Genomic DNA, 144179 nt, shown 5'->3' with positions numbered 1-144179 from the left:
ACCTCAAGGTGGCACTAAACAGCTTTAGTTTCTCTCTTACAAGAAGACAAAAGTAGGTAAATTTAGACCTGTTTAGCAATTAATGTTCCCAATATTTAATCTTTTTTTTTTTAATAGGATTTATTTATTTATTTATTTATATTTGGCTGTGTTGGGTCTTCGTTTCTGTGCGAGGGCTTTCTCTAGTTGTGGCAAGCGGGGGCCACTCTTCATCGCGGTGCGCGGGCCCCCCACCATCGTGGCTTCTCCCGTTGCGGAGCACAGGCTCCAGTCGCGCAGGCTCAGTAGTTGTGGCTCACGGGCCCAGTTGCTCCGCGGCACGTGGGATCTTCCCAGACCAGGGCTCGAACCCATGTCCCCTGCATCAGCAGGCAGACTCTCAATCACTGTGCCACCAGGGAAGCCCAGCAATATTTAATCTTATTTGAAATGGCCTGGATACTCAATGAATTCCTATCATTTAACTTAATTTAGTTTCAAATTTACCAAAATTTGAAGAGACTGTTTTAGATGGATGTTTCTAAAACATAATAGTTCCTATAGAGTTTACCAAAAAGTTTACCAAAAATTTAATCATATCAGGTTATTTTCCCTGTTGATAAATTTCATAACAAAAACAATATGCACTTACTGGCTTTCAGTAACCCTAGGTACAATAAAAATATTATACTTAATGCTGATGACTCTGAAGACAGGTCTGTATTAATTAAACCCACAAGCTTAAGCCAGTCAAACCAATTTCTACAGAACCAAAAGTCTCATAGTTTTCCCACTTGAATTTAAATCGGCCCTTTTTTTTCCCTCAGTCTGGGAACTACAGAAGAATCCGATAGTTCCTGAGAGCCCAGGCAGATGGTTATTTTGCAAAGGCAGAGGAGAAAGATGCAAGCCCCTCCAGCTCAGGCAGAAAGAATAGTTACACTGCAAAGGCAGAGGAGGGGAAAATGCAAGCTCCTTTCTTTTCTTTTTGTTCTCTAAAATCCCACCAAGTAACCCAAGACTGGAGTCTCAGGAAATGTGGGCTGCGTTTGTATTTCAAGGTTTAAATGCTCCACGGTGCCCACAATTTTGGCAGAGACTTGCAGGAGCAGTTGGACGGACAAAACTACATAAAACAAAGATACCAACGACAAAAACTTAAAGACACAAACAAGAAGCTTTCAGGATAAAGGGGATGGGAGTGCAGGTATAAGGGTCAAGGGAGAGGTATGGGGAGGAGGGACAGAAAAGACTGAAAAAGAGAAAGAGACAGCAGGAACATAAAGGTGAGAATACTGGGACAATCAGACTTGCAGCCGCTACACGATATGAGGTTTAAACCTCCATCACTCTCATAAATCTCCGGTCAGGGAGAGCCCGCTGGACCAGGATCTGCACGGTGTGAGGCGAGCCTCTCCCACCTCTGCTTGCCGCCCATCAAGGGGAGCCGTTGCCGGCCAGAGGGAGCAGGTCTCACACGCTGAGAGGAGTGATGCTGTAGCTGCCGGACGTCCACTCTCTTGGAAGGAGAAGACAGAAGTAACAGAGGACAGAGAGAGACGAAGTAGAGAGATATCAGGAGAGGGAAAAGAGCAAGGGGGAGGGGAAAGCATTGCCTGAATGACGGTCCGGAGGCCCCCAGGGGCCAGGAAGACAGACTTACCAAACGCAGTGACGCTGAAATAAGAGGTTCAGGTGGCCACTTGTCATCCACGGGGAAGCTGCGTTCGGTGGTCCCGGAGGTGCCCAGATCCTCTCCCCAGAAGGGGACAACGGCCCGACGTAGGGTGCCATAAATCTGATACCACCCAGGGTTCTTGGCCTTCCCCAGTCAATAGAAATTGACTAGAGGCCAGACAAGAAATTCAGGGAAGGCTTTACTGGGGCCCCTGCTGCAGCAGGGGGAAGCGAGAACAAACAACAGTTTCCCTTGCTTGCCTACTCTCCTTCTCTGCTTGTTTGAGCCAATCTAGCCACAGCTTCTTTTTTTTTTTTTTTAATTAATTAATTTATTTATTTTTTATTATTATTTTTAGCTGTGTTGGGTCTTCGTTTCTGTGCGAGGGCTTTCTCTAGTTCCGGCGAGCGGAGTCCGCTCTTCATCGCGGTGCGTGGGCCTCTCACTATCGTGGCCTCTCTTGTTGCGGAGCACAGGCTCCAGACGCGCAGGCTCAGTAATTGTGGCGCACGGGCTTAGTTGCTCCGTGGTATGTGGGATCCTCCCAGACCAGGGCTCGAACCTGTGTCCCCTGCATTGGCAGGCAGATTCTCAACCACTGCGCCACCAGGGAAGCCTGCCACAGCTTCTTATACAACCCATATGCTCCCCCAACTCCAGAGACTCCAGTCAGACTCTCTAAATGAAGCGCTCTTCCCTTGACATGAGGTGAAGGGGAATCACGCCCTCCCCTCTCCCCATTACAGTGGAAGAAGCCCACAGCATCCAAAAACTGTCTCCAAAGCACATCTTTCATTCCCCTACTCTTTGGAGGCTAGGGAATCAGTCCTACCATTTCGTAGCATGTCCTGTTTGGAGAATCTGGCTCCTCCCTTTAGATTGTGGAGTCCTTGGTACCCACTGTCTTGTTTTTAGCTCTGGCGCTATATCAACCAAAACTGAGACACAGAAACCACATCCACATCCTTTCGCATCTGCACTGCTGCTCCTGCCTTCTCTTTGTTAGTATTTTCCAGTATATCTTTTCCTATCCTTTTACTTTCAACTTCCCTGTGTCATTTTGCTTTATAGGTGTCTATTATAGACAGTCAATTGATTTTTTTTAACCTAATACATAATCTCTGTATTTTAATTAGATACTTTTAACTCATTCATTGTGATATTGAATTTATTTCTGCTATCTTATCTTTTCTGTTTTCCGTGCCTTTCTGGTTGTTTCTTTTCCCCATCTCCTTTTTTTTTTTTTTTTTTTTTTTGACTTTGGATGAGTTGATTGAGTTTTCTTTGTTCATTTCTTCTCAAATGGTTTGAAAATTGTATAGTTTATTTCTCTTTTAATGGCTTCTATTATTAACACACATATTAAAAGGTTTTTTTCTAACAATTGCCAGTATTAATCAGAATCTATATCCCCTAAATAATATAAGAATCATGACAGGATTTTCTGCCCTCTGTATTTGACCAATTCTCCCTTTCATCACCCATGTTGATTTAAATCTCTTTGGATTTTAATTACAGATTGATATGAATATTTTTACAACCAATACCAGTTTCCAGGCTATTATGCCAATTTTAAAATGTTATTTTCTTAAACAGACTTTTGGGTAAATGACCATCTTCCTCTGTATTCCACATACATTCTCCACATACTTTTCTTTGAAGGATTTCTAAAAGCAAATTGGGACAGTTACTATTGGGAGAGGCAGAGAGCAGAGTGGGTAATACCTGTGGCCAAGCCTCAGCTCCTGGCTTTGATCTCCACTGTACCCTTGGAAGGAGCATTTTTTACCTTTTCTCATCTCCTTACCTGCTCTGATCTGAACATGGTCCTGACCACTCTCTGTCCAAGCCCCTATACCTCTACCCATTTCTTATTCTTTATTTTACTTCTTAGCACTTAAAAGAAAAAAATCTATTTAGTGACTTCAACATAGGATCCATGAAGGGGGGTAGTTTGCCTATTTCACTGTAGCCATGAAGCCATTCTCAGCCCAGCCCAGTTTCATGAGATGCCAGCCTCAGTCATTGTCCTTAGACAAAGTAGGAAGTCACTTGGTCTGCTGTACTCTAGGGCTCCGAACTTTTTGTGATCTTGCTTGTCTGGCTCCACATAGGCAGAGCAGCATCCTTAGGGTCTATTGCCTTTGCTTCTTACCTAGCTAATAATTCTCCAGGCCATACGAGGAAATGACTCTTCAAGCTCCCCAAACTCAAGCTCTGGCGCCCTCTAGTGGCCATCGACAGGCTTGCAATGTCAGCACAATTCCAGACTCGCCTCTGCGCTGTTTTCCTCAAAGACATCATTTCCAGCAGTAGAAATCCAACTGCAGGAGCAAGGATAGGAATTGAAAAGGAGAACTCAGCACACTCTCCTACCATCACCTCCAATACCGTCCCCTCTCCGCTACCACTCCTTCTGAAGAAATTCACAGACAGCTTGGAGACACTTTAATCTCCCTCTTTTAGAAGTGCTTATCTACGGTTTTCAAGCAAGGCAAGAGGGTTGTCTTCTGGTTCTCAAACTTGAGGGGGTATCTGAAGGTCAGCGGTGCCTCTCTTTGGTAGTGGGCATCCAGAAAACCCCTCCAGCTTCTTAGCAGCATTAAGCTACAGGTTCAATGTCCCTACCTAGTGGTACAACCACTGACACCATCTGCAGACTTTGCCAGGAATCTGTCAGCAAACTCCACCCCCAGGAGAGTTGCCTCATCTAAAATCTGATTGGGAACAATTCAGTCGCGAGGGTCTAATTCTTAGAAGGACTCCAGTGGGACTGGATGAAAGGAGGTACTACATATTGCCAGTAGCTTGGGCTTGCCCTCCCTCCCAAGGACCCACCACTGACCCTCAACCAGTCCTCCAGCCACGTGTAGTGTGGTGTCCACCTTCTCATGACAGGGCGGTTAGTGGGAGGCCATCTTCTCAGTAGGTATATAGACTCAGAGATGTTGGGCACCTCATGCCGACACAGGCTATACCACTACAGATGAACATTAACAATGGGTGACAAAGGACACCATCATGGGGAGAGGAGGTGCAGCTGTTGACACCCTGTGGTCCTCAGCCTTGCTTGACTCAAGGCCATGGTCAGTGATCACCTAGGACAGGGGCTGGCAAGCTATGTCCATGGGTCAAATCTGGTCTGCCACTTGTTTTTGTACGACCCATGAGCAAAGAATGCCTTTTAGGGGCTTCCCTGGTGGTGCAGTGGTTGAGAATCTGCCTGCTAATGCAGGGGACACGGGTTCGAGCCCTGGTCTGGGAAGATCCCACATACCGTGGAGCAACTGGGCCCGTGAGCCACAACTACTGAGCCTGCGCGTCTGGAGCCTGTGCTCCGCAACAAGAGAGGCCACGATAGTGAGAGGCCCACGCACCACGATGAAGAGTGGACCCCGCTCGCTGCAACTAGAGAAAGCCCTTGCACAGAAACGAAGACCCAACACAGCCAAAAATAAATAAAGCAATTTCTAGGAAGAGGTATTATTTAAAAAAAAAAAAAAAGAATGCCTTTTATATTTTTGAATGGCTGGGAAAAAATCAACACACAAAAATTATATGAAATTAAAACTTCCGTGTCCATTAGTAAGGTTTTATTGGAACATGGCCATACTCATTCCTTTAGATGTTGCCTATGGCTGCTTTCATGTCATAATGGCAGAGTTAAATAGTTGCAGCAAAGACCATATGGCCCACAAAGCTGAAAATATTTACTCTTTGGTCCTTTACAGAGAAAGTTTCCTGACTTCTCTCCTAGAAGATCAATGTCTTCTAGTTCATTGCAAACTTCAGGGACTTGATTGGGTGGGGTAAAAAAAAATGTGTAGTGGAGCCTTGCAGGGAGTAAAGGTGAATTCACATTGTGAAGGCCCTAACTGAGGATTTTGGATTTAATCCAGTGGGCCATAGGGGGTCTTTAGAGTTAGTGCCAGGATCAGAGAAGTACGTTCTGGAGACTTAACATGGCATTAATGGGTAGGAAGGATTGAATGAGAGGAGACTTACGAGGTAGACAGACTGGTGGCGAGGAGTAACAACTGAGGGTTTGATGTAAGAAGAGTCCAAGAAGAGGAAGAAGTGGCTACTGGTGGCATGCTGGGGACAGTGAAAGAGCGCAGCAGACAGGCTGTGATCAAAGAGGCAAAGACAAAGAGGCTGAGGACATCAGTAGAGTGCAGGAATGAGACACCAAGAGCCTGTGTCCACAGGACCTAGGGACATCCCTGAGGCTAATCTGGTTTTGCCAACTGGTATCATTCCTAACCAGATAATCCTGCAGGTAGATTTACTTTCGCTTTCCACTAGCATCTTTAAAATACAACATAGAACCTGACAGATTATAGACATGGAACAAAGGGATGGACACAGGAGGTAAGCAATTTGAGATTGATGGGCATCATTGTGTACATTCATAGGTAGGAATGGCTGGGGAACTCTGAAAGCTAATAAGTCTCTTTCAAATCCCCCTAAAGTATCAGCTTCTGCCCAGACACCTCTTGGTTCCTTGCAGTACATTTTCATTAGGTTGAAATTAACTGGTATGATCAGAGTTATTAAGGAGTGGAAATCATCATAATTTCTAAAGAAAAGTAGGCTACATGACTGTTCCTATAAAATTATATCAGAAGATAAGCTATTATTTCAGCCCTGAAAGTTTCCAGGAGCAAATCTGTTTATGACAGGAAAGGGGAAAACCATGAATTTAATAGTTTTTAAAAGGAAGCACATTGTAATATGAAAATAACTTTACCATATTACTTGAACTTACATATGGTACTATTTACACCTTTCAGAACTCATCCTCAGTTTGTAAATGTACTAGAAAACATAAGGTCCAAATTAAACTTTGAGTTTAAAACTTCAGTGCTGTGAACTGTAGTGGAAAGAACAGTTGATTTTTATCTTTTACATTTCCATTTTAGGGTGGAGAAATTTTTTCTATGAGCACGACTTAATAGCAGCATAGATCATTGTAATAGACATAGATGGGATTTTTAAAATAACAATTCATTGTTGTAAAATAGTTGCAGAGCACAAATTTAAGGGTAAGTCCCTAAAATTTTTGTATATGTTTACTTTCCTCTCGTCAATCTCAAATTTCTTACACTACTCTTAGTTCATCAATTTACTATTGCAGAACTTACTCGCTCAAAATACTTTTTAAAATGACGTTATATCTAAGAGTCTATAAGATGGGAAGACTTTCTGAGATTTTTAGCCACAAAAAGTCAATGATGCCCAAAGCTATACAAGAAGCAGTGACCGGAATGAGATTCAGACTTTCAGAACACCTAAACTGCACAAATGTGAAAAACTCCAAATGACTTTTAAAAATCATTATTTCAAAAGCAATTCCGAACATAAAAACGTAAACACTTTAGATCTGTATACAGAAATACCACATTGAAAGAGGTAAGGAAGGAGAGAAATTTAAAAATAGGAAAGCTATATAAATAAAAGGCAAAAACAGAGAACACTGGCCCACTTTTGATGTTCTTTCTGTCCTGGTCTCTCCCAGCACTGGATGACTCATATCAATTCTCCTTCCTCGCAAGAAACTGTCCATGAAGCTCCTGGTTCCTGGCTCCAGCTGGCTATGGCTTAGAATGTAATATCTTCCTGGTGTTTGGCCAACATGGAGCAGGCAGACCCTGAGCTCACCTCCTCCTACAGGCTCACTACAACTGCGCCATTTACAGAGCAGCCATCTGTGAGAACAACCTGAAGACTAGCAGGAAAAAAGCATGCACATCTAAAGATGTAAAGAAGAAACCACAATCACATGGGTAGGAGGGGTGGAGACACAGCATAGTCAAGACCCATACTCCTGGGTAGGTGACCCACAAACAGTAGGATAGTCACAACTGCAGAGGTTCTCCCCAAAGAACGAGGGGTCCAAGACCTACACTGGTCTTCCCAGCCCAGTAGTCCTTCAACAGGAGGATGAGTTCCCAGAACGTGTGGCTTTCAGTGCCAACAGGGCTTGTGTACAGGATAGCCAGAGGGCTGTAGGAAACAGAGACTTATCTTAAAGGGTGAATGCTAAATCTCACACACTCCAAATCCCAGTGCGGAGGCAGTAATTTGCAAGGAGCCTGAGTCAGACCCACTTGCTGATCTTAGAGGGCCTCCCAGAGAGGCAAGAGGCAACGGGGACTCCTCCTGGGGACACAGATGCTGGCGGCAGCCATTTTGGGGAGCTCATTCTACCACAAGGACACTGGTACTGGTAAGCACCATTTGGAGCTCTCCCTCTAGCCTGTTTGTTCTGGGGGCTTACCCGCCCACCAGTGGGCTGGCACCAGTCCCAGGACTTCCCAGGCCAAACAGCCAGCCACACGGGGAACCAGCCCCACCTACAAGCACACCCAAAGTAATCGACCCCACCACAGCAGACGGGCCCATGCAGCCCACATAAGGGGCACCCCTTGAGCAGTTCAGCATTGCTGAACCCCATAGGATGTCTCCTACATAAGGTCACTTCTCCAAAATCAGGAAGAGTAACCAACCTACCTAATACATGGAAATAAACACAGAGAAGTGGGCAAAATGAGGAGACAGAGGAATATATTCCAAATGAAGTAATAACACAAAACTTCACAGAAGAATTTAACAAAGTGGAGCCAAGCAATCCACCCAATAAAGAGTTCAAGGTAACTTGATCACGAAGATGCTCAATGAACTCCGGAGGAGAATGGATAAATACAGTGAGAATTTAAACAAAGAGTTAGAAAATATAAAGAAGAACCAAACAGCTGAAGAATAAAATAACTGAAATTAAAAATACGCTAGAAGGAATCAACAGTAGATTAGATGATACACAAAAACAGATCAGTGAACTGGAAAATAGAGTAGTGGAAATTACCCAGGTTGAACAGAAAAAAGAATTTTGTAAAATAAGGACAGTTTTATAAAATAAGCTACAAGGACATATTGTATTTTTATTATATTTTAACAGTCTTATTGTACAGCTCTCTGGCCAGTTTGTTCTCAGACACACATGCAGGATAAACACATACTTAACATTAAATGATTATTTATTTTCCAGGTTTAAAAGTTTTGAAATACATATGTACAAGCTAAATAAAACAAACTACACTCAGAGAACCACTGTAGAGCAGAACATATAAATATACAAGGTCTGTTTTATAGGATACAAAAATGATAATATTATCAAATACAAAGAAAAACATTCAAGAAATGTAGGCAAATTGGACCATCTTGGCAAACAATATATTCACTAAGATGAGCCAGGACAAACCCTCTAAACATCAGGGCAAAATTTCTTTTCTACATCTCCCAGCTGCCTGGCTTTCTTTTTCTGTGCTGTTCTGTGTACTTCTGAGTTATACAGCAGAGCTGACTTCTCCCACCCACCCCCTCTTCTGCAAGGTGTGCAGTCCTAGGCCTAAGGGGTGGTCACTGGGTGAATGCTGGGCTGTGTGGAGGAAAGGAGCTTAGGTAAGTGAGCTAGGGGGTCCATGCACATATGTGCCACCCCTTTGAGTTGCAGAGCAGAGCCACAGAGGTCCCATTTGTGCACTTTACACAGGGACAGGTCTACTGAAAGGAAGAGCTGGTTATTCTTGATCAGGACAATGGTAAAATCTAGTGGTTTCAATCATCCATGAGAACAGAAGGTGCTATCCTGTAGAGACCCAATTCTACAGTAAAAAATGACAGTGAAGCAGAAAGAGAGACCATGTTATTTCTAATACCTAAAAGTCCAAGCCACCTGACTTATATTCCCCACTGAAATGCAGTAGGATGAAGGAGGAAGGTCCTAGGAGACTTTGCTCTGAGGCCCATCAGTCTCTGGAAAACCAGACACTGAGGTGAAATGGGCCTCCAGGGGAAAGGAAAGATCAGATTTAGAGAGAGGATACAGGCAAAAACAACTCTAGGAATAGGGTTGCCAGATAAAATATAGTATACAACATTCATGATATTCTTGTACCAAGAAATTATTTGTTGTTTATCTGAAATACAAATCTAACTGGGCATCCTATATTTTTATTTGGTGCATCTAGCAACCCTATCTAGGAGAGGCAGGAGGGCTGCTCTGGTTCATCCCTCTGCATTTTACCCTACCCCCTCCCAACATCTCTCCTATATTATTCAGCAAACATAAGTAATAGTCAGAAAGTCAGGCAGGAAGAAGTGAATGAGGGGGAGAGAGAGAAAGAAGAAGGTGGGAAGAGAAGGCAGGAAGAAAGGAAGGAAAGCTAAGGGAAGAAATAAGAGACAGAAAGAGAAATACAAAGAAAGACAGAAGCATGTATCTAAAAAAAAAAACCCAAAATTTCCAGGGAAACAGATTTTTAAAAAGTTAAAGAAATAGTTTCAAAGAAATTACAAACACGACCTTACATTAAAAAGAGCTGAGATTGTGACCACCTAGAGGCATGGGATAGGGAGGGTGGGAGGGAGGGAGACGCAAGAGGGAAGAGATATGGGAACATATGTATATGTATAACTGATTCACTTTGTTATAAAGCAGAAACTAACACACCATTGTAAAGCAATTATACTCCAATAAAGATGTTAAAAAAAAAAAAAGAGCTGAGAAAAGAAACAAAATAATTCAAAGAAGAGCTTATAAGCCCATAGAAGGAAACTAAAAAATAGTGAGCCAAGAAAGCTTAGGAGAGAAATGAAAGAAAAATAAAACTGTCACAGAAATAAAAAGCCACATTAGAAGCAATGAAAATAGAATAAACAAAATTTAAACACATTTCTGGGGGATAGTATGTATGAGGAAATAGAATAAAATGGAACAAACTACAGAGATAGTTCTTGTGAACATGTTAAACATGGTAGACACAGTAAATACAAAATAGCTATTATTTGTGTTTCTGAATAAGAAAGCAAAACAAAGGGAAAATTTTTTAATATGATAACAATGATAATTATAATAATAGTTACTATTTATTTGAGCACTTGCTATGCACCAGGCACTGTTCTAAGTATTCTGAGGATTACCTCGTTTAATCCTCATAACAATCCTGGTAAGTACTATTATTCTTCCTATTTTAAAGGTGAGAAAATTGAAGCAGAGAGAAGTTAGGTAACTTCCTAAAGTCACACAGTAGTGGTAGAGCCAGGATTTAAAACTAGGCAGCCTGATTTAACAATCTATACTCTTAAACACTCGAAACATTTCTGAAGTCAAGAAAGTCTTCTAAAATTGCAGATCTAGAAAGCATATCTTATCCCAGGAAAGATGGATTCATTGTAAATAACACTAGTTTATCTCTTGGTATAGAGACTAAAATTTAAGGATAAAGAATGATGGGAGCATCCCAGTAGAAAAAGCAGGTCATAGACAAGGGAAAAATTGGTTTGGCCTCAGAATTCACCATAACCAAACTTGATGCTGTATGGTAGTGCTGCAGTCTGTAAGGGTCTGAAAGACAGGAAGCGGACTATGAAAAGCTTATAGCAAGCTAAGTTGTTCTGTAAGTATAAAACTAATGAGAAATATTTTCAGCATGTAAGATTCCAGGAAATTCAGTACCAGTTGACTTGTATCATTCTCCTGCTTTAGACCATTCAAGACTATGGGTTAAAGTCCAAACTCTACAGTCAGCCTTTATGAATTCCTTCACAGTCTCTCTTCTACCTACTTTTTCAATCTTATCTGGGGCCAGTCGTTCCAGAGCCCTTGCTCTACTAAATGTCACGCTCAGTTCTAAACCTTCCTTCATTGTTTTCAACTCAATAGATACTTACCAAACACTTCGGATGTTGCAAGCCCTGTGCTAGGCACTGGGGTACAGCAATTCTGTAACTGAGCAGGACCCTATGGGGCCTTCTTGGGACAGACCCCTTTCCCCATGTCCTCTGCCTGCCTCTTGTTTGTAGAAAAGTTGTAGTCTCCTAGGCCTCCCCTGAGTCACAAAAGCCTGGCTGAAGAATTAACGACTGAAAGGGTGTGAATGTGTAGTGACAAAAATAGCAGTTGGGCCAGGAAAACTGGTAATAATTCAAATGGTAAATCAACCATATGGCAGTCACAGAATCTTGAGTTCCTCCCTGAAGTACCTAGATAACAGTATCTGATGCACATTTCCCGAGTTGTTTTACAGATACTAAAACCCCCACCAAATAGAAGTTAACTACTTGATGACCATGAGCACATAACCCCCAGACCTATTGGAACCTGAAGATTGATAATGTTAACCCCTGTGACACCACCTTGTTGCCTTACCATCATCCAGAGAATTGTGCACAAGCTGATCACACACCCCATGATTCTCCTCCCTCACATTGCCTTTATAAACCCTTCCCTGAATACCATCAGGGAGTTCAGGTCTTGAGCACGAGCCACCTGTTCTCCTTGCATGGCATTGCAATAAACCTTTCTCTGCTCCAAACTCCAATGTTTTGGATTGTTTGGCCTCACTGTGCGTTGGGCACATGAACTTGAGTTTGACAACAATCCTATCCTTAGGCAGCTTATAATCTAGTGGGGGAAGTCAGAATAAACAATAATTGCAAGTAGGATGCATGCCACAAAAGCGGAAGCACAATGTGCTGTCTAGGATGCCAGGGAAGGCCTTCCTGAAAAACTGGCATTTCCACTGAAGGATGAAGTAGAATTACCTGGGCAAACAGGGAAAAGATGGAGGTAGGGGCTTGAAGAGAATTGCAAGCAGAAGGAAAAGACCCAGAGCTGAGAGAGGGTATTATCTCTATAAGGGACTAAAAATATCTAGTATGGCTAAATGTAACAATTAAGGGAAGAGTGATATGAGATGTGGCTGCAGAGGAAGCAAAGGAGAGCTGACCAGCTATACCTGCAAGTCATGTGAATGCCTTTGTGTGAGTGTCTCTGGTCACAGCTGTTTCCTGTTTGTCTTCAGTAAGGGTTATTAATAAAAAAGTCTACTGTGACTGCTGAGGGCAGGGCTCTAAGTTCAGAGTACCCCACCACTGAGGTCTCCTCTGACTTGGTGGGCACAGTCTCATATGCGCTGTTGATGCCTAGGAAGACCTTATCTACCTATATCACCCATTAATGCATCCTTATGTGATAAGTAAGTTCCATGTCTATTTGAAAAATAAACTTTTCATTTTAGAAGACTTTAAGCTTACAGAACTGTTGCAAAAATAGAACAAGAACTTCCACATACCTCCCACACACTCGCCCCTTTTGTTAACATCTTACATTAGTATGGTACATTTGCCACAACTAATAAACCAATATTGATACACGATTATTAACTGAAGTCCGTATTTTATCCTGATTTCCTTTGTTTTTACCTAGCATCTCTTTTTTGTTCCAGGATCCTATCCAGGATTTCATACTACATTTAGGCATCATGTCTTCTCTAACAGTGAGAGTTTCTCAGACTTTCCTTGCTTTTAATGACCTTCACTGTTTTGAGGAGTACTGGTCAGGTATTTTGTAGAATGTCCCTCGATTTGGGGTTTGTCTGATGTTTTTCTTATGATTGAACTGGGGTTTATGCATTTTGGAGAGAAAGACTGCAGAGGTAAAGTGCCAGTCTCAACACATCATATCAAGGGTACCTACCACCAACATGTTGGTGTTGACCTCGATCACCTGGCTAAGGTAGTATTTGTCAGGTTTCTCCACTGTAAAGTTACTTTTTTTTCCTCCTTTCCATACTGTATTCTTTACAAGGAAGTCACTATGCACACCCCACACTTAAGGGGTGGGGAGATATGCTCTACCTCCTTGAGAGCAAAGTATCTATATAAATAATTTGGAATGCTCCTGCACAGAAAATTTGTAATTATTTTATTTATTTATTCAATCATTTCTTTATATCAGTATGGACTCATAGATATTTATTTTATTATTTGGGTTATGATCCAATACTACTTATTTGTTTTGTGGCTAAAATTGTTCCAGCTTAGGCCATTGGGAGCTCTTTCAGTTGGCTCTTGTGTCCCTTTGACATACCACATTGTTGTGGTTTTTATTTCTTTGAGCATGTCCTTACTTTCTGGAACTACAAAACACTACAGGATCATAATGTATGTTCCTTGTCCCTGCTCTAGAATAACCTTTTCTCCAAAAAAGCCCTGGTTCCAAGGAGAACAGTATTAGAAACCAAGACCTGGGTGTTGGGTGTGTTCATTGCTACTGGGGTGTCATAGCTTCTAGGCTCTCTTAGCTGACAGAGAAAGGAAATACATGTTTGTGTGCTGACCCACATATGCACACATATCTGAATATTTATGTATCCCTCTGTACCTATATTAGGCTAAACATGAGTTCATATTGATGTTTCTAACTGAAATCCTTGACCACATATATAAATCATTCCAAACTTTGCCTCTTTTCTTGTCTATAACCTCCTACTTCAACAGTCAGAAACGTAGCTCCCACAATCTATTCATTCACTTAATTCCAGCATACATTTTTAGTGATTTCAGAATTGTTAAATCATACCTCCATGAAAAATGACTTTACCAACTAGAGTACAGTGCTTATGTACAGTTCCTTTTGCATTTAGTCTTTGTTCCTACTCATTTCCAAAGTTAGTTAGGTCAGCACATCCCCTGACCCCACTCCCTGAAATAGTTACATTCTTTTCTCACAGTCTGCATTCCATCCTGGGATTCCCCAACCTCCTAAATAATTTTTAAATTATTTAAATTTGCTATCAATACATTAAGGTTCCCTCTTTGTGTTGTAAATTTCTTTGGATTTTAATAAATACACAATGTATTTATTATTACAGTGCCATACAGAATATTTACCACCATAAAAAAATCTCCTATTTTACCTATTCAAACCTCCCTCCTCCAAAACTGATCTGTTTACCATCTCTACAGGTTTGTCTTTTCCTGAATGTCATATAAATTGAATCATACAAGATATAACCTTTTCAGACTAGCTTCTTTTTCTTAGCAACATACATTCAAGAATCACCCATGCTTTTGCATGGTTGATAGCTCATTCTTTTTTATGGCTGAAGAGTACTCCATTGTATGGAAGTACCATAGTTTGTTTATGCATTCAACTATTGAAGGACACTGATTGCTCCCAGTTTTGTGACAATTATGAATAAACCTGCTATTGACATTTGCATGCAAGTTTTTGTGGACATAATTTTTAAATTAATTTGATAAATACTTAGGGACATGATTGCAGAATCATATGGTAAGGCTATGTTTAGCCTTGTTAACTCTAATCTTATTATTTCCTTCTTCTGCTTCCTTTTGGTTTAGTTTTCTCTCCTTATATAAGGAACTTATTCTAATTCCTTCAGGGGAAGGCTAGGTTATTAATTTGAGATCTTTCTTTTTAAATATAGTTGTTTGCAGCTATAAATGTTCCCCTTAGCACTGTCTTTGCTGCATCCCATAAATTTGGGTATGTTGTGATTTCTTTTTTCCCCCAAATTTATTGAGGTATAATTGAGGTATAACATTGTGTAAGTTTAAGACAAGTTTAAGATTTGATACACTTATATATTGAAAAATCATTACCACCATATTGTTAGCTAACACCTCCATCACATCATATAATTACTATTTCTTTTTTGTGGTGAAAACATTTAGGATTTACTCTCTTAGTAATTTTCAAGTATATGATACAGTATTATTAACTGTAATCACCATGTTGTATATCAGATCCCCAGAACTTATTCATTTTACAACTGGAAGTTTGTACACTTGGACTAACATGTCCCCATTTCTCCCACCTCCAGCCTCTGGTAAGCGTTGTGTTTTCATTTTTGTTTGTTTCAAGATATTTAATTTTAATTTGCTTCATTTTGTTTTTATATTAATTTGTTTCAAGATGTTTTCTAATTCCCCATGTGATTTCTTCTTAGACCATTTGTTAAGACTGTGTTATTTATTTTCCACATATATGTGAATTATCCACACTTCCTTCTGTTATTTATGTCTACTTTCATTCCATCATGATTGGAGAAGATACTCTGATTTCTATTACTTTCAATTTATTGAGACTTGTTTTGTGGCATAACATGTGATCTAACCTGTAGAATGTCCCATGTGCACTTGATAGGAACATGTATTCTTCTGTTGTTGAACAGAGTGTTCTGTATGTCTGTTAGGTCTAGTTATTTTATAGTGTTCTTCATGTCTTCTATTTACTTCTTGATATTCTGTCTAGTTGTTCTATCCATTATTGAAAGTGGGGTGGTGAAGTCTCCAACTACTCTTATTGAATTGCCTATTTCTCCCTTCAGTTCTGTCCATTTTGCTTCATATATTTGGGGGCTCTGTTGTTAGGTGCATATATGTTTATAATTATTAAATATTCTTGATAGAGTCACCCTTTTTTTTAACATCTTAATTGGAGTATAATTGCTTTACAATGGTGTGTTAGTTTCTGCTTTATAACAAAGTGAATCAGCTATACATATACATATATTCCCATATCTCCTCCCTCTTGCGTCTCCCTCCCACCCTCCCTATCCCACCCCTCTAGGTGGTCACAAAGCACCGAGCTGATCTCCCTGTGCTATGCGAGTGCTTCCCACTAGCTATCTATTTTACATTTGGTAGTATATATTAGTCCATGCCACTCTCTCACTTCATCCCAGCTTACTCTTTCCCCTCCCCATGTCCTCAAGTCCATTCTCTACATCTGCATCCTTATTCCTGTCCTGCCCCTAGGTTCTTCATAACCATTTTTTTTAAGATTCCATATATATGTGTTAGCATACGGTATTTGTTTTTCTCTTTCTGACTTACTTCACTCAGTGTGACAGTGAAGTCATATATATTTTATCAATATATAATGTCTTTTGTCTTTAGAAGCAATTTTTGGGTTAAAGTCTATTTGGTCTGATATAATTATAGCCATCCCAACTCTCTTTCGTTTATTATCTGTATGGCATAATCTTCTCCATCCTTTCATTTTCAGTGTATTTGTGTTTTTAAATCTAAAGTGAGTCTTTTATAGACAGCATATGGTTGCATCTTTTTAAAAATTCACTCTACCATCTCTGTCTTTTAATTGGAGAGTTTAATCCATTAACATTTAATGTAATTACTGATGAGAAAGGAATTACTTATACCATTTTTCTATATGTCATATCTTTTTTTCCCTCAATTCCTCTATTACATTTTTGTATTTCATAGATATTTTCTGGTGTACCACCTTGATTTCTTTCTCATTTCTTTAATTATATATTTTTTAGTTGTTTTCTTAATTATTACCTGTTGATTACAATTAACATCTTAATTTATAAGAACTTAGTTCAAATCCAGGTTAGTTTCAGTAGTCTACAAAAATATAGCTTCTATATGGCTCCATCCCCTTTATAATGTTATTGTCACAAATTACATCTTTATACATTGTGTGTCCATTAATATATACTTATAATTATTGTTTTATGCATTTGTCTTTTAGATCATGTAGAAAAAAGAGGTGTTACAAACCCAAAATATATTAATACTAACTTCATATTTATGTGGTTATCTTTACAAATGTTCTTTATTTCTTCAAGTGAACTTGAAGTACTGTTTAGTGTCCTTTCATTTCGGCCAGAAGGACTCCCTTTAGCATTCTTATAGAGCAGGTCTATTAGCTATCTGTGTTTATCTGGGAGTGTCTTAATTTCTTCATCCCTGAATGATAGTTTTGCTGGATATAGAATTATTGGTCATTTTAGACTGCTAGGGCTACCATAACAAAAAACACAGACTAAGTGGCTTGAACAACAGAAATTAATTTTTCTCACAGTTCTGGAGGCTGGAAGTCCAAGGTTGAAATGTCAGGCAGGGTTGGTTTCTGGTGAGGCCTCCCTCCTCAACTTGCAGATGGCACCTTCTTGCTATGCCCATGGATGGCCTTTATTCTGTGCATGCACGCCATAAGAGCAATCTGTGGCATCTCTATCAGATCAGGGCCTCACCCTTATGACTTTACTTATCTTTTCACTAAACTTAAGGGTTTTTTTTTTCTATATTAATGGTTGCTCTGCTTGTTGTGAGCTTTTGTTTAGATTCCATATTCCTCCAGAAGTTTATTCTGACAGTTTTTGCCAGCTTATTCATTGCTTTTGTTGAGGGATAGACTTTTGGAGTTCTCTACTCTGCCATTTCACTGATAGCTCTCTTTTGCCCATTAAAAAAATTTTTTTTCTTATTGTTGAGTTTTATGAGTTCTTTGTATATTTTGAATACAAGTCCTCTATTTGATATGCAAATATTTTCTCCCAGAAAATGACTTGTCTTTTCATTCTTTTAACAGTATCATTTGCAGAGCAAAATATTTGAATTTAAATAAAGTCTAAAATCCATTTTTTTCTTTCATGGATCATGCTTTTGGTGTTATATCGAAAACCTCATCACCAAACTCAAAATCATATATATTTTCTCATATGTTTACTTCTATAAACTTTACAGTTTTGCATTTTATACTTAGGTTTATGACCCACTTTGAGTTAATTTTTGTGCAGGTGTAAGGACTGTGTCTGCATTCATTTTTTTGCATATGGATGTCCAATTGTTCCAGCAATCTTTGTTGAAAAGACTGTTCTTTCTCCATTGAACTGCCTTTATACCTTTGCAAAAATCAGTTGACTATATCTGTGTCACTCTATTTCTGGGTTCTCTATCCTGTTTCATTAATCTATGTGTCTATTATTTTTCCAGTACTATGCTACTTGATTACAGTAGCTTAATAGCTTATAGCTTTGAAATAGGGTAGCGTGAGTCCTCCAATTTTACTCTTCTTTTTCAGTTTCGTCTTGGCTATTCTATGTTCAGATCTGTAGTTTTTACTTTAATTATCTTTTTCAAACACACCATACCAGAACAATTGCCAAGCATGGTGAACTTTAAAGTAGGTAATATTAGGTAAATATGTTTGAGAAAGAGGAATAAAGGTGTTCCAAGGGTCCCTTGCTAGGCAATCATAAAAAGCACAGGAAAATTTGTTGAAAAAACATAAGGAAGGGCAGAAAATTTACAAGGTTTACTACTCTAAACCACTGTGGAAAATGTGGAGTTATTAACACTGCCATCCTAGATCCCTACATTTCATATGTGATTACCAGGCAAAAGATTTTTTTAGGTCAATGTTTGAAATTGTGAACCCATTCACTATAACCAAAACCTCTTATAACATTATGATTGACAAAGAACAATTTTACTAGAATCCATATACACAAGTAAGCATATCCTTTAAAAATAGAATAACTAAAAATGTTGGAATTTTGATAAAAAACAAGGTCTGTGACAAAAATCACCTAAGAGATAGTGTGTCACATTCTATACTAGTTTTTCCAATGATAAAATTTTAAAATGAATTTGTTGCTAAGATGAACAAGTGCCTATACTTATTCCTGATGTCTCCAGAAAAGTTTAGTAAATCTGAGAAAAAGAATCATTATGACAGAAAATTCTTCCAAAGGACTATAAGAGCGTCTTCAGCTTAAGGGGCAATGCAAAGTTGTCACATAATTAATGTTCCTCCTTCCAAATTCGTCAAAGTACTCAGAATGATGGATTTTTCAAACAAGCAAGAAAGCTCAGGGAATTTTATTTTTATCACCATCTAGAAAGAAACAATGCTCATCTCTTCCTTTGAGTAATATAAATTTTAGTGTCTTCTCCTTAGTACTAAGTGTTTCAGAATCTTCAGGAAATGTTAAGAGTTAGAACTAAAATAAAATGATATTAAAATAATCAGTGGTGATTCCACTTGAAATAACTTGATCTCTACTTAAGGGAAAGCATCTATTTAATATCTTCCTTAGGAGACAATACGGCAAAGTAGCATTTTATAGTCAATTATCTAACATCTCATTTCCTTGTTCCTCCAAAACACAGGAACTCTTTCTTATAGGTTCTATAATGAGAACTTTTTCTGTTGGATGCTATTAAAATTTCCTTTGTGTGTTGTAATTTGGAAAGAATGGTGTTAATGTTGGTGCTCTCTACATTAGCATTGCCTTTATCTTCAGCTGTGTTTGGGAGTGACGTGAGTCATTTTTCAATTTCCTTAAAAGAAATTAGGATGAGTCCTTTTTTAAATATGGCTAATAAAAAACTCATTTTGAAAGTGGCATATTGTGACTTATGGGTAATTAATACTGGCTTGCTTTACCCCTTTTGACACGATTATAAGCCAACACGAGTTTTACTTTATCCCTTTATCAGTATGAGTATATGTCATTTTAGCAGGGATTCTTTTACTTATTTGTCTCAGTCACTCATTGATAACAACTTTAGGCTAAGAGATAAAATCTGCTGCTTTTTACTAATAGTAACAAGGGTAAAAAGGGCTTACATGTCAAGATATTGAGTAGATATTAATATAATGTAGCCAAATTTCACTTGACATCGCAAATTGTGTCACATTTTTACTAAGGCCCAAATTTTACTGCCTAGTTACTGCATAGTGATGATGTAGAGTCTCTGATCCTTTGCAAAGTACCCCCTAAGTAGTCCTCAGATGTCTTGCTTGTCCTTAACTCCCACCATATTTATTCTATTAGAGTACAAAGAAACAAAAACACTCTCCCACTGTTCTATCTAACAAAGTAATTCTTTGCTGATGACTACTGCTGCCCTATTGAGCACTTGTGGGAACTTAATACCATCACATGCTGTTCCTCTGCATTTCATTGTCCCTCCTACAGCTTTGCCAGGCGCAGCAGTTTTCCAGAGACAACCACACTTAGCTCTCATGGTGCCCAAGCTGCATTGTTGTCCAGAGCAGGAATGGGCAGATGGCTCCCTCAGATTCTAACTACTCTGAGTGCAGTGCCAAAGACGTTTGGGACCCAGTGGGTTAAAGATTTTAGTAAAAGAGTTCTTTCTGTTTTTACTTAAAGCCGTTTAGTTTTCTCTTCCTGGGACCCAGAAATTTGTCCTGAGAGCTAGACCCAAGGTAGACTGAATAATAATCACTGAGCTATACTCAGAACCCTATTCTGCCAGCAGAAAATATGGCCATATCTCAAGCTGAGAACCTCTATGTTCAATTAGAGGAAAGCATTGATAAAATGTTTTTTCTTACTAAATATACAGAGGAATAATATTTAAATTGAATACTGATAATATTTGAAGTGTACAGAAGGATAAGATTTGAATTTTAAACTATTGTATCTTTTATTCAACAATTCTTTGTTACTCCTCAGTCTTTTCATCATTAAAATGACATCACAGAACTTCTGGTTTCCAATCCAACATATAAGGAGGTTGGAAGTTGCTACTCCATCCCAACACCAAGTAAAAAGCTGAACAAAACGAAAAATCAAAAACTCTTTATAGATCTGTCAGAGAAGTGAGGTCACAGGGCAAACCACTCTTCCCCAAATTAGAGAGACATACAGACAAATACAAAGAATCACAACTTACCGAAGCAGAAATCCACAAGCAGAAATCTCAATGGGAACCATGGCCAGGGTAGGAAAACCAAAACTGTCACTGATGGATTTCTGGAAGCTCAGCGTGGACAATTCTGATTGTTAAAAACTCCAGGGAGACCTGGTCACAGAAGGGGTCCCGATATTTTGATGAGTATTAACTTGGAGCCCTACCAGTTTCTTATAAGGACTATGGAGGGAAAATACATTTATGTTTCAAGCAGGGGGAGAAGGAAAGGAACAATTCTGAAATATGCCAGAGCATCCTGTTCTTAACAGAGCCTACCCTCAAGAGAAATTATTTTGGCAGAGCATAAACTATTGGAGTTGAGAGTCTAACTCACCTGGGGAAGGGAAATATCCACCTCCAGCACACTCAGTCATAATGTCCCATTTAGGAAGAAGTGAGAGGGCTAAGAAGAACTTGTGAAGTTCACAGTTCAGAGGCATAGGCGCACTAAAGACTGAGACCTAATCATTAGGACTACAGAAGGCTTCCCTTCTCCCCAAAACTTACCACCATATTATAATATTAAAGGCCTATTTAAAGCAGTTACTTTAACCCAGTATATCTTAGTCCATTTGGGCCACTATTACAAAAATACCATGGACTGGCTGGCTTATAAAAAACAGAAATATATTTCTCAGAGTTCTGGAGGCTGGAAAGTCCAAGATCAAGGTGCCAGCAGATTCAGTCTCTGGTGAGAGCCCACTTCCTGGTTCACAGGCAACCAACTTCTGGCTGTGTCCTCACATGGCAAAATGGGCAAGGGAGCTCTCTGGGGCCTCTTTTATAAGGGCACTAGTCCCATTTGTAAGGGCTCCACCCTTATGATCTAATCAAAGGCTCTACCTCCAAATACCGTCACATTGGTTTCAACATTTTGTGGGAAAATTTTGAATTTGGAGGGACACAAACATATAGCACAGACTGAATCAAGAAAAAAAAATTATAAGTCATTCTAAAGGGCAAAAGACAGTTTGAGAAGACAGAGCAAGCATCAGAGAACCAGACTCAGATGCAGCAAGGATATTAGAATTATCTGTCCAGGAATTTAAAACAACTATGATTAATATGACAAAGGCTCTATTACAAAGTAGACAGCATGCAAGAACAGATGGGCAATGTAAACAGAGAGATGGCAATTCCAGGAAAGAATCAAAAAGAAATGCTAGAGGTCAAAAACACGGTAATAGAAATGAAGACACAACTGAGGAAAGAAAAGCTGAGCTTGAGTATATTGCAGTAGAAACTTCCAAAACTGAAAAGCAAAGAGAAAAAAAGAACAGTAAAAAACAGAATAGAATACCAAGAACTGTGGGACAACTACAGCTGATGTTTTTTAAATATTTTCTTTTTTTTTTTTAATTAATTTATTTATTTATTTATTTATTTTTGGCTGTGTTGGGTCTTCCTTGCTGCGCACGGGCTCTCTCTAATTACAGCGAGCGGGGGCCACTCTTCGTTGAGGTGCGTGGGCTTCTCATTGCAGTGGCTTCTCTTGTTGGGAGCACAGGCTCCAGGCAAGTGGGCTCAGTAGCTGTGGCTCACAGGCTCTAGAGTGCAGGCTCAGTAGCTGTGGTGCATGGGCCCAGTTGCTCCGTGGCACGTCAGATTCTCCCGGACCAGGGCTCGAACCCGTGTGCCCTGCATTGGCAGGCAGGTTCCCAACCACTGCGCCACCAGGGAAGCCCTACAGCTGATTTTTGAACAACACAGGGATTAAGGGTGCTGATCCCTTGTGCAGTCAAAAATCTGCATATAACTTTACAGCTGGCTCTCCTTATCCATGGATTCAACCAACTGTGAATCGTGTAGTATTGTAGCATGAATTTATTGAAAAAAAAAAGTCATATGAGTAGATTCAATATGGTTCAAACCTGTGTTGTTCAAGGGCCAACTGTGATGTGAAATAATAGAAAAAATATATATGTGTGTGTGTGTGTGTGTGTGTGTGTGTGTGTGTGTGTGTGTGTGTCTGCCTTAGTTCCTGGCACCAAGCTCCCAAAACCTTTGTAATTTCCTAAGTGATAAGAATATTAAAAGCATTTTTTCTTCTAATATTTGGTCTTTGACCCCTGTCACTGACACTGAGCTCCTAAATCCCTTGGAATTCCTGAGTGATAAGAGTGTCTTTTGTTCTAATGAAGCAACTCTTTGTGGACTCCTGGATAATTTCAGGATGGGAGCTGGTCACCAGAAACACCAAGTCATGATTAGAAGTTGGAACTTTCTACCCCAGCCCTATCTTCTGGGAAAGGGAGAGGGCCTGGAGACTGGGATACCACCAGAAAAAAAAATCTGCAAATTACTGAGTCCTAGAAAAAGAAGAAAAGGGGAAAGAGGTAGAACACTTATTTAAAGAAATAATGCCGGGAAGAGATTTGGACATCCAAGTTCATGAAGCCCATAGGTCCCCAAACAAACTCAAAGAGACATTCTCCAAAATATATTATAATAAAACTGTCAAAAATCAAAGAAAAGTGTTGGTAAGGACGTGGAGAAAAGGGAATCCTTGTACACTGCTGTTGGGAATGTAAATTGGCTCAGCCACCATGGGAAACAGTATGGAAATTCCTCAAAAATTAAAAATAGAACTACCATAGGATTCATCAATTCCATTCCAGAGTATGTCTCTGAAGGAAATGAAATCACTATTTCAAAGAGATTTCTGCACCTCTATATTCATTGCAGCATTATTTACAGTAGCCAAAACATGAAAACACCCTAAGTGTTCATTGATGGATGAACAAAGAAAATGTGATACACACCACAAGCACAATGGAATATTATTCAGTCATTAAAAAGGAAATTCTGCCATTTGTGACATCATGGATGAACCTTGAGAGCATTACATTAAGTAAATTAAGTCAGAGAAACATACATAGTGTATGATCTCACTTATATGTGGAATCTAAACACACACACACACACAAAACAATAGAAACAACAGATTGGTGATCATGAGGGATGGGGTGGGAGAAATGGGTGAAGATGGTCAAAAAGTACAAACTTCTGGCAATAGGATGAATAAGTTCTGGGGATATAATGTACAGCATGGTGAATATAGTTAACAATACTGTATTGTATATTTGAAAGTTGCTTAGAGAGGAGATTTTTAAAGTTCTCACCTCCCACCCCCAACTGTAACTGTGGGAGGTGATGGATGTGTTAACAAGACTTATTGTGGTAATCATATTGCAACATATACATACATAAGATCACTACTTTGCACACCTTAACCTTACACAATGTTATATGTTAACTGTATCTAAATAAAGCTGGAAAATATATTAAAAAATTTTTTTAATGCACAAGAATAATGGCAACAATGTAATCATATACATTTATCTATATAAGTGAAATGAGTGACAGCAATAATATATGATACAAGGGATGGGATGGAGGAATTAGAATTATTTTATCATATAAGGTACCCATACTACCTATGAAGCAGTATAGTGGTGAGTGTGGACTAGGATTAGTTGTAAAATATATTGCAAATTCTAGGGCTACAAGTAAAATAACAAAAAAAGTGAAACTAACATGTTAATAAAGGAGAGAAAATGAAATCATGTTAAATGCTCAGTCAAAACCATAAAAGGTAGAAAAAGAGTAGAAGGTAAAAATAGAAACAAAGAACAAGAGCAGCAAATAAGAAACAGTAACAAATGTGGTAGATATTAATCCAACTATATCAATAATCACTTTAAACATCAATGATCTAAATAATCAATCAAAAGACAGACTGACAGAGTGGATAAAAACCTGACATCTACATGAAACTCACTTTTTAAAAAATTGAAGTAGGGCTTCCCTGGTGGCGCAGTGGTTGAGAATCTGCCTGCCAATGCAGGGGACACTGGTTCGAGCCCTGGTCTGGGAAGATCCCACATGCCGCGGAGCAACTAGGCCCGTGAGCCACAACTACTGAGCCTGCGCGTCTGGAGCCTGTGCTCCGCGACAAGAGAGGCCGCGATAGTGAGAGGCTTGCGCACCGCGATGAAGAGTGATCCCCGCTTGCCACAACTAGAGAAAGCCCTCGCACAGAAACGAAGACCCAACACAGCCAAAAATAAAATTAATTAATTAAAAAAAAAAAAAAAAAAAAAAAAAAAAAATTGAAGTATAGTTGATTTACAATATTGCATTAGCTTCAGGTGTACAGCATAGTGATTCAGTTGTGGGGTTTTTTGCAGGTTATATTTTGTTATAGGTTATTACAAGATATTCGGTATAATTCCTGGTAAAATCCTTGTTGATTATCTATTTTATAGATAGTAGTTTGTATCTGTTAATCCCATACTCCTAATTTGTCCCTCCCCTTTCCCTCTACCCTTCGGTAACTATAAGATTATTTTCTATGCCTGTGAGTCTGTTTGTATCGTATATAGATTCATTTGTATTATTTTTTAGATTATAGAAAATCGTATATCACTTATCCACATAAAAGTGATATCATATAGTATCTGTGTTTCTCTGACTTATTTCACTAAGCATAACGTCCATCTCCAGGTATATCCATGTTGCTGAAAATGGCAATATTTTATTCCTTTTTTATGGCTGAGTAATATACATACCACATCCTCTTAAGCCAAGTGTCTGTTGATGGGCACTTGGGTTCTTTCCATGTCTTGGCTATTGTAAATAGTGCTGCTATGAACATTGGGGTGCATATAGCTTTTCAAATTAGAGTTTTCATGTTTTCTATCTGTATACCCAGCAGTGGGAATGCTGGATCATATGATAGCTCTATTTCTAGTTTTTTAAAGGAAATTCCATACTGTTTTCCATAGTGCTTGCACCAATTTACATTCCCACCAACAGTATAGGAGGGTTCTCTTTCTCCACACCCTCTCCAGCATTTGTCATTTGTAGACATTATGATGATAGCCATTCTGACTGGTGTGAAGTGATATCTCACTGTGGTTTTGATTTGCATTTCTCTAATGATTAGTGATGTTGAGCACCTTTTCACATGCCTGTTGGCCACTTGTATGTCTTCTTTGGAAAAACGTCTGGTTAGGTCTTCTGCCCATGTTTTGATTGGGTTATTTTTTCAATACTGAGTTGTATGAACTGTTTGTATATTTTGGGTATCAACTCCTTGTTGGCCTCATTGTTTGCAAATATTTTTTTCCCATTCCATAGGTTACCTTTTCATTTTGTTGATAGTTTCCTTTGTTTTACAAAAGCTTTTAAGTTTGATTAGGTCCCATTTGTTTATTTTTGCTTTTATTTCTTTTGCCTTAGGAAAATAATCTAAGAAAACATTGCTATGATTTACGTCAGACAATGTTTTACCTATGTTCTCATTTAGGAGTTTTATGATGTCATCTAGGTCGTTAATCCATTTTGAGTTTATTTTTGTTTTTGGTGTGAGAGAATGTTCTAATTTCAATGATTTACATATAGCTGTCCAGCTTTCCCTACACCACTTGTTGAAGAGACTGTCTTTTCTCCATTGTATATTCTTGCCTTCTTTGTCATAGATTAATTGATCGTAGGTGCATGGATTTATTTCTGGACCCACTATTCTGTCCCAATCTATATGTCTGTTTTTGTGCCAGAACCATGCTGTTTCAATTACTGTAGCTTTGTAGGATAGTATGAAGTCTGGAAGGCTTATGCCTCTAGCTTTGTTCTTTTTCCTCAGGATTGCTTTGGCAGTTCTGGGCCTTTTGTGGTTCCATATAAAGTTTAGGATTTTTTGTTCTAGTTCTGTGAAAACCATCCTGGGTATTTTGATAGTGATTGCATTAAATCTGTAGATTGCATTGGGTAGTATGGCCATTTTAACAATATTGATTTTTCCATCCAAGAACACTAGATACCTTTTCATTTCTTTGAATCAGCTTCAATTTCCTTTATCAATATTTTATAGTTTTCAGTATATAGGTCTTTTACCTCCTTGGTTAAGTTTATTCCTAGGTAATTTTTTGGACATGATTTTGAATGAGATTATTTTTTACCTCCTCTTTCTGATATTTCATTGTTAGCATAAAGAAACACAACAGATTTCTGTATATTAATCTTGTATCCTGCTACTTTTCTGAATTCATTTATTGGTTCTAATAATTTTTGTGTGGAGACTTTAGGGTTCTCTATGTAGAGTATCTTGTCATCTGCAAATAGTGATAATTTCACTTCTTCCCTTCCAATTTGAATAACTCTTGTTTCTTTTGCTTGTCTGATTGCTGTGGCTGGGACTTCTAATACTGTGTTGAATAGAAGTGGTGAGAGTGGGCATCCTTGTCTTGTTCCTGAATTTAGCAGGAAGGCTTTCACTTTTCACCATTGATTATTACGTTGGCTGTGGGTTTGTCATAAAAGGCCTTTAATATATTGAGATATGTTCCCTCTATGCCCACTTTGATGAGACTTTTTATCATGAACAGATGTTAAATTTTGTCAAATGCTTTTTCTGTGTCTATTGAGAGGATCATGTGGTTTTTGTCTTTCCTTTTGTTAATGTGGTGTATCACATTTATTGATCTGGATATGTTGAAGCATCCTTGTGTCCCTGGAATGAATCCAGCTTGGTCATGGTGTATGATTCTTTTTATGTATTGTTGGAGTGGGATTGCTATTTTGTTGAGAATTTTTGCATCTATACTCATCAAAGATATTGGCCTCTAATTTTTTTTTTTCCCCTAAGGTCTTGTCTGCTTTTGGTATCAGGGTGATAGTGGCCTTATTGTATAAATTTGGGAGTGCTCCCTCCACTTCAAGTTTTTGGAATCATTTAAGAAGGATAGGTATAAGTTCTTCTTGTTATGTTTGGTAGGATTCCCCAGGGAAGCTATCCAGTCCTGGACTTTTGTTTGCAGGGAATTTTTTTTTTTTATTACAGATTTTATTTCACTTCTAGTGACTGGTCTGTTCAAATTATGTTTCTTTTTGACTCAGTCTTGGCAGGCTGTGTGTTTCTAGAAACTCATCCATTTCTTCTAAATTGTCAAATTTGTTGTCACATAACTGTTCATAGTATTTTCTTATGATTTTTTTGTATTTCTGTAGTATCAGCTGTTATTTCTCCTCTTTCACTTACTTTGTTTATCTGGGTCCTCTCTTGGTGAGCCTGGCTAGAGGTTTGTTGATTTTGTTTATCTTTTCAAAAAACTAGCTCTTAGTTTTGTTGATCTTTTCTATTGTTGATTTGATCTCTATTTTATTTATTTCCTCTTTGACATTTATTACTTCCTTTTTCTGCTGACTTTGGGTTTTGTTTGTTCATTTTTGGTGGGCTAAGTTTTTTATTTGAGATTTTTCTTGTATCTTGAGGAAGGCCTGTATCACTATGAACTTCCTTCTTAGAACTGATTTTGCTGCATCCCATAGATTTGTAAAGTTCTGTTTTCATTTTTATTTGTCTCAAGGTATTTTCTGATTTCCTCTTTAATTTCATCATTGACCCATTGGTTTTTTAGTAGCATGTTGTTTAGTCTCCACGTGTTTGTTCTTTTCTGTTTTTTTTTCTCTAGTTGATCTCTAATTTCAAACCATTGTGGTTAGAAAGGACACTTGAAATGATTTCTATCCTCTTAAATTTGTTGAGCTTGCTTTGTGGCCTAGTATGTGGTCTGCCCTAGAGAATGTTCTATGCACAGTTGAAAAGAATATGTATTCTGTTGTTTTTTGTTTTTTTGGATGAAGTGTCCTGTAGATATCAATTAAGTCCAACTGGTCTATTGTGTCATTTAGGACTTATGTTGCCTTATTGATTTTTCTGTCTGGGTGATCTGTTCATTGATGTCAGTGGGGTGTTAAAGTCTCCTACTATTATTTTATTATTGTCTATTATGCCCTTTATTTCTGTTTCTATTTGTTTTATATATTTAGGTGCTCCTATATTGGATGTGTATATGTTAATGTGTGTAATATACTCATCTTGTATTGATCCCTTGTAAATCATATAATGTCCTTCTTTGTCTTTCTTTATGGCCTTTGTTTTAAAGTATATTTTGTCGTTTTTACCCCCACTTATATCTTTCCATCCCCTCCTTTTCGGACTGTGTGTCTTTTGCCCTGAAGTGAGTCTCTTGTAGGCAGCATATTGCAGGTTCTTGTTTTTTTTAATCCAATCTGCCACTCTATGTCTTCTTATCATTTAGTTCATTGACATTTAAAATAATTATTGACAGATCTGTACTAATTGCCATTTTAATCCTTGTTTTCCAGTTGTTTTTATAGTTCTACTTTATTCATTTCTTTCTCTTTTTGTGGCTTGATGATTTTCTTTTAGAGTATGCTTGAATGCCTTTCTTTTTGGTTTTTGTGAATCTATTGTATATTTTTGATTTTTGGTTAACATGTAGTTCAAGTATGTGGACCCATAACTATATCTACTTGCTTCAAACTGATAGTTATTCAAATTCAAACACTTTCTAAATGACCTACATTTTTATACTCTCCTTCCCCACATTTTGTGATTTTGATGTCCTATTTTACATCTCCATGCTTATTCTTTTACTATTTATTGTAGTTATTATGGCTTTTACAATTTTTGTGATTGTTTTTAAATCTATGTACTGGCTTATTTAAGTGGTCTTCAATTCTTACTATATATTTTTCTTTCCTATTGTGATTTTCCCTTTCCTATAGATTCTTGCCTCTTTTCTATTTAGTGAAGACCCTTCCATATTTCTTTTAGGGTAGGTTTAGTATTGCTGAATTCTTTTAGTTTTTGTTTGTCTGAAAATTTCTTTACTTCTCCTTCTATATTCTAAATGATAATCTTGCTGGGTAGAGTGTCCTAGTTTGCAGGGTTTTCCTTTTCAGGACTTTGAATATATCATGGCACTCCCTTCTGGCCTGCAAAGTTTTTGTAGAGAAATCAGCTGATAGCCTAATGGGGGTTCCCTTGTAACTGACTCTTAGTTTTTCTCTTACTGCCTTTAGAAACCTCTACTCTCTCTCTCTTTCTCTTCTTATTTTTTGTGTAGAAACCTCTCTTTATCTTTATCTTTTGCCACTTTAATTATGATATGTCTTGGTGAGTGTCTGTTTGGTTTCATCTTGTTTGGGACCCTCTGTGCTTTCTGTACCTGGATATCTGTTTCATTCTTTAGGTTTGGAAAGTTTTCAGCCACAATTTCTTCAGATACATTTTCGATCCCTTTCTCTCTTCTCCTTCTGAGATCCCTATTATGGATAGGTTGGCATGTTTTATATTATCCCATAGGTCTCGTATGTTGCTTTTGTTTTTGTTTATTTTTTCATTTGTCTTTCAATCTGTTGTTCTGATTGGGTGGTTTCCATTATTCTATCTTCCAGTTCACTTATTCATTCTTCTGTGTCATTTAGTCAGGTATTCATTGCTTCTAGATTGCTTTTTATCTCGGTGATGAGTTATCTATTTTTGATTGGTTCATCTTTATAGTTTCTAGCCATTGTTACAGTGATCTGCATTTCTGTTGATATTCTTTCTTAATTCAGTTAACATATTTATGACCACCTTTTTGAACTTAGGATCTGGTAGATGGGTGAGCTCTGTTTTATCATTTGTTCTTTCAGGTGATTTCTCTTGCTCTTTAACTGGGAGTAGTTCCTCTGCCCATTCATTTTACTTTTCTTTCTGTATGAATTTAGGAGAAAAAGTTATCTACTGTGGTCTTGAAAGGGTGTTTTTATGTGAGTATCCGTGTGTAGACTGTGTGTGTCCAGTGTCTTTGGTGCAACAGCTGGTTTTGATATGAATGATGCCAATCAAGTCTTTCCTCAGGGTGTGCTGACTGTTATCCCCTTGATAAGGGGTGTGGTTGGTGATTGGAAGATCTAAAACCTGTGCAGGGTGTGAGGTAGGAGTTCCTTTCTGTTGCATGGCTGTCGCTGCCCTGTCAGGGGTGGGGACCTCCTCCCCAGTTGTTGGAGTAGAAGCTCTGAGGGTCAGGTTCAATCAGGCTCCATTTCCCTTGAGTGCATGCCCTGCCTCAAAAAAGGTGAATGCTGAAGCAAGTGAGGTGTGGTCACAGAGGACGTATGCACTGACTGTGTAGGTATCTGTGGCTCTGCTCAGAAGCAGCCCAAGGCCTCATTCCTTCCCTTGTTGTTTTGCTTTCACCCCAGATCTAGTGCAAGTCTAGCCTGGCGTTGGGGGTCAGGGCATTGTGGCTGCAGGAACTGAGGAAGCTGTACTGCTGTCAGAGATCTGGGCTGCCTCTGTGGCAGTCTTCTCCCAGGGCCTGTCTGCCTCATATCCAACACTAAGGTCGGGTGTGGAGTGGGATCAGGCCACTCTTGCTGGGAGAAGAACCACTATGTGTTCCTGTGGTGCCCCATGTATGCATTGCCACTGCTGCCCCACCCAGACCACACCCCAAGCCCCCCAGGCTGTCTCTACATAGCTAGATCGAGTCCTCTCCCAGGGCCTGTCTGCCTGAGTTTCAGCGCTAAGCTGCTGCACATTCTTGTGGCACTGTTCCATGCTTGTGTTGACAATGGCTATTGCTGCCCCACCCAAATCACACCCTAGGGCTCCCCCATGCTGGTCTGTCTCTGTATACCTAGACTGAGTATTTTTCCAGGGCCTTATTGGCCCAGATCTCATGCCAGGCTATGATGTGGAGTATGCAGGGCTGAAGTGTTCACCCTGTTTGGATTGGGGAGTGTGGTGAGGCAGTAGCCACCAGTGCAAGATTCTTTCTACCCTGATTGTTGGCAAGTCAGTACACACACAATCCTTGCAAGTAGAGTCTAGGCTTCTCCAGCCCTTCTGTCTGTCCCAGTGGTTCTTCTAGCAGCCAAGTGGGCTTGTCTTCTACACGCAGGACCCCAGGACTGGGATGCCCAGATTGTGGCTCACCCTGCTTGCTCCCCAGGATGAGGATCCACCTCTATGGACCTTCTTTTCCTTTAAGAGGGCTCCAAGGAGCTCAGGTCCCAACCAGATGCCTTTTTTTCCTTCCCACCCAGTTGTGTGCAGATCTTTCTTGCAGCTTTGTTTGTACAGAAGTTCTTCTGTCAGCTTCCATGACAGCTGTTCCACATGTAGATGTATTTTGATGTGTTTGTGGGGGGAGGTGAGCTCCACATCCTCCTACTCCTCCATCTTGATCCTCCTCCACCAAAACCCACTTTAAATGTAAAGACATATATAGAGTAAAAGTAAAGGGGTAGAGAAAGATATACCATGCTAAAACTAATCAAAAGTAAGCAGGAATCACTATATTTATTTTAGACACAGCAGACTTCAAGGAAAGTTATCAGGGATAAAGATGGGCATACATAATGACAAAGCATTCAATTCTCCAAGAAGACATTGCAATCTTTAATGTGTATGTGCCTAATGACAAAACACCAAAACATGTGAGGCAAAAACTTATAGAACTGCAAGGAGAAACAGATGAAGCTACTTGAATCCAGTTGTTGCAGGCTTCAACCACTCTCTATGAGAAATGGACAGATACAGCAGGTGGAAAATCAGTAAGAAGATAGTTGAATACAACAGCACCATCAATCAACTGGATCTAACTAACATCTATTGATTACTTCATCCAACTACAGCCGGATACAGTCTTCTCAAGCTCACATGGAATATTCACCAAGATACTACATTCTGGGCCATACAACACACTTTAACAAATTTCAAAGACTAGAAATCATACAACGCCTGCTCTCAGATCATAGTGGAATTAAAGTAGAAATAAATAACAGAAAGATAACTGGAAAATCCCAAAATATGAGGAGATTAAACAACATGCTTCTGTATAATACATGAGATCAAAGAAGAAATCTCAAGAGAAATTAAAAACTATTTTGAACTAAATGAAAATAAAAACACAACTTATCAAAGTTTGTGAGATGCACCAAAAGCAGTGATCAGAGGGAACTAAATTCATTATAGCGTTGAATGCAGCTTTCCAAATACCAGCAACGAATAAGTGAAATTTTATGTTATTTTATTTTTAAAAAATATTTATTTATTTATGGCTATGTTGGGTCTTAGTTGCGGCACTCAGGATCTTTTGTTGTGGTGCGCGGGCTCTTTGTTGCAGTGCACAGGCTCAGTCGTTGTAGCACATGGGCTTAGTTGCCCCGTGGCATGTGGGATCTTAGTTCCCAGACCAGGGATTGAACCCACCTCCTCTGCATTGGAAGGTGGATTCTTAACCACTAGACCACAAGGGAGGTCCCTGAAATTTTAAATTATAAACACAATTCCATTTACATTAACACTCCCCCAAATGAAATAGTTGCATATAAATCTAACAAAGTACATACAAGATGTATGTGAGGAAAACTACAAAACCCTGATGAACAAAATTGAAGAAGAACTAAATAAAAGGAGAGATATTCCATGAAAACTCAGTATTGTCAAGATGTCAGTTCCTCACAACTTGATCTATATAATCAATGCAACTCCAATCAAAATATCAGCAAGTTCTTTTGCAGATATCAACAAACTGATTCTAAAGTTTATATGGAGAGGCAAAAGACCTAGAAGAGCCAACCCAATATGGAAAGAGGAGAACAAAGTTAGAGAATCAACACTACTTGACTTTAAAAATTACTATAAAGCTACAGTAACCAGGACAATGTAGTATTGGTGAAAGAATATACAAATTGATCAATTGAACAGAATAGAGAGTGCAGAAATAGACCCACATAAATATAACCAACAGATCTCTGACAAAGGAGCAAAGTCAATACAGTGAAGCATAGATGAGTCTCTTTAATAAACGGTGCTAGAACAACTGATGCAAAAAAAAAGAAGAAGAAAAAGAAAGACTATAGACATAGACCTTACACCCTTCACAAAGATTGACTCAAAATGGATCACAGACCTAAATATAAAATGCAAAACTCTAAGACTCCTAGAAGATAATATAAAAAGAGAAAAAGGTAGATGACCTTGAGTATGATGATGACTTTTTAGATACAACACTGAAAACACTATCCATTAAGGAAATAATTGGTAAGCTGAATTCAATTAAAATTGAAAATTTGTGGTCTGTAAAACACATTGCCACAAGAATGAAAAGACAAGACACATAAAGAAGAACAAAGCTGGAGGTATCATGCTCCCTGATTTCAAACTATACTGCAAAGTTACAGTTATCAAAATGGCATGGGACTGACACAAAAACAGACACATAGATCAATGGAACAGGATAGAGAGCCCAGAAATGAACCCACACTTATATGGGCAGTTAATTTACAACAAAGGATGCAAGAATATACAATGGGGAAAATACAGCTTGTTTAATAAATGGTGTTGGGAAAACTGGAAAGCTACATGCAAAAGAATCTAATTGGACTACTCTCTCACACCATGCACAAAAATAAATTCAAAATGGATTACATACTTAAATATAAGATCTGAAACCATAAAGCTTCTAAAAGAAAATAGTCAGTTCTCTCTTTGACATTGGTCAGAGTGATGTTTTATTGGATATGTCTCCTCAGGCAAGGGAAACAAAAGTAAAAATAATCAAATTGGACTATATCAAACTAAAAAGCTTTTGCACAGTGAAGAAAACTATCAATAAGAAAAGCCACCTACTAAATGGGAGCAGATATTTGCAAGTGATATATCTGATAATGGGTTAATATTCAAACAGCTCATACAATCAACAGCTCATAGAACTCAACATCAGAAAAACAAACCACCCAATTAAAACATGGGCAGAGGGTCTGAATAGACATTTTTCTAAAAACAACATATAGATGGCCAACAGACACATGAAAAGATGCTCAATATCACTAATCATCAGGGAAATGCAAATCAAAACCAAAATGAGATAACCACCTCACACGTCAGAATGGCTATTATCAAAAAGACAACAGATAACAGGTGTTGGTAAGGATGTGGAGAAAATGGAACCCTCATGCACTGTTGGTGGGAATGTAAATTGGTGCAGCCACTGTGGAAAACAGTATGGAGATTCCTCAAAAAATTTAAAATGGAACTACCATATGATCTAACAATTCCACCCCAACTGCTAGATTGGGGGGAGGGGGAATTGGATAAGGGCAGTCAAAATGTACCACAAACTTGTAGTTATAAGATTAATACGTACCAGGGATGTAGTTATAAAATAAATAAGTAGGGACTTCCCTGGTGGTGGAGTGGTTAAGACTCCACGCTCCCAATGCAGGGGTCCCAGGTTCAGTCCCTGGTCAGGGAACTAGATCCCACATGCATGCTGCAACTAAGAGTTCACATGCCACAACTAAGGAGCCTGCCGGCTGCAATGAAGGAATACACGTGCCGCAACTAAGGAGCAGGCAAGCAGCAACTAAGGAGCCTGTGAGCCGCAACTATGGAGCCCACCTGCCGAAACTAAGGCCTGGCGCAACCAAATAAATAAATAAATAAAATATAAAATAAATAAGTACTATCATGTACAACATAATAAATATAATTAACACTGCTGTGTATTATGTATGAAAGTTGTTAAGAGAGTAAATCGTAAGAGTTATCACACACAGAAAACAATTCCTATTTTTTTAATGTATCTATATGAGATAATGATATTCACAAAACTTATTGTGATAATCATTTCAGGATGTATGTAAGTCAAATCATTAGTTGTACACCTTAAACTTATACAGTGCTGTATGCCAATTATATCTCAATAAAACTGGAAGAAAAAAAAGACAAGCCACAGACTGAAGGAAAATATTTTCAAAAGACACATCTGATAAAGTACTGTTATAAAAAATATAGAAAGAGCTCTTAAAAGTCAAGAGTAAGAAAACAAACAACCCAAATAAAAAGTGGGCAAACTAAAAGATCTTAACAGACACTTTACCAAAGATATGCAAATGACAAATAAGTCTATGCATATTAAGTATAACAACATTATATGTCGTTAGAGAAATGCTAATTAAAACAATAAGATACCGGGGCTTCCCTGGTGGCACAGTGGTTGAGAATCTGCCTGCCAATGCAGGGGACACGGGTTCGAGCTCTGGTCTGGGAGGATCCCACATGCCGCAGAGCAACTAGGCCCGTGAGCCACAATACTGAGCCTGCACGTCTGGAGCCTGTGCTCCGCAACAAGAGAGGCCGCGATAGTGAGAGGCCCGCGCACCGCGATGAAGAGTGGCCCCCGCTCGCCGCAACTAGAGAAAGCCCTCGCACAGAAACGAAGACCCAACACAGCCATAAATAAATAAATAAATAAATAAATAAATAAATAAATAATTTTTAAAAAATGAGATACCATTATATACTTATTAGAATGGCCAAAATCCAGAACAGTAACACCACCAAATGCTGGCAAGGCTGTAGAGTAATAGGAATTCTCATTATTGCTGGTGAAATGCAAAATAGTGCAGTCACTTTGGAAGCCAGTTCAGTGATTTCTTAAAAACTAAGCATATGCTTACCATATAATTCAGCAATCACACTCTTCCTATTTACCCAAAGGAGCTGAAAATTTACGTCCATACAAAAACTGAATGTGGATGCTTACAGCAGCTTTATTCATAACTGCCAAAACTTTGAAGCTATCAAGATGTCCTTTAATAGGTGAATGGATAAATAAACTGTGGCATATCCAGACAATGGAATATTATTCAGTGCTAAAAAGAAATGAGCTATTAAGCCATGAAAAGATATGGAGTAACTTTAAAGGCATATTACTAAGTGAAAGAAGCCAATCTAAAAAGGCTACAAACTGTATGAGTCCAACTATAAGACATTGTGGGAAAGACACAACTAGGCACACAGTAAAAAGATTAGTGGTTGCCACGGTTTTGTGGGGGAGGGAATGATGAATAGGCAGAACACAGAGGATTTTTACAGCAATGAAACTATTCTGTATGATTCTATATTGGTAGATATATGTCATTATACATTTGTCAAAACCCATAGAATGTACAACACCAAAAGTGAACCCTAATGTAAACTATACACTTTTAGTGAAAATGATGTGTCATTGTAGATACATCAACTGTAACACATACACCACTCTAGCGAGGGATGCTGATAATAGGGGAGGTTATGCATGTGTAGGGGTAGGAGGTATATGGGAAATTTCTGTACCTTCCACTCAATTTTACTGTGAACCTAGAACTTCTCTAAAAAATAAATTTTACAAATTTTATATCTATCTATCTAGATATAGATCTAGAGAGATGATAAGACTGAGGCGTATTGCTTAAAGAGTCAAATATCCCCAAGTGGGCTTTTGAAATTCTTAAGAGGGTCAAAATTCTTGGATGTTAAGGTTTTTATTGATAAGATTCAAGGATTTCAGTAATTGCAAGAGCTAAACTTTGCTCAAAAAGGGGGGAAGGATTGTTTTAAGTTCTCAAAAGCTGTGAGCCCTTATGCCATAAACAACACAATTGGGCAAATTGGGGACGATGTTAAGTTTCTACAATCCAAAACTAGATTAAGGTTTATCAACCTTAACGGGAGAAGGAGAAAAGAGAAAAAGAAGAGAGAAATAGGCACAGATGTGAGTCTTTGAGAAGGGAACCTGCATACTCACCCCGGGAAAAATTCTGGATTGGTAGCCAGAGAAACCCCAAGAAGCTTTGAGGCTTTGGGGGGTAAATGGGTCTTGAGGCAGCAAGCCTGATAGAGAAATCCTCCATACAGATTAGTGAGGTTAGTCCCATGTCTAAGCTAGGAGGGCCAGAAATCCCTCCCTCAAACTCTATGAGGACCCCCAAATGATCAAGGGAGAGCATATGAAAATTTTCCAAGACCCTGAGAAGGGCACAAAGTGGCTTACAGAGACCAGTGGTTGGTGAGAGGCTCTAGATCATGCTGAGTGTATGCCATTGTGTTCCCCTGACAAGTAAGAAGGGCCACAGATATGAGCAGATGCATCACAGAGGCTCATGCCCAAGGACCTACTAGGAACAAGGTCCACCTTCCCATGATGAATCTGTGGAGATCAGAGATCACGAATGAGATACCCTTTTGTCTACCATGGTTTGACTCCTAAGTTCTCCCAAAACTCAGAAACTTCCCTAGAAGAGGGAGGTAAAAACTGAATTAACCAGGTTTAAATTAAATTTAAACATGAAATGGCAGCAAAGCACTGCTTTGACTGAGTTGATCTGGAAGTGACGAGATTAGGTTTTCTGAATCAGTTAGAAAGGGGCCTTGAGATGAAAGTAAATTCAATTATATAAAAATAAAGTTATATTTTGTAGTCTAAGTTTCTGATTACAGATGTTCATACCCACTTTTTGGATGACTCTCCTCTACTCAGTAATCACATCCTAATGATGCAGAGGACACCTAAACTACCATCCAAGTCCACTTTCAGCTACAGTTGAGTATGGCGAGGAGACTCCTTTGCACAGGGCTGCTCCTTTGGGCAGAATATTTTGTAGCCAAAACGCATTTTGGGAGAATAAGCACAAACTACCCAGCCTGAGTCAACTCAATCCAGCACCTGTCTTGTTTGGCTTCCTTTTTGTGACATTTAACTCAAATAAAACCAAAGCATTTAAGCCTCCCATGTATTGGAAAATATTTCTTTTTCATAAAAACAGAGTATATCTCAGTACTCTCACAACATATCATCTCCACCAAACACACTATAGTGGAGTAGTGGTAAGCACCCATCACAACCCCTTTCAGGTGTGCCTACTTGAACTGTAGAGGCTGGGGAACTAAAACTACATTTCCTGGTGTCCCTTACACCTAGGGCTCCAGAAGTGGCCTGGGTTCTTCCAGGCAGACAGAGCTGCACAAGACTTAATAGGAAGATGTGAGCAATGTGAGATAAGTCACACATGAGGAAATTGATCCTTCTTGCAAACATGATGGCAAAGTTACTGTTTTTTCTGGAGAAGTTCTGGAGGAGGTGCTGATGTCTGGTCCTAGAATAATAGGTGACAATCAGGGTGAGGTAGTGGCAGTAGGTATTTTGCTAGGACAGTCCAGTGGTGTGGTTGGATGCTTCTTCTGACTGCTATTGCTGTTGGCTTTGCAGCAACCCACATCTCGTTCTCCGGTCCTCTCACAGTTTTTACAAACTACCTGTTAACCTCTAATAAATCCCTCTTGCTTAAACTTGCTAGACTAGATTCTGATATCTGCAATCAAAATCCTTGATCCTTTATATTAGCCCATGCCAGAGTATAAAGAAATCTTGATGAAACACTACTAAGGTTTAAATTATATTAACATCATAATAAATTCAATCAATTCTATCTAAATGTCAATCTGGATATCTCTGTAGTTATGCACACACATATATAATGAATGTTCTGGCATTGTGTTTAAACAGCCAGACACATACAGATCTGTCAGGCAAAAGTCTCATATCTGTGAAAAAGGGCTAAAGTTTTATATGATCAAAAGGGAAAAGACAGATTAAATCAGTTATAAAGATCTCAACTGATGTTACATCTAGGAAAATTTATTCTTCCAGCTATGCAAGTGACAACATGATTAAATAGGCATCGGATAAGATAAACTTATAATTTCCAGCTAAATATTCCAAAAATGGTCGTAAAGTCAGCTGCATTTTAAAAAATCCAGTCCTGTTATTCTGTTTTCTATTTTATCATGGAACTACTCCCAGTTGACTCTAATGACCCACCATACAAGGAAAAGAGATCAGTTACACAAAACTTTAGAGTGTTGTCATAAAAAATGTTTCATTAGTTGTTTTAATAATGGAAAATTCTCTTCTGTGTTCTTCTCTGATTATTTATAATGCTCCTAGGAAACTCTCTTTGTATGAGGAAGACACTAAACAATTTCCAATAGTAGTGGCTCTAATCCTCTGTAGCAAAAGATTCTAGTCTTCTTTTAATCTAGGAGGATCCTAAAACCAGTATTGAGGCTGCTGTTTCTTTCTCTTTGCTAATCCAGACTAGGGCTGGGGTCTGAGGTGGCAAGAACTGACGGGAAATATCACTTCTATCTTCAAGACGTTATCTTCCCATATGCTATATGGTTAGTCAAAAATCTAGATTTTGAAATCATTAAAAATTTGGTAGATGTGTATATGTTAACCTAGAAATTTGTCCAAGACACATTCAGAAAAGAAAGCTGCATAGCAATGGGTATAGTTTGTTTCCATTGTTTTAAAAGAAAAATCCTTTCTATTTTAACATAACAGCATGTAAGTCTGGAGATCTGGTAAGGAGGGAGACAGTCTACATTGTTAATAGTAGATACCTCTAGTGGGTGGGAGTTGACAAAGAGAGGAGAAAAGGAGTAATTGTTTTCTTTGAATATGTCCATATTCCTTTGCAATTTGCAGAGGGCACTTGTGAGAATTTATTAAACAGCTTTTCAAAAGAAAAAAATTGAACAGGAAATTATTTAGATGACTGAGTTAGTTCCTAAAACACTGATTCTTCTACAGATAACACGTATAAACTTCGGACAAAATACAACAATTACTTGAAGATTCTGGAGAGTAAGTACAGTAAGAAACAACAGGCAGTTCTTGGAGGAAAATTTAAAAATTGAGAGATGGGGTGGCACAAGGCATTTCACATTTTGGGGTATAAGATGGTTTAGCCTGAGGTCAGGCCACAGTTGTGACAATGTTCAGGACTCAAATAATCTGTAGTCTATCTGGCCTACAGAATGAAAATACAGAGTTCAGGGCAACCTGAGTCCTTAGAAGGTGTGAGTGGAATCCTAGAAAAGAGAGAACCAAAGAGGGATGCCTAAATTCTGTATCTAAAATATAACCAAGTTTCTAACTGATCCCTGAAGCATGAGCACACTGCAAATAGCTCAGGTATAAAAGAAGTAAACTGAGATTTGGCCTGTCACTGAAAGAGTCTGCTGTTTAATAATTGAGTTAACTGTAAGCTCATCCAAAGAGATCAGCAGTCTTTATAACAGAATCCAAAATCTCCACAACGTAAAATTCATAATATTCAAGATACAATCCAAAATTATGTGGCATATGAAGGATCACGAAAACGTGATTTACTCTCCAGAGAAAAGACAATGAATGGAGGCCAATCTAAAGATGACTCAGATGTTGGTATTAGCAGACCTAAGTCAGCAGACAAGAACTTAATTTAGCTATTACGACCAGACTTAATGAGGTAAAGAAAAATGTACTCTAATAAATTGAAAAGAAACTCACAAGAGGAATAAAAATTATGAAAAAGGATCAAATAGAAACCCTAGAACTGAAAAACACAATATCTGAAACAAAAATTCACTGGTTTTAACAGCAGAATAATGATAACAAAGGAAAGAATCAGTAAACTTGAAGATACATCAATAGAAATTATCCAACCTGAAGAACAGAGAAAGAGTGAATGAAAGAAAATGAAGAGACATTAACAAACCTGTGTGAAAATACCAAAGTCCCAAGATATTTGAAATTGAAGTCACAGAAGGAAAATAAAAGAGAATGAGTCAGAAAAAATTTTTGGAAAAATAATGGTTGAAAATGTACTCAATTTTCAAAGAAAACAAAAGAAAGAAAATGTCAGGTTCATGTGGATTCACTGGTGAATTCTGTAAAATATTTAAGGAAGAAATACTACTAATGTTACACAAACCTTCCAGAAATTAGAGAATAAGGGAACACTTCTTAACTCATTTCATGAGGCCAGCATTCCCTAACACAAAATCTGACAGACAGTATTAAATAAAATAGATGAAGCTTTTATGTTAAAGGGGCTGGAAATAAATACTTCTGTAAACAAATATTCATCCCCAAATATATATAAACTCACATCTATGAACCTGCAGGCTCACACTTTTCTAGTAAGACCTAGATTGTCTTATTATTAGACACAGCTGTATGAAGGAATATTGTGGAAACTTAGAGCTATTTAATTAAATTAACACTGTTTCTTAGCTTCTTTATTTATTAAACACTTTAAAAAGCTTTATTTCTATTTCAATAATCTTTGTTTTGTTTTTATACAGCCTCAAATCGTTTTTCAAGTATGTGAAATATAAACAAAGACATAACTGAAATATTCTAGTAGCTAGAAAGAAAAACAACAATTAATTAAATTATGAAACATCCTCATAGGAATATTGCAGTAACTCAATTCATGTCAATCAGATGACAATAGCAAAAGTTTTAGCCATAATAACAGAAAAATAAAAACATAAAATGTATAAACACTTGAATTGTAACTATGTGCTATGTGTACTATATGAAGAAATATTGAAAAACAATGCATAAATGAAAAACATATTATCGAGGGGGATGATGATTGCTAATTTCTCCTGCTCTGTATTCTAGAGTTGTTTTACTGTTGTTCAATGTTCATCATAATTATTGGAAGGGAAAAATTAAGAACAAATTCACTTTTATTTATTGTAAAAAGCAGGTGTAAAGAGGCAGGTTCTGAAGATATTTCCCGGATGTTAGAGCTTAATCAAAGTAAAGACTGTGTTTAAAAGTTTTTTGTTGTTATAGAAAGCACCGAGACTAAATTAGTTTGAAACCAAATCCAACTAAGAATTCAATTTGTAAAATAACCAATTATTGCTTGTCTGCATACGAAAATAGATCTTTCTGAGAATAACTTCAACTCAAAGATGTTTGTATATTATTTAAAAATGAATCTATAACAGAAAACAGAAATCAGTGAAACTCATTTCTGAATTCAGAAGAAATGCAGACCTATATATCTATTGAATGTTAATATTCTGCTGGTTTGAGAGGTGTGCAAATATGCTTGTTAAAAATAATAAGACAGACACGAGGGATTAACCAAGATGGCGGAGTAGAAGGATGTGCTCTCATTCCCTCTTGCGAGAGCACCAGAATCACAACTGGCTGCTGGACAATCATCGACAGGAAGACACGGAACTTCACCAAGGAGGATACCCCACGTCCAAGGACAGAGGAGAAGCCACAGTGAGACGGTACGAGGGGCGCAATCAGAGTAAAATCAAATCCCATAACTGCTGGGTGGGTGTCTCACAGACTGGCGAACACTTATACCACAGAAGTCCACCCACTGGAGTGAAGGTTCTGAGCCCCACGTCAGGCCTCCCAACCTGGGGGTCCGGCAACGGGAGGAGGAATTCACAGAGAATCAGACTCTGGAGCCTAGTGGGAATTGATTGCAGGACTTCGACAGGACTGGGGGAAACAGAGACCCCACTCTTGGGGAGGGCGCACACAGAATAGTGTGCACATCGGGACCCGGGGGAAGGAGCAGTGACCCTGGGGGAGACTGAACCAGACCTACCTGCTAGTGTTGGAGGGTCTCCTGCAGAGGCGGGGGCAGGCTCTGGTTCACAGTGGGGACAAGGACACTGGCAGCGGAGGTTCTGGGAAGTACTACGTGGCGTGAGCCCTCCCAGAGTCTGCCATTAGCCCCACCGAAGAGCCCAGGTAGGCTCCAGTGTTGGGTTGCCTCAGGCAAAACAACCAACAGGGAGGGAACCCAGCCCCACCCATCAACAGTCAAGTGGATTAAAGTTTTATGGAGCTCTGACCGACACAGCAACAGTCAGCTCTACCCACCACCAGAGCCTCCCATCAAGCCTCTTAGATAGCCTCAACCACCAGAGGGCAGACAGCAGAAGCAAGAAAAACTACAATCCTGCAGTCTGTGGAACAAAAACCACATTTACAGAAAGATAGACAAGATGAAAAGGCAGAGGGCTATATACTGGATGAAGGAAAAAGAAAAAAACCCAGAAAAACAACTAAATGAAGTGGAGATAGGCAACCTTCCAGAAAAAGAATTCAGAATAATGATAGTGAAGATGATCCAGGACCTCGGAATAAGAATGGAGGCATACTTAATAACGAAGTGATCACTGAAGAAATCAAAGGGGAAATCAAAAAATACCTAGAAACAAATGACAATGGAGATACGACGACCCAAAACCTATGGGACGCAGCAAAAGCAGTGCTAAGAGGGAAGTTTATAGCACTACAAGCCTACCTCAAGAAACAGGAAACATGTCGAATAAACAACCTAACCTTGCACCTAAAGCAATTAGAGAAAGAAGAACAAAAAAACCCCAAAGCTAGCAGAAGGAAAGAAATCATAAAGATCAGGTCAGAAATAAATGAAAAAGAAATGAAGGAAACAATAGCAAAAATCAATGAAACTAAAAGCTGGTTCTTTGAGAAGATAAACAAAATTGATAAACCATTAGCCAGACTCATCAAGAGAAAAAGGGAGAAGACTCAAATCAATAGAATTAGAAATGAAAAAGGAGAAGTAACCACTGATGCTGCAGAAATACAAAAGATCATGAGAGATTACTACAAGCAACTCTATGCCAATAAAATGGACAACCTGGAAGAAATGGACAGATTCTTAGAAATGCACAAACTGCCGAGACTGAACCAGGAAGAAATAGAAAATATGAACAGACCAATCACAAGCACTGAAATTGAAACTGTGATTAAAAACCTTCCAACAAACAAAAGCCCAGGACCAGATGGCTTCACAGGTGAATTCTATCAAACATTTAGAGAAGAGCTAACACCTATCCTTCTCAAACTCTTCCAAAATATTGCAGAGGGAGGAACACTCCCAAACTCATTCTATGAGGCCACCATCACCCTGATACCAAAACCAGACAAAGATGTCACAAAGAAAGAAAACTACAGGCCAATATCACTGATGAACATAGATGCAAAAATCCTCAACAAAATACTCGCAAACAGAATCCAACAGCACATTAAAAGGATCATACACCATGATCAAGTGGGGTTTATCCCAGGAATGCAAGGATTCTTCAATATACGCAAATCAATCAATGTGATACACCATATTAACAAATTGAAGGAGAAAAACCATATGATCATCTCAATAGATGCAGAGAAAGCTTTCGACAAAATTCAACACCCATTTATGATAAAAGCCCTGCAGAAAGTAGGCATAGAGGGAACTTTCCTCAACATAATAAAGGCCATATATGACAAACCCACAGCCAACATTGTCCTCAATGGTGAAAAAGTGAAACCATTTCCACTAAGATCAGGAACAAGACAAGGTTGCCCACTCTCACCACTATTATTCAACATAGTTTTGGAAGTGTTAGCCACAGCAATCAGAGAAGACAAAGAAATAAAAGGAATCCAAATCGGAAAAGAAGAAGTAAAGCTGTCACTGTTTGCAGATGACATGATACTATACATAGAGAATCCTAAAGATGCTACCAGAAAACTCCTAGAGCTAATCAATGAATTTGGTAAAGTAGCAGGATACAAAATTAATGCACAGAAATCTCTTGCATTTCTATACACTAATGATGAAAAATCTGAAAGTGAAATTAAGAAAACACTCCCGTTTACCATTGCAACAAAAAGAATAAAATATCTAGGAATAAACCTACCTAAGGAGACAAAAGACCTGTATGCAGAAAATTATAAGACACTGATGAAAGAAATTAAAGATGATACAAATAGATGGAAAGATATACCATGTTCCTGGATTGGAAGAATCAACATTGTGAAAATGACTCTACTACCCAAAGCAATCTACAGATTCAATGCAATCCCTATCAAACTACCACTGGCATTTTTCACAGAACTAGAACAAAAAGTTTCCCAATTTGTATGGAAACACAAAAGACCCCGAATAGCCAAAGCAATCTTGAGAAAGAAAAATGGAGCTGGGGGAATCAGGCTCCCTGACTTCAGACTATATTACAAAGCTACAATAATCAAGACAGTTTGGTACTGGCACAAAAACAGAAATATAGATCAATGGAACAGGATAGAAAGCCCAGAGATAAACCCACGCACATATGGTCACCTTATCTTTGATAAAGGAGGCAAGCATATACAGTGGAGAAAAGACAGCCTCTTCAATAAGTGGTGCTGGGAAAATTGGACAGATACATGTAAAAGTATGAAATTAGAACACTCCCTGACACCATGCACAAAAATAAACTCAAAATGGATTAAAGACCTAAGTGTAAGACCAGACACTATCAAACTCTTAGCAGAAAACATAGGCAGAACACTCTATGACATACATCACAGCAAGATTCTTTTTGACCCAGCTCCCAGAGAAATGGAAATAAGAACACAAATAAACAAATGGGACCTAATGAAACTTAAAAGCTTTTGCACAGCAAAGGAAACCATAAACAAGACCAAAAGACAACCATCAGAATGGGAGAAAATATTTGCAAATGAAGCAACTGACAAAGGATTAATCTCCAAGATTTACAAGCAGCTCATGCCGCTCAATAACAAAAAAACGAACAACCCAATCCAAAAATGGGCAGAAGACCTAAATAGACATTTCTCCAAAGAAGATATACAGATGGCCTACAAACACATGAAAGAATGCTCAACATCATTAATCATTAGAGAAATGCAAATCAAAACTACAATGAGATATCATCTCACACCGGTCAGAATGGCCATCATCAAAAAATCTAGAAACAATAAATGCTGGAGAGGGTGTGGAGGAAAGGGAACTCTCTTGCACTGTTGGTGGGAATGTAAATTGATACAGCCACTATGGAGAACAGTATGGAGGTTCCTTAAAAAACTACAAATAGAACTACCATACGATCCAGCAATCCCACTACTGGGCATATACCCTGAGAAAACCATAGTTCAAAAAGAGTCATGTACCAAAATGTTCATTGCAGCTCTATTTACAATAGCCAGGACATGGAAGCAACCTAAATGTCCATCGACAGATGAATGGATAAAGAAGATGTGGCACATATATACAATGGAATATTACTCAGCCATAAAAAGAAATGAAATGGAGGTATTTGTAATGAGGTGGATGGAGTTAGAGTCTGTCATACAGAGTGAAGTAAGTCAGAAAGAGAAAAACAAATACAGTATGCTAACACATATATACGGAATCTAAGGGAAAAAAAAAAAAAAAGGCCATGAAGAACCTAGTGGCAAGACGGGAATAAAGACACAGACCTATTAGAGAATGGACTTGAGGATATGGGGAGGGGGTGGGGTGAGATGTGACAGGGTGAGAGAGTGTCATGGACATATATACACTACCAAATGTAAAATAGATAGCTAGTGGGAAGCAGCCGCATAGCACAGGGAGATCAGCTCGGTGCTTTGTGACCACCTAGAGGGGTGGGATGGGGAGGGTGGGAGGGAGGGAGATGCAAGAGGGAAGAGATATGGGAACATATTGTATATGTATAACTGATTAACTTTGTTATAAAGCAGAAGCTAACACACCATTGTAAGGTAATTATACTTCAATAAAGATGTTTAAAAAAAAATAAAGAATGGAGGCAAAGATTGAGAAGATGCAAGAAATGATTAACAAAGACCTAGAAGAATTAAAGAACAAACAAACAGAGATGACCAATACAATAACTGAAATGAAAACTACACTAGAAGGAATCAATAGCAGAATAACTGAGGCAGAAGAACGGATAAGTGACCTGGAAGACAGAATGGTGGAATTCACTGCTGCAGAACAGACTAAAGAAAAAAGAATGAAAATACATGAAGAAAGCCTAAGAGACCTCTGGGACAACATTAAACGCAACAACATTAGCATTATAGGGGTCCCAGAAGGAGAAGAGAGAGAGAAAGGACCAGAGAAAATATGTGAAGAGATTATAGCCAAAAACTTCCCTAACATGCGAAAGGAAATAGCCACCCAAGTCCAGGAAGCGCAGAGAGTCCCATACAGGATAAACCCAAGGAGAAACACGCCGAGACACATAGTAATCAAAGTGGCAAAAATTAAAGACAAAGAAAAATTATTGAAAGCAGCAAGGGAAAAACGACAAATAACATACAAGGGAACTCCCATAAAGTTAACAGCTGATTTCTCAGCAGAAACTCTACAAGCCAGAAGGGAGTGGCATGATATACTTAAGGTGATGAAAGGGAAGAACCTACAACCAAGATTACTCTACCCAGCAAGGATCTCATTTAGATTTGATGGAGAAATCAAAAGCTTTACAGACAAGCAAAAGCTAAGAGAATTCAGCACCACCAAACCAGCTCTACAACAAATGCTAAAGGAACGTCTCTAAGTGGGAAACACAAGAGAAGAAAAGGACCTACAAAAACAAACCCAAAACAATTAAGAAAATGGTCATAGGAACATACATATCGATAATTACCTTATACGTGAATGGATTAAATGCTCCAACCAAAAGACACAGGCTTGCTGAATGGATACAAAAACAAGACCCATATATATGCTGTCTACAAGAGACCCACTTTAGACCTAGGGACACATACAGACTGAAAGTGAGGGGATGGAAAAAGATATTCTATGCAAATGCAAATCAAAAGAAAGCTGGAGTAGCTATACTCATATCAGATAAAATAGACTTTAAAATAAAGAATGTTACAAGAGACAAGGAAGGACACTACATAATGATTAAGGGATCAATCCAAGAAGATATAACAATTATAAATATATATGCACCCAACATAGAAGCACCTCAATACATAACGCAACTGCTAACAGCTATAAAAGAGGAAATTGACAGTAACACAATAATAGTGGGGGACTTTAACACCTCACTTACACCAATGGACAGATCATCAAAAATGAAAATAAATAAGGAAACACAAGCTTTAAATGACACAATAGACCAGATAGATTTAATTGATATTTATAGGACATTCCATTCAAAAACAGCAGATTACACATTCTTCTCAAGTGCACACGGAACATTCTCCAGAATAGATCACATCTTGGGTCACAAATCAAGCCTCAGTAAATTTAAGAAAATTGAAATCATATCCAGCATCTTTTCTGACCACAACGCTATGAGATTAGAAATGAATTACAGGGAAAAAAACGTAAAAAACACAAACACATGGAGGCTAAACAATACGTTACTAAATAACCAAGAGATCACTGAAGAAATCAAAGAGGAAATCAAAAAATATCTAGAGACAAATGACAATGAAAACACGACGAACCAAAACCTATGGGATGCAGCAAAAGCAGTTCTAAGAGGGAAGTTTATAGCTATACAAGCCTACCTCAAGAAACAAGAAAAATCTCAAGTAAACAATGTAACCTTACACCTAAAGCAAATAGAGAAAGAAGAACAAACAAAACCCAAAGTTAGCAGAAGGAAAGAAATCATAAAGATCAGAGTGGAAATAAATGAAATAGAAACAAAGAAAACAATAGCAAAGATCAATAAAACTAAAAGCTGGTTCTTTGAGAAGATAAACAAAATTGATAAGCCACTAGCCAGACTCATCAAGAAAAAGAGGGAGAGGACTCAAATCAATAAAATCAGAAATGAAAAAGGATAAGTTACAACAGACACCGCAGAAATACAAAGCATCCTAAGAGACTACTACAAGCAACTTTATGCCAATAAAATGGACAACCTGGAAGAAATGGACAAATTCTTAGAAAGGTATAACCTTCCAAGTCTGAACCAGGAAGAAACAGAAAATATGAACAGACCAATCACAAGTAATGAAATTGAAACTGTGATTAAAAATCTTCCAACAAACAAAAGCCCAGGACCAGATGGCTTCACAGGTGAATTCTATCAAACATTTAGAGAAGAGCTAACACCTATCCTTCTCAAACTCTTCCAAAAAATTGCAGAGGAAGGAACACTCCCAAACTCATTCTGTGAGGCCACCATCACCCTGATACCAAAACCAGACAAAGACACTACAAAAAAAGAAAATTACAGACCAATATCACTGATGAATATAGATGCAAAAATCCTCAACAAAATACTAGTAAACAGAATCCAACAACACATTAAAAGGATCATACACCACGATCAAGTAGGGTTTATCCCAGGGATGCAAGGATTCTTCAATATACGCAAATCAATCAATGTGATAACCCATACTAACAAATTGAAGAATAAAAACCATTTGATCGTCTCAATAGGTGCAGAAAAAGCTTTTGACAAAATTCAACACCCATTTATGATAAAAACTCTCCAGAAAGTGGGCATAGACGGAACTTACCTCAACATAATAAAGGCCATATACGAGAAACCCACAGCAAACATCATTCTCAACGGTGAAAAACTGAAAGCATTTCCTCTAAGATCAGGAACGAGACAAGGATGTCCACTCTCACCACTATTATTCAACATAGTTTTGGAAGTCCTAGCCACGGCCATCAGAGAAGAAAAAGAAATAAAAGGAATACCAATTGGAAAAGAAGAAGTAAAACTGTCACTGTTTCCAGATGACATGATACTATACATAGAGAATCCTAAAACTGCCACCAGAAAACTGCTAGAGCTAGTTAATGAATATGGTAAAGTTGCAGGATACAAAATTAATGCACAGAAATCTCTTGCATTCCTATACACTAATGATGAAAAATCTGAAAGAGAAATTATGGAAACACTCCCATTTACCATTGCAACGAAAAGAATAAAATACCTAGGAATAAACCTACCTAGGGAGACAAAAGACCTGTATGCAGAAAACTATAAGACACTGATGAAAGAAATTAAAGATGATACCAACAGATGGAGAGATATACCATGTTCTTGGATTGGAAGAATCAACATTGTGAAAATGACTATACTACCCAAAGCAATCTACAGATTCAATGCAATCCCTATCAAATTACCAATGGCATTTTTTACCGAGCTAGAACAAATCATCTTAAAATTTGTATGGAGACACAAAAGACCCCGAATAGCCAAAGCAGTCTTGAGGGAAAAACACGGAGCTGGAGGAATCAGACTCCCTGACTTCAGACTATACTACAAAGCTACAGTAATCAAGACAATATGGTACTGGCACAAAAACAGAAACATAGATCAATGGAACAAGATAGAAAGCCCAGAGGTAAACCCATGCACCTATGGTCAACTAATCTATGACAAAGGAGGCAAAGATATACAATGGAGAAAAGACAGTCTCTTCAATAAGTGGTGCTGGGAAAACTGGACAGATACATGTAAAAGAATGAAATTAGAATACTCCCTAACACCATACACAAAAATAAACTCAAAATGGATTAGAGACCTAAATGTAAGACTGGACACCATAAAACTCTTAGAGGGAAACATAGGAAGAACACTCTTTGACATAAATCACAGCAAGATCTTTTTTGATCCACCTCCTAGAGTAATGGAAATAAAAACAAAACTAAACAAATGGGACCTAATGAAACTTCAAAGCTTTTGCACAGCAAAGGAAACCATAAACAAGACGAAAAGACAACCCTCAGAATGGGAGAAAATATTTGCAAATGAATCAACGGACAAAGGATTAATCTCCAAAATATATAAACAGCTCATTCAGCTCAATATTAAAGAAACAAACACCCCAATCCGAAAATGGGCAGAAGACCTAAATAGACATTTCTCCAAAGAAGACATACAGACGGCCATGAACCACATGAAAAGATGCTCAACATCACTAATTATTAGAGAAATGCAAATCAAAACTACAATGAGGTATCACCTCACACCAGTTTAAATGGGCATCATCAGAAAATCTACAAACAACAAATGCTGGAGAGGGTGTGGAGAAAAGGGAACCCTCTTGCACTGTTGGTGGGAATGTAAATTGATACAGCCACTATGGAGAACAATATGGAGGTTCCTTAAAAAACTAAAAATAGAATTACCATATGACCCAGCAATCCACTACTGGGCATATACCCAGAGAAAACCGTAATTCAAAAAGACACATGCACCCGAATGTTCATTGCAGCACTATTTACAATAGCCAGGTCATGGAAGCAACCTAAATACCAATCAACAGACAAATGGATAAAGAAGTTGTGGTACCTATGTACAATGGAATATTACTCAGCCATAAAAAGGAACGAAATTGAGTCATTTGTTGAGACGTGGATGGATCTAGACTGTCATACAGAGTGAAGTAAGTCAGAAAGAGAAAAACAAATATCGTATATTAATGCATGTATGTGGAACCTAGAAAAATGGTACAGATGAGCCGGTTTGCAGGGCAGAAGTTGAGACACAGATGTAGAGAACAGACATATGGACACCAAGGGGGGAAAACTGCGGTGGGGTGGGGATGGTGGTGTGCTGAATTGGGCGATTGGGATTGACATGTATACACTGATGTGTATAAAATTGATGACTAATAAGAACCTGCAGTATAAAAAAACAAACAAAACAACTAATACTAAACTTTCATTGGGTTATTTGTATGGAAATATGTTAATATAAATGTTTCAGACATTACATGAAATTTCTAAAAATCATATATGTTCTGGTATAATGTTATAAGTCATCATCCTAGTTATTACTTTAAAATGTATATTTCAGAAATAACTAATTTCCTTGTCAACTGCATTATTATGAACTTTCATCAAATCTTTAACCGTGGTCATTTTTAAGTCTTTTGTCATTTACAGACAGTTCTGGGTGTACTCTGATGCTTTTGCAAATATGTTCCTATAAAATGGTTTCATCGTCAAGAAATTCATGGAAAAGACTCTGACAAGTACAGGTTTCTGGTAACTGACTGTACTGCTGAACTGAATGAATAAGCATTTTCAGAACTCTAATGAAAAACTGATGAACTCATAAAAGTGCTAACAAAAGATCAAGATAAAAAAAAAATTAATTACATGGGACTGAGTGAACTGATGAGGATGTGTATAATTTTTGTGACTTTCTGTTTGAATTAAAAAAAAAATCCCACAAGGACTCAGAGGCAAAGAATATACAAATCAATTTTCACTGCAAAGTAAAGGAGGTGTTACAGTGGAGGATTACTGGACTGAATGTCAATATTATGACATAGTATGAGTGTGTTTCATGTTTGGTAATTGCAATCATTGTTGCTTTTGTTGTGGTCATCCATGTACAATGCTTGGTGTCAGTCTATTTATCTCTTGTAAAAATAAAATACAGTGTGTGTGTGTGAAAAAAATAAAATAAAAAAATAAAAGATAAAAAAAATATATATAATAAGACAGGGGCTTCCCTGGTGGCGCAGTGGTTGAGAATCTGCCTGGCAATGCAGGGGTCACAGGTTCGAGCCCTGGTCTGGGAAGATCCCACATGCCGCGGAGCAACTGGGCCCGTGAACCATAACTACTGAGCCTGCGCGTCTGGAGCCTGTGCTCCGCAACAAGAGAGGCCGCGACAGTGAGAGGCCCGCGCACCGCGATGAGGAGTGGCCTCCGCTTGCCACAACTGGAGAGAGCCCTTGCACAGAAACGAAGACCTAACACAGCCATAAATAAATTAATTAATTAAAAAATAATAATAAGACATAAGAATTCCTTACATATTCTGATAAATAGTAAAAAATTAATAATAATATATGTAGCTGGCAAAGTATTGTTGTTAGCTGAATATGAGTATATAAATTTTTATATGCCAAATATCATTTTAAGAAAGAATATGGTAGCTTTTTTGAATACCCTGTTTTCTGTTGGCTCTAACTATTATAGGGTAGCTCTAGGGTAATGTGACTTAAGTGGCTGGTTTATTAAACTGATGCAAATTTTCCCCTACGTTTTAATAAAGGAATTTCTCAAGGGTGAGCATATATTTGTCTAATAAATCCCATTGTGTCTTTTGGACTGTCAGTGTTTGAGAGAGTATTTTCTTCCTATTTCCTAAGAGAGCTTCTAGAAAATAGCCAGAATCTTTAAAGAGTAAAAAATCTCACTTAACATTAAATAAAAATTTTAAATTAAAGTACCACTATTTAGGACTGTTTTGAGTAGAACTGCCATCTTTTCTGTAGTCTATTTCTATCTTTTATTACTTGTATAAACATGGACAAGTCATTTTATCAATCTGGACATCGGTTTCTTAATTTTTAATGAATTACAGATGGAGAAGGAAAAAAGACAGGTAAACATGTATATGATCTTGGGGCCAGAGTCAGTGGGAGAAGCTTTTCTAAGCATGGCACAAACCTGGACATCATAAAGGAAAAGTGTGAAAGGTTTTATTTTCTAAAAACCAAAACCAAAATTTCTGCTTGGTAAAACAAACAAAACTTCATTATAAACAATGCCAAATGGGGAATTCCCTGGTGGTCCAGTGGTTAGGACTCTGTGCTACCACTGCAGGGGGCATGGGTTAGATCCCTAGCTGGGGAACTAGGATCCCACTTGCCGTGCAGTGTGGCCAAAAAGAAAAAAAAAAAGCCAAATGGCAAACAACCACCTGGGGAAATTATTTGCAATATATATGATCATATACTAATATTCCCTATATATAAAGAGCTTGAAAGAATTTACAAAATAACAAGAAAAAAATTCAAATAAGAAAAATGAGTAAAATCACAGGTAATTTCCAAAAGAACTGTTAGTCTCCAATTTTTAAAATAATGAAGTGACTCAACAAATGCAAGCGTTTATAAGTGTGATATCTTTGTTACTTGTCAGATTGGTTATGACAAAACAACAGGGAATATCTAGCATGGTGGAATGAAAAAAAAATATGTGACTAGTTTGTTTTAGGGAAAGAGCTGCCTTTGCAGTAAGTCCCTTACATATGAACGAGTTCCATTCCGAGAGTGCATTTGCAAGTCCAACAAAGTTAGCATAGGTACCCAACTAACACAATCGACTATATAGTATTGTACTGTAATAGGCTTAAAATATTTTTCACACAAATAATACATTAAAAAGCAAACACAGGGCTTCCCTGGTGGCGCAGTGGTTGAGAATCTGCCTGCCAATGCAGGGGACAAGGGTTCGAGCCCTGGTCTGGGGAGATACCACATGCCGCGGAGCAACTGGGCCCATGAGCCACAACTACTGAGCCTGCGCGTCTGGAGCTTGTGCTCCGCAACAAGAGAGGCCGCGATAGTGAGAGGCCCGCGCACCGCGATGAAGAGTGGCCCCCGCTCTCCGCAACTAGAGAAAGCCCTCTCACGGTAACGAAGACCCAACACAGCCAAATAAATAAATAAATTAAAAAACAAACAAACAAACACAAAAAATAAAGAAAACATTTTTAATCTTACAGTACAGTACCTTGAAAAGTACAGTAGTACAGTACAACAGCTGGCGCTTCTTAGCAGTACCAGCTACATCACTGCTGCTTTTACACTTGCTTCCGGACCTCCTGGGTTTGAAATAAAGATACTGTACTACTGTACTCTATACAATACTGTAAAGTACACAAAAGCACAACCACTCGTAGAGGATGCATGCACGTGACAATGTACGCCAGACACGTGAACACGTGATTGGACATGAGAACACATGTTCGCGTCTTTGAAAATTTGCAACTTTAAAGTTCGTATGTAGGAGACTTACTGTGAGAAGATCTTGGTAAATTATTTGGGATTGGCAAAGTAAAGAGAATTAGATAAGTCATTCTACTTAAGAAATAAACAGGGATTTGGGGATGGGGCAGGGAGAAGAAAAAATAAAGAGAATGGGGTAAAGCTCCTTACAGAAGGCTGGAGCTTGTGTTGGGAGAAATGGCCAAGGTTCTTTTTTTTTAAAAAGGGAAGCCAAATATTCAATTCTAAATTATTTGCTCTATGGTTCTTTGATGAGTCTCTGACATCATCTCCTGAATTAGCAGTATAAGTTAAGTAACATTAATGTCTTGCCTTTATCTGACAAGGGTATTAGTTGCCATTAATAAAAGTGGACTCTGGCTGAGTTAAGCAAAAAAGGGTTTATTTAAAAAAATTTTGGGCAGCTTACCGAAGCACTAGAAGGGCTAGAGAACTAGGCCTGGAAAAAACACCCAAATCATGCCTGAAGCTTGGTTCTGGTAGGGAAACACTTATCACTGTGGAGAGAGAGAGAGAGAGAGTTTTACCTTACTTTTAGTGGCATTAGATCTCAAATTATATACAAACTAACGTGTGTCTGATTGATCGTATGCCCCTGTCCTAGAACCAAAGGAGGTTGTAGAAGTGAACTGCTTTAATTCCTGCAGTGAGAAATGGATTTTTCTCCTTACCAACACTCACAAGAAGTTCAGACTTCAGGTACCAGGTAAATGAGAAATGATCACTACAGCGGTATTTGGAGGAAAACCAAGGAGAAGTAGCCATGCCCCATATTTGGGCTAAGAGCTGGACATTGATGAAGAATCAATTGCAAAAGACAGAGGTGAACTAACAAATTGAATGCAGCTATATATAAAAAGAATTGTACACCATAACCAAGTAGAATTTATCCCAGAAATGCAAAGTGGTTAATATGAGAAAAATCAATTAATGTAATGCACCAGAATCACTAGAACAAAGGACAAAAACGGCATGATTGTTTCAACAGATGCAGAAAGAGCATTTGACAAAATCCAACACTCCTTCATGATAAAAACATTAAACAAACTAAGAATATAAAGGAACTTCATCAACCTGATGAAAGACTTCAGTGAAAACCCACAGTTAACATCATACTTAATGATGAAAGACTGAACGCTTTACCCCTGAGATTAAGAACAAGAAAGGATGTCTGTTCTCACTGCTTTTATTCAGTATTGTACAAGGGCAACTAGGCATGAAGAAGAAATAAAAGGCATCCAGATTGTAAAGGGAGAAGTAAAACTTTCTATTTGCAGATGACATAATCTTGCATATAGAAAATCCAAAGGAATCTGCTCAAAAACTATAAGAACTAATAAATGTGTTAAGCAAGGTTGCAGGATGTAAGATCAATACACAAAAGTCAACTGTATTTACATACACTTGCAATGAACAATCTGAAATGAAAGTAAGAAAACAATTCCACTTGCAATAGCATCAAAAAAAATAAAATATAAACTTAACCAAAACCCCACAAAACCTATTCACTGGAAACTATAAAACGCTGTTGAAAGAAATGAAAGGAGACTTAAATAAATGGAAAGGCATCCCATGTGTTAGATTAGAAGAATTAATGTTAAGTCTTAATGTTGTTAAGATGGCAATACTTCCCAAATTGATCTATAGATTCAACCTGATCATTATCAAGATTCCAGCTGCCTTTTTTTTTTAACCTAAATTGATAAGCTGATCCTAAAATTCATAAGAAAATTCAAGGGACCCAGATTAGCTGAAACAATCTTGAAAAAGAAGAACAAAGTTGAAGAACCCATACTTCCCAATTTCAAAACTTACTACAAAGGTATAGTAATCAAGACATAAGATCAGCTGGCACAAGAGGAGACATATAAATCAACAGAATAGAATTGAGAGTCTAAAAATCAACCTTCACATTTATAGTCAATTGATTTTTAATAAAGATGCCTGACAATCTAATGGGGAAAGGAAGTCTTTTCAGTAAGTGATGTTAGAACAAATTGATATCCACATGCAAAAGACTGAAGCTGCATAAACTCAAAATTTATACATATATACATACAAAAATTAACAGATCAAAGACCTAAATGTATGAGCTAAAACTATTAAACTCTTGGAGGAAAATATATGCATAAATCTTTGTGACCTTGAATTAGGCAATGGTTTCTTAGATAAGACACCAAAGCACAAACAACAAAAGAAAAAAATGGAGGGAATTCCCTGACGGTCCAGTGGTTAGGACTCGGTGCTTTCACTGCCAGGGTCTGGGTTCAATCCCTGGTCGGGGAACCAAGATCCTGCAAGCTGTGTGGCATGGCCAAAAAAAAAAAAAAGGAAAACAGAAAAAAGAAATAAATTTGGACACTATCAAAATTAAAAACATTTGCGCTTCAAAGGACACCGTCAAGAAAGTGAAGACAATCCACAGAATGGGAGAATATATTTGCAAAGCATATATCTGACATGGGACTTGCATCTAGAATATATAAAGAATTATTAGAACTCAACAGTTAAAAGACAAATAGCCCAACTAAAAATGGGCAAATGATCTGAATATACACTTCTCCAAAGTAGATACACAGATGGCCAACAAACACATGAAAAGATGTTCAACATCATTAGCTATCAGGGAATGGCAAATTAAAATCACAATGAGATACAAATTCACACTCAATAGAATGGCTATAATCAAAAACACAGAAAATTACAAGTGTTGTTGAGTGTGGAGAAATCGGAACCCTTGTACACTGCTGATGGGAATGTAAAGTGGTGCAGCTGCTTTGGAAAAGAGTTTGGCAGCTCCTCAAAAGGTTAAACATACTTACCACATGACCCAGCAATTTTACTCCTAGGTATAAATCCAAGGGAAATAAAAACATTTGCCACACTAAAACCTGTACATAAATATTCATAACAACATCATTCATAATAGCCAAAAAGTGGATACAACCAAAAGGGCTATCAATTGATGAAGAGATACATAAAACGTGGTATATCCATACAACAAAATATTATTCAACAATAAAAATACATAAATAATACTTTTTTTAAAAAAATGAAGTACTCCTCCATGCTACAACATGAATGAATTCTGAAAACATTATGCTAAGTGAAAGAAGCCAATCACGAAAACCCACATATTTTATGATTCCATTTATGTGAAATGTCCAGAATAGTCAAATTCATAGAGGCAGAAAGTAGATTAGTAGCTGCTAAGGCTGGAGGATTGGGGTGGGAGATGGGGAATGACTGCCAACGGGTATGGGATTTGGGGAAGGAGGGTGTTGAAAACAATGTTCTAAAATTGACTGTGGTGATGGTTGCATAACTCTGTGAATATACCCACAAACCACTGTATTGCATACTTTAAATGGGTGAATTGTATGGTGTGTGAAGTATATCTCAATATAGATGTTATGTTTTTTTCATAAAGTTATTTATTTATTTGTTTTTGGCTGCGTTTGATCTTTGTTGCTGCGCGCAGGCTTTCTCTAGTTGCGGCAAGCGGGGGCTGCTCTTCATTGCTGTGCATGGGCTTCTCACTGCGGTGGCTTCTCTTGTTTTGGGGCACGGGCTCTGGGTGTGCAGGCTTCAGTAGTTGTAGCGTGCAGGCTCAGTACTTGTGGTTTGTGGGCTCTAGACCACAGGCTCAGCAGTTGTGGCGCACAGGCTTAGTTGCTCCGTGGCATATGGGACCTTCCTGGACCAGGGCTCTAACCCATGTCCCCTGCATTGGCAGGTGGATTCTTAATCACTGTGCCACCAGGGAAGCCCTACAGATTTAATTAAAAAACAAACAAAAAACCAAAAAAACAGAAGAGAAAGAGAAATCAACTGAAGTCAGAAATTAAACCCAGAAGTGACTAGGAATAAAGTACATTCCTGGAACTTTCAGAAAAGGGGTTGGGGGACTCTAGATTTACCCCAGGACATAAAATACAAGTTTTAAGAAAATTTTATCTACCTCTTATGGGAAGAGCTACCTCCATAGACATTAAGATTACATTGCTGGGCTTCCCTGGTGGCGCAGTGGTTGAGAATCTGCCTGCCAATGCAGGGGACATGGGTTCAAGCCCTGGTCTGGGAGGATCCCACATGCCACGGAGCAACTGGGCCTGTGAGCCACAATTACTGAGCCTGCGCGTCTGGAGCCTGTGCTCCACAGCGGGAGAGGCCGTGATAGTGAGAGGCCCGCGCACTGCGATGAAGAGGGGACCCCACTTGCCACAACTAGAGAAAGCCCTCACACAGAAACGAAGACCCAACACAGTCATAAATAAATAAATAAATAAAAACATCTGATTGTCTTTAAAAAAAAAAGATTACATTGCTGTTGGTGAGTATATGAGGAAACTGGCACTCTCATGCCCTGTTGGTATGTGGGTAAATTGGTGCAGTGTATCAAAATTTTAAACATGCATACCCTTTAATACAGCAAACCCACTCCAAAGGATGAAGGCATAAAGATGTTCATCAGAGCTTTCGTAATATTGAAAATTGGAAATGCTCAATGTCCATTTACAAGCAAAGCTTCTCAACCCTAGCCAACTCAGTCCCCTTCTTAGAATAAATATTTTATAATACTCCCTTTACAGTCCTGAAATGAAAGTCATAGATACCTACAACAAAATATACCTAATTATTATATAAAAAAGAAATAAAAGGAAAGTAATTTGTAACAAAATAATACATATTTCAATATGTAAACACTCTAGACACAAAACATACTCTAGAGGGCAGTACCACCTAGTTAACTACTATTTAACTGGTTAAATAATTTATGATATAGCCAAACACAGGAATGATGTAGATCTAGATTCATTGACAAACTGTTGAATCAAAAAGCATATTGTAAAACAGTAATTACATAGGATGTTTTATTTATGTGAATACGTATAGAAAGGTCTAAAAAGAGGCTCATCAGGATGTTGATGATTTGACAGGAATTGTCCCTAATAATGAGATTTGTAAGGATTTTTTTGCTTATAAATTTGTATATTTGATGTTTCCTGTCTGTGTAAACATTTAAGTTTATGGTAAGCCCCAATGGGAGAAAAACAACACAGATCCCTAGGGTTCTCAAGTGACAGCACATCATTTGCAGTGGAGATTTATATACCTTTTGTAGAATAGTTTCTGGCTTTTCCCAGACAGCTGCCAAAGGAAGTGGAGGAGCACGTCCTGGTACTTGAATAGCTGAGGCCATCTCCTGGTCTCCAGGCAATCATTGTAGCTAAGTAGTTACTCCCAGGCAGGAAAGTGGTGGTCATATGCTGTGAGGGCATCCACACTTCTGGTAATTTCTACAGAAGCAAGTTGCAGTACCTGGTCTTCTTCCACAAAAGTATAAACACCAACTTGTCCTGAGGTTCCTACAACATATGGGCCCTTAACACTCCCAGGCCTCTCCCTGCTTCTGTTGGAAGAACTGTGTGAAGTACTTTGCCACTCAAGACCAAGTGTGAGGCCCAGCCCTGGACTACCTGAAGGTATTTGATGGGATCCAGCCCTTGCCCCCCTAACTCATGAGACAAGAAAACAGATAAGGGTGAAGGATGGGGAAGGGGGATAAAGAGGTCTGGGAAAAGAGACAGGTGGATGAGGCTATAAAAGTGGGTATGAAATGTGAAGATCTTTGTTTCACTTGTTAATGCCCAACAGAGAGCATCCATCACAGAAGAGGCACTAAACAACCACTAGAAACAATGACTTGTCCAGATGACATCAGTCAGGCTCTGCTGTTAGCTACACTAGTGTTGGTCCAACAAGCATGTGATAAGAATGGAGGCAGGAATGGAGGTTATACATGGGCCCAATGGCATGGGCTCCCATTTACCGAGGCTTATCTACCTCCTGCCACTGTCAAGTATCCAACCTGCCAGCAACAGAGACCAATGCTTGGCTCCCAATATGGTACCATCCCTTTAGAAAACCTACCAGCTACTTGGTGGCAAGTTGGACCCATTCCCTACACTGGACCTACTCATTCCTTCAAGTAGTATCAATCTATTTTGACTGGAATTTAAACATATTCCGACTTAGACCTCCTGCCTGAAGGGTCTTAGCAAGTACCACTGAGGGTTTAAAGTGTCTGATCTACTGACCTAGGTGTTGGTGCCGCAGTGGGCACATGACCATGGGCTCCACTGATCCTTTCACATACACCACCACCTAGACAAACTGCTGACTGAGAGAGCACTGGAATGACCTGTCGAAGATTCAGATGAGGTGTTAGCTTGCAAAGAATACCTTGGGAGGAGAGGCACCACCCTCCAGGACTCAAGGTACACTCTAAATTGATATTCATCATATGGTACAGGGTTCCCAGTAGGGAGAGTACGTGAATCCATTGGCTAAAGGGTGGAAATGGGAGTACCTCTGTATACTGGTTCCCAGTGATCCATCTGGGGAATTTTTAACCTTCTTTCCCCAGAGGCAAGAGGTTTTGGCCTTCAGAGGGGAAATGCTTCCACTAGGGAACACAGGAAGAGTCCTACTAAACCCCAGCTGCTGCCTGGTCACTTCTGGCTCATCATTCCAAGAAACCAGCAGGCAAGGATAATTGACCTCGATCTTCATTAGGCAGCTGTTAGGCAATAGGGATAAGAAAGAATATGTTTGATACTTAGGTTATCCATCTGTGTCTTGGTTTTCACTTGCCTAATTTACATGGTACATGGACAGGTACAGCAGCCACAACTAGAAAAGGACCTGGTGATGAAGGTGTCAGGCCCCTTAGTGAAGAGGGTCTGGGTCACTGCACTAAGTAAGCTACCTAGACCAGCAGAGAGTGAGAGGAATCTACAAAGAGTGGCAGCGGAAGATGATCAGCTTCAATTATGGCCCCAAGAGCAGCTTCAAGGGCTGTTGTTAATCCCACCAACTCTTTTCTAGTAAGTTTCTCCAGGAGTAAAGACCCAACAGAATTTTTGAAGAGTTGTTCCTAGAGCTTATTATATGTAAATGGGTGGACATTCATGAATATCCTGGTGCAGAGATCTCCCAATACAGGACTGAAGAAGTCATTCTACCAGCTGTTGGAATTGTTGGAGGCTGATAGCTTTCAACTGAATCCTTCCCCAGAACTTACCCCTGGCTCAAGAGAGCCACCTTGCCTTTCAGGTTTTAGTCAAAATGATTGGTCATTGAGGTAGAATATAGTCTTCAGAGCTCCATGTAGGAATGGCTGAGGCCTTTGTTACACTGCATCACAATTCAACTTCTTCCTCTGCCCAATCCTGCTTCCTCTACTCTTTCCACAGGTGAGTCTTGAAAACAGCCATGTTGGTGAGTCCCACAGGGCCAGGAACTGGGCAGCTCTAGGAGCTGAAAACAGTGGCCCTTCAATAGCCAGGAAGAAACGAGAGACCCCAGTCCTGCAGCTTCAAGGAGCTGAATTCTGACAACAACCTGAGTGAACCTAGAAGTGGATCCTTCTGGGACTTCACTGGTGGTCCAGTGGTTAAGAATCTGCCTTCCAATGCAGGGGATGTGGGTTCGATCCCTGGTCAGGGAACTAAGATCCCATATGCCGCGGGGCAACTAAGCCTGCGTGCCACAACTACTGAGCTCGGGTGCCTCACTAGAGCCCGTGTGCCGCAAACTACAGAGCCCATGTGCTCTGGAACCCGCACGCCACAACTAGAGAAGAGAAAACTCTCATGCCACAACTAGAGAGAAGCCCGCGCACTGCAATGAAAATCCTGTGCGCCGCAACTAAGACCCGATGCAACCAAAAATAAATAAAATAAATAAATAAATAATAAACCTTTAAAAAAAAAGATACATGCAAACGATACTTACTCCAGCATTGTTTATAATGGCACAAAATCCGGATAAATCTGCATTATCTATCAATAAAGGAATGGCTTCAGAAACAGTACATGAATACTACATAATATTGTGCAGCTAGTTAAAAAAATGAGCTAGATAAGAGTACCCATTGTAAACCGTTGAGTAAAAAAAGGAAGTTGCAGAAAAATATATATGATATGATGCGTTACTTGTAAAAATAAAAATCAAAACCTCTATTTATATGTATGTGTGTCTTGGAAAAAGTATGGAGAGAAACATCAATCTTTTAACATTGGTTTTATCTCGGACTGTCTTTTTCTTTTTATACCATCTTTTTCTTTATATACTTCTGAGTATACTTTATATACTTCTGTGTTGCTTGAATTATTGAAATGAATATTTATTACCTTTAAAAAAGTGAATGGGGGCTTCCCTGGTGGTGCAGTGGTTGAGAATCCGCCTGCCAATGCAAGGGACACGGGTTCGAGCCCTGGGCTGGGAAGATCCCACATGCTGCAAAGCAACTGGGCCCGTGAGCCACAATTACTGAGCCTGTGCGTCTGGAGCCTGTGCTCCGCAACAAGAGAGGCCGCGATAGTGAGAGGTCCGCGCACCGCGATGAAGAGTGGCCCCCGCTCGCCGCAACTAGAGAAAGCCCTGGCACAGAAACGAAGACCCAACACAGCCAAAAATAAATAAATTAATTAATTAATTAAAAAAAAAAAAAGTGAACGGAAAGTGAAATGAGAAAGTGTCTTAAAATGTACACCAGGGACTTCCCTGGTGGTGCAGTGGTTAAGAATCTGCCTGCCAATGCAGGGGACATGGGTTCGATCCCGGGTATGGGAAGACCCTACATACCGCGGAGCAACTAAGCCCATGCGCCACAACTACTGAGCCTGCGCTCTAGAGCCCACGAGCCACAACTACTGAGCCCACGTGCCACAACTACTGAAGCCCGTGCGCCTAAAGCCCAAGCTCCGCAACAAGAGAAATCACTGCAAAGAGAAGCTCACACACCGCAACAAAGAGTAGCCCCCGCTCGATGCAACTAGAGAAAGCCCGCGTGCAGCAACGAAGACCCAACGCAACCAAGTAAATAAATAAAGAAAAATTAAATTTAAAAAAATGTACACTATTTTTAGATTTAGAGAGAAGAGATAAATTAATCTACAGTAGAGAAGAGATTGAAAATGTGAAGACAGAATAACCCGTGGAGTAGGCCCCCAGGGGATCTGTTTCAGAGCAGAGTCCCAAGTGTACCAAGGCTGATGGCTTCACTGTTCCACAGGAAAATGCAAAAAAAGTGTAGTTCATAAAAATTTAGTTTTTTGGTGTTGCAAATACATTTCTTTTAGGAAATCATGATGTTAAAGAGATGGGAGGACTGTTTCTAACAGTTCCCAAACTGTTAGAAATGGTAATGGCCTGTAAATCTTAAAGTCTGGAATAAATGGATCTACAGCACCAGTAGAAACCTAAGCCTTAATCGAGAGAAGAGATAGTTCTTCCTCTGTGATGGAGGAAAACAAGTGTGTGTGTATATAGACAGTTACAGACAGACTTGGTAGGTACAGGGAAAGAAGTTGAGGAAGTTATTTCCTATAAAGACGGTGATAAGATCTTCTGCTGGGTTCAAGGTTGAGGGGCTCAGTGGGAGTGATTGTAGGGTGAGACCTGAAGGGAGTGGTAAAAGAGTGGAGGAGGTGTTGTGGGGAATTGGAGACTAACCTGACAGAAACTGGAGTCTTCAAATTTGGAATAATGTCTGACTATATTTTGTTTAGATTTGCTCTTTCATGAAATTGTCCTTGGTCCTTGTTGTATTCTCTCCCTTATTTGACAATCCCTGCCCCGACCCAGCACTTTCTTTTTATTCCTATTAGGTCATTTATATTCTTCCTTAGTTTTTGTACTTATCTGTACCCACTAAACTGTCTCTGACACACTGTTCATTTATCTATAACCACCTCATAGCACCCTCCAGATAGTAGAGACCCAATTGATTGTTGCTGAAATAAATTTAATTCCACGCAGAAGACAACTGGACAATAATCAGTATCATCCTGATTAAAATTCTTCACAGTTGTGAAAACAAGAATAAACCACTGGCTTTTAAAAAAAATTCCTGTAAACTAACTTAGCATGCATTTTTCATTTCTTACAAAGATACTGTATATTTCATCATGTTTTGCTTGTAAGAGTCTTAAACAGTACATCCTTTGAATTCATACACTTCTGCTATAAAAATGCCACAGAGATCATTAAACTAAAAACTTCCATTGGAATAGATATGGAAACTGAGGACCAGAAAAATTAGACAATTTGTTCAAAACTGCAAAGGTCTTAAGTGACAGTCTATATTAGAACCACGTTCCCCATGTAACCAAGTGTCTTTATACCATGATTAATTAGCCCTCTTGATTTGATTTTTATTTTGTATTGAATTCAGAAGAGTTAAATTAATGATAGCTGTTATCTCTGATAAAGCTCTGTCAAAAATGATACCCTGATTACCTTTCATTTCTAAAGATGCTAATATAGGTTTCTGTTGCTGCATGACAGGTTTGATATGTTAAGTGCTGGGTAAAGTGCAACATTCCAGTTGGACAATCAGTTGAAGTTTGTTTTATGATGCATATCATTTGTGTATTTTATGGTTGTAATAAAATCTAAAATTTTGACAGTGGTGGTTGGTATATCAATCTTTACTCCTACATTTTATAGTTCATCTTTTATTTATTTAAAACTCAGTATCTCTTTATTATATTGTAAATAAAAAATACTGAAACAATAGAGAGAATAATATATCTTCATCATGCAAACATTATTAGGAGAATACTGCATGTACAGAAATACACATGGTCTTTTCCCTGGGGATGCAAGAGATGGCCTATCATAAACCATCATCCTCTTTTCTATTTGCACATGAAAGTAAAAACCACTAGCACATTAGCACAAGAGTGTTTTTCTCTTAAAACATGCTCTCATAATAACTAGGTGGCCAACTGTAAAAAAGTGAAAATTTTACTATCTGCCAGTGAATAAATATATCAAAAGATTTGTGTTGTTTAGTTTTGCTGAAATGGTATATTGTTATTGTCAATTTAAAAATTGCGGAGGGAGGAACACTCCCAAACTTGTTCTACGAGGCCACCATCACCCTGATACCAAAATCGTACAAAGATATCACAAAAAAAGAAAATTATAGACCAATATCACTGATGAACATAGATGCAAAAATCCCCAACAAAATACTAGCAAACAGAATCCAACAACACATTAAAAAAATCATACACCATGATCAAGTGGGATTTATCCCAGGGATGCAAGGATTCTTCAATATACACAAAAAAATCAATGTGATACACCACATTAACAAATTGAAGAATAAAAACTATATGATCATCTCAATAGATGCAGAAAAGCTTTTGACAAAATTCAACACCCATTTATGATAAAAACCCTCCAGAAAGTGGGCATAGAGGGACCCTACCTCAACATAATAAAAGCCATATACGACAAACCCACAGCAAACATCATTCTCAATGGTGAAAACCTGAAAGCATTTCCTCTAAGATCAGGAACAAGACAAGGATGTCCACTCACCATTATTATTCAACATAGTACTGGAAGTCCTAGCCACAGCAATTAGAGAAGAAAAAGAAATAAAAGGAATCCAAATTGGAAAAGAAGAAGTAAAACTGTCACTGTTTGCAGATGACATGATACTATATATAGAAAATCCTAAAAGATGCCACCAGAAGACTACTAGAACTAATCAATGAATTTGGTAAGGTTGCAGGATACAAAATTAATGCACCGAAATCTCTTGCATTCCTATACACTAACAATGAAAGATCAGAAAGAGAAATTAAGGAAACAATCCCATTCATCATTGCAACAAAAAGAATCAAATACCTAGGAATAAACCTACCTAAGGAGGTAAAAGACCTGTACTCAGAAAACTATAAGACACTGATGAAAGAAATCAAAGATGACACAAACAGATGGAGAGATATACCATGTTCTTGGATTGGAAGAATCAATATTGTGAAAATGACTATACTACCCAAAGCAATCTACAGGTTCAATGCAATCCCTATCAAACTACCAATGGCATTTTTCACAGAACTAGAACAAGAAATTTTTACAATCTGTATGGAAATACAAAAGACCCTAAATAGCCAAAGCAATCTGAAGAAAGAAAAACGGAGCTGGAGGAATCAAGCTCCCTGACTTCAGACAATACTACAAAACTACAGTAATCAAGACAGTATGGTACTGGCACAAAAACAGAAATACAGATCAATGGAACAGGATAGAAAGCCCAGAGATAAACCCATGCACATATGGTCACCTTATCTTTGATAAAGGAGGCAAGAATATACAATGGAGAAAAGACAGCCTCTTCAATAAGTGGTGCTAGGAAAAATGGACAGATATGTGTAAAAGAATGAAATTAGAACACACCCTAACACCATACACAAAAATAAACTCAAAATTGATTAAAGACCTAAATGTAAGGCCAGACACTATCAAACTCTTAGAGGAAAACATAGGCAGAACACTCTATAACATAAATCACAGCAAGATCCTTTTTGACCCACCTCCTAGAGTAAGGGAAATAAAAAAAAAATAAACAAATGGGACCTAATGAAACTTAAAAGCTTTAGCACAGCAAAGGAAACCATAAACAAGATGAAAAGACAATCCTCAGAATGGTAGAAGATATTTGCAAATGAAGCAACTGACAAAAAAATCTCCAAAATATACAAAGCAGCTCATGCAGCTCAATATCAAAAAAACAAACAACCCAATCAAAAAATGGGCAGAAGACCTAAACAGACATTTCTCCAAAGAAGATATACAGATTGCCAACAAACACATGAAAGGATGTTCAACATCACTAATCATTAGAGAAATGCAAATCAAAACCACAATGAGGTATCACCTCACACCGGTCAGAATGGCAATCATCAAAAAATCTAGAAACAGTAAATGCTGGAGAGGGTGTGGAGAAAAGGGAACCCTCCTGCACTGTTGGTGGGAATGTAAAGTGATACAGCCACTATGGAGAATAGTATGGAGGTTCCTTAAAAAACTAAAAACAGAACTACCATATGACTCAGCATTCCCACTACTGGGCATATACCCTGAGAAAACCGTAATTCAAAAAGAGTCATGTACCACAATGTTCATTGCAGCTCTATTTACAATAGCCAGGACATGGAAACAACCTAAGTGTCCATCAACAGATGAATGGATAAAGAAGATGTGGCAAATATGTACAGTGGACTACTACTCAGCCATAAAAAGGAATGAAATTGAGTTATTTGTAGTGAGGTGGATGGACCTAGAATCTGTCATACAGAGTGAAGTAAGTCAGAAAGAGAAAAACGAATACCATATGCTAACACATATATAAGGAATTTAAAAAAGCAGTTCTGATGAACCTAGTGGCAGGGCAGGAATAAAGACGCAGACACAGAGAACAGACTTGAGGGCACGGGGGCAGGGGGAGAGGGAAGGGGAAGCTGGGATGAAGTGAGAGAGTAGCATTGACACATATACACTACCAAATGTAAAATAGTTAGTGGGAAGCTGCTGCATAGCACAAGGAGATCAACTCGATATTTTGTGACAACCTAGAAGGACGGGATAGGGAGGGTGGGAGGGAGACACAAGAGGGAGGGGATATGGGGATATATGTACACATATAGCTGATTCACTTTGTCATACAGCAGAAACTAACACAACTTTGTAAAGCATTTATACTCCAATAACGATGTGGAAAAGTTTTTTCTTAATAAAAAATAAAAATTATAACTTTCTCTTTGGCAAATGCTATCATTTGACCTTTGATTAATTTTTATGAGAGAACATTTCCCCCAAAACAAATATGTAAAGAGACTTTTACATAAGTTTTTACATAAAAGAATGTTGTACCAGAAGTCTCTATCTGGAGTTTTTACTCCTAGAGGTTGGATTCTCCTGGGTGAGGACGTGCATATATATGTAACAAAGCTACACTCTCATTCAGTCGGATGGCTCATAACAGTGCTTGTTGATCTGGTTACAGCACATAATTCTTGAAACAAAGTTTTCAGTGATTGTCTTAGTCATCCTTTATCACATTCTTTATAATGTACTGTTATAAACTCCTCTATATCATTGTTCCTTCAAATATCCCAAACACAGTAGAGCCCATCTAAATTCCCAAAGCTCATATCCAAAACTATACATTGTAAAACTCCCAAGACTTTGAAATAGAAACAGACAAGGCTGCCATTCATATATTCCTATATACTCCTTCCGCAATTATTTACCCAGTCCTAACTGAGGGACAGGCGCTGTGCCAGGAGCTGTTGTTCGGAAAGTGTTACGGCATTGTTCCCAGCGCTCACTGTGTGAGGCAGACACTGAGCAGACCAAACACGCTGAACAGGATGGGGTTGTCAGAGAAAGGAGGAGGGGGCACAGCAGCCAGCCTAGCCTGGGCGAGTGCGGCAGGGAGGTACCCAGTCGGCGGGGTCCCGAGAAAGTGGGGAGGAAAGTCATCCCAGGCAGGGTTCAGCGTGGCTAGAAGAGCGCAACGCGCACGGAAAGGGAGGAAGGGGCAGACGACCCGAAAAGGTGCGAGCGGCAAGGTTGGATGTGACTGAGACTTGGGTGAGCCAAGTCTGCGGGGTGGCCCGGGGGCAGAGCTTCATCACTCGGGGCTGCTGGCTGGACAACGACGTGGGCGGGGTGGGGGTGGGGTAGGGACTGCAAGGACCCGCTGGTAGAAGAGGGGTAGACACCGATGGCAGGAAGAGTAGTCAGGAGCGTGAAGAAATTGTCCGGAAGAGAAACTATAAGGTTAAAGAGTCAGTGACTTTTAAAAACAGCGTGAAAGGTATTTTTGAGGTAAAATAAAAGATTTGACGACCCAACGGAGAAGGAACTGACAATGGCACGAACGTTCAGTATCGCACGCTCCGACATATTCTTGAATGAATCATCGCATGCCACTATCTAACCATCAAGTGGATCCGGATCAAGTTTAATTTTTTTGTTGTGGGAATTAAGACATGGGGATATGCCTAGGCTTGATGAGTCACGTGGGAAACCTCTCCAAGGCCTTTTACAAATGCCCACCCGGAGGGAAGAAAAGAGGTGGGCTTACAAGTTATGGCCACTTCAGCCTCCTCGCAAGATGTAATTCAGGAGGGCAACGCTGCTGGGTGAAAATTCAATACACCGCCAAACAACATATCAACACTCTTTTCAATATCAGATTACCATAAAGATAGGATAGCAAATGCCGCGCAAACCGCCTCACGTCCCGGTCCCCAAGACCCTTCTTCATTGTCTTCAGCAGTTTACCCCGTACAGCCGCCAAAGCAGGGCGGACTCCAGCGTGCCACGCACGGCGCATGCGCAGAACCCGAGGCTTGAGAGGAGAGCTGAAGCTCTGAGGATGTTTCCCAGAAGCCCGGGCCACTCGCTACCGTCCTCCCTCTTGCTCGCAGGCCGCGTGACGTGACTCCGCCCGTCACGTTCCTCTGTCGCAAACGGTGGTTTGCCAGCGCCCCCTTGCGGTCCGGTTGAGCGCTGCAGCCGTGCACGCAGGGCCAGAGCGAGCGAGTAGAGAAAGCTCGAAGGGTCCCGCCGCCGCCGCCGCCGCCGCCGCCGCCGCCGCCGCTGGCGTCACCGTAGCGCGCCGACCTGTGGTGGCGCGGCTGAGTGGATAGGAGCGGTGCTGGGGGTGAGGGGGAAGAGGACGCGCGGAGCGGGGAGGGAGGAGGCCAGACGAGGCGGGGGGAGGGGGAGCAGCGGTGGCGCAAGCCGCGCGGAGCCGCGCAGCCCGGGTCCGCTGCCGCCACCCGCCCCAGGCAGCAGAGCCGGCGCCCCAGCGGCCCCCGGAACACCTCAAAGCGGACGAAGGAGTCCATGTTGGGGAACTTGGCGGCGGCGTGACGGGGACCTAGGGACCTGCAGTGGGGCCGCCGCCGCCGGAGCCAGCGCCTCGACCTCAGTCTGAGGTAAACACGGGCCGACCCTGGGGGTGGACGGGCGCGGGCAGCTGTCGGGGCGGGGTGGGGGTTACGGGCCGGCGCAGAGCCGGTGAGCGGGCCCGGGGCGACGGGAGGGCGGACAAAGTTTCGGAATCCGCGCGGCCCAGGCGGCGTTCCGCGTACGGAGGAAAGTTGAAGCCGCTTCTCGAAGCGGGGAAAGCTGCGGCGGGGAGGGCCCCCCCTTCCCTCTCGCCACCCCACGAGGGCGGCCCCGTTTCGGCCGCCGCCGCCTCGCTGTCGGTATCCCGTCCCATTTCCTCCTTGTGGCCTACCCGCCTCCCGCCGCCTCTGCCGGCGCAGCCCGTACCCGCCCGGGGGTCCTGGGGGAGTGGGTTGAGGCTAGAGGCTCAGCTACAGGGTCGCCACACGTCCACCCCCTCCCTCCGGGGAAACGTGTCCTGCTGGGCTTCCGGGCGCTCCCTGACCCCCGCGCCCGCTTGACTTGGGAGACTTTGCTTTTGTCAATAGCGTCCAAGCCCGCTTGTGAAACCAAACTTTACTGCGCCGTGACCTCTCGGAGTGCGCGACTAGGGAAGTGCCGGCCCTTCTGAGCATCCGCGTTACCCCATGTCCTGAATTTCAAACTCTTCTCCCACCGCCGATTTTTAAACCAATTTCCTGGACTGACAACAAAAGGACCAGGAGATCTAAACTTAGCTGCACCAGTCGCCCCTCCTCAGATACTAGGAATTTTGAACTATTAAAGTCAAATCTTAGAGATGGCTGGCCGTCTTGCTCCCCCTGCTCCCCATTTTGAAAAATGGTTCTAAAAGTAAGCGCCTGATTTAGAGTAGTTGATTAAAACATTCAGACTCGAACGCGGAATTTTAAAATATCCTCAAAGTATTTCTGTACCGCAGTACCTAAAGTGTCTACGAGGTGAGCGTTTTTCATTCATTTTGGATTGCATTTTAACATTTTTGTCATACTACTAGTGAACTGAGATTTTTAGGCAAAACTGACCAAAACGTTTTTAATGTAATGCTTTGGCTAGTAGATGTTGTTCTAAAATTTTCCCAATTTGGGAAATTCACTGAATATTGGAAAGGGCATGTTTAATAGATGCATTTTTTTCGTTTTAAAAGAGAAGCTAATTCATACATATATGACCACTTACCTCAGTAGCAAGATATTGAAGTACATTCTTAAATAACTGGTGGTTTTTGTGTTTTATTGGTATTAAAATTTTGATATGTAATCAAGTCTTTTTCCAGACTGTTGCTTTCTATTTCCTGTTTCTTTGGCAGTTGGCTTAATCATTTCACTTTTTTTGCTCTTGGCTAAGAGCTTCAGTAAAAAATTTGTGGGACTTTTGTTTTTGTTGTTTAACTTACTGGGCAGAAGAAATGAAACTGTCTTTGGATTTCTTTTGTCTTATACTATCCTATCAAAGATAATCTGAATTTACTTTGTGTTTTGTTTATGCAATATGAAGGTTTTTTTTTAAAAAATTAGCAATTCTTATTGTAACTGTATTTTTTCGCTGTATTATTTTTTGGTGCTTGCAAGTACAGTAATAATCATTGCCTTTTATATTCAGATAGTGACCTTTTTGCCTGAGAATTTGAGTACATCTTAAGTTTTTGGCTGGGTAAGATTTGGATGTCTCCTTACTCTAAGTGTATTCATGCTGTAAAGACACTCTTCACTATGTTAAGGGGGAAAAGAACTGTGGAAGAAAATGGAAAATTGTTCCTAAATATGCTGCCTGAAACATATGTCATGGAGAAATTTTTAAGGGAAATTTTTTTGTATGCCTTTAGGCAGTGGTAACGGGGTCCTTGGGTTAAGATTGAAACTTTTCAGAGATCATTCGGCTTTCCTATAATCCTTTGGGCACTAACCAATACTTTAAACAGTTTTCTTTAAAAGCTGTGCTGTTAATCAGAGATAGGATGAATCAGTGTTGTTACATGATGTTGATTCATCAGTAGCATCTTTTAGTAATAAGAGAGTGCAGAATTATCCTACTCATCTATCTAATACTGAACTTTTATTTTTTTTAGTTTTCATCAGTGAGAAATAGCTGTAAAACCTTACTAAGGAGAGTGGCAGGCATAAAAGTAATAGTCAGCCCTAGAATAATTTTCATTGTAACTTCCTTTTAGTAAGCTCTGCCATCATTTACGCTTGTCTTTTAGTGATGTAAATTGGATCTTGACTTACCTTGCCCAGTGAAATAATTTTTTTTTTTAAATTAAATTTATTTTATTTTTGGCTGAGTTGGGTTTTCATTGCTGCTCACAGGCTTTCTCTAGTTGTGGCGAGCAGGGGCTACTCTTCATTGCGGTGCGCGGGCTTCTCAGTGCGGTGGCTTCTCTTGTTGCGGGGCACGGGCTGTAGGCGCGCAGGCTTCAGTAGTTGTGGCACGCGGGCTCAGTAGTTGTGGCACACGGGCTTAGTTGCTCCGCGGCATGTGGGATCTTCCCAGACCAGGGCTCAAACCCACATCCCCTGCATTGGCAGGCGGATTCTTAACCACTGCGCCACCAGGGAAGCCCCAGTGAAATAATCTTAATTGTATCCTCTATCCTGAAGAGTAAGTTAATAGCTTTGTATCTTATCTTGCATCCGAGTGCTAACTTTTAGTAACACTGACTAGAGCCTAGAGTTAAAATACCCTTTATCATTTTATTGCTGTTCCCAAGACTCATCTTTGCATTGTTGTGGTCCTCGCTTTTCTTATTTAAAGCTGTGGCTTTGTAATTCCTAGTACTTAAGCACATAAAAGTTCAATATAAAATGTAAAAACAGCATTGTCATCGCTCACAAAATAATGTCCTAGAAGGTTTCACCATGACCTTTCTTCACCTAGAATCTTTGACACTCAACAGCCAGAGTGATCCTGATAAAATATATCAGATCATGTCACTTCTCTTCTCAAATGGCTTCCCTTCTCAGTCGTAGTAAAATCCATAATCCTTATTATGGTCTCCCAGGCTCTGAGCCTTTTGAGTCTCTTCATCCTCTCTGACTTCATTACTTCACTCTTTCTATTCTACTATTGAGATGTTCTTTGACTACTCCGTAAAACACAGGCCCTCCTCCCACGTTTCTTAGCCCTTTTTAAGCCAGATTTTTCTCCATAGCACTTAACACTTTCCAAGATACTGTAGAATTTACTAACTTAAGTTTATTATGTTTTTTTCTTTACTCAAATGCAAGTTCTATGAGAATGGGGTTTGTCAGTTTGGGTCACTGTTTTGTTCCCAAACACTGAACAATGTCTGACTTACAGTAGATACTTAACAAATACGTAATGAATTAACGTGCTTTCAGCTAGAAAACATTAAAAATAGTAAGTGTGGTTTGAAACTTGAGACTATGCAAGTCTCATTCTTTTGCATAAACTGCTGATATAAGTTGGAAAAAAGAGATGCTAAAATGGAATCACAGTGGCCTCTAACATTGAAAAAAAAAAAAGAAAAAAGTTTGTTGGAGGAATGTGAGCTCCCAAAGAATACTGTGAAGGTCAGAGAGGAGGTGAGTGTGGTATTACAGAAACCAAAGGAAGAGAGTATTTCAAGGGGAGGGTAGAGTCAAGTGATGATGAGAGTTGAATAAGGTGAGAGCTGAAAGATTTTTCTTTGGGGAATCCCCTGGTGGTCCAGTGGTTAGCCCTCCACACTCTCACTGCTGAGGGCCCGGGTTCGATCCCTGGCCTGGGAACTAAAGTCCCACAAGCTGCGTGGTGTGGCCAAAAAAGAAAAAAAAAAAAAGAGGTTTTTGTTTACGTTTAACAACATGGAGCTAATTGGGCTTTATTTATTTATTTATTTATTTATTTATGGCTGTGTTGGGTCTTCGTTTCTGTGTGAGGGCTTTCTCCAGTTGCGGTGAGCGGGGGCCACTCTTCATCGCGGTGCGCGGGCCTCTCACTATCGCGGCCTCTCTTGTTGCGGAGCACAGGCTCCAGACGCGCAGGGTCAGTAATTGTGGCTCACGGGCCCAGTCGCTCCGCAGCATGTGGGATCTTCCCAGACCAGGGCTCGAACCCGTGTCCCCTGCATTGGCAGGCAGATTCTCAACCACTGCGCCACCAGGGAAGCCCCATTGGGCTTTTGAACAAGCAGGATAGTAAGCTTATTTTTAAACCGATGCTCCAGTAATTGCGTAACTAGGTCTAAAAGTACTGGGATCAAAGATTAAGAAATTATCTACTCACATTACAGAAGAGACTTCATGTTTATCAGATATTTACTGTGTGCCAAACACTCTGTTCTAGACATTTTGCATGAATTTTCATTTGATCTTTTCAGCAGCCTTGCAGTATTGGTTGTATTTAATAATCCATTTTACAGAAAGGAGTCTGAGGCTCTGGAGAAGTTAAGAAGTAAGATGACTTGCTAAGTGTCAGAGCACTTGCTAAGAATCTATACCCAAGTCCATCTGACTCTTTGGCCTTTAGTTAGTTGCTGTGTCAGTTGACCTCCCAAACTCTGCATCAGTGTTGTCTAGTAGTAGAACTTCCTGTGATGATGGAAGTGTTCTGTATCTCTGCTGCCCAATATAGTAGCTGATAGTAACTGTAGTAGATAGTGGCTGTTGAACACTTGAAATATAGCCAGTGCAGTCGGGGAACAGAATAGTGGTACTGTGTTGGACAGTGCAGATGTAGATCAAAAGAATCCCATGAATAATAAAGCAGAGTCTTTTCTTATTATAAGAAGAGATGGAAACACATATTCCTCATTTGAAAGGAGTACTGTTTTGCTTATATTCTAGTTTTAGATGCTGTAAATGAATATAAGTAATCTTTTCCTTTTTTTTTTTTTAAACAATCTCAAACTGTCAGAAAAGTTGCAAGTGCAATGCAAAGAACTTTTCCCCCAAAGCTATTTGAGAGTAAGTTGCAGATGCAGTCTCATCACCCCAAACAAGGACAAGGACTTTCTTTCTGTTACATAAACAATATTAAAATTAGGAAATTAACCTTGCTATATTACTACCATATAACCCTCAAACCTAATCCAAGTTTTGCCAGTTTTCACGGTAATTTCCTCTATAACAAAATGATCCAGTTCAGAATTTTGTGTTGCGTTCATTGAATTGTAATGTCCTTCAACCTAGAACAATTCCTTAGCCTTTTATTGATTTTCATGACCTTGACACTTGGAAAGATTACGGGTCAGTTTTGTTGTAAAATTTCTCTCGATTTGGATTTGCCTGATATTTCTTCATGATTGGATTCAGACTGTGCATTTTTTGGTAGGAGTATCACAGTGATGATACTGTTTTCTCATGGCATCCTGTCAGATGGCATAATACAGTGTCTGTTTGTCCTCTTACTGATGATGTGCACTTTGATCTCTTAATTAAGGTGAAGTCTCCCAAGCTTCTTCACTGGTAAGTTTTTTTCCTGTCTTAGTAATTAATAAGTACTTTGTGGGGAAGTATTTTGAGACTATATTAAGCCCATTCCTTATCAAACTTGCTATTTGTTGATTCTCAGATTGTCCCAGCTTTGGCCAGTGAAAGCCCCTTCAAGCTAGTTTCTGTGTTCTTTTGACTTGCTTTGAGCACTTCCTTACTTTTTGACACAAGAAAATGTTCCAGGCTCACCTTAAACTTTCCTTGCCACAGCCCTGGAATCAACCATTTCTCCAAGGAGTGGTTTCTTTTAGTGGAGAAAGGAGTTTAGAAACCAAGATTTGAGCGCTGTATTTATGTCTCCATCTATATGTAAAAAACCATGAGTTGGTACCAGTTTCTCCAATTTCAATACACAGTGTTTGCTTTAGTTTTCTCCTTCTCAAAATGTATAACTCCTTTCTCTTAAAAGGAATAGCCTAGCTCCCATTATCGTCCTTAGTGTTTTTACTTACATCATCAATCCCCGGTATGTAGCCAGTTTCTCATCGCCACTGCTGCTTTCTCCCCCGTCTTGCATAACATGTTCACTCTACTTTGGCTCTGACACCTTGTGCCAGGATGCATTCCTCATTCCAGGCTTCTCTTATACCTCATGCAGAGCATCTTGCCATTCTGCTTGAGTTCTAGTACCTCACTCTGGGTTCTTTCACCATCCCTCATGAGGACACCTTGGTCACAGAGTTGGGTTCCAACACATCCAGGAAGAATAGCAGCATACAGACATGGTCTTTTAAGGATTATACTTACTTGTTTTTACAAAAGATTATTACACCAAAAGTTATAGTGAAAATTAATGACCAGATATGTTCTCAACTTTTAATTTAACCCCCCTTGAGATTCTCACATCTCTTAGTGATAAAACTGATCTTCCTCCTTATTTTTCCTTTTACCTTAGAGTTCTCAGATGTACTTTTGAGAGAGTCTTCTTAATGTAGTTTTAGCAGTAAGGTAAAAATTAGTTGAGTTCTTTTGTGTGTAGGTTTTGGAGTCAATCAGACCTGGCTTTGAATGCTGATTGTCCCATATACTACTGATTGTCACCTTTCCTAGGTGACTTAATCAATGTCCCAGTTTCCTCACCTATTTTAATTTTAAGTAACATTTACCTGAGTCCAGTGGTAATAGCAGCTAACTCCATCTCTATCTTTCATCCCCTTAAGTTAGCTCTGTTTAGTGAGTGATTATCAAGCCTTCAATACTAGAGTATTGAATCTTGGTGGTGGTTTAATTTAGAATGTACTGTGATATGTGTTTTGAGGGTTAAATGTGCAAAGGTGTGCCAGAGTATTCAGTTCATTTCCTGATAAAAAAGTAGGCATTCTCTCTACCTTTAGTTCTGTGCTCCAGGTTTGTTGATATCTATGTGTCTATTAGGTCTGGGGATGAAACATGGCCTTTGCTCTTGGGGAGCGTAGTCCTAATCAGGCCTTCTTTATTGCTCCCCAGTGTTGTTTGTATTTTTTCCTAACTAGTTTTCCATAGCTTCCTCGCTTTCCCCACTTTCTGCTGCTGGATTATTTTCGAAACTCCCGATTTAAACATCTCAGAAACTACTCTCAAAATAGATAAGTGAGAGAGAGGTGGACTTTTCCTTAGTGATTCTCTGCTTTCTACAAAACACAATTTAAGTCCTACCTTGGACTTAAAGTCCCTTTACATTCTGGCCCATAATTGTGTCTTTGCCCTTATCTTCTATTAGTGTTCTAAATGAATTCTTTCTGACTAAATTAGTCCTGAAAAGTGACCTGTACCTCACATTTGGCACTTAGCATATGCTATTTTGTTGTTCATCTTTTGTATCCTATTTTTGCACTTCCACTTTTTGAAAGGATATAGTATCTTAATCTATCTTTGTAGTCCAATGCCAGGCTCAATACCCTAACCATAGTAGTAGTTTAGCAGCTTAAAGTAAACAAAAACAGAAATACAAACATTAAAAAGAGCAGCCACAGCAACATTGCTTTGAAAATTCTCTGGGATCAGTGAAACAGCTTACAAATGATACATGATTTGTTAACATAAATATTTTGTATGCCTGGATGGCCTGTCAAGAAAATTGTTTCTTTAAACTACTGTTCTAACTGGGAATAAAATATTAATAACTTAAAATTTTGTAAGCTATCATTCACCTGAAAACCTTATCATAGAAAAGCCTTCTTCAGGGGCTTCCCTGGTGGTGAAGTGGTTAAGAATCCGCCTGCCAATGTAGGGGACACGGATTTGAGCCCTGGTCTGGGAAGATCCCACATGCCGCGGAGCACCTAAGCCCATGCACCACAACTCCTGAGCCTGCGCTCTAGAGCCCGCGAGCCACAACTACTGAAGCCCGCGCGCCTAGAGCCTGTGCTCCGCAACAAGAGAAGCCACCGCAGTGAGAAGCCCGCACACTGCAACGAAGAGTAGCCCCCGCTCACCACAACTAGAGAAAGCCCGCGCGCAGCAACGAAGACCCAATGCAGCCAAAAATACATAAATGAATGAATTTATTAGGGGGAAAAAAAGGCTTCAGATAGGACAGCTTTAATGATTTAGGCCATATTTCTTTAGGAACTGTTTGTTGTACATGTCCAGTTACTTGGACATAAACATGAGTAATATGAGGAAGATGCATGAAACAAAATATCTTTATTGTTTCAAAACTGCTACAGAATTAGATAAAACTGAAACAGAACATGAAAGAGAAACAAATTCAATCAAGCCCTTAAAAGAAGTTTATAGTATGTTTCATATTAATATAGCCATTTCAACTTTCTTTGATTATTACTTGCATGATGTAATTTTTTCCCATACTTTTATTTCTGTACTTTTATTTACTATGTCCTTATGTTTAAAGTGAGTTTCTCTCCCCCCCCCGCCCCCCCCCCCCATGATGTCATGCTTCCCTCCTGGCTGTTCCTAAAGGCAGCCATGGAGCTCAATAAAATTTACTTTCCTGGAAAAAGAAAATAAAGTGAGTTTCTTGCAGACAGCATGTCAGTCTTTTTAACAATCCAATCTGACAATCTCTTAATTGATATATTTAGATTATTTACATTTAATGTAATTATTGATATGGTATGCTCCTTTGTTCCCCATTTACTGCCTTTTTTTCATTCTCATCCTAGGGCTTTTTTTTTTTTTTTTTAAACATATACATATATCTATTCTTTTTCAGAGTCTTTTCCCATATAGGTTATTACAGAGTATTGAGTAGAGTTCCTTGTGCTATACAGTAGGTCTTTGTTGATTATCTGTTTTATATACAGTAGTCTGTATATGTTAACCCCAACTTCCTAATTTGTGCTTTCCCCACCCCCAACCCTTCCCCTTTGGTAACCATAAGTTTGTTTTCTGAGTCTGTGAGTCTGTTTCTGTTTTGTAAATAAGTTCATTTGTATCATTTTTTAAGATTCCACATATAAGTGATATCATATATGTCTTTCTCTGTCTGACTTACTTCACTTAGTATGATAATCTCTAGGTCCATCCATGTTGCTGCAAATGGCATTATTTCATTCTTTTTTAATGGCTGAGTAATATTCCATTGTATACATGTACCACATCTTCTTTATCCATTCCTCTGTCAATGGACATTAGGTGCTTCTATGTCTTGGTTATTGTAAATAGTGCTGCAGTGAACATTGGGGTCCATGTATCTTTTTGAATTATGGTTTTCTCTGGATATATGCCCAGGGGTGCGATTGCTGGATTATATGGCAGCTCTATTTTTAGTTTCTTAAGGAATCTTCATACTGTTCTCCATAGTGGCTATACCAATTTACATTCCTACCAACAGTGTAGGAGGGTTCCCTTTTCTCCACACCCTGTCCTGTTTGTAGACTTTTTGATGATGGGCATTCTGACCAGTGTGAGGTTGTTGTAGTTTTAATTTGCATTTTTCTAATGCTTAGCGATGTTGAGCATCTTTTCATGTGCCAATTGGCCATCTGTATGTCTTTGGAGAAATGTCTATTTAGATCTTCTGCCCATTTTTTGATTGGGTTGTTTTCTTGATATTGAGCTGCAAGAGCTGTTTGTATATTTTGTAGATTAATCCCTTGCTGGTTGCATCTTTTGCAAGTATTTTCTCCCATTCTGTGTGTTGTCTTTTTGTTTTGTTTATGGTTTCCTTTGCTGTGCAAAAGCTTTTAAGTTTAATTGGGTCCCATTTGTTTATTTTTGTTTTTATGTTCGTTACTCTAGAAGGTGGATCCAAGTAAGTCAGTCTTTTTAACAATCCAATCTGACAGTCTCTTAATTGGTATAGATTATTTACATTTAATGTAATTATTGATATGATATGTTCCTTTGTTTCCCATTTACTGCCTTTTTTGGACTAGGTGAATATATCTTAGTGTTCTACTTTAAATTTATCTTTGGCCCTTTTTTTGGGCTGCATCTCTTTGCATTATTTTTTAGTGGTTGCTTGAGATCTTCTCGTGACAACTTGAAATGTGCCTAGTTTGAATTGAAGTGTGCAGTAAATATAAAATACACACTAGATTTAAAAGACTTACTACCACAAAAATAATATAAAATGTCTCATTTAATACATTTTTTATTGATTATATGTTGCAGTATTAGTATTTGGACATAATAGGATTAGTAAAATTTATGAAATTGATTTTATCTGTTTTAACTTTTAAAATATGGCTACTAGAAAATTTTAAATTATATATGCAGCTCACATTATATTTCTGTTGGACAATACTGCTCTAGGGATCATAATATATATGCCAGAAGATTTACTTAGAATTCATATTTACCGGTTGAACTAAATGCAGAAGCCCTGTAATTCCCCAGTGACATTTATCTTACGTTGTTATATGTATTACACGTATACATGCAATGAAAACCCCATTAGACAATTATACAATTTTTGCTTTCAATAATCATATACTTTTTAAAAGGACTTTAGAGGAGAAAAAGTAGTTTCTTAAATATTCCTAAATATTTATTATTTTGTTTTTGTTCTTTGTTAATGAAACTTCAGTTTTCTCTCGTGTTATTTCTCTTCAGCCTGAAGCACTTCCTTTAGCCTGTCTTTTAAAGTAGCCCTGCTGGTGATAAATTTTCTTAGTTTTTCTTCACTGAAATGTCTTTTCCATTTTCATTTTGTTTTTCTTTTGAGTTAGTCTTATTTGATGTACACAAAACTTTGTCAGTTTTTAAATTTGTGCCTTTCACCAAGTTAGGGAGGTTTTTTTGGACGTTATTTCTTGAAATATTTTTTCCTGTTCCAATCTCTTTCTCCTTTTTCTGGACATGATTAGAACTTTGGATGTTGTCCATAGGACCCTGAGACTCTTCATTTTCTTTCAGTCTTTTATTTCTCTGTTCTTCAAATTAGATCACTTCTATTGTATCTTCACATTCACTGACTCATTCCTTTGCATTTCCATCCTGTTGTTGAGATCTTATTTCAGACATTGTAGTTTTCACTTCTGAAATTTCCATTTGTTTCTTTTTTTTTTTTTAATATAGTTACTATTTATCTGCTGAACCTCTGTCTTGCTATTCATTTCTAAAGTGTTACTTTTTTCCCCATGGAGCATAACTTATTTATATATTTAGTTTAAAATCATGCCTGACAAATGTGTTGAGTAAATATTATCTAAGGTTATTATACATATTAATAAATCATTCATTCAAAGCTGTTTATTGGGCACTCATTTGAAGGCATGGTGCTGGATCCTGGGTTATATAGTGAATAAGGCAGATAACAGCTTAATAATTTTATAGTCATTTGAGTCATTAAAGGTGTTACTGCTTCTCATTGTTTGAATATTTTTAATATTTAGTGACTTGGATTAATATTTGTTTTATTTTCTGGCAAAAGGCTAGTGAGTTCCAATCCTACTACTTACCACTGGCTTTGAGACCTTGGACAAGTTACTTAATTTCACTGTATGTAAAATGGAGATACCTTCTTCAAAAAATACTGTAACAGTTAAATGAGATAACTTATGATATATCAGAAAGTAATGGCTACTACACCAGGACCAGATGGCTTCACAGGCAAATTCTATCAAACATTTAGAGAAGAGCTAACACCTATTCTTCTCAGACTCTTCCAAAATATAGCAGAGGGAGGAACACTCCCAAACTCATTCTACGAGGCCACCATCACCTTGATACCAAAACCAGACAAAGATGTCACAAAAAAAAACTACAGGCCAATATCACTGATGAACATAGAGGCAAAAATTCTTAATAAAATACTAGCAAACAGAATCCAACAGTACATTAAAAGGATCATACACCATGATCAAGTGGGGTTTATCCCAGGAATGCAAGGATTCTTCAGTATACGCAAATCATTCAATGTGATACACCATTTTAACAAATTGAAGGATAAAAACCGTATGATAATCTCAGATGCAGGAAAAGGTCTTGACAAAATTCACCACCCATTTATGAAAAAAACCCTCCAAAAAGTAGGCATAGAGGGAACCTACCTCAACATAATGAAGACCATATATGACAGACCCACAGCCAACAACGTTCTCAATGGTGAAAAACTGAAACCATTTCCTCTAAGATCAGGAACAAGACAAGGTTGCCCACTCTTACTGCTATTATTCAACATAGTTTTGGAAGTTTTAGCCACAGCAATCAGAGAAAAAGAAATAAAAGGAATCCATATTGGAAAAGAAGAAGTAAAACTGTCAACTGTTTGTAGATGACATGATGCTATACATAGAGAATCCTAAAGATGCTACCAGAAAACTACTAGAGCTAATCAATGAATTTGGTAAAGTAGCAAGATACAAAATTAATGCACAGAAATCTCTTGCATTCCTGTACACTAACGATGAAAAATCTGAAAGAGAAATTAAGGAAACTCCCATTTACCGTTGGAACAAAAAGTATCAAATACCTAGGAATAAACCTACCTAAGGAGACAAAAGACCTGTACGCAGAAAACTGTAAGACACTGATGAAAGAAATTAAAGGTGATACAAACAGATGGAGAGATATACCATGTTCTGGGATTGGAAGAATCAACATTGTGAAAATGACTGTACTACCTAAAGCAATCTACAGATTCAGTGCAATTCCTATCAAATTACCTATGGCATTTTTCACAGAAATAGAACAAAAAATTTCACAATTTGTATGGAAACACAAAAGATCCCGAATAGCCAAAGCAGTCTTAAGAAAGAAAAACGAAGCTGGAGGAATCAGGCTCCCTGACTTCGGACTATACTACAAAGCTACAGTAATCAAGACAGTATGGTACTGGCACAAAAATAGAAATATAGATCAGTGGAACAGGATAGAAAGCCCAGTGATACATCCACACACACATGGTCACCTTATCTTTGATAAAGGAGGCAAGAATATACAATGGAGAAAAGACAGTCTCTTCAATAAGTGGTGCTGGGAAAACTGGACAGCTACATGTAAAAGAATGAAATTAGAACACTCCCTAGCACCATACACAAAAATAAACTCAAAACGGATTAAAAAGCTAAATGTAAGGCCAGACACTGTAAAACTCTTAGAGGAAAATATAGGCAGAACACTCCATGACATAAATCACAGCGAGATCCTTTTTGACCCACCTCCTAGAGTAAGGGAAATAAAAACAAAAATAAGCAAGTGGGACCTAATAAAACTTAAAAGCTTTTGCACAGTAAAGGAAACCATAAATAAGACGAAAAGAGAGCCCTCAGAATGGGAGAAGATATTTGCAAATGAAGCAACTGACAAAGGATTAATCTCCAAAATATACAAAGCAGCTCATGCAGCTCAATATCAAAAAAACAAACAACCCAATCCAAAAATGGGCAGAAGACCTAAACAGACATTTCTCCAAAGAAGATATACAGATTGCGAACAAACACATGAAAGGATGTTCCACATCACTAATCATTAGAGAAATGCAAATCAAAACCGCAATGAGGTATCACCTCACACCGGTCAGAATGGCAATCATCAAAAAATCTACAAACAATAAATGCTGGAGAGGGTGTGGAGAAAAGGGAACCCTCCTGCACTGTTGGTGGGAATGTAAAGTGATACAGCCACTATGGAGAATAGTATGGAGGTTCCTTAAAAAACTAAAAACAGAACTACCATATGACCCAGCAATCCCACTACTGGGCATATACCCTGAGAAAACCATAATTCAAAAAGAGACATGTACTGCAATGTTCACTGCAGTACTGTTTACAGTAGCCAGGACATGGAAGCAACCTGAGTGTCCATTGACAGGTGAATGGATAAAGAAGATGTGGCACATATATAAATGGAATATTAGCCATAAAACGAAACAAAATTGAAATATTTGTAGTGAGGTGACTGGACCTAGAGTCTGTCATACAGAGTGAAGTAAGTCAGAAAGAGAAAAACAGATACCGTATGCTAACACATATATATGGAATCTAAAAAAAAAAAAGTGGTTCTGATGAACCTAGGGGCAGGACAGGAATAAAGACTCAGACGTAGAGAATGGACTTGAGGACACAGGGAGGGGGAAGGGTAAGCTGGGACAAAGTGAGAGAGTGGCATGGACCTATATACACTACCAAATGTAGATAGCTAGTTGGAAGCAGCTGAATAGCACAGGGAGATAAGCGAGGTGCTTTGTAACCACCTAGAGGGGAGGGGTAGGGAGGGTGGGAGGGATACGCAAGAGGGAGGGGATATGGGGACATATATATACATATAGCTGATTCACTTTGTTATACAGCAGAAACTAACACACATTGTAAAGCAATTAATACTGCAATAAAGGTGTTAAAAAAAAAAAGAGAAAGTAATGGCTAGAAACAGTGTGAAAATCACAGCCAAAAGTCCAGTTCTTGGGGCATTTGAAGCCCCAAAAATAAGATTAAATTTCGGAGAGAATCCCAGTATCTGCCCATGCCTGGTGCTAGCATGGAAAAGTGTTGTGTTTTTTTTTTCGCTTTTTTTAAAAGTAAGTTTTCATGGTATGTAATAACATTTCTAGGTTAGAATAGTAGTGTATCATAGGAGTAGGATTGTGAAATGCCTCTTTAAATTATGTGTGAAAAACTCATTTGAGAACACATTCATCATATACTTACATAACATAATAAAATTGTGTTTATCTCTGAGATGGCTACCTAGGTTGAGTTTAAGAAATTCTGATAATAGGCATAGCTAGAGTAAAGAGAGAGTGGATGTCCTGTGTACTATACATAACAGTTGCTCCCCCCTCCCCCCCGTATTAGTTTCACTATAGCAACTTGTACCAATTTGGAAGGGATTAGTACAAAGGAAGTGACATTTCTTGAGGAACCAGTCAAAGAATGACATTTAACATCTGTGCAAAAAAGAGACTGATTTCTAGAGTTGAAATTCTATAATGTAAGGTTTTTATAATCTTGTTTAAACAGAACAGAGCAATATTTCAGAAGCAATGTTTTTGAACCTTGTCCTTTTACCCCCACTGCTGTAGATGAAATTCATTTCCATTCCTCTGTAACAAGCATTTGTGTGTGGTATTTTATTGTGTTTCCTCTCCTATAATTCTTAGGATTTGTTTATTTGCGAATGTTTCCTGTGCCTTACATAATTTTCCCATCTCCTTTTTTGGGAGGTAGGTAGACAGGGATTACCATTTAAATTCAGGAGTCTCTCTAAGGTAGATTAAAGGTTAAATTAAAGAAATGGTCTATAGTTTTTCTGTTTGGGGTTAGAAGAAAAGTATAAAAAGACTCCAGTTCTTTCTCTACTTCCTTGCTTCCTTCCAGGATCCCCTTTCCTCTTGGTTATTCTGCCCAGATATGAGAGTACATTGCTCTTGATCCCAAGGGCTCCTGTAGTCCTCTTGGGAGGTTTGTTGTGAGGTGAGTCTCTAACACCTCATTGTTCTTTTTGCTTTTTTGTCTCTAGTAGGCATAAGGTTTAATCTTCTAAATGTAAACTCTACTTTTCCAGACTTGTAACTCTTGCCTTCAGCAGACCTGTAATAAATGTTGAGGAATGGGTGATGGAAAGAAACAAAAATGTAAGAGCTTTAGGTTTGCCTTTATCATTTAAATTAGTGCTTTAGTAAATGGGGTTGAGAAAATGGAGGTGAGAATCTCAAGGACAAATGAGGATTACATAATCACTTCCTTCTTCTATTCTCTCCTCCATACCTTAGGCAGGGGTGGGATTTATTAGAGAAGAACTGCATAAATACATATTGAAATTATTAGAGTACATATAACATGCTGCTGTTCTATAATTGTTTCTCATTTGGAGAAATAGTGGAAGCCTGTCATATTATTATGGTATCTTTATCAAACTCTTTAGGGTTAAACTATCCAAGCATGTAGAAGGCACTCATTTTTCTTTTTTAATTAAAGTACTGCATTGTAGGAATAATCTTCTCATAGAGTGGACAACTGTCACATAAGAGTAACCCAACTGGGAGCCATCTATAGTGCCTGTCTTCCCCCATACAATGAAAAACCTGCTAGCTCTATACCATCACTAGGGTCTTAGAACGGATCTCTTTTTATAGTTCTGTCTTAGAATTTAGTGGGGTTGTGAAGTTGTGTCTGTTGCTTTTAATCTCTGTGTCTCCCCAAGCAATAGGTATGTGTTGTCTGTGAGACCTTTCAGTGCTACAGAAATACAGGAACCCTCAGATACCTCCTCTCAAGCTCAAATGTGGTGATGTAATTTGGGTGGTCTCTGTGTTGGCGATAAAGACTGAGAGTATGAGTGCAGTCGTCAGTGAAAAAGTACCTTTGTTGAAAAAGTTGATTTATATTCTTGCCCATGATTGCTCTGTCATGTTAGTCTTTACTTTTAAAAACATTTTAACATTTATTAACATATAGTAAAATTGACCTTTTTGGGGTATGTAGTTCTGTGAACTTTAATACATGTATAGATTTTTATTACTACCACCAGAGTCAGGATTCAGAATGGTTCCATCACCCCCAGAAAGCTCCCTTGTGCTATCTTTGTAGTCTAACCTTCCCCTGACCCAGGCAGCCACTGATAATGGTTCTTCATTACTACAGTTTTGACTTTTTGAGAATGTACTATAAATGCAATTATGTATCAGTAGTAGGTAATCTTTTGAGACTGGCTTCTTTCACTCAGTATATTGCCTTTAAGATTCATGTAAGTTGTTGAGTGAAACACCAGTTCATTTCTTGTCGTGGCTGAGTAGTATTCCACTGTATGGATGAATGTATCATAGATTGTTCATTTTGATGAGATCTAGTATATCAATTTGTTCTTTTCTTGTACTGTTTTTTTCTGGTTTTGGTATCAGGGTAATGCTGGATTCATAAAATGAATTGGGAAGTATTTATCTTCCAAACTCTGGAAGAGATTGTGTTATTGAAATGTTTAGTAAAATTCACCAGGGAAATTGTCTGGGGCCGGAGGTTTCTTTTTTGTAAGACTTTTAACTACAAATTCAGTTTCTTTAAATAGTACGGGGGCTATTCAGTGCTATTCTATTTAATTAGTCTTGCTAGAGGTTTCAGTTTTATTGATCTTTTCAAAGAATGAGCTTTTGGTTTTATTGATTTTTTTTTCTGTTTTTCTGTTTTCAGTTTCATTGATTTCACATTTGTTCTTTAAGGATAATTTCACTAGCTTGAAGATTTTAGGTTTTTAAAGTTATTTTCCATTTTAAACTAAGAATGTTGTTTCACTTCCTTCTGGCCTGTGTCGTTTCTGATGAGAAATCAGTAGTTATTCAAATCATTAACCTATCTTCCCCACATAAGTAATGTATTGTTATTTCAATCTACTTGTAAGATTTTTTTCCTTTGTAATTTTCAGCAGTTTGTCTGTGATGTGTCCAGGAATGAATTTCATTGGAACTATCCTGTGTGAGGTTTATGAGCTCCTCGCATGTAGAGGTTTATGTCTTTCAACAAATTTGGGGAGTTTCCAGCTATTATTTCTTATTATTACTCTCCTTTCCTCCCCCCCACCCCCAGCCCCGCCCCGCACCCACAGTCATTTTCCTCCCCTTCTTGAGCTCTTGACAAGAATGTTAGGGTTTTGGCATTGTTCCACAGTTTCCTGAGGCACTAATGATTTTTTTTTTTCCCTATGTTTTTCTCTCTGTTGTTTAGATTGGGTAATTTCTGTTGCTCTGTCTTCCAAGTTCACTGACTTTCCATTCTGCTGTTGAGTCTGTGCAGTGTATTTTCTATTTCAGTTATTGCATCTTTCAGTTCTAAAATTTTCATTTGGTGGCACTTTATTTCTTTGCTGTGATTTTCTAGCTTTCCATTTGTTTCAAGAGTATTTGATTTTACTTGTTGGAACATTTTTATTACCTGCTTTAAATCTTTGTCAGACAATTCACCCAATGCTGTAATATCTGTGTCTTCGTGGTGTTGGTTTCTGTGGGTTGTCTTTTCCCATGAGTGTTTGAGATTTTCCTGGTTCTCTGTATGCCAAGTAATTTTGGACATTTTGAACAACTTACAGGTTACTGTCTCAAGCTCTTTCCTGTCTGTTATATCCATGGTATTTTCTAGATCCCTGGAACATCCCCCCCCCACCCCCCACACACTTTTCTGTCTTCTGGCTAGAAAGCTCAGTCTTTGTTTACTCCACTGTGGTGTATACTTTCCACAGTTGCATCTGGAGCCAAATGACAGGAAGACAGGAGAAAAATCAATGAGATTAGCCCAGAGTTTCTTCAGTCAGAGAGTATGGTACCATTCCCTTAGAGTTTTAGGCTTCTGCTGACCCTGCTGCTGTCACTGTTGGAGCCATCGCCACCACAGAATTGCTTGGGAACTGGGGCATGGGGAATGAAGAACAGAAAGAAAAAAAAAGATTTCCTTCACTCTTGAGTATTGGGAGGCCCCTTTCCTACTCCTTGGGCAGAGCTAGAGGCCTTTTCTTAGAGTGCTAGCCCGCGCGCGCGCTCTCTCTCGTTCTCGCGCGCTCTCTCTCTCTCTCTCTCACTAGTGGTCACTTTATAGGTTTCAGGCTTCATTAAGCCTAGGCTGGAGGGAAAATTGGATGGGGAAGAAGTTATAAACGCACTACCAGTTTGATAATATATCAGATTTTGGGCTCTTCCCCAATCTACCTGTTATTGCTTACCTTTTAATTTTCAGTTAGCTGCTCCATTTATTCTGTCTAGGTTTTATAGTTTCATTCAGTGAGATTAACAAGGTAGAATGTGCTTATTCCATTTTACACAGAATGGAAACTTCCCAGTCTCACTTATTATCTGTTTTAGAATGTCATGGCAACTTGAATCTCCTTATTTTGTAGTTAAATATGGTTTGTCAATTATATCTTATTTTTTTCAACATATATGTGATCCTGCCATGTATAACAGTGCAAGTTTTGTCAAGGAGATGATGCTACATTAAGTGTAGAAGGAAATGGGAACATTAATTTTTCTTTTAGAGTAATAGCATAGATTTCATGAACTCTTACCAAAATTATATTACATTTGAAAAACTGTTTTCCTATTTTCAATTTAATCTATGTTTTCTGCCTGAGGATTTCTGGCTTGCCTTTCACTTTGGAAATGTTTTAGTTTTTATTCATTTTAACCTTTTAAAAATGATTCGTTTCAATAATTAGCTTATTGGTCATCATAGAGCATAGTATGAGGTGACATCCTTCATATTAGCGGAGTCTTTTGGCACTCACTTCCTGTTGCAGACACTGTAAGAATGTTAGAGACATTCTGAAGGCATATCTTTACTTCCTGGATCGATATATGAAGCTGCTTTTATTATAGGGCTTCCCTGGTGGCGCAGCGGTTGAGAATCTGTCTGCCAATGCAGGGGACACAGGTTCAAGCCCTGGTCTGCTTTTATTATAAAACCTATAAATGTGGATGACTTCAGGTTCTTTATTTTCAGTTTACCTAGTAAACCACAAGACATAGAATTATCTGTTCATCAGTGAATGGTGCTGAGAAAACAAGCCTTTTTTTGGATATAGGTCCAGAATGAAGGAGTTGAATATGGAAAGATTCCTCAAAATTGCTACTGTTGATCAACTGCTGACAAGCAAACAAGTCACTGATAACTCTGTCAAAAACTGAACTAGATAGAAAGTATTTCCAGGGCCTGATATGCAATAGTAACTGAAAGCAGAGTATGTGTCTTAGTCTGTTTGGGTTGCTATAACAAAATACCAAGACTGCGTGGCTTGTAAAGAACGAAATTGGGACTTCCCTGGTGGCTCAGTGGTTAAGAATCCACCTGCCAATGCAGGGGACGCGGGTTCAAGCCCTGTTCCAGGAAGATCCCACATGCCACAGAGCAACTAAGCCTGTGTGCCACAACTACTGAGCCTGCACTCTAGAGCCCGCGTGCCACAACTACTGAAGCCCGTGTGCCTAGAGCCCATGCTCCACAACAAGAGAAGCCACCGCAATGAGAAGCATGTGCACTGCAACAAAGAGTAGCCCCCGCTCACTGCAACTAGAGAAAGCCTGCACACAGCAACGAAGACCCAACACAGCCAAAAATAAGTAAATTAAAAAAAAAAAGAATGAAATTATTTCTAGAGGCTAAAAGTTCAGGATCAGGGTGCTAGCATGGTTGGGTGAGGGCCCTCTTCCAGGTCTCAGACTTTCCCTTGAATCCTCACATGGTGGAAGGGATTAGGGATCTTTTTGGAGCCTCTTTTATAAGGCACTAATCCCTTTCATGAGGGTTCCACCCTCTTAACTTAAGCACATCCCAAAGGCCCCCCATATTAATAATACCATCACCTTTAGGGATAAGGATTTCACCATGAATTTTGGGAGGATATAAACATTAAGACCATAGCAGTGTGTAAATGAATCCAATAAAACAAAAATTGATTGAGTTTTATATCCATTTCAGTTTTACTGTTGGTTGGTATTTATAAAGGTGGGGTGAAATACAAAGTATTGGCAGGAATGAAAATTTTGTTGCTGTTTTTGTAAATAGATATCCTAATTTGTTGGTTCTCCATTGAATTATTTTCTGATTAAGAGTTTTTTTTTTTTTTTAAAGATTTATTGATTGATTGATTGCTTGCTATGTTGGGTCTTCGTTTCTGTGTGAGGGCTTTCTCTAGTTGCGGCAAGCGGGGGCCACTCTTCATCGCGGTGCGCAGGCCTCTCACTATCGTGGCCTCTCTTGTTGCGGAGCACAGGCTCCAGACGCGCAGGCTCAGTAGTTGTGGCTCACGGACCCAGTTGCTCCGCGGCATGTGGGGTCTTCCGAGACCAGGGCGCGAACCCGTGTCCCCTGCATTGGCAGGCAGATTCTCAACCACTGCACCACCAGGGAAGCCCTAAGAGTTTTATTTTTAGCTAAAAAGTCTGATGTTGAAAAAATACGTAACTTGTGATCATGAATAGAGAGAAATTGGTGTGTTGAAGGGCAAACACTTTGTTTATTAAAGACCTGTAAATTATTTTTTTTAATTCATTACATTCAGTTAGATATTAACATACTCAGATCATTGTATGAAAATGTACTATGTTATAAAATTTGAAGAAAGAGAAAAGATACTTTTCTCTACCTATATGTCTAAACATTAGTCTGAAAAGCTTTTTCTGGGGATAAAACTTTATTGTGTGGGATCAGGTACAGCGTGTGTTTCATGTTTGCCTAATGGTCACTCCCATAGAGGAAGTGTAAAATAGTCAGAAAATCACCTTACCTGTTAGCATATATCCTTCGTTTGTTTTAAAAATTAAAATCCTCACTATCATATTTAAATTGACAATTCCATTTTTGAGTCCTTTAAAGATGGAAATGCTATAATGGTACAGAATAGTTGGGTGGGGGTAGAAAAATACATTTTAAATCCATTTGGTCTTCATTGGGAAGCCTTTTTTACAAAGGCATATGTTGCAAGGATACATCGGTGCTCATTGGGTGCTTCTATAATATCCTGTGCTTATCGCCATTACAACATCTGTTATACTCTATTGTTACTGATTTTTGTCTTTGTTTTTATCAGGTGTGTCAGTGCTTAAGGCCTAGTGGTACCTAGAAAATATGGAGCACTGACTAAATGTTTAATAAATAGAGAGAGAGAGAGAGAGAGGTAGGGAGGGAGGGAGAGAGAGAAAGAGAAGTAAAGAGGCAGGCTGTAGAAATGTGGGGAGTCCGGTGTGGGGCCGGTTGAAAAAGAAGAGAAAAAAAAGAGAAAAGTGATTACTGGCTAAGGATACCTAAAATCTGGAGTTCAGGAAGTAATTTAAATACTAGTAGTTGAATTTCTGGGCTCTTTAAATATCTTTTTGTATATCTTTTTCTAAATTGCTTTCTTAGGTGATAAGCCTAAGTGTGTTTGTTGGGGTAGATTTTCTTCTAATTCTCCATTACTCTGTTTTCAGTCGGTTTTCTCCTATATGCTGAAATGTGTTTTCTTGTGCTTCTCCCTCCCTGAACAAAATGTTTTCATTATTGTTTGCTTCCAGTACATATGTGTGTCTTCATATCTGCAGGCATATAGTCACTCTGTCGAAATGTTTTATGTTCTAGATAAATTATACTCACATCTGGGGCCCTCTGTAATAAGTACTTCTTTATACTTTCCTAGTCTCCTTTCTTCTGTACCCAAGTTAAATAAGGGAGCAGCTAGGTGAAAATGAAATGAAATAGGACTAATTTTCATAATTCCCTCTCCAGAAAAGTTTGATGGAAAACTGATTACCTGACTGCTCGACCTGAAGAATCTTAAGGGTAAGAAGCCTTGTAAATATTTGTATACTTATTAAAAACTAAATGACACTCTTAGGTACCACCTAGGAAATTGTGGTTGTAGCTTCACTTAAACATGACCTCTTCTTTTTTGCTGGAGTTGCCATATGTTACGGCATATAGTGTTTTTTTTTTGTTTTTTTTTTTTTTTTTTTTTGGCATATAGTGTTTTATCTCCTATATCTATATAAAGTAGAAAATAGGATACAAAAATCCTAGGGCTATTTACTTTGTGAGTCCTAGATCTTATGTCTTGCTTCAACATTTTTATTTCCAGATAAACAGGAATCTTGATAAATACTATTAATGTAGAATAAAGAACTTATTTATCTTTGTGTAAGTTCCGTTTGAAGAACTATTTGACAATTTAAATTTTGTAAACATTTTACTCATATTCTTTCTATATGTGGATATTCTTTGAGTTACAGGAGTTTTTAAAATTTGTTCACTTGTTAATAATGAAAATCTGAGAGTCATACAGATTTATCAGTTTTAATCCTGCGATATACATAAAATCCGTTTGGCGTGGGGAGGTATTCATGTGTTTGTGCATGTGTGCTAGTTGTTGAGTACTTTGTGCTAGTCTGAACACTTTAAATGGATTATGAGATTATGTAATTTGATTTTCATAATGACTGAAATGGTTACTATTTTATCTCCATTTTATAGATGAGGAAACAGGCTTAAAGAAGTTGTCACACTACTAGTAAGTGTCAGACTAGTCAATGTTTGAACCCAGGCAGTTTTTTTCTAAAACCAGTGCTAAAGGGACATTCCTATCTATACTGAAGAGTGCTGGTATTAAAGCTCCAGCACCAAACTTGCAGGCAAAGGATATTCTAAACAAAAACTTGTCAAAATAGCCCACTTGAAGCAAACAAGTCTACTTGCAAAGTGTGGTAAGAGTGTTATATGGTGGAAATCAGGTAGGAAAAAAAATTAGAGGGACCATTCTGCAAGGGATTTAAAAATTAACAGTGACATATTAGAAGCAGGAGGCAGTTGATTATGTAGCAAAGAAGCTGGAAAGGAAATAACTGTTAAGCTGAAGGAGTTAATTGCCTTAACCTTACTCTGAAGCGAACAAGTTGAAAGCACTAGGGCAAATATCCATGACAGTTTAAGCTAGATTGATAAAATAAATGTAGATAAATCAACAAAATCACATAGCCTTCAGGGAATTTTTAAAGAAACTCAAGAACGCCGTTGCAGAACCATTGACTCAGATGTGTAATAAGAAGCTGTTGTGCCATAGTACAGGTTGAATACAAATGTAAATAGATGCCCATACTTAGGAAAGCTTGAGGGGTCCTCTGCAATGAAAGACTGAGCCACATCTCCAAACTAGGCAGCCTTCTATAGTCTTTAATAGGGTTGGCAAACGTTTTCTGAAAAGGGCCAGATCGTAATTATTTTAGGCTTTGCCAAGTATACGGTTTCTGCAGTAATTATTCAGCTTTGCCATTGTAGTGCAAAAGCAGCCATAGGCAGTATATAAAGGAATGAGCATGGCTGTTCTTCAACAAAACTTTATTTACAGAAACAGCCAGTTTTTTGACCGCTGGCCTATAATAATGGATCGAATTCCACCCCCCACCCCCACCGCCGCCCCGACATCTCTAAGAAATAGCCTTGCTTATGGTTTCTTCAAGGGAAAATAAAAATAACATTCTTGGAGTATCAAATTTTTGAGTAGTTAATTGGCAGGCACTTAATGGTTTTAAGACTGGGATTGGGATGGAAGATGTGCATTAATAGTAATGGTTAACATTTGAATGCTTTTTATTGCTAGACAGTGTCATAAGCACAGGTTTGCTTATGACAAAAATTACAATTTTTTTTTTTTTTTTAAATTCTCAGGTAGTTAGGAAAATGGGGTAAGATGGTATGGTATGAATTTCCCCAAATGAAGACTTACACTCGATTATAGATCATACAGGGGCATAATATGATTCTAAAATCAGCTAAGTTTGGAAGTTGGCTTTACTGTACATATGAATCTTGCACAGATCTTGATAAAGTGCAGATTCTTATTCACTAGTCTAGGGTGGTGCCTGAGGTATCTTTGTAGCAAGTTCCCAAGAGATAGTGATACTGTCCTGAGTAAATATCAAGTGGAATAGTAACCTGTGACTATCGGAATATTTTAAAAGTATTCTTCTATCTCAGCAATTACATCATTCTAGTTACTCAAATCAAAATACTGTGGAATAATCCTGGAATCTTGCTCTAACACATATGCCGCATTTAGTCTGTCAGCAAATGCTGAAGGCTGTATTTTGAAAACTGCTGGAATCTGAGCACTTTTCATCAACCTTGCTACTACTTTAGTACAAGCCACTGTCATCTCCCCCTCTAAGATTATTGCAGTAGTCTGTTTGCTGGCCTCTGCCTTTTTCCCTTTGCTGCCTCCTCTGCCTTAAACCCCTTACTGGCTTATCACACTCAAGGAAGCCAATGTATTTACCTTAGCCTATAAGCTGTTACCTGATACCTGAAGAACAGCACCAGAACTAAAACAAATGTTAACGTAGGCTGAGTGGGAAGTTTTCCTTTTGTTCTTGACATTCTATTTTTATTAAGGTAGACTGTGATTGAGTTAACCTTTTAAAAGTAACTCTAATCCTGACTCAAATTTCCAATTTTTAACCTACTAAAACCTTTAAGTTATTCTTGTATGTGTTAGTTCCTTATTTTCTGCTTGGGTTTTGAATCAAAGTATGGGCCTTCGCATTTCTCCTTATTTAATCTAATACAGAATTTTCCTAGGCAGTACATACCTTTAATGTAGAAACTCGCATGTGTACGTTATTTAACAGACTAATAGAAAAACTACTTCATATACACATCGAAGAATCATAACTGATGAAATTGGGGATTTCTTGTGCCTAGATATTACAAAATATATTTGAATACTTCATTGCAATCACTTGTCTTGCATCAATTCAAGAAAGAATTCTAAGAGTTGATTTAAAAAATAATTTTACCTCATAAATTTGTTCCCCTTGACTAACAAATTAATTTCCTTTCCTCTGTTTCTCATTTTGTGTCTTGTAATCACCATTTTCCTAGTCCCCTAGGCCAAAATGATCTTTTACTTCTTCCTTTGTATTTATTTAGTCACCAAATGTCAGAAATTCTTCAGCTCTTTAAAATTTCTTTCTTTTTTATTCACTTCATAGCCAATTACTGTAGCTATGCAAACATCTCTGCTTCCAGTCTCTCCCCTCTATAATCCATTCTGTGTTTTGCAGGCAGATCATTCTTTTAAAAGATTCATTTACATTGCTTATATCATGTCATTCTTCCTCAGAAGAATCTGCAGGATTGAATCTAAACCTCTCAATCATTAGAGATCTGTCTATAATCTAGCCCTACTTGATTTATATTGCTCTGCTTATTACTCTCGTTACCCTCACTGTAATCTTTCAGATGAACTTCTTGGCTTACATGCCCATTCCTTCTCAGTATATACACATAGTTGCTCTTTCACCCACTGACTTTTTTTTTTTTTAACATCTTTATTGGAGTATAATTGCTTTATAGTGATGTGTTAGTTTCTGCTTTATAACAAAGTGAATCAGTTATACATATACATATATCCCCATATCTCTTCCCTCTTGCGTCTCCCTCCCTCCCACCCTCCCTATCCCACCCCTCTAGGTGGTCACAAAGCACCGAGCTGATCTCCCTGTGCCCTGTGCTATGCGGCTGCTTCCCACTAGCTATCTATTTTACATTTGGTAGTGTATATATGTCCATGCCACTCTCTCACTTTGTCCCAGCTTACCCTTCCCCCTCCCCCTCCCCGTATCTTCAAGTCCATTCTGTAGTAGGTCTGCGTCTTTATTCCTGTCTTGCCCCTAGGTTCTTCATGACCATTTTTTTTTTTCTTAGATTCCATGTATATGTGTTAGCATCCGGTATTTGTTTTTCTCTTTCTGACTTACTTCACTCTGTATGACAGACTCTGTGTCCATCCACCTCACTACAAATAACTCAATTTCGTTTCTTTTTATGGCTGAGTAATATTCCGTTGTATATATGTGCTACATCCTCTTATGATCCTTTGTATTTCTGTAGTGTCGGTTGTTAACACCCACTGACTCTTACTTGTCAGATTGGCCTAGCTAAATGCCTTTTTATTCCCTCATACTATTTTGCTCCTTAAATGTGTTAAGCTCCTTAACATATATAACCTATCAACTTCAATGAAAACTTCAGTCCAAATGGATCTCTTTTCTCTAAGCTCCGATTTTATTTATGTCTGTACCAAAAAATTTATCATTAGTCTTTGTTGCTTAATACTTATATAAGGCTTCTCCTTTCAGTAAGACTGTGCTTGGTGGCAAGGAGTATAAAAGTGTACTGGATTATCCAAAAAATTTACTGGCTTGGTTTGTATTGTGTTCTTTTATATGTAAAATAATTTCTTAAGTTTGGGGTTTTTTAAAAAATATATATATTATTGGGACAAGGCAAACATAAAAATTCTCTTTTATAATTCATCCTATAGGAAACCCTTTTTCAAGGAGAAATGAAGAAGAAAACTCTATATACCCTAAATGTGGGAGATCAGGACTATGAAGATATGGAAGGTAACTTAATTTTTATAAAGCTTGTGTGTTGAAAGCAAATGTTAGTGTTTCTAAACTGTTTGTTAACAAGGAGTTTTTTGTGTTTACATATTTTTGTTCTTAAACTCTGAAATAAGCTGCCTAAATAAGAATTGCACACCTTTTTTTTCCTCTTCTCATGTGTTATTTTCGATCAGTCAGTTTTTAGTTCATTGAGCTCTTTTCTTTTTCTAATTAAGTTTTGCTCCCTACTGATTTAGGAATGACATTTTTCTGTTTGTTTTTATTGTTACTGTCCTTGGTTTTTTCTCCATTCCCTTCTTCCTGAAAAAATCTCAAGTTCCTTTAGTGAAAGTCTGTTGGTGGTAAACGTAAGTTTTTGTATTTATTTTATCCTCTTCAAGACTATTGAAAGATATACAATTCTGGATTGATAATTTTTTTTTTGTCTCTTAGCACTTTGAAGATATTATTTAGCTATTTTCTGGTTTTCTTACTAGCTGTCAAGGAATGTTTTTTCAACCTAATTGTCATTCCCTTGTAGATGATCTGTCTTTTCCCTCTTTTTGCTTTGAAGATCTTGTTTTCATCTTTGATATTATACAGTTTTGCTACTTTGTTTCTTAACATGGATTATTTTCATTACTCCTGTTTATTTAGTATACCTTGTGTGTCCTTTATCTGTTGGATCATGTTTTTGTTTGTTTGTTTTATCATTTCCCAGCCATTACTGCTTTAACTATTGCCTGCCCTTTAGTCTCTTCTTCTGAACTTCAATTAATATGTTAGACTTTGTTCTGACCTCATTTCCCAACCTCTGTTTTTATATCTCCTTGTCTGTCTCTTACAGTCTAGGTAGTTTCTTCAATTCTTCCAGTTCACAAATATTCTTTTCTTCTGGGTCTAATCTGCTGTTCAGTTATTCTATGTAGTATTTGAAAGTTCTGATATTTGAAGCCAGTGGACATCTAAATAAATTTATAATAAATAAATATAATACATAAATATAAATATAAAAATAAATCTAAACACATTCTTGTTTCTGCTGATTCTTACTCAAGGCAACATATTTTCTTCTGTTTGGTAAAGTTTGATTTTGAGCTCATATTTGATCCGTTTAATCTGTGGAATCATGAGGGCCTAAATTAGGGATGCTTTCCTTCAGAGGATTTGTATGTATTTGCTTTTTTCTGAACCCATGCTGGGACCACTTTAGCCCCATTTGAGGGTCTTGGCTTAAAACTGGAATCTCCTGGGATCAGTTTCCCTACCTGGATTGGTTCTAAGGGTTAGCCTCCAGATCTGAACACTAGTATGGACATGTGTTTCCAGGGCGATGCCAGCTTTTCCATTTGCTTGGCATATACTGGTCACATTTCAGCTGACCATTTCTGTATTTTTGTGTTGTTTTATGTTGAATCTTGGAGTTTCTTTTACTTTTGAGCCAGCACTGCTTACTTCTTGTGTGTTGGTTACATTGCTGGTAGGTGTTTAAATTAGTACAAACCCTAAGGGGTATAATTTGGCAGTATCTATTCAGGATACAAATGTACGTACACCTTGGTCTAACAATTCCATTTTTAAGAATTTATCCTGTAGGTACACTATTAAAAATGGGAAATGAAAAGTTTTTCATTGCAGCATTGTTTGTAATAGCCCAAGGTTGAAAACAAGTGAATGTCCCATCCATAGGTTGAAACAACAAAAAACACAGACTGCTGTGTATAGTGTTCTAGCATTTGTGTGAAGAAGGAGGTTTGAAAGAATATATATTAGGATTTGCTTGTCTGTGCATTCTGTCTTGTCTCTGGAAGAACACAAAACAAACAACAGTTGTTACTTGTTGCATTGGGTGGAACTGGATAGATGGGAGTAGATTTGCTTGGGAGATTTGTCACTATAACCTTTTTTTACTTTTAAATATTTGAACTATGTGATTATTATCTATTTTAAAATTAATTCATGAAAAATTCTTTTCACTTCTCCCTTAAATTATAAATCAGTAAATGTTGGGGGTATTGTGCTCAAGGAGTTTGTTTCTTATAGTGTATCTAAGATCTAATTACTTTGTAGAAGGAGGGCCTTTTAGAGTATCTAGTCCATCGTACTACCACAAACATAAGTCATTTGGTCTGGAAAAATTGAAAGCATATATCGTTGCTTTACTTTATAGGTGAAGAAAACAAAGATAATACTGCTACCACTGGTCTGTTGTACAGTGAAGCTGATAGATGTCCAATATGTCTCAGTTGCCTGTTAGAGAAGGAAATTGGTTTTCCAGAAAGCTGTAATCATGTCTTCTGCTTGACCTGTATTCTTAAATGGGCAGAGGTGAGTCTAAGTATTAAATGTTATTGTATTTTAGTTCCCTAGCATGATTTCATTCCACCTAGTCTAAAGACTTGATACTGCCTTTCATAAATTATTTCACAGTAATGTGTTTTCCTCCACTTAGGACAAACATCTCTGTATTGCTCAAATTTTGTTAGTATATTCCCTTCTAAATTTTTTATATTCAGCTTTTTGTTCTTTTATGATTAAAAAGTTTTAAATGCATACCGTTAAAAAAAAAACATGGGAATAACAGATTAAGTACTTTTTTCTGGTAGAAATGCAGTAATTCATTTTCAGTGTACTTGACCCTCTTGTGATTATATCTATTTACTACTAATAATAACACCTTCTCTCTGCTTTGTGTTTTATATTTTTCAGAGAATTTTTACATAGATTATTAAATTTCTTCCTTATATCAGCCTGTGGGATAACCAGAACAGATATAACAGTGTCTTTCGATTTTACAGATGTGGAAATTTGGATTTTGTGTTCTATAACTTGGCCAAGGTCTTATAGCTTAAGAGACAGAAATAAATTTACAACTGCATTTTCTAGTTCCTGTGTTTCATTTATTTTGAACTAATTTCAAAGTTAGAGATATTATTGAGGTTCTTCATAGGTAGTTAATGATTAAGAAACAGGAAAATCTGGGACTTTTAATGTATTATGTTGACTCAGTTTGGGCCAAGTGGGTCATGGTATACTGTATATTGAATATTCATTATAAGCCCCATTGTTAGAAATTGTGAAATAAAAATTTATCATACTGATCATGCTATATTTTCTGAGTTAGTAATTTGTCAGTGTGTAAAAATTAGTAAAGGAGATAAATCTTAAAAATGTTTTTAAGATTAGCTGCATTCAAATTCTTTGTTGTCCTTATGCACGTTGGAATTAATTGTCTATTACATAGCTGGGGTTTTCAAAGTTCCATGTCTTACTTATATTTCATTAATAGTGTGAAAAAGAGAACAGAACTGTATACTGACTCTATGGCCAAGTTCTGGGAGGAGGAAGAAAAAGATTTGTTATACCAATTGAGTTCATAATAGTATACTTGGAAACAGTTCTAATTAGATAAAGTCTAAACTGGTTTTTGGCAAGAAAGGACTAAGGATAGGTGAAAATGTATTCTGGGAAAAAATATTTTGAGTTTAATTTAATTATTTAATATAATTGTAAATCTCTGTGTGTTTGCAGGGGCATTGACTAATGAAATAAGAATGCATATTTTTCTCTGCCACCCAACTAATGATTTCATCTGTGTTGAATTTAGTGCACTGTGGTTTGGTTTGTGATTAGATATCTTAAAAATAGAGGAGATTTTGCTTCCAATAGAGAATCACTGGATGGCTAGAAGGCTTCAATTCAGTGCTTTTTGTGAGATTGCATTCAGTGACCATGTAATTGGGAGGTTCAACAACCATGATTTGAGTATGTGTTTTTCTCTGAGGATTAGAATGTGTAAAATAGGCTTGATTCGTCATCCTTCATTACACTACATGCATCTTTGATACAACCATTAGCTTTATCATGGTGTACAAGTTCAGGTTTCTCTAGGGTAAGTATCTAGAAGTGATTGTAGACTATGTACATATTCACCTCCACTAGATAGTGCTAAACTTGTCTATGTTTTTAACTATTGTTGAATATTTTTAAGTTAAAAATACTTGATAACATACATAGTATTGCAGCCAACACTTTTCTTGCATGTAATATTTTTCTTCTTTTGTGTTACTCCTTTGGATATAAACATTTTGTTGAAGCCAAATTGCTTCTAAAAGAAAATACTTATTGGCTGTACTACCATAAACTGTGATGGGCAGTGGGGGAGTTGAGGTATTGTTTAAACAAAACTAGTTAACCTTGAAAGCAGAGAATAAACAGAATATTCTGAATTATTTCATTGTCCCTAGTGGGGATAGCAGACCTCAGTTAAATAAACCATTAAGTTGAGCAGTAACAAGGGCACAATCTACTAATAAAATGTTCATTATAAATAATAAATGATTACTGGTTAACAAAATCACTTAGGCTTTGAACTAAATTTTCAGTTTGAATCTTTTATTGGTATGATAAAAATTAGATATGTTTTGAAGTATATAAGTGCTTTGACAAATAGAAGCAGATTTCATATTCACTGGTGTTTTTATTCATGGCCATTAGTTATTAAGATCTCTCTTCTCATTTCCCTCAACCTCCTTCTGTCTTGAAAAAGAGGCATGTAGTTTACTTTGGATTTCAGGATTAGGAATAAGCGTCTGTATTCAGACTCTGCTAACTCCCCGGGCCTTGTGCTAAGGCTTTCTTTTATATTCTTTCATTTAAATTACTATGTTAATGTTTATTTGAAATTCAAGGCAACGATCCTGAACTCTTAATTTGTTTCTAAATACTTCAAGAGCCTGAAATTAAAATAATTTTAAAAAATTGATCCATAGTTTTAAATTTTACTAATGTTCACTTTTAGTGAGGAGTTAGAAATCAAAAGTGAAATTTACAGTGGTTGGAAATCTACATAATAAGAAAAAAGTACAAAATGTATTCAGAATCACCTTCCTAGTCTTACGTGTCTTTCAGAAATTCTGCTGAGCTATCTGAGATTTATTCTCAAGGTTTATTAAAATTTGATTCAGAATAGGTATCAAGAACCAAGAAGAAGGACTCATTTATTTACTTTCACCTTAATATTTTAGGCATTGAAGAAATTCTCCATAAGAAACAAGTAAAGTTAAAGTATATAATAGTCTAGTATATTTATTTTGGACACATTCCTGAAATTTCTCATGTTCTTAAAATATCTATATCCAGAGTCACAATCAGTTTCAGTCTCTTCAAGTTCTAAAATTTTGGTTATTTAAAACAAAAGCCAGGTAAGGACTAATTAAGTAACTGAATTTAGTCTCTAGATATTTCATAGAATCTACTTACCTAGAGTAGAAAGATTCAGAATAATGGAAGCTGGTGGTCTTCATGGCCCATAGCCTAATTGCCTCCCATTAGGGACACTAGAACAAATTGAAATTAAACATGTCCATTCTGTGTTTAGTTTCAAGAAACTCACAGATGGTAAGGCTCTTGGTTTATAAAATAAAAATGATGATGTAGAAATAAAATATTGATCTAAACAAAGACACAGTAATTGACACTTAGGAAAGTTGAAGTTCTTGTTAATTTAAAGCATCAGTATTAGGACTGAGAATCTGGAACTAAAGAAGGCCTTTAACCTGATGAAATATGTATAGAACCAATACACTAAAGTTTATCAGCCACTTAGAAAGTTAATATTTTATCCGTACTGTGAGCAAAAATACAGTCTAAACATATTGAGGGCATTTAGTTTACATATAAGTTTAATCTTGATTGTCTGAGTTTGCACATTTTAAAGTAGATAATTAGAAAGGTGAAGGCTAGGGAAGTTTGACACATGGCCATAGCATTGACAGCCAATCATAATTATGATCCTCAATAGACAATAGGGTAACCTACACACACACACACACACACACACACACACACACACACACACACCCTTAAGAAAATAAGATTTATGATTTGGCAGGTTGCCAAGAAGTGGTTACAGTTTTGACCCTTAAAAGGGTTAAAGTTTGAGGACTTGGAAACATTTCATGTTTGAACTGGTTAAGAGTTTTTACTCTGTTTAAAGGAACATGCAATATATGTGATTAGGAGGTTTTTGATATTCACTGGGATTCTTTTCTCTTTTAAGTAATGTAAATATTTCCCTTATTTTTTAAGTAATTTTTTTAATGTGATTAACTTTCCTACTATAAGCAAATTATCCTCCCTCAACTTATTTCTCCCAGTCCTCCATTTTATACCAAATGCTGACAGCTTCAGTTTGAGAAAGTAAGGTTAATGAAATCAAAATTGCACAGTTGGCAAAGGCATGTTTTCTCTCATGAGACTAGAAATGAAGAGAGTCTTACTGTGGTGGTGTACGGTTCTCGAAGAAGGCAGACAGCAGTGCTCAATGCAGACAGGTGAGGAGTGTGTTTTGGATTAATAGTGCACACGCCCAAAATCAAGTGTAACTCGTTGACTTATGTCTTGACTACTGATGTGTTTTATGTACAGGTGTTCCCTTACGCAGTGAGTGGACATTTATACATCATTCTAGTGGTTAGATTATTGTTTGGTAACATAATTCAGCAAAGTTTTATTGCCTGGATTTGCCCAACAGTTTTTTCTAAGATGTTAATTTTTTCTTTATTCCTGAACTGAACCAAACCTCTCTGTTACGTACTTCTCTGTGAATGATAATGTAAGCATATCTTTGGAGCACTACTGTTAGTCCTTACCTTTATAATCTATAAAGCATTGTCAAATCCATTAATTCATTTAATTATTACAACTTGTGCGATAGGCGATTCAGAGCTGTCTATCTTCATCCTTAAAGTAGATTAGAGAGGTTGCTAGTTCTGACTCCTCCAGAACTTGAATTTGTGATTAATTATTCCAAATTCCTAGTTGTTTTCACTCTGTATTAATCCTTTGGTAAAACCTTTGGTAGAGCAAAGGATATTTTTATATTGCGAATGCTCATTACCTAAAACATATATGTAATAGGTTCTCATTTAATATTCTATTTTTACCAGTTGGGTAAATTAATGTGTATTTCTGTATAGTCTAATTTTAAATGTCAGAATTTGTAAAGTGATTTATACAGATAGTTTATGGGATTTTCTGTTTTTATGCTAGAAAACGAAAGTCTTAACTATTAAATGTCAAAAGAAAAGAAAGGTTAAAATTAATTCTACCCAACTGTTGTAATATATTTTTAAGAATATGAAAGAGTTCCTTTTGAGTAGTTGGATAAAAAGTTTTCTTGCTGTTAATTTTATTACTGAAAGCCGTTTGCCCTGTAGGGATACATTCCTGAAAGCTGTCTTGAAAGAACTGGTTAAATGTGATAGGACTGTCTTGAAAGAACTGGTTAAATGTGATAGTGTACATGTAGGCCGACTACAGGTGAGCACTTCTTTAGAGGTGCAGACTAGGTATCTTGGGACCATCAAGAAGAAAGGATAGGTCCTAGTGAATGGCTTTAAAATAAGCAGCAACCTCTAATGGTATGCATTCCTAAATCATCTTTATTTGATATTGAACTGCAGTTTTATATAATGTGCTCTATTTATTAGTAAGAGAGATAAATGTTCTAGAGATTCCCATGAACAGACAAACCTACCTAAAACATACGTACTGAGATTTAGTCTTTAAGCACTTACCTTTAACACTTGCTTCTCTCTCTCTAGGAGGGGCTATCGGTAGGCAGCCTTTGTGATTGAGGATAGAGCAGCCAGCAGGAAGCAAGAAATATTAGAAATCAAGAATCCTGAATTCCCAAATAAGGAAGGTTTCCTGTTCTTACATTTAAATATGGGTTTATCTGAGCTGGGAATTTACAACGCTTCAGAATACTAGGGTATGTTTTACTGAAATCATTAGGAAGATTATTTTTTTCTATCGAAATTGCCTCCTTAACTGATATAACCTCAGTACAGAGCATTCACAGTAAAATGAATGCTCTGTTTTTTAATACACATTACATTGTAAAGTAGTGATCAAATTCTGTTACTTTTGTAGCTGTATCACAAAGTTGAATGATGATATTGGATTACTTTGACTATGAAACTAATTAAATTAGATACTTGAAAAATTATTGAAATAAAAGTCATTGTCAATTTAAATAGGTGAATAATTGAAGGGTATTTTTGTTGTATATAAGAACTCAAAATGGTGAATAACCAAGGGGTATTTATTTTTGTTGTATACAAGGAAAATAAAATTTGGGATAATTTTCTGTAAAACTAAAAATATATTTTAAAGAAGAATTAAGTATATTAGCTAAAATTTTTAAACATTAGTTTTAAATGTGAATTTTTTAAACCACACAACTTAAAAACTAGTTATTTTAGTGACACAAACTCTGGAAACTAAGATTAAAATATTTTTGAGATTTTCTGAATGGATATCTGCTGGATTATAAGGATGAAGATTCCTTAGGAATGCTTTAAAATTAGGCCAATGCAAACCATTTTTTAAAACCTTTTTTTTAAAACTTTCCTATTAAAGCTGTTTGATCATCATGTGATGTATAATTTTATGCTTTAGTACCTATTGATGACAGTGTCTTTGAACTTTGGCTAATATGCTAATGTAAAGTAGCCTTATATTTTTCTTACATTATACATTAGCAAAAAATTAAAGATCCACTTAGTTTTTAAATCTGTTTTGATTTCTTTTTCATTAAGTTCTTCTTTAGTCACTCTTAATTTATTGAGGTATGCTGTGAAGACTTAACTCAGGATAACTGAATTTCTTTTCTGTTTCCCCTTTGAAATGCTTTGCTAAACTGTTTTAAGGTCAGAAATGGATGTCATCATTTCTCAGTAGCCATAGCAAAGATATTTTGTCTACTATAGGTAGCTTATTTTCTGACCTATGCTTTTTTTTTAATCTGAAGAGGATAACCTGCTTTTAAGAAAGTTTTCTGACAGTAAACCTGAGCCAAAGAAAATCTATTAACTTATTTTCTGGTGTTAACTAGATTATTTTTAGGAAATGTAAGTATATACAGATTATCATAATAGATAGCAGTAGTTTTCCGACTACTATTTTTTATTTCTGTTTTCTTTCTTTTTGTTTTTGAAATAGCAGTGTAACCCTTTCTCCACATGAAACCTTAGACAAATCCATGATAATTACAGTTAAGGAAAAAAGAACAAAACCAAAATCTTACTCAGAACCCTAATACCTGTAACAGATGAAAATGGAATGGCTCAGGTTAAAATTCTTGTCAGTTTGAACATGGTAAAGGGAAGAGCGCCATTTAGCTGATGTCAACAGAGGAAATTTAATAAAGAAGAAAATGGGATTGTGTAATTTCAGAGTTTTTGAAAGATTCAGTGCATCTGATATAGAATAAATTTCTTTAACACAGTGGCTTTCTTTGGATCTTCATGTTACAACTTGAAATAGATATTAAAAAATGGAATACTTTAATTTCCATGTATGTCATGAACTTTGAAAATTCCAACAAAAAAAATCACTAAGAATTCAGTCTCTCACATGTATATGTACATCATATTGTGAGTTATCTTTTTGTTAGTGAACCAAGCTTTTTTTATTGTTAGTGCTGTAAAGCTAGTTAATGTTTAGAAGACTTTACACAGTACTTAGTGTATGCCATTAATTACTGTGAAAACCTCAGATTATTATTACCTCCATTTTCACAAATGAGACAAAGAAAGGCTATGTAATTTGCTCAAGGTTATACACAGGACAAGATATAAAAATAGACAGTAAATCCAGAGCCCTTACACATGTCTTAATAGTTTTTTTAAAAAACATTGAAGGAAACAAATTTTATTATTGTTTTATCTTTTTTTTTTTAAAGATTTTTTTTTTTAATGTGGACCATTTTTAAAGTCTTTATTGAATTTGTTACAATATTGCTTCTGTTTTGGTTTTATGGCCGAGGCATATGGGATCTTAGCTCCCTGACCAGGGATCAAACCTGCACCCCCTGTATTGGAAGGCGAAGTCTTAACCACTGGACTGCCAGGGAAGTCCCTGTTTTATCTTTTTAATGAATTTTATCTAAATTTACCTTTAAAATAGAAATACAAATATATTTTGAAACTTTAGTAAAAATAAATACTTGAAAGTTTCCACTTTAAAGTATTCTTTTGAATTATAAATGTGTTAATATAACCTCTAGTCTAAGAAATTTCATGCAGTAAATGGTAATATAAACAACAGTCACATAGTTATGATGTTGAGTTCTTTGAACTAGAATTGCTATTTGTAATGCATTATTAAAAAGCTGTGGACAGCTTTGTTGCTACTTGTAGCAGAGCTTTTTAAGGTCAAATTTTCTGTAGGGAAAGTACTAGCATCCTAAATGCATAGTACTTGGAAGTAAGCTGAGCTGGGTTCTACCAGTCTGAATTGGTTTAATATAGTCAGGAAAGTCAAATTTCCTAATTCAGATATGGTGTAAAGCATTTTATCAAGCCCTACCTACTTAAGAAAAGAAAAATCACTTTTTAGCAGAGTAGTAAAAAGTAACTCGATTTATATTTTGGCTGCTTCCAACGTGACTCACAAGCTTTGTGAAAATGTATTATATGATCGAGGGCCACACACAGTCTGTTGTACTTGTGCTTGTGTAAAGCGTATCTTGATATGTGCCAAAGTCCAGAAAAGCAAATATCACATTTTTCCACTAGGGAATATAGGATAATTTATCAAAACTTCATTACTATCTTATCTATTAGACTATTGCTATTAAATTGCTAGAATCCTGTTTTACTTTTATAACCATAGGTATTAAAATATCACCTTTCAGTATTTCTTCTTAGGCTACAGAATCTTCCCTTTTACCCTAGAAGACAACATACTTTATCTTAAATTATTTAAATAATATAAGCCTATTTCTATACAAACATTTAATAGTATTATCAGAGAAACTCAATTATAGTTGATGCATGTTAATTTTGAAAGTACAGGAAATATATTTATGTCAAGATAAAGATGATTTAGAATTACAGAGTGAACAAAGGACAATTTTTCTTAATTTATAAAGGAAGCCTACAATTCAGTTTGAAAAAGACCAGCAACCTAATAAAAAAAGTTAGGCAAAAGGCATGAATAGACAGTTTAAAGAAAAGGAACTTTGAGGAGCCCTTAAACATCGAAATATTTTCAACCTTACTCATATAAAAGGAAATGTAAATTAAAACTATATGACATACCATGCTGTTAAGAATGGGACAGCTCTTAAGTAGTAATATGAACCAATTTAAAATACATAATTAAGGGAAAAACAAGATTCAGTTCAGCATCTGAATTATATTTTATATTTAAAAGATACACGTTATGCATAAACATTGGGTATGTCCAAAAGGATACATAAGAAACTACTTCCGGAGAGGGCATCTACATGGCTGAGGGAGCAGCGGAGGAATCCTTCCTTTTCTTCATATCTACAATTTTTTTTTAATTGCTGGTACAACTGCCTATTCCAAATTATTTTGGGGGAAAATATTGTCATAGAATATTAAAATCTATAAGGGACCTGTCCAAGCCATTCCTTTTACAGCTTATTTAGAGTTACTCAGGTGCTTTGGATCAGAGAGCTAATGATTTCAGCCCAGCTTTCCTTTCATTATAGCTGTAGCACTCAACTGTGCAGCAAGTCTTAATAGGTATTATCTTGATAACAAAGATCTTATCTCTCTGTTCATCGTTGTATTCCACTTATTTAGCATACAGTAGGTGCTCAGTAAACGTTTGAATTTTTAAAATTATGGTATTTATTACTTTGTGGAGTGATACAGGTGGAAAGTATTTCATCTTTATCTTTGAAAGAAGAAAAAATTATTTTTCTATTATTTCCTCTTCTGGTGAAAAACTTACCATAAATGCGTTTGTTATAGTTTAATTTTGATCTGTTTTAAAGAGACGTTCGTAAAGTTATAATTCATTCATCATTTTTCAGACACTGGCTTCATGTCCTATTGACCGGAAACCTTTTCAGGCGGTGTTTAAATTCAGTGCATTGGAAAGTTGTGTTAAGGTAAGGTTTAGATTTTATTTTGTAAAACAAACTGTTTAAACTTAATTGAGATGATTTTGCTTTAAATTTCCAGTTTGAGTATATTTGTGAATTGTTCAACTTTAAGTTTAATGTGTTTAATTTCCATTGAAAAAATGTTTGAATGGAATATTAGATTCAAAGACAAACCCCCACAAAAACTTAAGTCCAGAGTACCTGAAAATTATGTTTTCATGAAAAACATAATGTTGAGAAGATTAAACAAATAAAATTAAATATAAAAGAGTGTCTTTGTTCTTAAATTCTGGTGTTTGAAGGAAACTGAGTTTAATTGGAGAAGAATAAGGGGGTTTGTGAAGATCTTGAGAGGGACTTCTCATGGTTTCAGGGTTGTCATGGGCAGATGACTTCTTTTGTTATGTACAATTTTACTGTAATGCTTAATCCTAATCACATTCTTGAGATTCACATACCATGCTGATGTTACTTATGATTATGAACCATGATTATGATTTGTATTCGCATTTATTTTTGGCTTACAAATAAAAGAAGAAGAAAGAAATAGGAACATATTCCTGAGTTAATGAATAAAAAGTGAAAAGAGGAAAAGAGAGTAAGTAGTAATTTACGTAAAGTGAAATGTGTAAGAAAGATTTCTTGAGGTTCTCATTAGTAAGTCAGGAATGGTATACAGTTAAAAATGAGAAAACTCAATATATACATATATGATGCCATTGATGGGAAAAACAAACTTCCCAAGTAGCACCAACACTTTGGTTGCTATCTTTGTGAATAGGAAGGGGCATGTAAGCAACATAAAACTATTTAAGCATTAGATGTTCTCAGTGTAGGTGTTTATAATTTGTTTTGATATATTTTTTCCAGATAAGTCTCAGTGACATAAGGTACAAATGAGATTGCAATTCAAATAAAATGACGTATGTAAAAGATACTGCATGTTGTAATTGTGTAACTCTGGACATCTATGCAAATTAGTGTATATCTTGGAGAAAAGATAAAACATTATATATGTGTATGATAGTATAATCAAAATTAAAGCAACACTTCTCTGAAAGACATGTTCTGTTTTTCCAGACTGTATATATTACGTTGCTGAAGATTCTTTAGTGTGAACTAGCTTCCAAAGATATTCTTCTGTAAAATTTTGTTCTGTTGCTTCATGTGAATTTTGTTGTGTTGCTTGGAATAAAAATTTATGTTTTATTTAATAGGGTTTGAGTGTTACTTAAATTAAGTTTGGGGGAGTGTTAATCTAATTTTGTCAAACTTAAAAGGTATTTCTTATCATGTGTGATATTATCCATATATTCTTTTTTTTTTTAATTTTTGAATTTTATTTTATTTTTTTATACAGCAGCTTCTTGTTAGTCATCCATTTTATACACATCAGTGTATACCTGTCAATCCCAATCTCCCAATTCATCACACCACACCACACCCCACCTCCCAACCACCCCACCCCCGCCGCTTTCCCCCCTTGGTGTCCATACGTTTGTTCTCTGCATCTGTGTCTCAGTTTCTGTGCTGCAAACTGGTACATCTGTACCATTTTTCTAGGTTCCACATGTATGCGTTAATACACGATATTTGTTTTTCTCTTTCTGACTTACTTCACTCTGTATGACAGTCTCTAGATGCATCCACGTCTCTACAAATGACCCAGTTTCGTTCCTTTTTATGGCTGAGTAATATTCCATTGTATATATGTACCACAACTTCTTTAACCACTCGTCTGTCGATGGGCATTTAGGTTGCTTCCATGACCTGGCTATTGTAAATAGTGCTGCAGTGAACATTGGAGTGCATGTGTCTTTTTGAATTATGGTTTTCTCTGGGTATATGCCCAGTAGTGGGATTGCTGGGTCATATGGTAATTCTGTGTGTGATATTATCCATATATTCTTAATATCTTCCTTTGCCCTTTTACTTCTTTTGAATCTTTATTATCCTTTTCCCTTTACAATTAAACTTGAATGGGTCATATATAGTTGCTTATATTTTCAACCACTTGTTGGACATCTCCATCTAGAATACCAAAGGAATCAAAATATTAACAGACCCCAAACTCATCTCATTCCCTGCCCCGTCCCCCAACCCCAGTTGTATGGTACCATAATCCCAGTCACCCAGATCAAAAACATCTGGGAGTTTTCCATTTTTTTCTCTTTGTCTTATTTTTGCCTGTTCCTTCTGCACAATGTCTTAAATTTATTCCCGCTTCATTACCTCTTTGTAGGCCCTCATGCTGTCATCTAGACCTGTTCTGCCAATAGAAATATACTACAAACCACGCTATAATATAAAATTTTTAGTAGCCACATTAGAAGACCAAAAGGAAACAGTTAAATTGAATTTTTGTATTTTATTTAATCCAACATATCTAGTGTATTATTTCAACATGTAATATTTTAGAAGAATTCTTATTGAAGGATTTTATCTTTTGTTGTTGTGTTCATTGAAATCCGGTGTATATTTTACACTTACAAGTACATCTCAATTTAAACCAGCCACATTTCACATGCTTAATAGTATGTGGCTAGTGACTATTGTCTCATACAGTATAGATCTACACTGTTATAAGAACTTGTTTCCAGTTTCCTGGCTTTTATAGTTTCTCCTTAACTGGTTCATTCTCCATATCACTGCCAAAGAAAACAAATTTGATCATCTCATTCTCATGCTTTTAAAACTCTATCTTCTGATTCCTATAGAATTATTTTCTTATTCAGGGCCCTTTACAATCTGGTCCTAATACATTGTATCAGCTTCATATCCTGCTAATTTTTTCTTCCCCATCTGCATTGGCTTCTCACTGTTTCTTATAACTGTGTTCCCTCCATTTAGAATATTTTTTTCCTTATACAGATTCCTACTCATTCTTGAAGACCGACTCATAAATCATCTACTCATTAAAATCTTCTCTGATATCCTCAAAGTCAGTTCTACATGTATACAAAGATCTGTGTTTATATTTGTTATGAGCACTTAATCTATTTACATGCCCCTCTCTTACTGTTATGTTTCCCCAGAGCTTAGCACACATACTAAGTTTATAGTTTAGCATGCTTGAATTAATAAGCATATGTATTTGGGCTGCACGTTCATTCAGACAATTTTGTTTCTTTAATTTTTTGTCCTTTAAAGGGAAATGTGTAGGTTATCATTTGTAATGCCAGATTATCAGTCTGAATAGGTGATTTTGCTTTTTCTCACAGGTTCACATAAAAAGACAGTTGAGAGAAACAAATGACAAGAAAAATGAAAGCTCTTTTAAGAAACAGCTGTCCTGTCAGGAAAATTCTAAAAGCTGTATGAGGTTAGTGATGAACTTCAGAAGTGGAATCCAACTGTGTAGAACCGGAAGATAGCTAGTAAAAAAAAAAAAGTACTTAAAAAAATGAGGTTTTTTGTATTTAATTTGAGGTGAGGTTTAAATGTATTTAATTACTTCTTTTAAAGTACACCCTTGATAAGTTAAGGAAGGACCAGCTGAAATCTGAGAATATAATTTATTTGACCTCTATCTTTGATGAATTAGTTTTTTTTTAGTTTTTTCCTAATTTGTTTTAGATCGATATTTTTGTACAATAAAAGTTACAACTGTAAAATTTCTGTAAAATTTTCTGAATGCTTACGCATTTTTGTACATATCACAATCCAATATGGATAAGCATTGGTGCACAGCCCACATTTTGAGTAACTGCTCTAGTATTTATGGACAGAAAGTAGAAAGTAACTAAAGATATAGTACAACATTCTTCATGAGACAGTTGTAATTGAAACTACTTATTATCTTTCTCATTTTGTTTCTCTGTGTTATAGCAGACACTTGCTACTACTATAACAAATGTTTATTGTTTAAAAAAATTTTTAAACATGTTTGGATTTGTTTCTTTAACTGCTATTGTTAAAACATAATTGCCTAGAAATACTTAGTATGCAGGTTTAACAGGTATTAACATATTTTTGAATTCAATTGAATTAGTAGTGTACTGGAAATTCATTTATTATTAATACTTAAAATAACTTGTTACAGTACATTTAAAATTGAAGCCCTTTTTGATCTGAAGTATATTTAGAGCTGTCCAGAAGTTGTCAAAGTCATAATTAAATCTATGATTCATTAGTACATTTCATCAGAATACTAATATCTTAAGAGAGTAAATATATTAGTTACCAAAACAGTTAACAATATTCCTTGAGATTTATTGAATCATGCCACTAATTTAGAACCCTGTAGCTCTTTAGAAGTTATAGACTTTTGGGAAGTTATAGACTTCTTTGGTAATCTGAAGAAAACTATAGACAACTACTATCCGAAAACAGACTTAGAGACAGAAGTTTTTAGATTTTAAGGGATTCTTGGAACACTCAGTTCAAGAGCCCACCCATAAAGCCAGTTAATAACTGCAGTAGAGCAAATTTTATTTACAGTTTCTTTTAATTATATCTGAGTCAGCTTTGAGTCTTCCATTTATGGTTATATAGTAAATAGCACATTTTCCCCAGGCATAGTGAAGAAATACCTTTTCCTAGCTTCATTATTGATTCACCTCCTATTCTTGGCTGTGACAATGTCATAGACAGACATTTTTTCAGAATTACCCAATTCTCTTGGCTCGTGCTGAGAGTGCAGTGCTCATCATTGTATGACCTGTGATAGGGTCATACAGTGGGTCTAACAGAGCTGAGGTAGTCCACATGCTTAACTTTTTTCTCAAGGACTTGTGGTAGAGGGATGGTATAGGGATGTAATGCAAAATAATAATGCAAAATAATAATTTGCTTTTGCTCACCAAGTCATACCCTTAATGATTTCTTCCAAGGTGGAAAATCTGTCAGCTATTAGATTTTTACCGTACATTTTTTTGGGAGTCTTTCGGATGTTTTTAGAATTCCTCTCATTCAATCTTATGTTTATAAGGCATATGCCTCATTTCCTGCACTTAGAAAATATGCCATTCAGTGTTGCCTCTCCCTTCTAAAGCTGTAAAACTCCTCTTTCTGATACTTTCTCCCAGTTCCAGGGAAAGGGATTGCAAGAGTGTTTTGTTTCTTGTTAGTGAATCTCCATTGCAGTCATTGGAGTGGCAACTAAGTGGGGAGTCCAACTAATCATGCTTTCTTTGCTAAAATTTAAAACTCAGTGCATAATACTTTCAGTTTGGTGGGCAGTGGATTGAAAATAAATGAGCAAAGTAACAGTTTTCTCTTATTTCATCTCTTTATTGGTGTTTACAGAAAAAAAGTCAAAAGAGAAGATCTATTAAGTGCAAAACTTTATGACTTGAAGATGATATACAGTAAGTGACTTTTTTACTTGTGTGTTCTACCTTTTTTTGTTTCTTACTTTAATGCTTGTGCCAAAGTTCTTGTAAGTAATATTTTGGCTTGGAAAATAGTCATGCACAGAACTCTACTGAACTCTGTACACTGTATTCAGTCCTACATAAATTGCTTTCATGGAGTCATTTATACTGTTTCCTGCCCTTTTTGTTTTCATGCTCAGCTGTAAGGAGGGAAGGGGAGAGTGAATGAGTGTGTGTGTGTGTGTGTGTGTGTGTGTGTGTGTGTGTGTGCATGTATGTTGGGAAGGAAAAGGAGAAAAGGATGTTTTCCAACTACTTGGTTAGCAACCTACATTGTGGTCCTACTCCACTCATTAGTGCAGAAGTCCTTATGGGAACTGAGATGAAATACCTTGTGGGCCAATAACTGTAAGCAGTAACAAGAGAAGCCTGTGACAGTGAGAAGTTAATTCATGGTTCCCAGAGGAAGTGGTGGTTTGGCTTTGAGCCACACTTTTAAAGTTTTTTTTGAAACTTTATTTGGAAGTAAAGCATTTCTTACATATTTATCTAAATGAGCAGTTAAATATGCCTGTCTCTTGTTGTTGTCTAGTGTATGGTTCTCTAATACAGGAAAGCTTTGCAGCAGGGCCTGATAAAAATGACACTATAGTGCTTTGTGACTCCTCTTTGGAGCTCAAGCGGTTTATTCTTGTTACAAAGAACAACTTACTATAGGCTAATTGTAAGCAGGGAGAAGTGAGCATTTATTTTCCAGGCCAGGTTATAATTAATTTCTATTTATAGATAGAAAGAATTAATGAATTCATTGTTCTTAAAACTAAATGATAATCAAGTTCATTTTTTATACGTTTGAATACCAAGTTTGGTTGTTGTTGTTATTGGCTTTTTTATTTGAATTAACATGATCTCAGGGTTATAGATAACCCCAGATTTACAGATTAATGAATGTCTGTCTTTGATAATTTACAATTAAAGTGGAATTTCACTAAAAGGACTTTATGGTTAGATAAGCATTTTTCTTTTGTTAAAGAACTTTAGGTATCAAAAAATTTTTTGTTTTTCTGTGTCATTGCTGTAGAATAGCATCCTTTTTAATGAATAGCCTTTGTTTGGTAATTCTAGGATCTGATATAAAATTTACTGCTAAGGAAGAGTAAATGATGTTATAGGTTTTCTCTAGATAATCTGGCGTACTCTCCCTATGATAATCTTAGTTTTAAGACTACTGTAATTTCCCTTAAGTATGTATCTCCTGCCTGGACTTATTTTTAGAGAGAAAAACATAGGCAAATCTTAACTCTATAGTGCTTCAATATAGTGAAGGCCATTTATAAGAATCTTTGATTCATTTGGATTTGAGAATTTGTTTTACTATTCAGAATATGAAATACTAAACAAGTTTTCAGGGGATATCGTAAGCCAGTTGAATAGCTAATTTTTTTCCTTCCAATTTATGTATATAAATTATATAAATATATATACATATATAAATTATGCATATAAATATATATAAATTATGTATATAAATTATGTGCATAACTTATGTATATTACATATATAAATTATGTATGACATATACAGCACTAAGTTTAAAGCGTACAGCATAATGACTTGACTTACATACATCATAAAATGACGACCATGGTAAGTTTAGTGAACATTCATCATCTCATATAGATACAACATTAAAGAAATAGAAAAAAAAATTTTTTTTCCTTGTGATGAAAACTCTTAGGATTTACTCTCTTAACAACTTTAATGTATAACATACAGCAGTGTTAATTATATTTATCATGTTGTACATTATATCCCTAGTACTTATTTATCTTATAACTTGAAGTTTGTACCTTTTTACTTCCTTTATCCAGTTCCTCCTTCCCCCACCACCTGCCTCTGGTAACCACAAATCTGATCTTTTTTTCTATGATTTTGTTTGTATAAGTGATATCATACAGTATTTGTCTTTCTCTGTCTGACTTGTTTCACTTAGCATAATTCCCTGTAGGTCCTTGCATGTTGTTGCAAATGTCAGGGCTTTATTCTTTTTCATGGCTGAGTAATATTCCATTGTGTGGAATATGTGTGTGCGTGTGTGTGTATCTCACATCTTCTTTATCCATTCATCTATTGATGGGCACTTAGGTTGCTTCCATATCTTGGTTATTTTAAATAATGCTACAGTAAACATGGAGGTGCATATATCTTTTTGAATGACTGTTTTCATTTTCTTCGGATAAATACCCAGGGATGGAATTGGTGGATCATATGATGCCTTTAGCTTTAATCTTCTTTCTCAAGATTGTTTTGGCTATTCAGTGTCTTCTGTGTTTCCATACAAATTTTGGAATTATTTGTTCTGGTTCTGTGAAAAATGCCATTGGTATTTTGATAGAGATTGCATTGAATCTGTAGATTGCCTTGGGTAGTGTGGTCATTTTAACAATATTAATTCTTCCAGTCCATGAACATGATATATCTTCCCATCTGTGTTGTCTTCAGTTTCTTTCATCAGCGTCTTACAGGTTTCCAAGTACAGATCTTTTACCTCCTTAGTTAGATTTATTCCTAGGTATTTTATTCTTTTTGATGGGATTTTGAATGGGACTGTTTTCTTAATTTGTCTTTCTGATAGTTTGTTGTTAGGGTAGAGAAGTGCAACAGATTTCTGCATATTAATTTTATATCCTGCAACTTTACCAAATTCATTGATGAGTTCCAGTAGATTTTTGGTGGCGCCTTTAGGATTTTCTACGTATAATATCATGTCATCTGCAAACAGTGACAGTTTTCCTTCTTTCTTTCCAATTTGGATGCCTTTTGTTTCTTTTTCTTGTCTGATTGCTGTGGGTAGGACTTCCAAAATTACATTGAATAATAGTAGCGAGAGTGGGCATCTTTGTCTTGTTCCTGATCTTAGAGGAAAATGCTTTCAGCATTTGACCACTGAGTGTGATGTTCGCTGTGGGTTTGTCATATATGGCCTTTATTATGTTGAGGTGTGGTCCCTCTATACCCATTTTATTGAGTTTTTATCATAAAGGGATGTTGAACTTTTTTTGAAAGCTTTTCTGCAGCTATTGAGATTATTATATGGTTTTTATTCTTCAATTTGTTAGTGAGTATCACATGGATTGATTTGTGGATATTGAACCATTCTTTCATCCCTGAGATAAATCCCACTTGATCATGGCATATATGATTGTTTTACTATACTGTTGAATTTGGTTTGCCATTATTTTGTTGAGTATTTTTGGGTGTATGTTCACCAGTGATATTGGCCTTTAATTATCTTTTTTTGTGATATCTTTGTCTGGTTTGGTATTAGGGTTGCTGGCCTTGGAAACGTTACTTCCTCTGCAGTTTTTTGGAATAGTTTGAGAGGGGTAGATGTTAACTCTTCTCTCAGTGTTTGGTAGAATTCACCTGAGAAGCCGTCTGGTCCTGGACTTTTGTTTGTTGGGAGTTTTAAAATTTTGAATAGGTAATTTTAAATTATAGTTCTTAAAAAACATATTTCCTGCCAGAAGGTTAACATTATCCAAGGCCTGTAACTTAATGCCATGTCTGCTTATGTTAAGATGCCTGAAGTCATTTGTTTGGTTTAGGATAGGCAGAATATTCCTTATACTTTATGAGTGGGTAGAACAAGAGTACTAATACCTATCATGTAATTATGAGCAGATGTCTTAACTGAACAAGTCTGGATTGAGTTGAAGGGTATTGGGTACTTACTGATTACCCATTTAGATTTTTTCCATGATGTTGCTTTTTACTTGTGGAGTTTAATACATCTTACTTAGCCAGTTTTTATTCCAGCATTGAGATAGATTATGTACCTGATGAAATAGTTAGCTTACATTTAGTTATCGTGTTTAATGAAGATTATTCAGGTGTAAATTCTAAATCCATACTCAGCACATACTCAGTATGAGAAGTTCATACTAGGAGAGCAAAAGGGAATTGAGATGAACTCATTCATTCAACAGACTCTGAAGCAGCTCTGGACTCTTAGGGTTGTAGTAATGCACAAAAGAGACAAAGTGCTTGCTAACAGAGTATCTTTTGTGGACAATAAAGAGATAAATGTATAATATGACAGGTGTTATACGTGCTTCAGAGAAGAATAAAGTAGGGTAAAGGGACAAAGGATGATGATGACATTCTGGAGGTGATTATATAAGGCATCAGGGAAAGCCTCTTGGATTAGATTATATTTGAACAGCAATCTAGAATAAGTAAGGGATCAAGCCATAAATGTATCTAGAGTGTTGCAGGAGAGGGAAGAGCAAGTGCAAAAGCCTTGAGACAGGAGCAATCATGGTATGTTCAGAGAATAGCACGGAGGTCAGTATGACTAGAACAATTGAGTTACGTAGATGGAGGAGGAAGAGTTAAGCCGTTGGCTGGGAGGTCATTTAGGGCCTCCTAAATGGCAGGCATTTTCAGGGATAGTATGGACTGACATATTATTAAAGGATCTCTGGCTGTTAAGGAGAGAATAGTTCATAGGAGGGCAAGGTCCTCATAGGAGGACTGAGAGACTAGTTTGGTGGCTTTATTCCAGGCCACAGATGATGGTGGGTTGGGCCAGGAAGATATTAGTGGAAGTGGTGAGAAGTGGCTCGATTCTGTAAATGTTGTATTTCAGAGGTGAAATTAAAAGGATTTGCTGATGAATTGGATGTGAGGTAAAGAAGTCAAGGGTGAGACTAAAGTCCTGGCCTGAACGGAGTTGCCGATTACTGAGATGGGGAAGGCTAATAGAATGTTTGGGATGGTATAATAAAGATTTCTCTTTTGGACATGTAAGATGCTTACTGTACAACCAAGTAGAGATACGCTGAAAAAATATGGATGTTTGCATGTCATATGCAAAAGATTTTTTCATCTTTATATTGTTTTAGTGGTAATTGGTTCATGTTGATATGTGAATTAGTGTTTGGTGCTTAAGTCAAATTGATGGTTTCTTCCAGTTACCATTTCTTTCCCCACTCTCGAGTTTGGGCAAAAATGTTAATAAAGACCATGATCAGAAATAAGACTGGAAAGGAAGGTTGAGGCTGTCATAGAGAGTTGAGCAATAAAGCTAAAATTTCTGCATATTATCTTATAAGGAGTAATGTTATGCAAAAAGATAACATTAAAGTTTTTTTTCACTGGATTACAATGTGGTGAAACCATTTTAGGAAAACTTGGTAAAAGTTATTACAAAAAGATAGGAAGCTAAATACCTGTTAGAAAAATTCTAGAGCTGTCTCTTTTTTCTCAGGTTGTGTTTCTTTTTGTCTTTATGACTCATTTAGTATATGCCTTACTTGATCAATTCTGAGAACCCTTTTTTTTTTTCCCCTCCATTCTAGCATCTCTGAAGTGGGATTCTATCTTATCATTTGTCCCGTATGATCACTGTTGACCAAGCAGCTGCATAGTTGTCACTGCCTGTGACTGTATGAACATACAAAGTGCTGTCTTTAAATCTGGAGAATAGATAGCAGAAATTTGGGAGAAGATCCATAGATAATCCTGGAATTTTCTTAACCCCTAGACCTCTAACTGAGAGAGAATTGGGGGAAATTCATCAGACACATGCACCAACATTCCCAAGAAAGTCATAAGTTGGCTAATTCTATTAAATACATACTTAATTGCAAGGCCAATATAAGAGGCCAACACCAATGATTTAGTTCTTGTATGGATTTCCTGAGGAATCACCACTGTTCTTTTTTTTTCTTCCAGTTTTATTGAGATAATAATTGATATATACAGCACTGTGTAAGTTTAAGATATACAGCATAATGTTTTGAGTTACATACATCATGAAATGATTATCACAGTAAGTTTAGTGACCATCATCTCATATAGATACATTAAAGAAATAGAAAAAAATTTGTTTCCTTGTAATGAGAACTCTTAGGATTTACTCTCTTAACAACTTTGATGTATAACATACAGTGGTGTTAATTATATTTATCATGTTGTATGTTACATCCCTAGTACATATTTATCCTATAACTGGAAGTCTGCACCTTTTGACTACCTTCATCAATTCCCCCTCTTCTCACCCTTCATCTCTGGTAACCACAAGTCTGAACTCTTTTTCTATGAGTTTGTTTGTTTGTTTTTGAAGTATAATTGACCTACAACACTGTGTTAGTTCCTGGTACACACATAATGATTTGATATTTCTATACATTTCAAAATAATCACCATGATAAATCCATTTACCATCTGTCACCATACAAAGATATTACATAATTTATTGACTGTATTCTCTACAAATCACCACTGTTCTTGATAGCATAGAGGATGATATCGTGTGAAAAATGGTCATCAACAAACTTGGGTTGAAAAGTAATTAGAAAAAGTTGGATTTTGCATGTAAAGAAGTTTTATGAATGCCTTAACCAATTTATTATGCCTATATATTCACTTTTATTAGTCAATTAAAAACTGTACCTAGGTCTATATTAGTTTCCTAGGGCTGCTGTAAAAAATTCATTACAACTTGGTGGCTTAAAACAACAGAAACTTATTTCCTCACTCTTCTAGAGGTTAGAAGTCTGAAGTCAAGCTGTTGGCAGACCCATGCTCCCTCCATAGGGTCTAGGGAAGATTCTTTCCTTGCCTTTTCCCTAATTTCTGGTGGCTCCTGGCAATCCTTGGCATTCTTTGGCTTGTAGCTGCATCACTGGAATCTCTGCTTCTGTCTTCATATGGTCTCTACTATTGTGTCTCCCTCTGTATCATTGTTTGTCTCTGATAAGGACACACTCATTGGATTTAGTCCCTACTCTAATCCAGTATGATCTCATGTCAATCTTACTTTTAATTGCATATGCCATGACCGTATTTCTAAATGTCATAATCTGAGGTTCCAAGTGGACATGAATTTTGGGGTAGGGGGTCTCAGGGGTGACACCTTCAGCCGACTACAAGGTCAAAAACAGCTCTTTAAGTAATTCCGAAATAAAATTTCTAAGTGATAAGGAATCACTGTGACTCAACTCTGATGCAGAGATTGTGTTCTCCAAATAACATTTCCTAATAAAAGAACCAGGCCTCCTTGAAATAAATGACTGTTTCCAGGTTTGAGATAGTAAATAAATAAGATGTGCCTAGAGTATTTTTTTCTTAACAGAAGGCAAGGAAACTTTCAAAGCAGTGCTAGGATTGTAACAAAAAGTCTCAAGAGTTCTACCCACCACCAGAGCCTCCCATCAAGCCTCTTAGATAGCCTCAACCACCATAGGGCGGACAGCAGAAGCAAGAAAAACTATAATCCTGCAGCCTGTGGAACAAAAACCACAGTTACAGAAAGATAGACAAGATGAAAAGGCAGAGGGCTACATACCAGATGAAGGAACAAGATAAAACCCCAGAAAAACAACTAAATGAAGTGGAGATAGGCAACCTTCCAGAAATAGAATTCAGAATAATGATAGTGAAGATGATCCAGGACCTCAGAATAAGAATGGAGGCAAAGATTGAGAAGATGCAAGAAATGTTTAACAAAGACCTAGAAGAATTATAGAACAGACAAACAGAGATGAACAATACAATAACTGAAATGAAAACTACACTGGAAAGAATCAATAGCAGAATAACTGAGGCAGACGAACGGATAAGTGACCTGGAAGACAGAATGGTGGAATTCACTGCTGCGGAACACACTAAAGAAAAAAGAATGAAAAGAAATGAAGACAGCCTAAGAGACGTCTGGGACAACATTAAACACAACAAGATTCGCATTATAGGGGTCACAGAAGGAGAAGAGAGAGAGAAAGGACCAGAGAAAATATTTGAAGAGATTATAGTCGAAAACTTCCCTAACATGGGAAAGGAAATAGCCAACCAAGTCCAGGAAGCACAGCGAGTCCCCTACAGGATAAACCCAAGGAGAAACACGCCAAGACGCATAGTAATCAAATTGGCAAAAATTAAAGACAAAGAAAAATTATTGAAAGCAGCAAGGGGAAAACGACAAATAACATACAAGGGAACTCCCATAAGGTTAACGGCTGATTTCTCAGCAGAAACTCTACAAGCCAGAAGGGAGTGGCATGATATACTTAAAATGATGAAAGGGAAGAACCTAAAACCAAGATTACTCTACCCGGCAAGGATCTCATTCAGATTTGATGGAGAAATCAAAAGCTTTACAGACAGGCAAAAGCTAAGAGAATTCAACACCACCAAACCAGCTCTACAACAAATGCTAAAGGAACTTCTCTAAGTGGGAAACACAAGAGAAGAAAAGGACCTACAAAAACAAACCCAAAGCAATTAAGAAAATGGTCATAGGAACATACATATCGATAATTACCTTAAACGTGAATGGATTAAATGCTCCAACCAAAAGACACAGGCTCGCTGAATGGATACAAAAACAAGACCCATATATATGCTGTCTACAAGAGACCCACTTCAGACCTAGGGACACATACAGACTGAAAGTGAGGGGATGGAAAAAGATATTCCATGCAAATGGAAATCAAAAGAAAGCTGGAGTAGCTATACTCATATCAGATAAAATAGACTTTAAAATAAAGAATGTTACAAGAGACAAGGAAGGACACTACATAATGATCAAGGGATCAATCCAAGAAGAAGATATAATAATTATAAATATATATGCATCCGACATAGGAGCACCTCAATACATAAGGCAACTGCTAACAGCTATAAAAGAGGAAATCGACAGTAACACATTAATAGTGGGGGACTTTAACACCTCACTTACACCAATGGACAGATCATCCAAAATGAAAATAAGGAAACAGAAGCTTTAAATGACACAATAGACCAGATAGATTTAATTGATATATATAGGACATTCCATCCCAAAACAGCAGATTACACTTTCTTCTCAAGTGCGCACGGAACATTCTCCAGGATCACATCTTGGGTCACAAATCAAGCCTCAGTAAATTTAAGAAAATCGAAATCATATCAAGCATCTTTTCTGACCACAACGCTATGAGATTAGAATTAAATTACAGGGAAGAAAACGTAAAAAACACAACCACATGGAGGCTAAACAATACGTTACTAAATAACCAAGAGATCACTGAAGAAATCAAAGAGGAAATCAAAAAATACCTAGAGACAAATGACAATGAACACGTGACGATCCAAAACCTATGGGATGCAGCAAAAGCAGTTCTAAGAGGGAAGTTTATAGCTAAACAAGCCTACCTCAAGAAACAAGCAAAATCTCAAGTAAACAATCTAACGTTACACCTAAAGGAACTAGAGAAAGAAGAACAAACAAAACCCAAAGTTAGTAGAAGGAAAGAAATCATAAAGATCAGAGCAGAAATGAATGAAATAGAAACAAAGACAACAATAGCAAAGATCAATAAAACTAAAAGCTGGTTATTTGAGAAGATAGACAAAATGATAAACCTTTAGCCAGACTCATCAAAAAAAAGAGGGAGAGGACTCAAATCAATAAAATTAAAAATGAAAAAAGTTACAACAGACACTGCAGAAATACAAAGCATCCTAATAGACTACTACAAGCAACTCTATGCCAATAAAATGGACAACCTGGAAGAAATGGACAAATTCTTAGAAATGTATAACCTTCCAAGACTGAACCAGGAAGAAATAGAAAATATAAACAGACAAATCACAAGCAATGAAATTGAAACTGTGATTAAAAATCTTCCAACAAACAAAAGTCCAAGACCAGATGGCTTCACAGGTGAATTCTCTCAAACACTTAAAGAAGAGCTAAAACCCATCCTTCTCAAACTCTTCCAAAAAATTGTAGAGGAAGGAACACTCCCCAACTCATTTTATGAGGCCACCATCATCCTGATACCAAAACCAGAAAAAGATACTACAAAAAAAGAAAATTACAGACCAGTGTAGCTGATGAGTATAGATGCAAAAATCCTCAACAAAATACTAGCAAACAGAATCCAACAACACATTAAAAGGATCATACACCACGATCAAGTGGGATTTATTCCAGGGATGCAAGCATTCTTCAATATACGCAAATCAATCAATGTGATACACCATATTAACAAATTGAAGAATAAAAACCATATGATCCTCTCAATAGATGCAGAAAAAGCTTTTGACAAAATTCAACACCCATTTATGATAAAAACTCTCCAGAAAGTGGGCATAGAGGGAACTTTCCTCAACATGATAAAGGCCATATACAACAAACCCACAGCAAACATCATTCTCAACGGTGAAAAACTGAAAGCATTTCCTCTAAGATCAGCAACAAGACAAGGATGTCCACTCTCACCACTATTATTCAACATAGTTCTGGAAGTCCTAGCCACGGCAATCAGAGAAGAAAAAGAAATAAAAGGAATACAAATTGGAAAAGAAGAAGTAAAACTGTCACTGTTTGCGGATGACATGATACTATACATAGAGAATCCTAAAACTGCCACCAGAAAACTGCTAGAGCTAATTAATGAATATGGTAAAGTTGCAGGATACAAAATGAATGCACAGAAATCTCTTGCATTCCTATACACTAATGATGAAAAATCTGAAAGAGAAATTATGGAAACACTCCCATTTACCATTGCAACAAAAAGAATAAAATACCTAGGAATAAACCTACCTAGGGAGACAAAAGACCTGTATGCAGAAAACTATAAGACACTGATGAAAGAAATTAAAGATGATACCAACAGATGGAGAGATATACCATGTTCTTGGATTGGAAGAATCAACATTGTGAAAATGACTATACTACCCAAAGCAATCTACAGATACAATGCAATCCCTATCAAATTACCAATGGCATATTTTACGGAGCTAAAACAAATCATCTTAAAATTTGTATGGAGACACAAAAGACCCCGAATAGCCAAAGCAGTCTTGAGGGAAAAAAACGGAGCTGGAGGAATCAGACTCCCTGACTTCAGACTATACTACAAAGCTACAGTAGACAAGACAATATGGTACTGGCACAAAAACAGAAACATACATAATGGAACAAGATAGAAAGCCCAGAGGTAAACCCATGCACCTATTGTCAACTAATCTATGACAAAGGAGGCAAAGATATACAATGGAGAAACGACAGTCTCTTCAATAAGTGGTGCTGGGAAAACTGGACAGCTACATGTAAAAGAATGAAATTAGAATACTCCCTAAAACCATACACAAAAATACACTCAAAATGGATTTGAGACCTAAATGTAAGACCGGACACTATAAAACTCTTAGTGGAAAACATAGGAAGAACACTCTTTGACATCAATCACAGCAAGATCTTTATTGATCTACCTCCTAGAGTAATGGAAATAAAAAGAAGAACAAACAAATGGGACCTAATGAAACTTCAAAGCTTTTGCACAGCAAAGGAAACCATAAACAAGACAAAAAGACAACCCTCAGAATGGGAGAAAATATTTGCAAATGAATCAACAGACAAAGGATTAATCTCCAAAATATATAAACAGCTCATTCAGCTCAATATTAAAGAAACAAACAACCCAATCCAAAAATGGGCACTAGACCTAAATGGACAGTTCTCCAAGGAAGACATACAGATGGCCAAGAAACACATGAAAAGATGCTCAACATCACTAATTATTAGAGAAATGCAAATCAAAACTACAATGAGGTATCACCTCACACCAGTTAGAATGGGCATCATCAGAAAATCTACAAACAACAAATGCTGGAGAGGGTGTGGAGAAAAGGGAACCCTCTTGCACTGTTGGTGGGAATGTAAATTGATACAGCCACTATGGAGAACGGTATGGAGGTTCCTTAAAAAACTAAAAATAGATTTACCATATGATCCAGCAATCCCACTACTGGGCATATACCCAGAGAAAACCATAATTCAAAAAGACACATGCACCCCAATGTTCATTGCAGCACTATTTACAATAGCCAGGTCATGGAAGCAACCTAAATGCTCATCGACAGACGAGTGGTTAAAGAAGTTGTGGTACATATATACAATGGAATATTACTCAGCCATAAAAAGGAACGAAATTGAGTCATTTGCTGAGACTTGGATAGATCTAGAGACTTTCATCCAGAGTGAAGTAAGTCAGAAAGAGAAAAACAAATATCGTATATTAACGCATGTATGTGGAACCCAGAAAAATGGTACAGATGATCCGGTTTGCAGGGCAGAAGTTGAGACACAGATGTAGAGGACAGACATATGGACATCAAGGGGGGAAAACTGCGGTGGGGTGGAGATGGTGGTGTGCTGAATTGGACGATTGGGATTGACATGTATACACAGATGTGTGTAAAATTGATGACTAACAAGAACCTGCAGTATAAAAAAAAAACAACTAATACTAAACTTTCATTGGGTTATTTGTATGGAAATATGTTAATATAAATGTTTCAGACGTAACATGAAATTTCTAAAAATCTTAAAAAAAAAAGACTAAACAAAGAAAACTTTTGGAAATTAAGAATATTATAGTAGAAGTTTAAAATATTGAACAGAAGTGGGAGGTGAGCTTAGAAACCTCAGAAAGTGGGACAAAAGTCAAAGAGGTGATAGTGTATTAGTTCATGAGGTTTCAGTACTGAGTACTAAAATTCCAAAAAGGAAAAATAAAAGGGAGAAATTTATCAAGAAAAATACAACAAAAGAAAATTTCCCAGAATAGTAGAGTATGAGTATCCAGATAATTAACCTAATACCTAGTAAATGAGGAAAGAACTACACTTAAGTGCTTTATAAAATCCTAGAACTCTGCATATAACAATATTTGAAGAGCTTGTAGAGAGAGAAAATAGACAATGTGTAAAAGAATGTTGTCAACAACAATAGATAGAGCAGTGGAGCACTGCCTTGAAAATTCTGGGGAAAACAATTACTAACCTAGAAAATTCTGTACACTACCAAACCATGAGTCAAGTGTTAGGGCAAAATAAAGACATTCTCAAATACATAAGAGCTCAAAAATTCATTCTCACACATCCTCTCTCATAATTATACTGGAGAATATGTATGTGTCACTTAATAAGAAAGTAAACAAAGGAACAATGTGAGATTCAGAAAATGAGTTCCTAAAAGAAACAGAGAAAGGAGAAAAAAAATAAGAAAATGAGTTTCGACCCAGGAAAAAAGGGGATCGTGACGATGATAGAGGACAGTCTCAGAATGAGTTGAACAGCAGCTTTTAGAGAGTTAATCAGTTCAGATTGGAGCAAGACAAAAGAAGAGTATTTCCAGGAGAGTGGGGAGCAAACTTGATGGATGAATTGATGTATTTGAGTGTATTAAGAGGAGATTTACACCTTTGTTGTAGAGTTAGCCAAGTTAATGATAGATAATATATTAAAGGAAAAAGAAAACAAAGCAGTCATTATCCCTAGGAGAAGCAAGAAGTTGTGCAAGAAAAGTAATCATAATTCAGTACATGGTTCAGCTGAGAATGTCTATATAGTTATAATTATGTAATATTGCTTATGTCAAATGTTGATATATCAAAAGAACATTAAGGTAGAGGAGCAAAAGTCTTTATCTTCTATAGAAAAAAAAATTGGAAAATATCTGAAACCAAAAAATCAAGGTAGAGTAGTATAAGCATATTATTTAGAAATAAAGACGTAAATATGAGAGGAAACAGCTAAAGGATTTGATGAGTGCTTTGGTGGAGCTGAAATCAGGAGTGGGGATTGCTGTAGTTTTTTTTTTTTTTAAATAAGTCTAGAAATGCTGTTTGACTTCTTAAAGTATGTACATGCATTACTTTGATAAAAATTAAATAAAAAGATGTATCACTGCTGCCCAAAGGATAGATTAGTAGAATGAACTTGTGAAATGGTCTCTAGGAAACCACAGTTTAGACAAATCCACCATTGGAGCTGCTCATAATCACCTGAGAATTACCCAGAAATATGTGAAATAGCTTTTGGATAAGATTTTCATACTTAGCATTGGCCAGAAAACTAACAGTTCTTCCCACAGAGAGCATTTCATCTGTGGTGGCTTCTTGACATAGGCTTCCAAGTGAAGGAATGCTGTGTAAACAGTATGTACTTATTCAGTATTGAGTGAATGAAACCTGAATGAGAACAACTTAGCATCCTTTGGGCATAAAAAATACTGTGTAGCTACAACACAGCAATTCTCGGTCTAGTTGAAGGAAATTGTTATTTCTAAGAATGTGTCTGGGTACCTATCACATTTTTATTCCTGGCTTCTTTAACCACTTGAAAAAATCAGTCTCATCTTTTAAATATACATTAAAGGGTAGGAAAATAAGTTCCTGGAACTCAGCCAGCACCCCTCTCCCCAGCATGAAATTTCATTTGTTACAACAGTTCTGGGTGGGACATGTGTGAAGGATGGATAATAGCATGAAACCATACAGCTGTTGTACAGTAACTTAAAAGGAAATTAGTATGTTATTCAGTAGAAAGTAGGCTGTTACCAACTGGACTGACAGAAGAAACCCAAAATACTTACAATCTTGCAGTGGCAGGAAACAGGCCTCCCAGTTAGTCAGGTTGATTTATTTTGAACAAAGTTAGTAGGGCCTTTGTGAGACAAGCTTGGCTGGAGATTGAAAGACCAGTTGTTGATTGTACTGTAAACTTTTCCCAGAGTTCTGAGGAGAGAGCAGTGGCAGTACCAGCAGCAGTTTATTGCAGACAAGTGTATTGATAGGCAGAGATGACTAATAACATAGCTTGATGATAAAGAAAAACCAAGAGCAGTAATCTATAAAGATGTTAACACAATTTTTGTGGTTAGCAGAAACTATTTGTCCTTTATCTTCCTTAACCTGGAAGTATGTATCCATAGAAATAAATTTTCAGATGGGACAGGTAAAACCAAAAAATAAGTCGTAAGCAGTACAACCAAAAACGTTGCTATAGCAGAAAGCTGTTTTAATCAACACTTCTACTTTTCCTAATTCTATAAAGTTTGAGGAGGAAGGGGGAGGGTACTTAATTGAAGTTGGTGACTGTGGCCAAATGGTAATTTATGGTTGACAAGGGCTGATGGCCCCAGTTCGCCTGGTCAGCTTCTACTTGAGGTGAGTTAACAGTACCTCTTGTTTAGGTCATAACTTGAAAGGACATATTAAGTTCATTATTTATATTAAATAATTTGACTTCTTTTATATGCTTTTTATTATAAGATGGTTTAAGTTTGCACATGGTGCCAGAAAATATTGACTAGAATTTTAATACTTAATGCTCCAAGCATAGCAATTTTACATGCTTCACTGGTTTTCTGTATTGTGGCCTCTTATATTTTCCTTTTGTCTGTGGCTTAACAAGATAAAATTAGCATTTTAAAAAATTATATAAATGCAAGTACTGTTATTTTGAATACAACTTTTCTACACATTTCAACCTTCTCTTGTCAATATGCCAGTATTAATACTTGTTTAAAACCTTTTAAAATAAAAATTAAGGGAAGATCTTTTTGTGTCTTTGTACAGGAAACTCTAAATACAGTGAAATGGGAGGAAAAGAAAATGCAATAATAAAGACAAATAAGGTTTGTTGAAATAAAGAAAAATATTTTTCTTAGATAATAATAGTTTATTATTGTTTTGGTACATAACTCTAGTGCCTCAGGTATATCAAAATATTTAAATATAACTATTGGGTGGGCCAAAAAGTTCGTTCGAGTTTTTCAGTTAAGATTTAACAGAAAAACCTAAATGAACTTTTTGGCTAACCCAATATTACCTACCTATTATGGAAAGATTTTGTTTGCTGTAACACCAACCTCTCTTTACTTTTCTAGCCTCAAAGATCAAATCCATGTACAAATCAGTGCTTCAGAAATTTTTTCTCCAGTATCGTCTCTTCTAGTAGTCACACTGGAGAATCTTCTTTTACCTGTACAGCTTACCGGTTAGTATTTTTTGCTTGTAATTTATGCTTTTTATATTTGATATTTTAATTATTATAGTTAACTTTTGGTAGAAATTTAAACTTGGCTCAACAAACATTATAAAAGCACCTTGTTTTATGTTTTTGTTTCTTTTGGCAAATAAACAAAGGGAAACCTGTTACTTTGTGACCCTCTATTATGCAGTGACTGCCTATGCTAGTGGTCTTCCTTTTCATTAATAATAAATTAAGTTGTTCTGCACAAGGTTTTTATGTGATAGAGAAGTAGGCTAGTTGTTAAATGATGAGGGAGGTAACTAATAAAGCAGAACACTTTCAGAGTAGACTCAGTCATCTTTGAATCCTTAGTAACTGGCATTATAGATACTGAGTAGATATTTGTGGAATTTGAAGATTAAGTTGGGGTTTTAAAATCACATGGAGTTGGTTGAATGAACAAGACAGATTAAGATTGTGATTTAATTTTAGAGGCTGGCAAGGTACCAAAGAAAACAATTACATCCGAGTAGCCTTTTGAAAAACTGAAGTGTACCCATTTTTGGTTACAAAAATAACCATGCCTTCCTTTATTTTCTTCTTTTGTCTTATGCTTAGTTTCAGATGGCAAACTATTGCACCTAGAATTTTGGCTGGAACTGCTTGCTGCAACTTTGGTTCATGGGATAGAAGTAGTGTTGCTCTTTTCTCTCCATAATAAGGATATTAGTCTGAATTGACTTTTTAATTCTGTCACTTAAGATAGAAATTCAAGTGTTATTTTTATGAATCAGATTAGTACAATTTAGATTTATAATATAAAAATTTTAGTTTAGGAATGAGTTCATTTTGAAAGTGTTTAAATAGAAAAAGTTTCTTTTTTTAAAAAATGTGATTTATAATGCTAGGTATAAAAACTTCTGCTACTTATGGTATATAACCCAGTTGTTATTCTGAACTTAAATATTTGGAATTCTGATGAGGGTCTAAAATTTATCTTTTAGTACAGAATTTATAGAAGTCAATGAAATCAGTGCATTGATTAGGCAGAAGAGACAGGAACTGGAATTGTCATGGTTTCCTGATACATTACCTGGAATTGGAAGGTAAAAAAAAATTGTTTACTAAAGTGCCTACATGCTAACATGTGCATAAGATATCATTAATAAGGCATAGAGGTATCTTATTCAATAGGTATGTTTCTAAGAAAGTTTTGTTTAATTCAACTTTGGTGTTTCAGATGCCTAATGAAAAGCCCTTATTTAAAGAACTCCTTGAAAAGTAAAGAATATTTTATTTATTTGTTTAATAAATGTAGATATTTGATTACTTTAACAGGGAGAGCACCCAAATGATAAGATTCATTATTAGTAATAGCATTCAGGTCTTCCATCCTTCTTCTATCTTTTCCTCCATTCCAATCTTCCCTGTGTGCTATTAGCTAAAGCACTGATTTTATCATGACACTTCCCATCTCCACAGTGTTATTCTAAATAACTACTTGATCAAGTCCCTACTTTGCCCTGGCATTCATGACTTTCTATAATCTAGCCCTTTCTTTCTTAGTTTATTCTGAAGCTATTAACACATCGGTAGGTACACGATGTATACTTAAATCAGGCTCCTATGTAAAGACCAAGTTCCTTGCCAGAGTTTTATATTCATTCCTGTAACATCCTGTAACTTTTATATATCACTGTAATACAGTTCTGCAAAGGGCCTTCACCCTCTAGGAATAACAATGGAACATAAGTAAAATTAGTCCAGATATGTATAATATGAAACCTTTTCTTAGAGCTGTTTTTTTTGTACATGTGCAAGTTGCACATTGTTTTTCAAGCTTCTTTCCTCCTACTCCAGAATCTCACCTTAGACTGGGTGAGATAGTCTTTTGTTAGGAGACCTGACTGAACAAAATATGAATCAGAGTAGGAAGAAGCTGAGGGTGGATTGGTTCTAAATGAAGAAACTTTGGGGTCTTAGCAGGTCCATAGAGACCCTGGGAACCTTGAAGAGCCATCATCCTCAGATTGAGGAATTTTAGAATATAACATAGCAATAGAAATCAGGTGTTTTTTTCCTTTTTAAAAATGTATTTATTTTGATGTTTTTGGCCTTGATATATGCTGTAAAAACATAAAGAAGTCTAATAAAAAATGTGATAAACATCCATGATGGTTATCACATTCAAAATTCAAGTGATGTAGTTTTACTTTCAGTTTTTGTTACTTTTTTTAAATTTATGGACTGATTCCCCTTTGACCTTGATAATTTCTTTAAAACCTGATTTGATTAACTCGACTAAATTATCTCTTTGGTTGCCTGGAAGTGGAGGGGGGCTGGTGCAAGGGGCATGAAGGAGCTTTATGGGATGGCGGAAATGTTCTATTTCTTGTTTGGTGTGGAGGTTATACAGGTATATACATTGGTCAAAAGTCATCACACTGTGCACTTAAAATCTGTGCATTTCATTTGTGTATTTTATTTATCTGCATTTTATTATCCAAATTTATTATTTTTTAGAGTGGTGGGGAAAAAAGGCTAAAAAATTTTTTGACAAAGTATTGCATTAATTTATTTAAACAAGAAACAACTGTTATGTATTAAGTTGCCTTTGATCTCCCTTTGCTATTAATTTAGCGAAAAACATGCTTTTAAAAGGTTTTTTGTTTTGTTTTTGTTTTTTGCAGCCAGTTGGTAGCCATCTTTGAACAATGAGTAACCTTGAGCTTACATTTTTAGCTATTTGGCAAAAAATAATTTAAGCACCCTGTATTTTAATGTTGCTAACCTGATTTGGAAAATTAGTACCTTTAAATTGCTGGTTTAATTTTTAAACCATTTAAACAAAAATGTCTTTATTTTGTTTTGAATTTTCAGAATTAGTTTTATACCCTGGAATGTTGAAACAGAAGTCCTTCCTCTCATCTCCTCTGTGTTGCCAAGAACTATTTTTCCAACAAGTACCATATATTTAGAAAATTTTGGTAAAGTTTTTGAAATTCTTTCTAGTTTAAAAAAAGTTATTAGCCTCTTTCAGTCTCATAAAAAGTATGAGTGTTGATGACTTAGAAAAAGTGTAAATAAGGTATAGATAGTAAGTCCTAGATATTTCTATAAATATTTGTACAGTGACTTGACTTTAAAATTGTCCCAACTAGAAAATCCCTTTTAAGAAATTACAACTTCATGTCTTTGAGGAACTGATTAGAAGTCTCCTTTCTATTTAGGGCTTCAATGTTCAAACCATGATCTTTAAAGTAATATCTCCTATTAATTATGAACAAGTAATTTGAGTCTTTACTATTTGTGGATAGCTGTTGTCTCTTGCTTTTGCCTAGTGATTCATTAAGCAAATGGCAGTTATCAGACGAAACATATTTTCTTTTGTTTTTTTCCCTATAAAATTGCCCACATGGATTCAAATCTTGGGATAACTCATTTCAGTAGCATTAAAAAATTGGTATTACTCAGGTGTTAGTAGCTATGCATTTATTTATAATTTGATTCACAAGTATATTTTGTTTCACTCTGTTATAGATGTCTATTTTATGCTAAAATAAGCTTAAGCCAAACTATTATCATTTTTGAAACATACACTTACTTTTTACTTTTTTAAAAAACATGTATTATTAGGTACTTCTTGCAAAGGATATGCATTAGCACATACTCAAGAAGGAGAAGAGAAGAAGCAAACGTCTGGTACCTCAAGCACCAGAGGATCAAGACGAAAACCAGCAGCAACAACTCCTACAAGGAGATCTACACGTAACACGAGAGCTGAACCAGTCAGTCAGTCTCAGAGGTCCCCAGTATCAAATAATTCTGGGTGTGATGCCCCAGATAGTAATAATCCATCTGTAAGTGTTTCCTCTTCAGGTGAGTCAGAAAAGCAAACAAGGCAGGCTCCAAAACGGAAGTCTGTAAGAAGAGGAAGAAAACTACCTTTACTGAAAAAGAAACTTCGGAGCTCTTTACCTCCCCCTGAAAAATCATCTTCCAGTGATTCAGTAGATGAAGAAATAGTAGAATCTGACATACCACCTGTGTTAGAGAAAGAACATCAATCAGATGTAGAAAGTAGTAACACTGTGCAGATAAATGTAGAAAATGAGTCTGCTAATGGCTTGAGAAGTTGCAGTGAGCCAGTAGAAGAAAGTGAGGAACATAGTGAGACCCATGATACAGAGGAAAGAGTAGAATCTTTATATTCTGAGTCTGGTACCCAAGATCCTCCTGTGCTAGTTGGAGAGGAGGAGGAAATTCAAAAAGTTGAGAATACAGGTATAGAGGCTAATATTTTATGTCTGGAAAGTGAGATTTCTAAGAATACTTCTGAAAAAGGAGGTGACCCATTGGAAAATCAAGACCAAATAGCTTTACCTTCAGAATCAGAAGTAAAAGCAGATGGATGTACAGATCATCTTCCAAATGATTTTCTTACATGTTCTGGATCTGAAATTGAAGTACACCAACCTATATCAAGCCTAGGTGAGATCCCTGAGAACGTAGAGTCAGCGGTTAATGAAGAAAAAGTTATGGAGAGTCCTATAGTAAAAATTATTGACCATAAAGATTCTACAGTAAAAACAGAACATCTTATTGACAGCCCCAAATTAGAATCTTCTGAGGGTGGAATTATACAAACAGTGGACAAAAAATCTATTGAGAGCTCAGAGGTTCATTTGCTTGGGCATGTTGAAAATGAAGATGCAGAAATAATTGCAACATGTGATACTTCAGGGAATGAAAATTTCAATAGTATTCAAGACTCTGAAAACAATTTATTAAAAAAAAATCTTAACACCAAATTGGACAAATCTTTCGAAGAAAAGACTGAACCTCTGGTTGAACATCCCAGATCTACAGAATTGCCTAAAACACATGTTGCACTGATTCAGAAGCATTTTAGTGAGGACAATAATGAAATGATACCTATGGAATGTGATTCATTTTGCAGTGACCAGAATGAATCTGAACTCGAACCATCTGTAAATGCTGATGCTAAACAATTGAATGAAAATTCTGTGGAGCACAGTTCCCAAAAGAATATGTCATCTTCTGGTCCTTCAAATGAAAAGGTTGAAACTGTATCTCAACCATCTGAAATCCCAATAGATACGATAGATAAAGCCAAAAAGCCTCGTACTCGAAGATCTAGATTTCATTCTCCATCTACAACTTGGTCTCCCAACAAAGACACTGCACGAGAAAAGAAGCGGTCTCAGTCTCCATCTCCCAAAAGAGAAACTGGAAAAGAAAGCAGGAAGTCTCGATCACCATCTCCCAAGAAAGAATCTGCAAGAGGACGGAGAAAATCTCGTTCTCAGTCCCCAAAAAAGGACCCACGAGAAAGGAGGAAATCTCAGTCTCGATCTCCAAAAAGAGATAGCACTAGGGAAGGCAAAAGATCTGAATCACTCTCCCCAAAAAGAGACACTTCTAGAGAGAACAGAAGATCTCAGTCAAGACTGAAAGATTCCTCCCCAAGAGAAAAATCCAGGTCCCGGAGCAGAGAAAGAGAAAGTGATAGAGATGGGCCAAAGAGAGATCGAGATAGAGAAAGGAGAACCAGAAGGTGGTCTCGGTCCAGATCTCGTTCTAGGTCACCATCAAGATCTAGAACAAAAAGTAAGAGTTCATCATTTGGTAGAAATGACAGAGTCAGTTATTCTCCTCGATGGAAGGAAAGATGGGCAAATGATGGTTGGAGATGTCCACGAGGAAATGATCGATACAGAAAGAATGACTCAGAGAAACAGAATGAAAATACAAGAAAAGAAAAAAATGACATCAGTCCAGATGCTGATGATTCAAATTCTGCTGACAAACATAGAAATGACTGCCCCAGTTGGGTAACAGAAAAAATAAATTCTGGGCCTGATCCGAGGACCAGAAATCCAGAAAAGTTAAAAGATTCTCATTGGGAAGAAAATAGAAATGAAAATTCAGGGAATTCTTGGAATAAAAACTTTGGTTCAGGTTGGATGTCTAACCGTGGTAGAGGTAACCGTGGCAGAGGCGCTTACAGAGGTGGTTTTGCCTACACAGATCAAAATGAAAATAGGTGGCAAAACCGAAAACCCCTCTCAGGGAATTCAAATAGTTCAGGGAATGAGACTTTCAAGTTTGTGGAACAGCAACCCTATAAACGGAAAAGTGAGCAAGAGTTCTCATTTGATACACCGGCAGATAGGTCGGGGTGGACATCTGCATCAAGTTGGGCTGTGAGAAAGACTCTGCCAGCAGATGTACAAAACTATTATTCACGACGAGGGAGGAATTCTTCAGGTCCACAGTCTGGATGGATGAGACAAGAGGAGGAAACAACTGAACAGGGTAACATTATGTGTATTTATCAACACTTTTATTTGAAGAAAGAGATTAAAAATTTAATACCTTATTTATATGAATTGAAATAATCCCTATTTATAGTTTTATGTTAAAATGAATCCCAGTTATTTACAAGTCACTTTGTATTGTATAATAGATGTACACTTCAATATTTATTTTCTTTTTTCACCCCATGCCTGCCCCAAACCTTGCCAAAGACATAAATATTTTAAGTATAATTTGCTACAGTAGAAGAATTTGAGATAGTACTATGCAGGATTTAAATTCTGTTTCATTTATATCAGATGTGTGCACTTGAATTTTTTTGATCATTGTTTTCCTATAAATAAGTCACTCTGCTAAAAAAGGTTTACCTTTTCTTGACTTCTCTTGGGAACATTGCAAGAAAAACTCTGTTGCAGATTTTTAAAAAGTGATTAACCTTCTAATTTAGTAATCTAGTTAAATTTTATGTGATTATTTCTTTAACTAGGAAGTTTCTTGAGCTACTGATTCTTTGTGAGTGCTGACCAATGTTATTGTGTGAAGTTATGCTTTAAAATAATTTTAGTTGAATGTTTTCTTTCAGTTAGAAAATCAGCCCACATTATTTAGGAATGACAGGATTAAACTGAATAATTGGGTATTGGTTTAGGTGTTCTGTTAATTGCTATTTAATTGTAACCAGTGGTTCTTCGTTTCTCTGGCTAAAGAAATTTGTAACATGATTTTTTTTCATAAGCCTTTTTTCTTTTGATAGATTCTAACCTAAAAGACCAAACAAACCAACAAGGTGATGGTTCTCAGCTACCTATAAATATGATGCAACCACAAATGAATGTAATGCAGCAACAAATGAATGCACAACACCAGCCTATGAATATCTTCCCATATCCAGTGGGTGTTCACGCTCCTCTGATGAATCTCCAGCGCAGTCCATTTAACATTCATCCTCAGCTGCCCTTGCATCTGCACACAGGAGTGCCTCTCATGCAGGTAGCTGCTCCTACCAGTGTATCTCAGGGACTACCACCACCACCACCCCCTCCCCCTCCATCCCAGCAAGTCAGCTACATTGCTTCACAGCCAGATGGAAAGCAATTGCAGGTATGTTTTCAGCAACTCAAGTTTAATCAACATAGCCATTGTAAACATTTAGCTATTAGGGACAGATGTTCAAGAAAGGGCTTCCTGGCTGGATATCCATACACAGTGACTTATTTGGTTAGGTTTATGGTAAACCTTCATAACCCCTTTTTCACTGTCCTTCCCCAAACCTCCCACTCCCAAATGAGCAAATGAACTGAATGCATAGTGTCAGATCTGAGCTACATATAGGCTATTGCTGATACCCAAACAGGTTTTTTGGTTAGATTAAAAAGACCAAATTATGAGCCAAACTAGAATCAAGTGGTGGACACTTTCCCTGATTTATTGGACTTTTAGGGGGTGGGAACTTGTTGTGATTGGGTACTGTGATAAACCGTGTACTGTTTTGTTCAAACACCAGATAAAGCTGTTCATCGTCCATTACTGTCTGTGTTTCATTTTCATGAATTTACCATGCTGAAAAAAGTGCCTCTGAGGCACTTCTTAAATATAGAAAAATTTCAATAATAATCTGTAAACATTGTGTTGATCATAGTTTCATGTCTACATCTCAGAAATTCTAGAATCCTGACAGCAAGAGTTGGAAGAGCAAGGGGAGTGGGAATTTGGGATCTTGTATCTTTTTCTGCTGTCAACTCACTGCAAGTCATTTGACTTCACTGTCTCACTTTCCTCCATCTTTGAAGGGGGGGCACCTACTCTAAAGAGCCTTGTAGGAAAGATACTGTTATTAATGCTGCTCTGCTTCTTGTTGGTTTTAGTATTGCTGTCAGAACATTACAATACATATATATTTTTTTAAAGTCATCATGAAATATTTAAATGGGGCTCTGTTTAAGAATGTTACTCATTTTTCTTCAGTCCTTTAGATATAAATGACCTGAAATATGCATTTCCCTTAAGTATTTAAGTATTGGATTGCTTTGATTTTTTTTTTTTTGATGTTATTTCTAATAGGTGACTAAAAGACTTTTATTGAGTACAAGTAATTCATTAACTGATGATAACTCTTTAAAACAGGGTATTCCTAGTGCTTCTCATGTAAGTAATAACATGAGTACACCAGTCTTGCCTGCTCCGACAGCAGCCCCAGGAAATATGGGAACAGTTCAGGGACCAAGTTCTGGTAATACTTCGTCATCAAGTCACAGCAGAGCTTCTAATGCTGCTGTAAAATTGGCAGAAAGCAAAGTAAGTGTTACAGTGGAAGCCAGCGCAGATAGCTCGAAGACAGACAAGGCAAGTTCAAAGTTGAGAGCAACCTACATAATTCTGTATATGATAAAGATGAAAAAATAACAGCTTTCTGTTGTATAAGTGGTGAAGGGAATTTATTGTTGATAGCCTTAAATTCCAACATTATTTAAAGGGTTCTGTCTAAATATGTTGGTGCCAATTGAATTACTGGTAGTATTTCATATTTATTTTTAGAAATGTTTGGTATGTGTTAGTAAATAACTATTTTGTATTTATAACACTAATATTTGAATAGTTCCTTGCAATAATGTAAATGTACAGTGTTTTCAATTTTATATTTTTAAAGAATTTTTTTTGAAAGTATGTGATTGGGCAAATAATAATTATATATTTTCCTCTCATCAGAAATTGCAAATTCAAGAAAAAGCAGCACAGGAGGTAAAATTGGCCATTAAGCCATTTTATCAAAATAAAGATATCACCAAGGAAGAATATAAAGAGATTGTGCGGAAAGCGGTAGATAAAGTAAGTTATAGCTTTAGTGGAGTTATGTACATATTATTCTGAACATGCCTGTTTTAATAAAGGAATGCTTAATTAAATTAATTAAAATAGTAAGAGGTAGCTTCTATCATTCTTGTCTGTTTTTTTACCTTTTGAGATAACTAAACATGTACCCAACAGGAGATAATGAAACATTAAAAAATGTCTGGTTATCTCTTTGGCATATTTGTTTTTCATAAAGCTTTCCATTTTCCTTTAATCTGTTTAAGATATGAAAAAAATATTCCCCCTTCTTTTTTTTATAGGTTTGTCATAGTAAGAGTGGAGAAGTAAATTCTACTAAAGTGGCAAATCTGGTTAAAGCCTATGTAGACAAATACAAATATTCACGGAAGGGAAGCCAAAAGAAAACTCTGGAAGAACCTGTGTCTACTGATAAAAACATAGGCTGAAGTGGGGAGCACTATAAAGGACACTATCAAGATACCTGCAAAGTGCAATTTCAACATGTACCTTTAATGGAAAATCATACATAACTGTGATTGAAATTTGGTTTTGATAAAATTATTTTTTTTAATGTAGGATATAATGTTTTGCTCTAAATAAATATAGTTCTGCACCGCAACTTCTATATCTTTTCCTCCCTTCTACCCCCCTCCCCCCCAAAATAAAAACAAATTCAAGGGAAAGTAAAGGGGTTAAAGGAATGTGCATTTTTACTAGGACTGTGTTATATTGTGGATACTGGAAGATGTACAGCTTTTTGATTTGAGCAATGGAGTGCATAAATGAACTTCTGAGTGCACTGGTTTTGGAAGAGATATATATAATACATTTATTCTGTCAGGCTAAAAATAAAGTATGATCTTTATGATTTTTCTCTCTAATTATACAAAGATAAATAATGTATTACCATGAAAAATATTTCTAATAACATACCAATTGCAGGGTTCCTACTGTGTATTTTTAAAGCACACATCTGAGTAAATTGCTTAGATAGAAAACAAATTATCACACGAGTAAAATTCAGTGTTCAAAACTTTAGAACACTGTTCACCTATTGTATCACCAAATAAAGGTTATGCTGCTTGTTTTTCTTTTGTGCCTTTTTTTCCCCCCGTTGAGATGAAGCAATTTGATTTGCTAGATTTACAACTTCGGCAGTCTAAGCTCTGTTGAATTTAGAAGACCTGTTTGGAGAAAGTGTTGACTTTGTAAAAATTATGTTCTTCCATAATATCTTCTACTTACCAGAGATGGTAAATTGTTTGTGCCAATTGGAGAATTGCTTTTAAGTAGTGACCCTCCCTTCCCTGTGGCTACAGTAGAATCATGACACTTGCTTGCTTCAGTGGCTTTCCGGTTGTTGCTCATCTGACTAATCACTAATGAAATTCTTTTCACATTTGAGAAATCTCCAAATGCTTTACAGTGAATAAAGTGTTAATTTGGTGACCATATGGTGGCCATTAATCATGTTGCGAAATTCTAGACATTAAAACCGGTGTTTTGGAAAAAGGAGAGGAATTAAGTAATGGAGTCTTGGTTAGGCTTTCAGGGACTAGAGATTGGTTTTTTTTTAGTACTATTTTTATTAAAGGTAAGTTTAAAATGTTCTAGCCTTATTATTTTATTTGGCATCTTGGAAGAAAAAATGGATTATTTCCATGATAAACTGTTTCATTCCAGTAACAGTTTTCAATAGATACCAAATAACTGGAAAGCACTTCAGATAAGATGTTAATGGCAGAAAGATGGATCTGTGCCTCAGTGAGACAGACTGACCCTTGTACTAGCTAAATAGTGAAAGCAATACTCTTTAGGACTGTGCTTTTCTGAAGTAAAGATTATCTGTTTCTCAATTTTATGTGTATAATACTTTCCTGGTGCTAGCTTTGATAGGCGAATTTTGAAATATTGGCCCCAGTAATGATTGTGCTAGTTCATAATCTTTATTAGATTATGAGTATAATCCCAAAAGTGGTAGAAATATTTCCAAGCAGTTTCTGATCTTTATTCTGCATTTCTGGGCATTTGTAATATGGTATTCTACTGATTTATATATATTTTTAATTAAGGTTTGTGTTTAGATTATGATGGGGAAAGAGTTTTGGAAGTATATTTCTTGAATAAAATATTAAGACAGTGTTTTAAATATCAATGCACACCTCATTTGTTTCAGTTTTGAACTCTAGAAACAATTGTGTGAATTTTTAATCTATTTTGGGTTAAAGCTGGTTCACATGTAGAAAATTTTGTAGCAAATTGCCTAAATTGATTAATCACACAACATACTTTTCCGACATTTTCTTTCAGTGACATTTGGGAGTTGGATGACAGTTTAAAATTTGCTTTATACCGTTTAGCTTGTGCAAACATGTTTAAAAGTTTTGAAGAAAAAATAGGTGGTGTGGTCAAGAGTTAAAAGTCTTGCATCTTTGGTAGCAGTGCCAAGAATTAATTCCACCTTTCTTGAATAACAAGAGTGTACTCTGTATCTGGTTGGGGTACTGGTTGGCCTGCAATTGAAATAGCTAATGAAGAATATTACTGGACTAGAATCAACTTTGAAATATTTAAGAATGTATTAGAAAGTGCATGCTTTATGTTAAAAAAAATACATTGCTTTTTAACATTTCCCATTCTTTTATCAGAAATTTACATTAATTTTGCATGTGCACAAACTTAATCAAAAACATTTTGTGAGGTTACAGATTCCTCTTGTTATTTATGAAGATTCAGTATTAACCTTTGAAACCTTGGTCTCTTTAACTTTCTAGTCACATTGACTGATGTTTTAGGCTATAGTGACGCCTAGAATTTTGAGACTAAAATTAGTTGTTATTTTAACATTCCAAAATTTTTTATTTTTCTCCTCTGGTAATTACATTTTTTCCATTATTTTCCTTTAAATGGCCACAGTGTGTACTGCTTGAATGTTCCATCCAAAAGATGTAGCTTCACAAGCACAGTGCTTGCTCCATGGTCCATGAGACATTGTTTGTAGTATGAGGATGGAGTGCTGTCTACTGAAACAATACTCTTATTAAACAGATATGTAGTATGTAATATTTTCTAATAAATTCTTTTGATAAACAAAGTAGTGTCTTTAACATTTTATTATTAAGATTCCTGGGAAATGGTGACTTTCACCACATAAACTCTTTCCAAACATGTGTTGCAGTATTTCTTGGATTTGTACCAAAGTAGTTAGGCTTAGCATCATAGTTAACGTAAATGTCCAAGTTGTAAAGCAAGTGGAGTTAGCTATAAGCATGTATTTTAATAGCATTTTTTCCTAATTACATATCATTGTAGGAAATTAGAAAAGCTTATTTAGTAAATTTAAAAATCTGTAAAAGAGGGAAGAAACCTAAAAACAAAAGGAGAAGAATAGCCTGTAATCCTACCACTTAAAGGTAACAACTATTAACAGATCAAACTGCACGTAACTATGTTGTAACATCTTTTTCACTTAATGTATTGAGAAGTTCCCATTTTAATAATTATTCTGCAGCATGACGACTTCTAATAGCTGTAATAGAATTCTATTACACGGATATACCATTACTTAAAACAATCCTCCACTATTGGATATTAAGCTATTTTTACTAATATAAATAATAAAATTAGCAAAATATAAATTGTACTAATATAAATGACTGATGTAAACATCTTTATACATAAATTGTACCCATTTCAGATTATTTTCTGGGAATTGATTCCTGTAAGTAGAATATCTTGATCAGTTTTTATTTCCCCCTAAAATTTTTTAAGGTGTAATTATATACATACATTTACACTTGAAGTGTAATTTTTAAAATTCAGTTTAAAACAATATATTTAGTTTAAAACTCCATTGTTTTCCTAAGCTGATTTGTCTCTGCAAAGAGAACCATCAGAAAGTTATTTTTCCCAAACTCTTCAATGCATTTATAAGATGCTTTTTAAGGCTCCCGGAAAATAGTTTTCACAGATCTTTTTCCCCAGCACATGAATTATATCCTGTAAACTTGTGCATTTCTAGTCCCCTTAATAACTTGAAGATATAGTCATGTCCATGTTCTATTTTATAGGGGCTATATCGTGTTCCTCTGTTGATGGACATTTTAAGTTATGTACAAGTTTTGGTTACTAGAAACAATGTTTTAACTAACAAACACCCTGCGTGACTTACCTCTGCGAATCTTTTTGTGTACAAGGTTACATTGAATTTCAGGATATACACATTTTTTCATTTGGATAGATGTTGCCAAGTTGCTCTGTGAAAAGTGTCCTAATTTATAGTCCCTCCACAGTGTCTGAGCTTATAGTTTACTTAGTTCCAACTTTGATATTGTGACAGCATGTAAGATTGCTCTTGTTTTTAGGGTCTTAATGAACATTCATTTTATCAAACAGTGCACACCTACTGTGTGTCCGGAATTCTTGGATTCTTCACATATTACCGGGTTTAATCATACCACAGTTTTCTAAAAGAATGGTAC

At 37.0% G+C, this 144179-nt stretch overlaps 1 protein-coding gene across 7 annotated transcripts; it reads left to right on the top strand.

Annotated features, from left to right (window-relative positions):
- Positions 1-70659: 70659 nt before the first annotated feature.
- SCAF11 (SR-related CTD associated factor 11) lies at positions 70660-140786 on the top strand. Of its 7 annotated transcripts, none has more exons than XM_036867218.1 (16): positions 70660-70862; positions 92837-92890; positions 97425-97506; positions 99659-99816; positions 109346-109423; positions 112639-112739; positions 114665-114726; positions 130152-130210; positions 130463-130572; positions 131553-131654; positions 133429-133535; positions 134185-136887; positions 137642-137877; positions 139012-139230; positions 139594-139713; positions 139998-140786. In XM_036867218.1, exons 3-16 carry the CDS (start codon positions 97446-97448, stop codon positions 140142-140144), a joined length of 4263 nt encoding a protein of 1420 aa, XP_036723113.1. In that variant the 5' UTR covers positions 70660-70862; positions 92837-92890; positions 97425-97445; the 3' UTR covers positions 140145-140786. The 7 variants fall into 7 exon arrangements, with proteins under 7 accessions (XP_036723113.1, XP_036723112.1, XP_036723116.1 ...); XM_036867217.1 differs by having other exon boundaries at positions 137642-137988; positions 139012-139182; XM_036867216.1 differs by having other exon boundaries at positions 70661-70862; positions 137642-137988.
- Positions 140787-144179: the final 3393 nt, after the last annotated feature.

The sequence above is a fragment of the Balaenoptera musculus genome, chromosome 10, assembly GCF_009873245.2.
Source record: "Balaenoptera musculus isolate JJ_BM4_2016_0621 chromosome 10, mBalMus1.pri.v3, whole genome shotgun sequence".
Taxonomy (NCBI): domain Eukaryota; kingdom Metazoa; phylum Chordata; class Mammalia; order Artiodactyla; family Balaenopteridae; genus Balaenoptera; species Balaenoptera musculus.
This window is presented reverse-complemented; position numbering and strand designations above follow the sequence as displayed.

Bases quoted from the DNA above. Each gene is read 5' to 3' on its own strand.
- SCAF11 (XM_036867216.1), top strand. From the start codon at position 97,446: ATGAAGAAGAAAACTCTATATACCCTAAATGTGGGAGATCAGGACTAT. The intron at 130,211-130,462 runs GTTTGTTGAAAT...TTACTTTTCTAG, and splicing joins CAATAATAAAGACAAATAAG to CCTCAAAGATCAAATCCATG. The intron at 137,989-139,011 runs GTATGTTTTCAG...TCTTTAAAACAG, and splicing joins CAGATGGAAAGCAATTGCAG to GGTATTCCTAGTGCTTCTCA.